This window comes from Thamnophis sirtalis, unplaced genomic scaffold (assembly GCF_051295495.1).
Source record: "Thamnophis sirtalis isolate CommonGarterSnake01/CBP01778 unplaced genomic scaffold, rThaSir2_p1.2 scaffold_2, whole genome shotgun sequence".
In the NCBI taxonomy this organism is placed as follows: domain Eukaryota; kingdom Metazoa; phylum Chordata; class Lepidosauria; order Squamata; family Natricidae; genus Thamnophis; species Thamnophis sirtalis.
In genome coordinates this window covers 83,407,527-83,551,705 of record NW_028261382.1, presented here as the reverse complement: position 1 = coordinate 83,551,705, position 144,179 = coordinate 83,407,527, and positions in this window count along the sequence as shown.

Below are 144,179 nucleotides of genomic sequence, written 5' to 3'. Positions count from 1 at the left end.
TTCTTATTTGAAATGAATTCCTTCTATTATTCATATACTTGACAGCTAAGCAAGGAAATGAGAAATGCATCTTTATCTAATTAAAATATTTCTGTACTATTATTCTTTTCAAATATTCTATGTGTTTAATTATTGATGGTGTTAGAGGTCTTGAGGGATTTTGGGGTTAGAAGAAATAATTATTAGAAGCACTGGAATAAAGAATGACAACCAGTAAAATGTCACAGAAGTATTCTTGATGCCGGATAGTTGGACAAATCTGTCACTGATTTATTTTCAAGTGAAATAATATCATCTGCCAAAATAGAATCAATCATGGCATGAATTGGAATATTACTCAGAGTCTGCTAGTATCTACCTCAAAATATTTCTTGGCTTAAACCTTGCATTAAAATTTGTCAAAAAGTTCTCAGCAAAGCGGCATGCATTTCAGCAAGTTGCCTACTTATATTCACATGTTAAGGAGGATCCATACAAGAGGCATACAAATGATATCCAATAAGGAACATCTACTATGGAATGAATGTAGATTTCTTTTTTGTTTATAGATGTAGCCATTTGATTAAACAAGTTAATGGATAAATAAGTCATACTGAGATGGAAAGTGTTTTAATAAAAGAAATATTTGTTGTTGTTAGTTTAGGACATAAGAGACAATAATAACTATTATAGTAACCAAATACAAAATCCAACCAAATCCCAGAGCAGCCCATGTGTGGAGGGCATAGAGCTGTCTCTGGCTGTGCCCAAGCTGGAAGAGGCGATGCCGCATCTCATTGCCTATTGCCAGGAAGAGCTGCTGGTGCCACCAGGGGCCTTATGGCACAGGTGAGCCATGCTTGGCCAGGCAAAGGGGTTGTGAGGCTTCAAGCCAGGAGTGAGCAAGCAAGGCCACCCCACCAAGCAGGGGTGGGTTCCTGCCAGTTCTAACCTCTTCTATAGAAGAGGTTCCACAAATCTACAGTACCGTTTAGAACCGGTTCCAGCTCCCTCCCCCTGCCCGTCTGCACACCATCAAGATGAAGAAGCGAGAGGAGGAATTCTGGGAGTTGAAGTCCACAAGTCTTAAAGCTGTCAAGTTTGAACACCCCTGGGGTTTTTTCCCTAAAGGGTTAGAGGTGCGGGGGTCTTGTAACTTGACAGCTTTAAGACTTGCGTGCTTCAAATGCAGAGTTTCTGAGCCAACATTTTGGATGCTAAGCAAGAGCGTTGTTAAGTGAGTTTCACTACATTTTACAAGTTGGCCATGCCCACCCAGTCACATGGCTGGCAAGCCACTCCCACCTGGTCACATGGCTGGCAAGCCACTCCCACAAAGCAGGCCACACCTACAGAAGAGGTTCTAAAAAATTTTTAAACCCACCACTGCCACCGAGAGGAGCGTTTGCCTCCATTGAGTCCATTGCCTTCAAAGAGCTCCCAGGCCAGTCTCCAGTTGGCGGGGATGCCAGGAGGGACCACCTGAATGGCCGTTTCTTTCCTCCCCTCCACTGGGCCTCCTGCAGCCATCTCATGGTGTGCAAGTAGCACACTGCCTAGTTCGCTTGTCAGCCCCAGGCCCACGCACTCCCTAGGTAAGCAGACAACCCTCAGGAGCGTGGCAGCACCAGGTAAGGGCCAAAAGCTGCCGCTATCATTGCGCATGTGCATGCCTTGGACTTGCAAGTCCAAGGGATGCATATGAAGATGGCAGTGAAGGCGTCTCTTTTTACTGCGCATTTTGCTACTCTGGGAACAGAATGAGAATACATGTTTTTTTCTTGCTGGTGCTTTAACGAACAGATTAAGTGACATAACTGTAACTTGTAAGGACTGTGATATGTTTGTGTTCTGACCTGGAAAAAAATCCCTGTCACGTGTTTGCAGGGCAAGGGCAAACAAGGGCAAACGTATCACTATGTTTGAAGAGGAAAAAAAAGGATTAGAGAAGTGAGAGGCTGTATTTCAGTTTGTAAAACAGGGTGAATATACATTGAACCAAACAAAGGAGTAACTAAAACAAGCTGAGAAAAGAATCAACTTTCTACAAGGATATGAATTAAAAAAAAGCACTTCAGTGGACAAAAGCGACAAAAAGCATAAAACATAGCAGACTTTGTGTACCATTTTAGCGTAGAAATTGTTTTTGAGTCCTTGCAGAAGGAACAGGTCCTCAGTTTCAAGGGAAGGAAATGGGACAACAGAAACTGGAGGGCTAATCCCTTCAAAAGGATTAAGAAGAAAGCTACATATGTTAATTGGGCGACTCTGTTTTCAGGAACAGAAAGAAATCTGTGCTGGCTAAACTATCTCCTGTGTATGCAGATCAGAAATCAAATGAAGCAGTTCTCAATAGTCACCAAGTCCATAATGGTTAATCGCCCCTATTTATCCACATAAGGAGAAATGATAGTCCTCATAAGCAATTTCCACAGAAGCAATAACAAAAAAGGGTCTTCTGCTTATTTGTTACAAATAAGCAGCAGCAGAAGAAAAATCGTCACATTTGAAGAAAGTTTCAGAGAAAATAGAATGTTACAGAGGAAGAGGAGCAGAAATATTATTAAGAGATTAAGAACTAAAATTTATGAAGAACATAAAGAAACTGGATATGCTTAGCCAAGAGAAGAAAAGACTGAAGAAGTTTAGAATTTATCAGAAATTCTTTTCCCTCACTTTCTAATTTTTTACATAAAGCACCACAGAGCAAACGAAGAGTACAGTCACCATGTGCTTTACCGCTCAACTACTTTACTGTAACAGGAAACAGAAAACCCTCCTCAGAACATAAAGAAACCATAGATTATAGCCATAGATGCACACTAAAACACTGCCATCTATTGGCTAAATACAAATACAAAATACATCCTAACATGTATTACAACATTTATTTTCTATCATTTCAGAGAAACTGATCTTAAATTACAGTAGATTCTGGTTAAATGTTAGAAAAATCAGTCAGAGAAATTGTTGAGCTTTCCTGTTTTTGCCATATTGGGATAGAAACTGACAAGCATGTTTTGGGAATGTTTTAATGTGAATGTCTGTATTGAGCAGAGCAGAATTGAGGTAACTTAGAACTAAGTGACCTAGAGCTTTTTCCAGCTTTGCAATGCTATGATGCATCCATTCCAATTTCAGAAATGAAACCAAATGATTTAGAATGCCAAATTAAAAGCTAGTAGCCTGTCCAATGTTTAACCATTTTAATGTTCCAAAGAGGACTCCAGGAACATTCTTTCCTTATTGTAAGATGGGTTGTGAGTTGTGGCTCTCTAGGAAAATGCTCCTCACTAATGCGAAATAGCATTGGCACATTGTGGAAAGCATGGAGATCAGGATATACATTCACCTATGACCCTTGAACCAGACAGTAATAGAGGCCATTGCAAGCACATGCCAAAAGCCTTCTCAGCTTTTATAATGGTATTAGCAATGACTCTTTCTTACTCAATCACATTCCCAAAGGATTTTCAATAAACTTTTTTATGTGCCATAACTGTTACATTAAATAAAGCTGAAAGTATTGAACAAACTGACGGTAAATCACTCTCAATGTCTTAGAATTACATTAAATGTGAAAATTATAGATCTTTCATTGCTCATAGAAATACAAAGATGACAGAGCCAAAGAGTTCTATGCTGACAATCTGTCTGATTATTTTTTTAAAAAAATATTTTTTATGTGGTGCGACAAGCTTTTCCCCTCCAAAATAGTGGCTTGTTAAGAGGCACAAGAGTGGCAGTGGTTTAATAAACTATTGGGTAGTCTGTCCAATGCATGGTTTCCTTAGGATATTATGGCCTTTATCATTCCTTCTTATAAAAGATAAGGAACCTCTTGTGGCCCAGCAGGTGCCGTTGGAGCTGCTACCAGACTCCGCCAGCGAGGGGCCCTCTGAGTTGGCTCTGGAGGACGTGGAGGACTCTGGACAGGGTTCCAACTCCAAGCAGGGTGCAGAGAGGCACCTGAGCCTTGGACCAGTGGGTAGGAGACAAGGGAGAGTGAGCCGGAGGCCAGTAGTGAGTTGTTCCTGGATGCATGCCATCAAAGAGCTACTAGGCGTCAGGAACAATTACGCAATTACAGGAGATGATTGCACTCAGCTGGTGGTCATTAGGCTCCTCTCCAGACTATAAAAAGCTACTTGTGCACACGCCCCTCTTTGCAGAGGTCAACGCAGGATTGAATGTCGGAGGACATTACTGTGAGCTTGGCAGGCTGGATTGCTGCCAAGCCTTATCTGTGTTTATTGCTGCCGGAGTTTGTCTGAGTTGCTGCCAAGGTCCTTATCTGTTTGTTATACTTGACTTTCAGCCACCGAGGTTTTGGTTTCTTGCTATTAAAGTATATTCCAGTTAAGCTTGTCTCAGCATTCGTTACTGGATGGAGGAGGAGATCGGAACAGAACCCTAATATTGAGTTGGCTGGGAGAGGCAGAACTTGGTTAGTGTCCTTATTTATTTATTTTATTTGATGTGGCCACCTACTCCCTTTCAGTGATTCTGAGTGGCTTACAAAAAATATTGTTCCTTCAGCTGCGTTAGTGGTAAAAGAAAGCTGCCCAAAAACATGGTGGATGTACATCATCAAAGCTGACACCAGCCAGAATATAGAACAACTCGAAGAAGTAGTGCAAGATCGGAAGACATGGAGAGACCTGGCCCATACAATTGCCAAGAGTCAGACACGACTGAATGAATATCATCATCATCATCATCATCACCATCATCATCATCTCAGCTGCAAATAATACAAAGTTTTAATGTAATTGTTGGATAATATTTCAAATAGTCTAGAAATTCCTAACAAGTAATTGACAAGTAGTTTGCCTGAGAGAGATATTTTGAATGGAAGCTGCTCCATGCTTTATCATTCCAGCTTCAACAAAGCAAACTAATATAAAACATTATGAATTTATAAAAGCTTATGGAACCTCTTCCGTTTATTCCTCCTTCCCTTCTTTTTTCTTTAGAGTTGTTTTTTCTAAAAAACTGTTTTAATGGTGCCTTAAGAGTATCCATCACATTTTGAGCATCATGTTTCTTATATACTTAAATTGCTTTTAAAAAATCCCAAATAAATTATTCTGTTTCTTAGAAAAGGGCATTGCAACCCAGCCATCAGTCTCTTGCAAAAAACATTCATTCATCTATGCCATTTAACTTGCTAAGCCGTCTTTGTCATTTGTGTCAAGGAAGGCAATAAGAAACTACTAACATTTGTTAGATTTCTTAATCAAGGAATGGATAAATCCTATATTTCTAGTGCTGTTAGATTTTCATTCTTTATCCCAGCCTGGTTGTGTACCAATATAAATGTTTAAAACTTCATGAACAATTTTATTTAAATGTTATGTACACATCTTTCAGGTATTTCTATGTCGGGTTTACATATCTGCATTTTTGAAGGCAGTTTGAATCTAAGAAATGTGTGTCACAAAATTTGAAGAAGTTTGCAGTCCGAACAATTACCTTCTGATCTGCATACTTGCATATGCATGAATCAATGTGCTTTAAATGTTTGCTGAAAGCAATTTTTGATGTTCTGGAATTCCACCATCACTAAGGTATACAGACTGTGCCAGCTCTCCTGGTTAACTAATGGGTAATGATTAGATGAGCCAAATTTACTTTATTTTAAGGGTACATTATGAGACTCTTGCAAATCTAAAGGTTAAAATACTTTCAACCTCCACTTTTAACGGTCTCATCAGTTATAGCTGGTCCTTCCTAAATTTCTTCCTCTGACTGTTAAGTGACTGATTGTTCCCTAGGCAGATCTCTTTCCCTCTCCCCCAAGGTCATCCACATATACCATCACATATTGTTTTCTTGCTTTCCACTTAAAGGCCAACAAAGTCCTCACATACCTTGTGATCTGATGAATTCTTCCTCTTATGAGTCCTTAGTTACAAGAATGAATTACCCTCCTTCCATAGCCTGAAAGTCATTGGTGAAGGATGGCAGATTGTGGGAATCTATTTGGCAGTGGTTGATAAATGTTATTGGCAGTTAGTAAAGCTTGAAGTGTTTGTGATCAAAGCAGATATATGTGACACTATAACTGTACTTTAACTAAATGAGAGATCTACAATAATACAGAAAACAAATTCCTGTCAACCTAAAAAGACTATTCTGAAACACTATTTCACCAAAGCATGATACAGCAGTTATGGGCCTCAAGGCCTCCATCTTTCACTAACTGTGAAGCCTCCGTGAATTTTGTCATTATATAGACTGCAGGTTCTTCCATAATCGCCAGTTTTCACAAATGAAAATAGGACCATGTATATTTTTATCCATGTATACCTTTATTTTATCAACCTTATATAAAACCCCATAGCAGTTCTCTGGATGGTATGCAATCAGTTAAAATGTTTCACAAAAAGAGTACAAACAGTGATACCAAACAATATAAAAATGACATTATGACCTACCTCAAGAAAACTAATAGTTTAAAAAACAAGTCAGGAAAAGCAATATAAATAATTATTTTTAACTGTTCAGTCATATCCAAGTCTTGGTGACTTTATCTGCCATCCTGTCAAGCACAGCTTCTTTCGGTTGTTGGATGTTCACCTTTGTATCTGCTTTGATGGTTTCAAGCCATTTGGCTTGCCCCTTCTTCTTGATCCACTAACCATTCCTAGCATCATTGATTTCTCCAATGAATTTGCACACATGACATGGCCAAAGTGAATCAGATGTAGTCTTGTGATTTTAGCTTCTAGTGATGTTTCTGGTTTTATATGATTCAACACCTCTCTATTGATTGTTCTGGCTGTCCATAGTACACATAATAATTTATGTCAACACCACTAAGTTCAAAGGCGTTCAATTTTTCTTCAATCAGCCATTCTTAGTGTCCAACTCTCTCTCCCATACATCATTATAGGGGAGACTTTGCTCTAGCTAACCTACTTTTTGTATTTATATCAATGTCTCTGTTTTTCCAGAACTTATTCATGTTAACCATTCTGTGCTTGATTTCAGGTAGAGAACTGCCATCTTGAACAGTTTTTGATTCAAGGAAGATAAATTCTCAAACTACTTCAATTTCCTCCTTGCTGATTTCTGCATCTGTTGTCATGATGTTTGATGCATTATAATAGAAATAGATGCATTGCAAAATCACAATTAGATGACAACAAAACCAAAAGTTCTCCAACTAGTTGCTTTAATTAGCTCTGTTTTAGCTTCTGGAGATTGCTTTACCTCATCAATGCTGGAAGTATTCTGCCTAGACATATGGAAAAAAAAATAGTGCAAATCCCTCATGGCCCATCAGTGGGCCATAGCACACAGGTTGGGGGCCCCTGTGCTAAAGAGAAAGTAGTGTATAATACAAATGGAAATACATTGTACTATACTCTAAAATCACTTTTCCCTTTCTACTGTAAATCCTGTTTTCTAATCAGTACCTAATCTCTTAATCTGAGCTAGTGTATGGGATATGAACGATAGATAGATAGATAGATAGATAGATAGATAGATAGATAGATAGATAGATGATAGATAGATAGATAGATAGATAGATAGATAGATAGATAGATAGATGATAGATAGATAGATAGATAGATAGATAGATAGATAGATAGTAGATAGATGGATAGATGATAGATAGATAGATGATAGATAGATGGATAGATGATAGATAGATGGATAGATGGATAGATGGATAGATGGATAGATGGATAGATGGATAGATGGATAGATGGATAGATGGATAGATGGATAGATGGATAGATGGATAGATGGATAGATGGATAGATGGATAGATGGATAGATGGATAGATGGATAGATGGATAGATGGATAGATGGATAGATGGATAGATGGATAGATGGATAGATGGATAGATGGATAGATGGATAGATGGATAGATGGATAGATGGATAGATGATAGATAGATAGATAGATAGATAGATAGATAGATAGATAGATAGATACTGTAGATAGATGTGTGACAGGATTTTAAAGAAATGTCATTTTTGCAAGGAAGCCCCATGGCTCTGGAAAACTAAAGACTGTCCTTCAAAGCAGGAGTGGAGAGACATTGAATTTGCAGTCACCTGTCATAATTAAACTAATAGCTCTAAAAATGGGCCTTGATATTAAATCTATCTTCTGCAGAAGAGCAGGGCTGATTAAAGCCACTATTTGACAGTTAATGATGAATCTCTTGCTTACCGAGCTCTATAACTGGAACAGACCAGTTCATCCTTCTTCCTTTCACTGTCCCTTCTCTTCACCATCACCCCCTCCTCTGTCTCTCCGGCTGACCAAGGAAATGAATCCTTTGCAAGGCAAGAGAAGTGCAGATTGCATCACTTCTGCAGATGAGATACATGAGAAATGTGTTCTTTGCAAATTACAGTTTGCAAATTACCAGCTGATGAGATCTCCTGGAATGGAATTGAACCACCCATCAGTTTTCTGCTTCCTGAACATAAATCTTGCTTAAAAATACATGATTTGAGAGTAAAATGAGTGGAATGTAAGCTGTGTTCTTATTTGGCAGATATCCATCATATAGTAAAAAGGAGAATGGGTAATTTCCTCTCCTCCAAGACCACCCTCTCCTAATGTTCTTTATGCGGCTGGTGGACTTTCTGGAACAGATTGCTGAAGGAAGCAAGGTGCAGGAGAATATTGGAAAACCTGTTTCAAAAGCAAAAGTAACTCTAACCCTGTAACAATGAATGTTTCCCATAATGTGCATCTTTGAGTATAAATACTAACCAAGAGAGGGAGAGGATCATGCATATGTTCTTTCAATTCAGTTTATTGGAAGAGAATTTGCTCTACATCAATGATGGAGAACCCTTTTCCAGACTGAGAGCCCAAAGCATGCACATGCGCCCAAACTCCCAAAATGCAGTGCACATGTGGCCCCCACACATGTGCCCAGCTTCCACATGCACATGTGGTCCCCCACATGTGCCCCACCCCTGCACATGTGTGGCAGAGACCCAAAGACCAGCTGGCCAGTGGGACGCACGCATGCATGCATGGCGGAGCTGATGGGTTGTGGGCCCACAGAGAGGGTGCTACATGCCACCTCTGGCACGCATGCCATAGGTTCTCCATACTGGCTCTAGATCGTTTTTGGAGAAATGGTTATGGATACAAGGAGCTTTTTGTACCTACTTAATTACAAGGCATCCTTGAGATCTATATCAATGCTCCCCCCACCCGCCGCCTGTTGATTTCTCTTTCAAATTCAGAAGATCTGGAAGAGACCTTGGAGATCTTCAAGTCTAAACCCTGCTCAAGCAGGAGACCCTATGCCACTCCAGACAAGTCCTGTCTCTTCTTTAGAACCTCCAGTGGTGAAGCACCCACAGCTTCTGGAGGCAAGCTGTTCCACTGGTTAATCGTCCTCACTGTTAGGAAGTTTCTCCTCAATTCCAAGTTATTTCTCTCTTTGATTATTTTCCATCTCTTGTTTCCAGAAGCCGGATCATCTATCCATTCAATTGTGAGAGAATGATTCTCTAAAGGGGTTTTCCCCTCCACGTCACTCTCTTATGATTCACTATAGAACTTCTCCTTGTGCTTAAGTAATTAGTGCAAATTCTCTGTTTGTTTTTCGCTCCCACAAATTCTACCTTCAATCATTTTTTTCCCCAATTGCTACAAGACCTTCTCCAACACAAGGTCTGCAATATACTAGACATGTATCGGCATTTGCACAAAGCAAGAATGTCATACATTGCCACAACAGTAATTACCAGGAGATTAGGTGGCATTGAGCACTCCTTAATTTGACGCAAAACAACGATCTCTGCTTCAGCCTTTCTGCCTGAATGGCTTTCCATAAATAGTTTGCAAGACCTCCAAAACAAACAGAAACTGCTGTGTTTGTGCAGCTGAGGGTTTCCAGGGAGGGAGGGAGGGAGGGAGGGAGGGAGGGAGGGAGGGAGGGAGGGAGGGAGGGAGGGAGGGAGGGAGCTTTTAATTTTACTTTTTTTAACAAAAAGTTTTAAAAAAAGTAAAAAAAATGCCAACATAATATATAGCCCACAAATCAAAAATAAAAATTAATCAAAGAACTAGTAAAAGAGCAATAGGTATATTTCTTTATGTACATGATGTCTAGATTAAGAAGTGTAGTAATTATACTGAAGGGTTTTTGCATGTGCAAAATTTTAATTCAGACATAACTTATTAAGCAATTGAAGATTGCTGCAGCAATAAATGCTGTTGAATGGAGGAGGTGATTGCATGGCAATTACAATGCAAAAGTAGCCAAATGCAATTTGTGTGTGTTTTTGTTATTCATATTGTGGGCTTCTCAAAAGAAGAAAATAATTCCTCCCTAAATAAAATAGATTAAGTAAAAGAATGTAAACAAATTCTAGCGGGTTAGATTAGAGACCATCAAGACTTAACTATTCTAGCATTTGGTTCCTAGGTATAATACAGGATCAGTTCTGTCATTAGACAGAGTGACATGATTGGGAAATGACTGGGAGTGGCATCTTCCCATTCCATTCTCTTACAAGGCATTAATCTGTGTTTCAGAACAATAAAAAAGTAAAGGGTTCCCCTATCCAGTTGTGTCTGACTCTAGAGGGCAGTGCTCATCTCTGTTTCTTGGCTGAAGGAGCCAGCTTTATTCGAAGACATTTCTGTGGTCATGTGGCCAAGATGATTAAGCATCACGGTGTACTGAACCCTGTTACTTTCCCTTTGAAATGGTACCTTTGAAAGCATGGTACCATTTCAAAGGGAAATGGTACCATGCTTTCAAACTGCTAGGTGAGCTGGAGCTGAGGCACTGAGGTAGATAAGGGGAGCTTACCCCATTGCGTGGCACTCAGGCCTCAAACCCAGGCTATCAGCTTTCCAGCTGACAACTAATTGCCTTTAACTGCTGAGCCATCACACACCCACAGGCAGAACATGAATATGTATAGCAAATAATTCCTTGGACCCTAAGTAGCCTGTTATAAAATTCAGATCCATCTAGCTCTTGCATGAGATTTTTTTTATTAAAGTTTTTTTATTTTTTATTTTCAAAACAAACACAACACATAAAATCTTCCTTTTTTACATACTGTGGAAAGTGTATCAGTTGGTTACAAAAGACTTTTGTGCAGCTCTTCCACAATCATCAAACATAATTCATATTAACTCAAGTATTTTAACTCAGATATTTATACATATTACCATCATCATACCTCCACTTTCAGTTGACTATAGTTGTTTAAACATCCTTCATCATACAATATACCAAGATTTAATACATAACCACATACTGGCATTTCATTTACTATTTCTAAAATCCTCCAATGATACTAAATCCATATATCCTATTCTAGCTAAACATCCATAATATTTAATAACAAAGTTTTCTATCCTTCTTTCCAGATCATTTACATCTCATTTCCTTATATTGTACACATACATACATACATACATACATACATACATACATACACGTTATTATCATTATGAGATTTTATGCAAAATAATAACTAGTAGAAGAAGTAACTTTGGGTCTTGTGCATGAACAGTTCAGAGCTAAAACTAAATATCAAGAAGATAAATGACAATATGTAGGATAACTAATCTAAAACTGGCAATGAAGATACTAAAGTAGCTAATCAAGAAGAGACACAACCTAGAACTAAGAGAAATTTCCTGGCAGAACAATTAATCAGTGGAAAGACTTGCTTCCAGAATCTGTGTGTTCTCCAACACTGGAGGTTTTTAAGAAGAGATTGGACAGTCATTTGTCTGAAAGAGTATAGGGTTTTCTGCCTGATTAGGGGGTTGGACCAGAAGTCCTCCAAGGTCCCTTCCAACTCTGTTATTCTGTTATTCAAAGTGGTGGATAGCTTTTGCCTTTTAGGATCAACCATCAACAGGAAAAATAAAAGCAGTCAAGAAATATGTCACAGACCAGCACTTGGTAGAGTATCCATGAAGACCTTGGAAATGATAAGAGTTTGAACATTTCCCAACCCCAAAACAGTCTGAAAAATCCACCCCAAAAGAACAATGGCAGTTTCTAGTGTGTAAATAATCTGAGTCTCAAAAATAAAGTTGGGCCTCAATAATCAGGAAGGAACCCAGATAAGAGACATTTTTGAAGCAATAGTCTTTTGAATTCTCACAATATTACTGCCTATATTTCACTTATGAGATACAAATACTCCCTGCTTTCTTGATACACCCAATAAGATTTTGCAGATATAAAATTTTGTGGTGGAAATGATAGATCCATGGTCATGCTATGCCTTATGGCTATTTCTTGTATTTTTAGTCTAGATTTTTCCCAGGGTAAACTGTAGTCTAACAGCACATACCTAATAATCTAACCATCATCGTACTCTATTTTTTTCAGCTAAAATCCACATATCAGTGCAAAAATGAATTTCAAGCGATTGTGCATTCTCACTTATTAAAATGCTTAGCTTTTTGAAATGCCATTTAGTGTTATTTGTTTGTTTGCTTGCTTGCTTGCTTTAAAAAAAATCAATGCTCTCACTTAAATTTTCTTGAAAAAGCTGGTCTTGTGTAATCTTGCCTGATGACTTTTCCTAGAGTGCTATGCAAAATTGTCTCCATTTAGTGAGTCAATGGATGGTCAGCATCTTCCTTGTTCTCCCAAGGAATCTTAACAGATTGCAGGTGGCTGACTTGCCACTGATTCCCATGCCAAATGAAAGCTGTCAATAGACTTGTCAATAAAATGCTGACCCTATTGAGTGGCATAGGCATTCAGGGGTCACCAGTCAATGAGAACTCTCCATGAGTGATGTCGGAAATGAACACTTTGAAATATAGGCAGCAAAGTGAGACTCCCTGAGGAGGAATAAAATGACTCAATTTTCAACCTCTTGCTTTGTCAATTTCCCCTTTGGCTAGATGAGAGGAAGGAGGGGGGGAGAACCTAGAATTCAGACAGTTGAGTCTCTAAACATCTCTGAGATAGACACAGTTCAGCTGCATGTGAAGACTCAATCTGCTGCCTGTGGCAAGCAGGAACTGTATGGAATGTTTTAGGTAATTAGTCCTGGGGATACAAATTCAAGAGGACTGGGAAATCACAACAGCAACAGTTGGCAGTTGGTTCTAAAAGGGTCAGAATACCCAGTCCGGTCAAGACAGGATGAAAGGTTAGGTAAGGAAGGTCAGCAATGAAACAAGCCAATCCCCAAGCCTACCAGGGAATCGAGTTGTGTGTCAGTGTGTGTTTTTGAGATTCCACAAAGAACCCATAAGCTAGTTGGTGAAAATCATTGAACTGTAACTTGGTGCATCTTTAAAAGAACAGATGCATCTGAATAATTTCAATAGGTGCGTATAAGACAATAATTCACCCCTTTGAGCTATTCCCAACAGTCAAACAGGATAAACATTACTTAAATAAATTATCCAGCATCCATCTCTACTTTCTTACAAGTGCATTTAGGATGCTTGGCATGATTGTTTGCAAAATGAGAGCCGAGGTGGCGCAGTGGTTAGGGTGCAGTACTGCAGGCCACTTCAGCTGACTGTTATCTGCAGTTCAGCGGTTCTAATCTCACCGGCTCAAGGTTGACTCAGCCTTCCATCCTTCCGAGGTGGGTAAAATGAGGACCCGGATTGTTGTTGGGGGCAATATGCTGACTCTGCAAACCGCTTAGAGAGGGCTGAAAGCCCTATGAAGCGGTATATAAGTCCAACTGCTATTGCTATTGCTAAAATGATCGTGTGATTTGGGTCAGAGTGTGATTCTAAGTGAAGAGGAATCTGTTTGCCTTTTGCATGCGGGGGGGGGGGGAAACAATCTATAGCTATCACCCCCGTGGAGAATTTGGTCCCACCAATTGCATGTGGAGGTCCTCAAAAGATAAGTGAAAGATTGATCGAGTTTCACCTGAATCCCAATAAGTTTAAGGAATAGTCGGGTTGAAAATGATAGCAATCAATTCCTAGGTGCAATTACTTCTAATATAAAATGGCAGTTTGACCTTGTGGCCCGTAACTATAGCCGCTTTCTCAAGCCCAGCTTAGATAATAAAGCAGCTGGTGGCAAGAGAGGGCAGGAGGAGAATGCCTATTGACAAGACTTCAACTGCACAGCCAGTGCAAGAAACAATTTGCAGCTAAATAAAAAAGTATTTGCAAATATTGTATAGAATACATGTTTGCATCCACACAGCTATTAAGCCCGCTCATATCGTATCAGCAAACATCATGTCAGCTTGAAGAGGTTCCTAGTTATTTTTCCCCCTTCTCTTCCCCCGTTGAAATGTTTTTCGATGCCTGAGTGAATCAAAATGAATGTAAATGAGGTTTATTAAGTCAACCCCGCATGGCTTTGCATTGTTGGCGCTTGTAGCCTGTGACAGGTTAGTTATTGCAATTTGAGGAAAATGTCACCAGCACAGCAGTCTACAGGAGAAACTTTTAAGAAATTATAATAATACCAGTGCTGTGACATGGGGCTGCTGGTGCTCCTTGGGAGTCATTTACACAAACAGAGGACATATAGGGAGGCTGGATACAAAAAAACAAAGAAAACAGTGGACTTGGCAAATATAGTGGATATGGCATGGAGTTTATACTGAGATGTAGAAAGTAGTGAGCCTCAATTGCTATTAGCTTCCAAGTGAACATCTTGTGTGGTTAAGAACTTACTTTCCTGTATTTCATTGAAAAGAACCCTCGGTGCATTATGATAAAATGCTGATGCAAACTTTATTGGTCTGCAACTTTCCCCAAAGAAACATTTAAAAGAAAAGAAAAAGTGTGAGGCAAAGTTGCATACGAAGAATGGAACTTATATTTTTAGAAGTGTTTACAGCAGTGAAATGTATATTAAAGCAGTGCAAAAATGTACGTGACAAAGAATGATGGAAAAAAGAACATTTCTGTCAACAACTGCATAAGTAAAGAGAAGATGCATGTGTTGAACAAAAAGTAAAAATGACTAGATTTTCTGTGGACTTTTTTTTTAAAAAAGCCATTAGACCAGAATTTGACTCTATTAATGCAAATGGGAATAAATAAAAAAGAATCTCATTTCCAATTTCTACATGGTCATGAAAGTCACTTGGGCCAGTCATTATTTCTCAACTTAATTTACTGCTTAGGATTGTGAAATCAAAAATAGCAGGTACTTAATAGACAGCAACTATTACGGCAACTGAAGATGGACGGACAGACAAGATAGATAGATGATAGATTGATAGATTACATCACATATGCATCAGGGGTGGGACCTCAGGTTAAATTCCAGAAGTCAAGATATTGTAAGGAGGAATGTGTCATTGTTGCCAGGGCTTCACAGTCCAAGTCCAGCAAAAGCTAGCCTACAAGCCCAGCCAGAGTTCGTACTAGCTGTATTCAGATCCAAGTTATATAAATCCAGAAGAACCTCAAATTGTGGGTTTGCACCTTCAGATAGAGACCAGCAACTCCCAGATAGGATTATGCCAGACTAAGCAGTGAAGTTCTTTGCAATTAATTTGTAAGAATGTGTGTATTCTTGTAAAGTGAGGGGAGGGAAGCATTAAAAGAATTGCTTATTCTGAGTAAACTGTTTAACACTGTATTCCAAGAGACTCAACTACTTCCTTATACCTGTTTCTGATGGAACAATAGCTTTCAGTCTTCAATCAATAGCAAAACACACAAGTCACTTAGCCTATTTAAGATAGGTCAATATTAGACAGAATATTTACAAGATGTCATGAGAGCCAGACAAAATTATTTGCCGCTCCACCCCCAGCTATACACTCTCTGAAAGGTGCTTTGGGTTCATTGATGAAGGAAGGCAAGAATCTGAGTTTGACAGAAACTTGTTCTGATTTTGCGTACTTAAATCATTTCCACTAAATCATTTCCAAACCACTAAGATATTTTATAAGGCCAAAGGAAAACATCAATTGCAATTATAGTGTGGGGTTGGGAGGGTTGTGGGGTGGGGAGCCTCTTTTGAGATACAGGCCAGAAACATCTATTTGCAGGCTTTGCTAAACACTTTGTAAAGTGACAGTGAGACTTTTTAAACGCTGCCAGTTCTGCTTTAACTGTTTGACAAGGAAGATGATATGACAGGAAATAGAAACATGGACACAAGTTTGGCTAATTATCAACTGTCTAGTATATAAAGAAGTATTCCCCCCCCCCCGCCCTTTAACTGTAATTGAACATGTTGGATTGCTATGTAGTAACTCCAGGCATCGCTTCTCAACACAGATAACACAGATACAATTCCCCGGGATTATATTGTGATAGGATCCAATCTGCAGCTTTAAATCAATGCGTAGTCCCAGGTAGCATTAAAATAAAACCTGTGCATCACATTCATTTAACTCTGAGTGAATAAATGTGCATATAAAATCTGTCTCTTATCCAAGTGAATTTAATTTGCAGAATGAGTAAGTCTTTTTATGCAGCCTGTTCTGGTCACAATTTCCTTTGTTGTGGAGTGGCCCCAAGTTTTGATCCAGCAGAGGGGATTGTTAATGTTTGCTTTGTATATCTGTCATGGCACTCAGTGGGCAAAGGAACTCTCTGCCGTAACTCAGGTCAAACAAATTAAATCAACTGCTAATTGGTTAATTGGCAAGAGGCTGTACATAGTTGCTAAGAGCAAATTCAGCAGGAAGGCAGGCAGGTTCTATTTACAAGTTAGGAGAACTTTCCTTCCAAATGATATTTGTTGGCAGTACCCAGGCATGAAATCCTCTTACCTTTGGAACCAGGAGCATGCGTGCCGGGCGCTCGCTTCGCTTGCTCACAGCGCTTCTGCACATGCGCCGAGGTGGCACAGTGGTTAAATGCAGCACTGCAAGCTACTACAGCTGACTGCAGTTCTGCAGTTCGGCTGTTCAAATCTCACCGGCTCAGGGTTGACTCAGCCTTCCATCCTTCCGAGGTAGGTAAAGTGAGGACCCGGATTGTTGTTGGGGGCAATATGCTGACTCTGTAAACCGCTTAGAGAGGGCTGAAAGCCCTATGACGCGGTATATAAGTCTAATTGCTATTGCTATTGCTATTGCTTCTGCGCATGCCCAGAGCATTTGTGATGATGTCTGGACAGGTGGGTGGAACCTCCCACTTCCACTACCAGTTCATCCAAATTGGGGCGAACTGGCAGAATACCACCTCTGGCAGTACCTAGTCGGAGAGGTAAGAGAACTACAGGTAGTCCTTGACTTACAACAGTTCATTTAGTGACTGTTCAAAGTTCAAAGACTTACGACTGTTTTTCAGTTACCACCTTTGCAGCAACTCCATGATTCATGTGATCAAAATTCAGATGCTTGACAACGGGTTCTTACTTATGACCGTTGCTGTGTCCCAAGGTCATTTGACCAACTTTTGACAAGCAAAGCCAATGGGAAAGCCAGATTCACTTAACAACCAGGTTACTAACTTACCAACTGCAGTGATTCCCCTAGCAGTTGCAGCAAGACAGGTCATAAAATGGGGCAAAACTCACTTAACAAATGTCTGACTTAACAAGCAAAATTTTGGGCTCAATTGTGATTGTACGTCGAGGACCACCTGAGTAATCATGACTCTTTAAATTGGCAAATTTAGACTCATTTCTGGGTGTAAATGTCACTATTAGAATGGATCCATGTCCAATTTCACAGAGGAGAGACTTTTGTGTGAAAAGCTATCAACACTATTTTGTTTGCAAGTTAAGAAACCATTAAGAAGGAAAATAGCGGACTGGGATTTGCTCAGCAGATAACTTAAACCTGGATAGGGCAATGACCGGTTCCCATTTTTTTCCAGCGGAAATAAATATATTGTGTTTTTTTGGGGGGGGAATTACTTTTAAACAGAGGTATTTGCATTTGCAACATACATTTTTAAGCCAAATTATAGAGATTTGAACCCGCTGAACTGCAGATCACAGTCAGCTGAAGTGGCCCGCAGTACTGCAACCTAACCACTGCGCCACCTCGGCTCTTATATGACTTTTGCAGTGGACATTAAGCAAATTAACATGGTCATTAACCAAACTCATTGTTGCTTAACCCATTGAGTTTTTGCACATGATTTTTTACTAGAAACCAGAAGTTTTTGATAAAGAAAATTATAAGTCATGACTGTGGGATGCTAAAAACATCTGTAAATGTGGACTAGGGGTCCACCATAACTTCAAGCAGTTGCTAAGTGATCAGTCCTACTCTAAGACTATTGTATTGTGAGTTGGGCAACTGTAACCCACAGATTTCAGTTAGTTATCCAATACATTTGAAGCTACTAGTCCCATCCCCCTGAGAGTAAATCTGGAGTAACTTTTACATACGGTCAGTCCTGTTTTAACAGAATCTTATGCATTGTTTCAAAAGGGTGGTTTCTATTTCTGATGTTTTCAATTTTTGAAAAGATCATCCCGGCAATGCTCTTTTGGATATAAAGGCTGTTTAAAATCAATCATAGTGAGGGAGCATCTGCTCTACAACTTAAACATGCCACATGTCAGACTATAAGAAAACCCCATTTTTAATTTCTTTAAATACAGTTTGTGTTTCAATAACTGTCAAAAGCAAGGGTTTTTTTTAATCTTTTTCTCCAGCCGCCTCTCCTCTTCATTTCCACTTCACCATGATATCCCCAGATGGCGCCCTACTCACCAAAATACTAATAACAGACCTGTGAAAAATTATGTTGGTTTGCCTGCCTTTAAAGAGCCATTGAAAGGATCACGAGTCTGCTTTGGAAAAAAATATCCCTTTTGCAGCCAAAACAGCAATCCAAATACTTCCCAAATATGTCAAATATACTACTCTTAAATTCAGCATAGCCCTTCTTCTGGAGCTGGCTAAAGGTAACTTTGTCTATCTTAGAAGAAACAGTCTGTTAGCACTATTAAGTCAAAGGTATATCCTTTGTCTCTGTATACATACAAGTCTGTGATCTCAATGTGAAACACAAGTTTATAGAAAGCACTAGTGTCTGAAGTCAAGCTTACTTTTGACTGGAGTTGGGAGTGAGTGTATAGATCAAGTTACTCTCAGATATATTGGCAAATGCTGACTTCTAGACATAATTTCAAACCAGAAATGTAATTTAAGCCAAAGTGGGGGGGGGCAAGGTTTATTTTGATTGTTTATCTTCATATTTAATATTAAGGAAAAAAACAGCCTTGATTATGAGGATTGGTGAACTTTTGTTCATCCCAATCCAGAGATAGAAGAAGTAGCTGTCTAGAGTTTATGATGAAGGCAGGCTATTTGTATAAAACCAAAGGGAGCAATTCCTGAATGACATATAAATTATATCAGGGTTTGGGTTTTTGTGTGTGTGTTGACCTTTACCCTTAGACTAAGTTTCTCTTAGTTTCAATTCATCAAGTGAAAGCATCCTAGACATTTTACAAGATGCATCCATCATGAATCTAGCCAAGAACCTTATCTCTTCAGAATGACATTAAAAAAGGAACCTCTGAGTCCCATCTGGGATTACATGCCACATTCACTACACTTTCCAAGTCAGATAAAGTAGCAACGGGATACAAAAAACAGTGAAGGAATGGAAAGCTATCCCAAATTGTTATGGGCTCTAATTTTGGAATTAATTTAAGAAAATTATCTGGTTAATATCTAGATCCAGAGTTGTCAAGAAAGCAAAGGGGAATGTAAAAAGCGAAGAATAAAAGTGGATGCAGAGTTGGAAAATCTCATTATCATTGAATATGGTAATTTTGTTAATTTTCATGTTCCTTTTTCATTTATTGTTTCCAAGCTTGAATTCTCAGTGTTACTGGTTTACAATGCTTCTGATGCCTTGATATTTAGGACAATGATCAGGAATGAATAATACTGTAGTTCATTAATGTCTGAGGCCAAGGATTATCGATCACTGTAGTAAAGCTATAGAAGACAAAATGCATCACATAAGAAGAGATCAGATCTTCATAGCAGGTTTTCTTCTATACCGTCAAATGGAACCCAGCCATGCCTACAACTTCCTTACATTTTCTAACTAAATGCACAATTCATTTAGTAATTCAAAAGCTAACTTCTGTGCTTCCTTTGATTCCTCTGAAGATATTAAAGTATAGAAAAGATACGTTGTTTAGTTTGAAAAGTCCACATTATGCCCATAAACACAATTCATTCGGTGAATATTCTGGCCATGAGGTGAAAGGGGAAGAAGGCAGAGTAAGGGCATGTGGAAAGTTTTCCAATTGCTGTAGCCACCCTTCCTAATTCTTTCCTCAGAGCAGAAAATAATTCTTCTACTGATCTCACTTGTGGTCAGAGCTCTGAACAGGCCCATCTGTCAACAGCCTGATTTGGTTCAGCAGGTGCTGGTTGTGCAATCACTCATTTGAGGCTAATCGGCTGGCGGCTGTCAAGGGTTATAGAGTATTTATTGAGTTTATGTCAGGTCCAGATGACCAATAGCTGGCAGCCGCTGAATTCCCACTGACATTGATGATATTGCTGAATTAAACTTGGGGAGGGGGGAACGTCAATGGAACTGGCTCACAGCACGCAACGAAGCCCTCACAAAGACAATGCTGACAATGGCAAACTGACACTCTGTCTTGTTCTCACCAGACCCAGGGCTCCCTTAAATAAAATATTATTATTTTCATGGCAGTGTCAAGCCAAGAAGCTGTGAATCAAGCGCCCACGAGATATTTAGCAAGAGAAACCAAGTCAACTGACGGGAATGAGACTTGTGTCTCCTCAGCAGATTTACTGCCCATTTGCTGGCTGGTGATTGAGGGATTTCCTAGTTGATCTTTAGAAAGAAACCCAAGGAATGACAAATTGAGTTGTTATTGCTATGGGGTAAAGTGCTGGGAGGGGGGGGGAGCAGATCCTTCTTAAGGGCTCCAGATTAGGCTAAAGAGAGGACCAATTAAACATGTGTAACTCAATAGCTATAATGAACGAGTGCATTAATGCTGACAATGAAAGATACCTTGGCCATGTGGAACTTGTTTCTCACCTGCCATAGAATAAACTTATGTATTCACCATGATCGATGCTATATGCACCAGCCCTGTTATTTTTGGTGGGTTTGACGCAACTATGTCCCGAAAATGCTTTCTTTGTGTTTATGCGTGGGACCATATCCCTTTCTCTCTCACACACACACTTCTGTTTGCCATTAATGCCACCGAGGGCTAATTTGACGCAACAGATTCTCTATTTAGTGGTTTTTTTTTTTTTTGCTATTATTGCTTTGCTTAATTGAAACAGCACATGGTCTGTTTTATTTTCTCACGTTGAAATGTTTTTGTAAACTTTTCAGAAAAGGGAAGAAAAGGGCATCAAGATTTCTATTGCCCCTAAAATTCCATGGTTTTAATGGGAAGCAATTTCTTTTAACCAGAAGTATGAAATACTGGAAGGACTTATGAGAAGACAGTCATAAAACCTGTAGTTGGGAATAAGGTATCTGCCAAGAATATTCAACCAGAAATCTCAGGCTGGAAAGCTTGTTATCTTAACAGGTTAAGCTTAGCATGTTTTTAAAGGTACTCCTTGATGCATGATCTATTCTATTCTATTCTATTCTATTCATTTGTTTAGCAACCCTTCAAAGTCACAGCAGCACTGATAAAAAAATACTTACAACCAGTTTTCATATTTACAACCGTCACAACATCCCTTATAGTTACATGATCAAAATTCAGGAACTTGGCAACCAGCATATATGTATGATGTTTGCCAGTGACATGCGGTGAGGTTTATGGCTGGTGAGGCACTGACACAGGGGTTTCAAATTTTTTTAGACTTGTGGACTTCAACTCCCAGTATTCCACAGCCAGGCATGCTCAGTTCCGACTTAAAGTAACAGTGTTTGTTTTTCTCCTTTGTGAAAAAGTTTTCCTTCATTCTTTTTCTTCTCCCCCTCCTTCCTCCCTCTCTCCCTCCTCTCCCCTCTCTCATACAGACACACACACACAGAGAAGTTGGATCCCTCTCTCACACACTCACTCTCAAACAAACACGCACAGAAGTTGGATTGGATATATTTTCCAATGGCTTGAAAGCAGCTTCTCTGCCATACCCCCAACCCCCATTCCCCTGCTGCCTTCCGATCCGAGCCTTTGATTGCAGGTGGAGCCACGTTGCTTTTTCAAACTTGTAATCAGTGAAGCTGGGCTTATATACTTTTATCCAGCTCTGTGTGTGTGTGTGTGTGTGTGTGTCTGTAAAGGCAACGTAGCTCTGCATGGAATCAAACTACACTTGGGGAGGGATCTACACTTGAGGTTGAAGTTTGAATTCCTCCCCCTCCCTCCAACCCACACACATACCTTTTCCAGCTGTATCAGAGAGGATTTCAACTCTGCTCTTGCCTGCCATCATGAAAAGAAAAAAAAAATGTAAAAGGAAAAAGGCAAGAGATGAGGTCAGGCTGAGGTAGTTGCTGCCAGAGTCACTGTGGATGACTCTGCTTAGTGCTTAACTGTTTAAAAAAGCCTCTAAAAAAGTGCCCTCTACAGGAGGAGGTGGGAGAACGACGTGCCTCATCTACGTCAGGAATTTTTCGGCTTTTAACCCTTGCTTAACTCTGCTCGAGTGATCATAAAACGCCAGACTAGATGAGGCACATCATTCTCCCGCCTCCTCCTGTAGAGGGCACTTTTTTAGAGGCTTTTTTAAACAGTTAAGCACTAAGCAGAGTCATCCATGGTGACTCTGGCAGCAACTAGCTCAGCCTTTTTCTTTTTACATTTTTTTTTCTTTTCATGATGACAGTGGTGAGGCTCTGCCTCCCCTGCCTCCCCTGACTGCACGTCCCTGATGTTTGCAGCATCTTGGGGTATGTGACTGCCATCTGCAATCTTCCCAGCAGCTTCTGACAAGCAAAGTCAATGGGGAAATCAGGATATGCTTAAACTGCATGATTCATTTAACAACTGCAATGATTCATTTAACAACCATTGCAAAAAGGTCATAAAATCAGGTGTGACTCACTTAACAATCACCTTGCTTAGCCACAGAAATTCTGGCCCCATTTCTGTTTATAAGTTGAATTCCAACTGTATCTTTTTTTTTTCTGCATTTGTTTTATGATGCCCATGTGTTCTGCTTTTGGGGTGAAGAGGCTTTGATTTAGAGTGTTCAGATTTTCGCTTTGGCTGCACAACGCCCATCATCTCAAGGTCCACACAAAGCTTTGTGTGGCATTTCAAGAGCTGCATTAAAAAAAAGTGAGCGGGTATTATATGGAGGTGGGTGGAAATGAGAATTTCAAGGATTAAACTCTTTCCCCATTCTGCAAAAAGAACCAAAAACACACCACCCATATATTGTGCATTCTGGGAATACAAAAACACTGCTAGGAGATAGAAAATATCCCCTGTCCGGACTATTTGCATACCTGCAGTATTTAAAATATTGCATGTGAAACCTTTTTCTTGCAATTTGAACTTGTTTTCCCCAGTTCTAACTCTGCAAATGAACAGCATCTGTTTTAAGTAGGATATGATTCTCAGTGGCTGCCCCCCAGTTCTTTGCCACTAACCCATATGCTTGTCAATCAGCAGAACCCCCCAGAAAAGACAAGTTTGATATGCAATGCTGCTTCAAATTCTTATTTTTATCACTTCATATATGCAGAGGCAGTGATGATCAGAAGAAAGAATATGAGCAGGAGTATATGCAATGTTTACGAAGAGTTTCTGTAGGATGATAACTTGTAGCAGCATTGTGATTCTCACCTCTGGTACCAGTTAATGTGTTAAACTATAGTGGAATCAGAGGTAGGTTCCTACCAGTTCGCTCCTATTCGGTAGAACCAGTTTGTTAAATCTACCAAACTGGTTAGAAGAGGTTCCACCAGTGGACCTGGAAAGCAGGCCACACCTACAGAAGAGGTTCCAAAAAATTTTGAAACCCACCACTGGTCCTTGGATATGATTATTCTACACTATCATGCTCATATTTATAAAACTCAGTGCCTCTGTGAAAGGTGAGGATGTCTACTGCGTTTGTGGTGCAATCAGAACATCGCATTTGTTGAAGTTGTTTTAACGCAAACCAAAAATGCCTTTTAAAAAACAAGTTTACATCATATTCTTATGCATGCCAGTGCTGTGTGTGAGGTAATTTAAGGTGGTTCTGAACAAGTGTCGTTGGAATCTTCATATCCGGTCAAATGGGCGGCAAGCCACTCCCATCCAGTCACATGGGCAGCAAGCCACTCCCACAAAGGAGACCACACCCACAGAGTAGGTTCGAACAATTTTTGAAACCCACCACTGAGTGGAATGTAGTCTGGATTCCCAAGAGGGAGGGGTTGCATTCCAGAAGAACAAGTGATGGCAAAGTTTAGATCGTTTGGAAGGAAGAAGGTCAAGCTAGTTCCTCCCTATCTTTTGATGATGCAAGTAGTTGCTTTAGTCTGGCAAATTCTATCTATAGGCGAAGAACGATAAAGGAAACTGCTTAGAGTTAACCCAGTGTGTCTTCTTTGGTTTTTGGAGCTTAACCTAAACTCATTTCTTAAACACAAGTATTTTTTCAAGTTCTTAAAAAAGGTTGTCTGGTAGGTACTTTGGACTATATCAGAAAACTATAAGCAGGTTATTTTTTTTTCCCTCAAAATAAAAAAGGGGTAGCTTAGATCCACTTTTCCCTTGCAGATCACCTTAAAGCAGGAGCATGGGTATAGTTGTCTGATTTTCCAGTGGAAAATTGGCACAGTGGCTCTGATCTGGGCATTTTTCTGCGGGTTTTAAGTTTCATCTCAGTCATACTCTTTGAAGCCCCTTCTCCAACGTGTTGATGCATTTCCCTCTTTGCCTTCAGCCTGTGGTAAAGAGCCCTGCTGTTAGTAATTGGTGCTGTTTTATGCTAATCTTCATTTCCTCCCCTGTCAAAATGTTGAACTGTCGCTGCTTGATTCACAAGCTTGGATCACCAGGTTTTGCTTTGCTGTAATGACTTTCTTTTTATCAAAAGCACCTGGTCACTCCTTAGCTCCTGACTAATTGTCCAAGGCCATCTGATGCTGAATTAATCCATAATTGCTTAATCTATCTATGTCTCCACAGCCAGCAGGTGGGGCAAAGAGAGAAGACACTTTACCTAGATCAATCACTTACAATTCATCAAAGCAATATATTGACACCCAGGCCTGTGCCTGATTTCCAGCTGAGAATCTGATGATGCTGAGAGACTGGATCACCCAGAAAACTGTTCTGTGGGCAACTCTGTTAATTTCCATTCATTGAGTGGACACAGAGATAACGATAACCTGAGGTTGCAGGTTAACCTCCCAGTGTGTGAACATAGCTGCCTAAAAGCTTTCTATTAGAAAATTAAGGAAAAAGTTTTCTTCCAAGTCTAACTATCCAAAGAGGGCACAAAAAAGGCAAAGATATGCAAAATTATCGGTTTTTGCAAGATAGACCAAAGAAATATATATATACATTAATATAATATAATATAATATAATATAATATAATAAATATAATATAATATAATATAATATAATATAATAAATATAATATAATATAATATAATATAATATAATATAATATAATATAATATAATATAATATAATATAATATAATATAATATAATATAATATAATATAATATAATAATATATAATAATATATAATAATATATAATATATAATATATATATTTTACTAATTTTTACCCAATAAAAATATTGGGTTTCTGTCGTGATGGACTCTTGTGATGAGCCGATTGACAGATGATGGAAGCAGTTAGCTTCCTCCCATAATTGGGGCTTACCAGGGGTTGTGACACTAAATATATACCTTCTTCCCTGGCTTCAGCTGATAAGGAGGAGACCTGTGGCATAATGGCTAAGACGTTTGCCTAAGATGCAATACAGCACAGGTTTGAATCCCAGCAAGGGTATGGCTAGCTGATGAGAGCTAAATAGCTTGAAATAGATCTATACTAGTCTCCCTTTATTTATTTATCAGCACACAAAAAACCATAGTTCTCCCCTCCTCTCTTTTTAGTCCCTGAAAACTAGGGAGGATCCCTTTCAATGAATAGAAACTAACCAAGGAGAGAAGCAACCTAGGAGAAAATTCCTAATGGTTAGTGCAATCAACCAATAGAATAGTTTGCCTTCAGAAATTGTAAGTGTTCTATCACTGAAAGCTTTCAAAAAGAGACTGCACAAAAAAATTTCTGAAATGGTATAAGTTCACCTGCTTGAGCACAGGTTTGGACTAGAAGACTTCCAAGATCCCTTCCAACTCTATTATTGTCAGAGTTTCTTGCAGAAATCACATCCAGAAAGCACACACAGATCACTGATTCAACCGAATTCATTAACTTCTTTATATACATAATAACATATGAATAAATGGACAATACCAATAGTGGATTCTCCAATGTGGTAGTAGTTACAGGCAAAACACAGGCAGAGGAGAGATTGGTTTCAGAGCTTAATACAGACAAGAACTAGTTTCAGTTTCAATTCTCAGCACAGCATTCAGAGGTGCCAGGCTCAACTACGCCCAGATTCCATGCTGTTTCAGCTCCCATTGGCTGACTTTGTTACTAAGCCCTATTCATTGGCTGACCTTGTTACCATGTCTCTGCCAGTCATTAATATTCTGACAATTATTCTATGTTCTGTGTTCTTCTCCCAGCAACGGACTCAGCTACCTCTTATCAGACCATTGCCTTAGCTTGTGTCTTCCTCCTGTTGCCCAAGGACATTTCCACGTACTATTTACAATTATGGCAAGATTTAGAGTTGACAGAAGAAAGGGAGAGAAGCGAGGCTGCAGGAGTATGGACATAGTCAGAGTTAATGTGCACTTTTTTTTTTTATGCACTTGCACTTAGCCCAAATGACCGGCAGCTCCAAGGATGACTGAAAAAGCAATGGATGGACTGGCTGCATGAAGACACGAGAGACATAGGTATGTGCCCACTGATGCTGCAGACCAAAGTGGCAGGTGAAATGCAAAACTAAGGATCCTGCGATATGATGGGAATAATGCAAAGAATGACAACAAGAAGTGGGGCACTATTCTCATTTATCTTTCTAGAAGAGATACTACCTGCTGGAGGATGGGCTCCAGTATGAGTCCAAAAGGTTAGTTCAAGTGACCCATCCATATTGGATCTTGTGAGATACTTGCTTGGAATGGAGCGCGGTACAAAATGGATAAATTAAATTTCCATACAGATTGGGACGCTTGCATTCATGTTTGTTAAGCAATAGCTAAGGGGATATATTTTGGTGTTCTGCCTTTCACTGAAAAGCCAACTTGGTTTTGAGAACCTTCTTAACCATCCTCGCCTCAGGTGTATCAGGCCTTGCCTTTCTTTTTTTCTTTCTTTCTTTCTGAATAAGGTATCAAATTACTGCCACCTGCTATCAATAAAGCTCCTGAAACATCTTGAGCCATTTTGCTCATGTGGAAACATTTTCCCAACAGCTCCACAAAAGCTTAGATGTGTGGAAAATGGATATGTACTTGGCAGATCAAATAACAGATTCTGACCAAGAAGTCACACAATCAAGCATTTTGGTTCCCATTTGAACTGAGGATAACACATATGGTGTATTCATCCTTGATAACACTGTCATCGTGTACTGTGTAACATGATGTCCAATTTGCATTGAAGAATGATGTATGGCTTTTGACTCTTTTTATTTCTTGAGATTTTGCAACCAGTAACCATTTTTAGTAGCCATGTACTCCAGGGTGAGGAAAGGAACCTCTGTTGAAGGCCTCCCCAGTTTGAAGACTTATCCCATCCAAGTTAATTTAAAGAATTGAAAGTATACCTATACAAGGATTCCTTCTAAAACAGCTGAAAATTTGGGGAACACAATGAAAAAATAAGGTATTCTTGAAGGCTATAAGGAAAACAGAAGGTATTCCACACTTGTGAAATGGAAATTATAGCCTGCTGCCAAGTAGTAATCTATAAAACTAATAAGTAATAATTTTAACCCCTAATATTTTGTTTGTTTTGATGACAGAGTCTAGATTTACTGCATGACAGATAAAAGAAACAGATGAACTGACCCACCTGAAGACTTCACACATAATTTCACATAGACACTTGTTTTAATGGTGTGATGAAATATGACTTGCAATTATTCAGAAAGTTCATTCTTCTGTGAAAGAAATTTCTTCCTTGATGGTTTTGAGAAAGCTTTTATGGTAATGTTTATGAACTAACATTATTGGTGGAGGAGAAGGTGTCAATTGATAATTTTCTCTCTCTCTCTCTCATACCTCTTTATCTACCCACATTTCCCCTAATAAGAAGCTGGAGCATCAATGAAGAGAGGATTGTACAATGAAATAGAAAACATGGATTTAAAAAGTGTCATTCACTGCATACATTCACATTGATTAGAGATGCTTGATCCTATTCTATAGGAATAACTACAATAGCTGCTTTATTACATAGCACATATAAAGTTTTTTATATTTCTCCCTTTGGGTAGGTAAGGTAAAAGTAAAGGTTTCCTTCACACATATGTGCTAGTCGTTCCTGACTCTAGGGGGTGATGCTCATCTCCGTTTCAAAGCTAAAGAGCCAGTGCTGTCTGAAGAAATCTCCGTGGTCATGTGGCTGGCATGACTAAATGCCAAAGGCACACGGAATGCTGTTATCTTCCCACCAAAGGTGGTCCCTATTTTTAGACTTGCATTTGTAACATGCTTTCAAACTGCTAGGTTGGCAGAAGCGGGGACAAGTAATGGGAGCTCACCCTGTTACATGGCGCTAGGGATTCGAATCGCTGAACTGCTGACCTTTCGATCAACAAGCTCAGTGTCTTAGCCACTAAGTCACCGCATCCCTTTGGATAGGAGTTTAGGGTTATTGTCATTTTTAAACAAAGAAAGTCCCAAAAGATGGTATTTCTTATAGTCACCTATAATTAAATAGGTTCCAGACCATGTCTATGGAGACTCCAAAGATGCTTTTCCAAAAGGCAATTGGACTTCCTTGTTTTGCTTTCTTTGAAAGTATTTTGCTTCTGAAGAAGCTTCTTGGATGAGAAGTGAAACAGAAAAAAAGTGTGGGGGACGATGACAAGAGATTCTCCCTTCATAGCAGTAGGTTTTTTTCATCCAAATCAATGAAAAACTTTAAACTACTTTGAATCTTATGAGTGAAACAACTCTGGAACTACTTGGAGTCCTTATTATTTACCAATGATATATTTGATGCATAGTTATACTCAAGCAGACTTTCAGATGTTCCTATGATATTCTCTTTTAAATGGAAATAACTGGTTAATAACAGTTAATACCAGCTCTGTCTCTGTGAGAGGAGAGTTCATTCCCTGCATTGTATAACTTTGGGTAAGGAGCTTTCTTTTGATTTGGTTTAAGAAAACCGTGGTATGAATAAATGGGGTTTGTGTGTGTGTGTAGCTTTCTGAATCTTTAGCTGGATGCTTAAATTATTAAAATAGAAATAGCACTTAGACTTACAGTATATATTGCTTCGCAGTGCTTGACAGTCCTCTCTAAGCAGTTTACAGAGTGAGCATATTGCCCCCAACAATCTGGGTCCTCATTTTATTGACCTTGGAAAGATGGAAGGCTGAGTCAATCAAGATTGAACTCCTAGTTGCTGGCAGAGGTCTGTGGGCAATACTGCATTCCAGGGGTGGGTTCCGGCATGGTCGCATGCGCAGTGCAATAAAAAAAATTCTGCGCATGTGCAGAAGCAAAACACAAGAGAACTGGTTCATGGGTGTGGCAGGCCTGGGTCGCTGCTGGTTCCAGTGACCCAGGCCGCCAAACCACTTCCAGTTCAGCTGAACTGGTCTGAACCGGTAGGAACCCACCACTGCTGCATTCTAACCACTGCCCCACTACGGTTCTTCTAAATAGCAGTAGAAATAATGATGATGTAGCAGCAATATAAATTGGCTTACAGTATTGTGTGAACCTATTCACAATGTTTACAAACTATGGTTTATGTCCTAGCGTGATCTGTGAATTCAGCCAAATATTGTTCGATAAGCAAAACTTACCTAAATAAATTGTAGCTTACTCTAATGAGTAAATCTAGCTTATATTTGACTCCAGCCCATTGTTTTGACATTGATTGCTTATTCTTTTAGACATTTTTGATTCACCTGATAGAAAAAAGCTTTTAACTGTTATCAGCTGCAGAAATGCACATGCGACTGATTTACTATTTTAAGCTAATGCTAAATTGGATCTTTTGTATAACCTGTTTAAATACCAAACTTGAGTGGTGGGTATTTTTCACCAGGACTAATTTTATGCTGTGAAAAGTGTTTGCCATTCTTAAACGTAACCAATTGCCTGCTGCTATACTTGAAGGGAAAAAAATGGAATATTCCACATTATTTATGACTAGGCTTGTCATAACAGAGATTGTTACATTATTTATGTATCTTTTGTGCAGCTATGTGTATGAAAAAGAACCTTCTGATAATTCACCATCCAGAGTCACTCTGTGACTGAGATGGGAGGTCTATGAATTTAATATATAAAATAAAATAATATATACAATTCAATACAATAGCAGAGTTGGAAGGGACCTTGGAGGTCTTCTAGTCCAACCCCCTGCCTAGGCAGGAAACCCTATACTGTTTCAGACAAATGGCTATCCAACATCTTCTTAAAGACTTCCAGTGTTGGGGCATTCACAACTTCCGGGGGGCAAGTTGTTCCACTGATTAATTGTTCTAACTGTCAGGAAATTTCTCCTCAGTTCTAAGTTGCTTCTCTCCTTGACTAGTTTCCACCCATTGCTTCTTGTTCTACCCTCAGGTGCCTTGGAAAATACTTTGACTCCCTCTTCTTTGTGGCAACTCCTGAGATATTGGAACACTGCTATCAATTCTCCCCTAGTCCTTCTTTTCATTAAACTAGACATACCCAGTTCCTGCAACCGTTCTTCATATGTTTTAGTTTCCAGTCCCCTAATCATCTTTGTTGCTCTTCTCTGCACTCTTTCCAGAGTCTCCACATCTTTTCTACATCGTGGCAACCAAAACTGAATGCAGTATTCCAAGTGTGGCCTTACCAAGGCATTATAAAGTGTATTAACACTTCACATGATCTTGATTCTATCCCTCTGTTTATGTAGCCTAGAACTGTGTTGGCTTTTTTGGCAGCTGCTGCACACTGCTGGCTTATATTTAAATGGTTGTCCACTAGGACTCCAAGATCCCTCTCACAGTTACTATTATTGATCAAGGTACCACCTATACTCTACCTGTGTGTTTTGTTTTTCTTGCCTAAATGTAGAACCTTACTCTTTTCACCATTGAATTTAATTTTATTAGATAGGGCCCAATGTTTAAGTCTGTCAAGATCCTTCTGTATCTTGAGCCTATCTTCTTGAGTGATGCCTATTCCTGTCAGCTTGGTGTCATCTGCAAATTTGATGAGTTCCCCATTTATTCCCTCATCCAAATCATTGATGATGATGTTGAAGAGTACTGGGCCTAAAACAGAGCCTTGGGATACTCCACTGCATACTTCCCTCCAGTAGATGCAGTTCCATTGAGGACTACATGTTGAGTGCGGTTGGTCAGCCAATTATGAATCCATCTGGTGGTGATGCTGTCCAACCCACACTCTTCTACTTTATCTAGTAGTAGGTTATGGTCTACCTTATCAAATGCCTTGCTGAAATTCAAGTAAATTATATCGACGGCATTCCTCTGGTGTGTGTGTGTGTGTGTGTGTGTGTGTATATACACATACACATACACATACACACACACACACACCAGAGGAACATATATATATATTGTACTAATCCCTACTTCTTATTTAAAGCAGGAGTAGTAATATATTTTCCCTTCTGTAAATAATTTTAAAAAATGTTTAAAAAATCCATTACTAGGAAGATTGCAAATGTGCTCCTGTTGTAGATAATTTTGGCAATCTTTCTGTCTTTATGAATTGGTGAGATAGTGATGATAGAGTATATACTATTCATTTTTATAAAGATAATTGAAATACATTGATTATTCTATTTTAAGGTATTTTCCAGGCAGATGTCTAATTTTTGTGTTTCTTACTTCTAAGGTTTGGTAAAAAGTTGTAAAGATTTGTATCATTTCTCATCTTGCATATGTCTTAAGAATCTTAAGTTTCCTACTTTGGGGTAAAGATTTATCTCTTTTGTTTTGATACATATATTGTTTGTTCTGGTTTCTTGATTTTCAATATTCTGATGCTGTTTTTTTTATTCTAACATTTTAATAATGGTAGACTACCATGTTTTTTATCTTCCATCATTTTCTTGATCCCTGAGGTTCAAAGAGAGGTTACTTAAATCATATAGTGACTCATGCATTGAATCATCTATCCACATTCTTAAACTTAAGGTGGCCAATTTATCATTGGAAACAGAAAATCAGCGCCTCGCTTCTCCATTCTTTGAAGGCAGCTTCTGAGTTTTACAGTCTGGTACTTGTTCCCTCCACTTCTAGACTTGCTGAGCACCATTCCGAATGCAGCACAAGTGCTTTGATGCTGAAGTGTTCAATTTCACTGCGCTGAGCATCCAGGATAATCCATTGAAAGGGCACTGTCCTTCAGGCCTTTTGGCTGAGCTGACAGCTGTCCACTGATTAATTGACAGGTTAAAAAGATTGATTCCAGGTGTCAGAGCTGTAACCCTGCCAGAACAATGCAGACTGTCAATTGGGCTGTAAAACAGACGCTTGCATTAACTGCTTTGACAGTGGCAATGAAGGGACACATGCACCTGCTTTGATGGAGCCTAAATGCACAGCAGTGCACCGATTAATCATCCAGAGAGAGCTTGCAAAGGATTCCATATGGAATCCTAGAAGGAAGAGGGAGTGATAATTTTACTGCTGTCCTTGAAAGGCAAAAAATAGAATGGAATCATCAAGACAGGGCCAAGAAAACTGGAATCATTCACATCCACCTTCAGGTTAACACACCTCCTTCTTTTTTGCATTAAGCTTATATACTGCAACTGGGTGATGATATCAACCTTGTATCATTTTGCTCTGTAGCTGCTGTTAGAAGACACCGCTCAGCTATGATAAGGCCAGGTCTTGTGATAGCTCGTTATTTGTTTTAACCATAGCTTCTTGAATAAGCCCCAGTGGCTGAATTCACACATGATTATGCTGAATTTTGAAAAACAAATGTGATTCAGTTCCCCGAATCATTCAGAGTAATTCCCTAACTGATTCCCCAAATCATTCAGACCCAGCCATCTGTAGCCCAGGCAGTCAATCCAGAAAGGTATACAGAAAGAGTTTTATTGACTTTTTCAATATTGTGATGCTGATTCTGATGAAAATAGTTTTTAAGTCGAGGCTGAAATTCACTGTGGCACAAACCATTGGCAGATACCCCCAGTATGTTGTATGTTTATTATACTTGTATGCCGAGGGACTCAGGACGGCTAACAAACACGTGGGGAAGGGGGAGATACAAAAAACAAACAAGACAAAAACAAGATACAAAAACAGCTTAAAAGCTACACAACAATCACAGCAATTCAAGTGGGGCTGGGAACTCATCAGCCCCAGGCCTGCCGGAACAGCCAGGTCTTGACGGCTTTGCGGAAAGCCTGAAGGGTGGTGAGGGTCCGAATCTCCATGGGGAGATCGTTCTAGAGGGCCAGAGCAGCCACAGAGAAGGCCCTCCTCCGAGGGGTCGACAGTCGACATTGGCTAGCTGATGGTATTCGGAGGAGGCCTAATCTGTGGGAGTATCAGTTAAAATTTGGTAAGAGCAGACCAATGAACCCAGCCCAGTTTCAAGAAGCATTTTGCTCTTGAAAAACATATGCATTTTACAGCAGGGAAAATAAGTACAAGAAGCGAAGATAACAGCTTCAACTTGCATCTTTCCACCCAATTATTTCATGATACTTTGAGAATTTCAGAAGCACTATGAAATATCTCCCTTTCTCCTTCCATTTTTAAAATTTATTGCTGTGTGTGTGTGTATAACAAAGGGTCACCTCTTGAGGTTGCTTCTACAAAAAAGATGCCTTAAAGCTTTTATGACTAGATTCAATATAGATATACGGAGATCCATTATCTTAAAAGCTGTGAGGAGGTCCAGCAAATATTTCCAGCCTAAAATAGGTTTATTTCCATCTGTACTTATCTCTGCTATTTAAGCCTCTTTGCTTGCCGTTAATCTTTTGTAATGCAGCGTAAGAGGCCTTATTTGCTTTCTAATGACATCAATTGGCCATAAATATTAGACATCTAAAGTTTGCTGATGCTAGGAGGCTTATTTCCCATTCTAGCTTGGCATTTGACTATTTGCAAAGCTGCCTCCTCTGTTTGTTCTTGTGTGAGTCACTTATCGGCCATCATATACCAGTGTTCAATTTATTTAAATTGAATGAATAAGTACATTAGGGGGACCTGTCAGGAGAAGAGAAAATGGGGAAAATATTGGAATGACTGATAAGTCAACATGCTTCAAGGGAAATTCACCGAGGAGTGTGCAAATCAAAGCAACAAGATGCCAAAGTGGCAGGAGGCTGGTCAGAATGAAGCCGTAGATCTCCCAGCAAAAAGGAAAGAAAAGATCCATTGACTATAATCTATTGATCAGAAAGGCACATTTATTTTGCACAAGATGAGCTTAATAAGCAGTAGGAATTTAACCAGAACAAAAGCTCTGGCAGAGCTGCTCTATGATAAAGCTGCTGGATTATTAACTAACTCAGATTGTGTTGTAGGAAGTTATCACCCAGCCCTCTCCTAAAAAAAAAAAAAAGAAATATCCTAGGAAATATTGAAAAGGCAGAATATTTCTCTGGATGTGAAAAGAAAGAAACATGTGTTATTAAAGAGAGAATAACTCCCTGTAGCTTCCTGCCCATCCCCACTTTGTGAATGGGCCATTAAGAAGCCCAAGCTAGTCCACTTTACATAAAAAAGACTTCTCCACTTCAGCTCCAAGGGGATAGGATTAAAGCATGATAATATTGGCCCCAACTCACCACATGGCATCTGAGAATTCAACCAAACCTGGATTCAAACACAGCCTAGAGAGTTGCCCCTGCATGGCCCCATGGGAATCTGACAACCAATCAGAATACATTTCTTACACAGGAACAGGAAACAGAGAGGTGGGACTGAACAGGTTATAAAAAGCCTAGCAAGCCCCTCCCTCAACCCTTCTCTTCTTCTCCACCAACATTGAAGCATGTGATCACCTTTTCTGTTCAGGGCTCAAGCCATGTGGTCCTGTCCACTATTAAAACCATCTTTCCAAGCAGCCTCCATGTCTCCAGTGTCTTTTTCCCCACTTGGAGCCGAACCCAGAAGGACATTTCTTTCATCAGTGTATTCAAGCAAATAATTTACATGTAGCATTTCTCAATGTACTGATATAAAATAGATATTTTTTTCAGAGATGGGACTACTGATTCTCATATATCCAATATATAGTATTGTTATGAATAAGAATTACTTCCCCCCCACCAAAAAAAACCCCCACTAAGTTTGGGAATCAGGTAAGTTTATTACAGTCAAAGGCTAAACACCAGAACAAGTTAGGAACGCTCAAGGAATATCCAGCTAAATATTCTAAAATAAAATAACAAATAACAGAAAAAATCTATATTAAAATCACAGTTTGGCATCCAATCTGTCAGTTATACATGAGCAAAACACAGCATGACCTAACTAGAATATATCAATAATATCAATCCTTAAACTGTGAGGCCCATAGTCATTAATTACTAAAATGGGGAAAAAATAGTAATACAAAAGGATTTGCTGCATTAATTGTGTAAAATAGCTATGATGGATTCCTGATTCCACTAGGTTTGGGGTAATTCTATACATTCTTTGCATCTCCCTGATCACCCATAAAAGAAGGAATGTTTGGCAACCTTGGAGTGGAGCAACATTTGTAGATTTTTCCTTTCAAGTGGAGAGTTTTGCAAAAAAATCTTCTATGCTGGCATTAGGAATTTAGATGATCATGCAATAAAGCAGCAATTCTAACTTCCTTGATAGATGGTTTTCCAGTGGGTTGGTAACCCGGGTGTAAGATTGCTCTCAGGATGCATTCTGTTGCAAAGGTTGGGAACTGTTCTTCAGGTGGCAGTATTGCTATTTCCCTTCCCTACTGGGCCACAGTCCAGAAATAGCACTGATTGAGCATGTGGATGATTGAGGCAGGAACAGGATAGAGAAGATGCATCTATCCTTGGCCCTCTTTGCTCTCTCAATGACTTTCATTGACATTCATCATACTGCAACTGCTAACGGGGTTAAGAATGGAAAACATGTTATTTCAGTACTTGTCCTCCTCCTTCCAGGGCCAATTCTAGTGAATGTTCATGGGGGAGAAGTTTTATCTAAGCCTTTCCTTTGCAGGCCTTTCTCCCTGATCTGTTTAATAACTACCAGAAATTCTGATGAGAATATAGATTTGCTTGGGGTAGACACTGTCAGTAAGCTATAGATATAAATTTTGGGACTTTCAAGTGATGCCATCAAGATTCTCTCTTGGTGAGTGGAACCTGGCTCAGACGCAATCCTAATATGACTAAGTGACTGTGGATTTTGGAACCATTTGTATCTGGAGAGATTTGATTCTAGAATCAAGAAACAGACTTGGTTTTTAACTTGGAGGATATCCTAGACTCATGGGACTTCCCCAAGAAAAAGTGTGAGCCATGGCTCAGAAGACCTTTTCATCCTTCCACCTTGTGTGCCACTTTCAGATCTGGAGGCTGTTCACCAGTCATATCTGGCTGCCTTATAATTGAATTATTGCCATATTAACTAGTCTTGTTGACCATTTTCAAGCTGCAGTGGGTCCAGAATGAAGAGATACACTATCTACGCAATAGCTCTAGTTTGCAAGCTTCTGGGTACAAATGAAACTGCTGTTTTTCCATGTCTATGGAGATTTTCAATCATTCAGGTCAAGATTATCCCAAAGGTGCTTTTTCAAAAAGACATCTGGACTTTCTTGGTTTTATTTTTGAAAACATTTTGCTTCTCATCCAGGAAGTATCTTCAGCTCTAACTCAGTTAGAACTGTTCTGTTAGAACTGAAGAAGCTTCTTGGATGAGAAGCAAAAACTTTTCGAAGATAAAACCATTTGCCTTTTGGAAAAAGCATCTTTGGGACGTGCTGGTTTTCACTTATAAAGCCCTTCATGGCACAAGACCAGGTTATTTATGTGACCATTTACTTCCAATTAATTTTTTGCCCACCTGGCAATATCTGACATATCACATCATATGGTGGGACGCAGGAGATGTTCTTTGCAAAACTAGAGTTCTGATTCCAACAATTTGATAAGTTTACATGGGCGTTTGTTTGTTTTTTCACTCCCTATCTGCAATCTGGTCAACTTCTCTTTGAACCTTTAATTTTGGTTCACAAAAGAATGCAACATTCATTTCCTGTGGATTTAGTAATTTGGGAATTACTGCTTTAGTGTGAATGATATAAATCTGGGGAGGAAGAATTCTTTTCACTGGCTGACTCAGTGGTGTAATTTCCCGTGAGAATTGCATGTCACAAGGCAAGATACTAGTGAAATTATACAGAGCCAGACTTGGAAATTATCTTTGAAAATGTGTCAAGGGCTATAATCAGTGGATTTCATTGTATTGCTGCTGATGTTAGACTATGTGCTAATAGTAAATTCATTCTCTAAACGTAGATCCTTATATGACCAAAATGACAACATCCACATTCGCCACAATAGCAGTAGCATTTGAAGTACTACACGAATGAAAATGTAGATAAGAATTACAGAGAATAGCTTCCTCTCCCAATGGATCCAGGAGAATGAATGGGAAATGCATGTGTGCAAAAGTCATAATCTCCACGGAAATACTCTGGAGAGCAAGTCTTATCACAGCAAAAGGACAAGCTTTGAGAAGACCCTAACTCAGTGTTGAAGCACATGTCATGGAAAGAAAGTACTGGGCTAAGAAGAAGAAAACTTGCTTTAAATATATATATATATATATATATATATATATATATATATATATATATATATATATATATATATATATATATATATATATATATATATATATATATATATATATATATATATATATATATATATATATATATATATATATATATATATACACACAATATTATTTACCCATGATCAATTGAATTATGGTTGACTTAACCTATGGTATGAGATCATCAGGTGCACCTTTGTTTAGACCAGGAGTGTCAAACTGGCGGCCCATGGGCTGGATGCATCACATGCAGGCCATGCCCACACCACCGCAAATGGGGAAAATGTCGTGAAACATCACATGATGGCAACATGACAAGGCAAGTTTGACATCCATAGTTTAGAGGCTGGATAGTATATTATACATTATTGCATGGATGGGGTTGGTAATTTATAGTTACCGGGTGATGCAAACAAATAAATGCATTGAGAAGTAGGAGTATAGGATTAGGTTGTTGGGATGATGATTCTCCTGAAGTAGGAGAAGAAGAGGCAGAGCCTGGGGGCAGGAAAAAAATTCTAAAAGATGTGAAAAGGAAATGGGAGAAACAGGAAGACAGTGGGAGAGAGGAAAAAGAGGTTAGAACAGGTAGCCATAGAACTAGACAGTGGGGGCAAAGGGCGAAGGGAGAGAAAACTAGAGGGCATAGTTATAACACAGATTCAAAAATAAAAGAATTAATAGAAGTGTATGGAAGACAAAAAAAAGAAGATTAAAAATTAGGATGAGGGTAAAAGATGTGGGATAAAGGGAAAGAAAAGGAATGTAAAGCAAAACATGCTACGAAAGTATTTTAACAATGTGTATGAATATTAGAAATATATAAATTGGATAGCTGCTTGATATGTGTTGTAAGAGATAAAAATCACTTTTGAATATATATTAGTAAGGTAGTAATGTAATGTACATTATTCTTAGAATTATGTAGGTTTTAAAAATAGTTTTGTAAATTAGATAAACAGAATTTGAATAATGGTATTATTAAATATGTATAAAAATGTGATTAACGGTGAAAAGCTAGGATTAAGTAGTTTGAGATTAGACCAAGAAAGAACAGATTTTAATGAAAATAAGAGTATTAATAGAAGAACCATAAGGATTGAAGGGTTGGGAAAATATTAAATATGTAAAAATGTGATTAACAATGAATATACATTAAATGCTTGAAAGATCATGATTGATGTTAGAATTACATATTGAAATTTTGAATAAGGAAGAAAGGAAGGACCGTAGCCTTGAATATTAGAATGATAGGGGAAGGGGGGGAAAGGACTAAAATAAAGATAGAAATAAAAGGGGAAAATAGTAAAAACAGATATTAAGATAATAGAACACATGGCAGAACTATGAGAAGGTTTAGAATGAAGGGTGATAGTAGAGATTAGTAGATAGCAGATAGTAGAAATGCCGAAATGTCATGGGACTTATTTATTTGAATGGTACTTTGAGAAAAATATGCTTTTACTCTATCTTTATATAGTGCAGTCAGGCAACAGTCCCTCATCCAACCCTCCTTCTTCCCTTGTCATATTTGCTTGACACAATAAGGAGGACAAGGGACGCGGTGGCTCAGTGGCTAAGATGCTGAGCTTGATGATTGAAAGGTCAGCAGTTCGGCGATTTGAATTCCTAGCACCGCATAATGGGGTGAGCTCCCGTTACTTATCCCAGCTTCTGCCAACCTAGCAGTTTGAAAGCATGTAAACAATACAAGTAGAAAAATAAGGACCACCTTTGGTGGGAAGGTAACAGCATTCCGCGCACCTATGACATTTAGTCATGCCGGCCACATGATCATGGAGACATCTTCGGACAGCACTGGCTCTTCGCTTCGGCTTTGAAACGGAGATGAGCACCGCCCCTTAGAATCAGGAGTGACTAGCAGGTATGTGCGAGGGAAACCTTTACATTTACCTTATAAGGAGGACAAGCATGTTTTAAAATCAGAACTCATCTTAGTGCAAGAAGAACAGCACAGCCAATCCTTGGAATGGGGAATTGATAGCAAGGCATCAATTGACTGAAGAAGGGTTGGACAGCTCATCAGAGGGAGTTCCCATCAAGGGCAATCCCATCCCACATTTACCTCCAAGAAAAACTTTGCAAATCTGACTGTGGTCTTTCCTTGGTACAAGCAGTAATGAAGGGGCTGATCTTCACAAAGAGAGCACATTGTCATAGGATTCAGCATAGCAGCAAAGCAGCTCTGATTTCAAAATAGAAATGCCTCCATATGGGAAGGGGGATGAATTTTCAACCAGGTTTCCTGAAAGTAAAAGAAAAGAAAAAAAGTAAAGGGCACGAATTACCTGGGGCAGGTAGAAGATATATGGAAATGGTCCCTGTATATAAGAAGATTAAAAGGTCTAGCAATTCTCACCACACTTCTAAGATCCCTCCTGCATTCTCTTCTGCTCACAGTCATCAGTGCATTGTTCCATGATTTCCTGGACTGCAAGCTGAGAGATGGTTGAGGTTACTACTAGCATGGAGGGAGAGAAGTCTATGTGTTCTCTCTTTCTCTTTGTCTTTCTGTTTGTGTCTGTATGTGTGTGTGTGCAACCAGCCCATAATTTGTGAGCTACAAAAATGATTAGTTCTCTTGGAGGATGTTTATTCTCTAAAGCCACCTTTTCCTTGCTTTTGACAGAACCATTTTCATTGTCTAAACAGTTTACATTTCTGATTCCAGCACTGTCTGCTTTGCCAAACCCACTAGTGTTCCTCTTGCTTTGAGATACTTCTCTTCTAAACACAGCATGGTTTATTTATACACATCCAAAAAAATACACAGTATATCAACACAGTCATGTATGGTATATATGGTCTTTTCTGAATATTTGGAGATAGAACTTAGGATGCCTGAATCAAAACATTCCTCAAGTTTCTCTGTGTGTGTCAGACATAGTATATCCCCCACTTGTTGCTGATTTACAGACTTTCCATAGGGTTAAAAAAAATTGCCAAATAAAAGACTTTGTGGAATAGAAAACTCTGTAATTTAGACAGTGCTATAAATATGAGGAGGCGTTGGTGCTCCAGGAAACCAGGAAACCATTATCAGCATGAATTCAAGCCCATTTTTCATTCAGTACAATAATGTGAAATACCTTAAAAACATTCAAGAATTACCGATATAAAGGACTGGATAGCGTCGGGTTTTCTCAAATAGAATGTGAGAAAATAAGGATGATGGGTCATACACAAACTAGCCAGCCCTAATTTTTGCTGTGTAAAGATACCTTATGTGGTTAATTTATGGTTCCTGGTGTCATGAAAACTCAGAAAACAATAGAGCAGGAATCCAACTAATGCAACATTCTGAGTGGCCAACATATTTATTTGTGCTGGCATGGACAGGAGAGTAATCACCTTCTTTAATATTTCTAAACAGCTGTTGTTGCATGGGTCTCCAATCTTAGTCAGCTATAATGAGGAATTCTGGGGGTTGAAGTCCACAAGTCATAAAGTTGCCAAGGTTGAAGACACCTGGTTTAAAGCATCCAGCTTGTGAAGAGCCGAGGTGGCTCAGTGGTTAGAGTGCAGCACTGCAGGCTACTTCAGCTGATTGCAGTTCTGCAGTTCGGCTGTTCAAATCTCACCGGCTCAAGGTTGACTCAGCCTTCCGAGGTGGGTAAAATGAGGACCCGGATTGTTGGGGGCAATATGCTGACTCTGTAAACCGCTTAGAGAGGGCTGAAAGCCCTATGACGCGGTATATAAGTCTAACTGCTATTGCTATACTGTTATTCAATTTCATAGCTGATCCTCCATTTTTTTCATGGTTTTTTTTTCAAGTCATCTAAATTCATCAACTGGTAAATGTCTATGGAGATTCTCAATCAGCCAGGTCATGGTTGACCTGAAGAGCTGAAGAATCTTCTTGGATATAAAATGAAACATCTTCAAAAATAAGCCAGAAAGTCCAGTGGCCTCTTGAAAAAAGCACCTTTGGTTCCCCAACTGGTAGTGCCCAATTCCACAGTATTGTCCTCTCAATGCACTGACAAAAGAGGTTGCTGGTTTTATTGTTCCTGAATCTCCCTGCAGTTAATTTCAGTTAGTGACCCCAAGTTCTAACACTGTAAAAGAGGCAGAAAAAATAATTTACATTTTATATATTGTACATGATTTCTATATTATCTTCCCTTTTTTTACCTTCAATCCAAGCTAAAAAGCCACAGGCCCTCAAATTTTCATAGCAGTGGGGTGGGGGTTTGCTTTGGTTTATTGGTAATTCTGGTTGTCTTTTAGCACTTTTTCTCCTTCTGTAATACCATTTTTCAGGTTGACCTTCTGCTTCCACAGAGCTCAAGCAGAGATTGAATTAGTCAGCTTGACATGTGGATCTTTCAAAGCAAGTGGAAGCATCAAGAGAAATGAGGTTGCATTGAGAGGACATCCTTCACATTGCTCAAACCACCCCTCTTACTGACTGAAATGATCAAATTACTGGTAAGGCAACCTTCCTCAGACAGCTGCTACCTGTGGATGAAGTAGACAGTGCCAAATGTTAGACTAATCTTACCTGATTTAAGGCAGTTTCTTAGATAGTCTATAGTAAGAGGAAGTAATACGTATGCCAAGAAAAAAGCTAAACTGATTCCCTTCTGCCCAACATATTTACCATCCGGGCCAGTCTGAAGGCAAAAATGATCTAAAAGACGCTAACCGTCCAACTGAGATGATTTATTCATGCAACCAGAAGGATATATTTGATTATGCAGTTTAATATTTTGTTTATATTGCTTAAACATAGCCTCCTCTTCTATACCTCCCAAAATTGTGCTTTCCAAATGTTTTTGATTTCAACATCCTAACAATTTGCCATTCTGGCATGGTTTGATAGAAATTACAGTTTAGAAATGCCTGAAGAACACCAGTACCTTAGCAAGCTGACGTATGAACCCTGCAAGTACAGAGGTGGCAGCAGATCTCTCTTTGTCTGCCTATCTCTGTCTCTGTCTCAATCATCTCTATCTGAAGTTCTGGCCAAATTCCATAGATGACCTCCTCCCCGCTCCTCCACTCTGTCCTTTTTTATTTGGTTTAGTTTTGCTAGGGAAGGGAGGTAAAGATCCACTCTGGCAAAACGTGAGGCACAGAAAACTTTAGAGATCAACCTCTACTTTGTCTATGTCAGCCCTAATTTCTTTCGCTTATGGGAGTCAGAGGAAATCATCCTGACTGCATTTAAATGATGCACTTGGCATTCATTGCAATGGCATGGCTCACAAAGCATTTGCAGACTTGAGAGCCAGTAATTGAGAGTTGTGTAGGTTATTGTTCTAGGTCAGCTTGTACAAAAATCAACATTCCAGACTGATGTGAGCCAAGCTGGGGCACCAAATCAATTCAAGAATTGAAACACATCCAAATGTTGAATACTAGCGCGGGAAATACAAGCGCGCGAACAAGGACTCTTCCTGATTGGTTCCCGGGTGGAGCCGGTTCAATCCTCGCCCTGATTGGTCGAGCTACTCGACGCCCCATTGGCTCCTCATTCAAACCCGGGAGTATAAATGTAGGGCGCGAAACACGCCACGTCGAATCGCAGTTACTATGAGCTGAATAAAGTCACTTTCACATATCGCTTGTCGCGTCCTTCCCTTCGCTCCAAGCTACAAAACTGGCGACGAAGGTGGGATAGATTCCCGCGACCACGGAGAAGAACAAGCCAGCTGCCACCGCGTCTGAACCAGCTCGAACGCTATCTTCAGACTGAGAACTCCGGCAGCGAACGCGAAATTTCTCCGCCTCTCTCTCTCTCTCCGGCTCCGCGCCACGATGGCATCATCGCTACCTCCTTTCGCGCCATTCGGTGGAGCCACCGGAGAATCATGGGACAGTTTTATGGAGCGTTTCGAGTGCTACCTGATCGCCTCGAAGAACCAGGCTCAGACCGACGAGGAGAAATGCAGTTTCTTCCTGTCCTGTTGTGAGCCTTCCATGTTCGCCTCTGCGAGAGCCCTGGCCGCCCCAAGGCCAGCTTACAAACTCGGGTGGAGCGAGCTGATGTCCCGACTGAGGAACCACTACGCTCCCTCACCCTCTCTATTTGCACGCCGTTTCGCTTTCCGCCGCCGAGTGCAAAGGGCTAACGAATCCATTAGCCACTTCCTGGAGGCTTTGCGCACCGTGGCCGCCCAGTGTGACTTCGCAGACCTGGAGGAGAACCTCGCGGAGCAGTTCGTGTGCGGGGTCCGCGACGTGCACTTACGCAGCCGGCTGCTCCGGAATCATAAGATTACCCTGATACAAGCCGTGGAGATAGCGCGAGCAGCCGAACTCTCCGAACAATCCACGGCCGACATGGAACGCCTCCAGCTAAACCCCCCCGCGCAAGCCGTCGCGGGGCCGCCCACCCAGACGAACCTCGTCGAGGATCTCTCCCTTGCCGAAGAAGAAGAGGAGGAGGAGGAAATCGTCGTCGGGCAGATGAGGACGCAGCCGAAGCGGAGACCACCCCAGCAACCGCCGACGCCCGCTCAGCCAGCCTCGAACGCGCCTTGCCGCGGATGTGGCGGCCGCCACAGCCGCGCATCCTGCCCGTTCCGTTCTGCCATCTGCCGCCGCTGCCACGGAGAAGGGCACCTCGCCAGAGTATGCAGGGCTCTCCTGCCGGCCCCGTCGTTTATGCAGCCCAGCGACCAACGCCAAGCGCCGCAACGCCGCCAGCAGCCGCGTCCCGCGAGGCACACCGAGGACTGCCACTCAACCTACCAGCCCTCCAGCGCCGACTGCACAGTCTATCAGGCTTCCCACGTTCCCGCCGGCAACCGGAAAATAAGCACCACCGTCCGGCTCGAAGGTCAGCCTTGCCAAATGGAGGTGGACTCCGGTTCATCCCGTTCTCTCCTATCTTGGGCTTTGTTCTCCCGCCTTTGCCCCGGGGTTCCCCAGAGAAAGCTGCGCCCCGCCGGGGTCTCCCTCCTAGACTACCAGGGAAATGGGATTCCCACAGCTGGGATATACCACATCCGGGTGGAATACGGGAAATTTAAAGGTAAACTCCCAGTCTTAGTCGTTAGGAACAACCTGCCCGCTCTCCTTGGGTTGGAATGGTTCCCCGTTTTGGGCCTCACCATAGAAGGGGTACACAGGATAGCTTCCCTCCCCGTAGATAGCGTACTAGACGAGTTCGCAGATGTGTTCGATGGGAAATTGGGTTGTTACAAGGGTACCCCCATTTCTCTCTGCCTCGATCCCCAGGTCGCTCCCGTTAGGCTGAAGGCACGCAGGGTTCCCTTCGCATTGAGAGCAAAAGTAGACGCGGAACTAGATAAGCTCATTGAGCAAGGGGTACTCGAGCCCGTAGATCACGCCCGCTGGGAAACCCCCATAGTCCTACCGGTCAAACCCGACGGATCGGTGAGGATATGTGCCGACTACAAGTCGACCATCAATTTGGCCCTGCAGGCAAACCCGTATCCGGTTCCCGTAGTGCAGCACCTACTCCACTCCTTAGGACAGGGCCGCATTTTCGCTAAGCTAGACATGGCACAGGCCTACCAGCAGCTTCCCGTAGACGACGATGCGGCTACAGCCCAGACCATCGTCACCCACCGCGGGGCTTTCCGTTGCCGCCGTCTCCAATTCGGCGTCTCGGTTGCCCCGGGGATTTTCCAGAGCCTCATGGAGCGGTTGCTCCATGGGCTCCCAGGCGTCGTTCCCTACTTCGACGACGTCCTGGTCGCAGCCCCCAGTCACTCGGAACTCCTGAAAACACTTCGGGAGGTCCTCACACGTTTCAGGGAGGCCGGACTGAAATTAAAGCGCAGCAAATGCGAAATTGCTGTTCCCAGAGTTGAATTCTTGGGGTTCCTCATTGATGCCCAGGGCATCCACCCCACTCCTTCCAAAGTTGCCGCCATCAAAAACGCGCCCGCACCCGCCTCCAGGGCGGAATTACAGGCATTCCTGGGGCTCTTAAACTTCTACGCCCCTTTTATCCCCCACAAGGCGTCACTAGCTGAGCCGCTACACCGACTACTTGACCGGTCAGCGGCCTGGAAATGGGGCAGCCGCGAAGCACACGCGTTCGCGGCTATAAAGGATATTTTAACTTCATCGGCAGTCCTAATCCAGTACAGCGATAGGATGCCTCTAGTTCTGACTTGCGACGCCTCCCCCTATGGCGTAGGGGCGGTCCTGAGCCACGTCCTTCCGAACGGCTCAGAAGCCCCCATAGCCTTCTATTCCCGGACACTCTCCTCCACGGAGCGGAACTACAGCCAAATCGATAAAGAGGCCCTGGCTGCAGTGTCCGGCATTAAGCGGTTCCATGACTACCTCTACGGTAGAAAATTCACCCTAGTCACGGATCACAAGCCCCTCCTGGGGCTACTGGCGGGCGACAAGCCAACTCCCCCCATTTTGTCTCCCCGCATGACTCGGTGGACGGAGTTCCTAACGGCGTATTCGTATACGCTGTTATACCGCCCGGGTAAACAGCTAGGGCACGCGGACGCCCTGAGCCGTTGCCCCCTCCCAGAGACGGACACAGCCCACGTGCCCGCACTCTCTGTCCTGTCCATCGCCCAATCCGACCTCCCCGTCTCGGCCGCGGACGTTGCAGCCTGCACAAAGGCTGACCCCGTCCTATCTCAGGTTGCTTCATGGGTTCTGAGGGGGTGGCCCATGGAAAAGGTAGCGGAAGAATTCCGTCCATTTAAAGTGCGACAAGCCGAACTCGCCCTTCACGGGGGGTGCCTTGTCTGGGGGGATAGGGTGGTAATTCCCACAGCCCTGCGGGCGCGAATCCTGCCCGCACTCCACAAAAACCACCCAGGCATAGCGCGAATGAAAGCCTTAGCCCGTAGCTACGTGTGGTGGCCCTTGTTAGACTCGGAAATTGCAGACTACGTCGGCCGATGCAGGATCTGCCAAAACTCTAGGCCAAATCCCCCCACAGCCGCCCCTCGTGAGTGGGAAATCCCTAGAGGCCCGTGGTCCCGTTTACACATCGACTTCGCCGGCCCCTTCCACGGCCGGAACTTCATGATAGTGGTCGATGCTTACTCGAAGTGGGTGGAGCTGGTAATCATGACCTCCACCACAGCCGAGAGTACAGTGAGGGCCCTCCGTAAGATGTTCGCTACCCATGGGTTACCGGATGTGATAGTTTCCGATAATGGGCCCCAGTTTACCTCCACCACGTTCCAAGAATTCCTGGCCAAGCAGGGAATCAGACACGCGGCCACGGCCCCTTATCACCCAGCTAGCAACGGCCGGGCGGAGCGAGCAGTTCGCTCAGCGAAAGAAGCCTTGGGCCGCATGGACCAGGGCGACTGGCAAGAAAGAGTAGCGGCCTACCTCTTGAGCCAGCACTCCATACCCTGCCCAACGACCAATAAAAGTCCCGCGGAGCTCTTGATGGGTAGGAGATTGCGAACCCCCCTAGACAGGCTCCATCCACTTTACGCAGGAGATCCGCCAAGCAACCTGGGGGCCCTTCCTTCCCACGCGTTTAAGTTAGGGGATCCTGTATGGGCCCGCTCCTTTTCTGGGGATCCTCGGTGGGTTTCCGCAACCATCACAGCTCTGACCGGCCCCTGTTCCTTCAGGGTCGGCCTGGCCGACGGAACACAATGGAGGCGCCACGTGGACCAGTTAAGGCGCCGCCTTCCCGCGGAAACAGACGGCCCGGGCCCCTCGGACACCCGCTCACACCAGGAGCCAACATCGTTAAATTTTGCCCCAACGGACCGTTTCCACCCGGGGAACGGGAGGCAAGCTGATGCGAACTTTCCGGACAGACGCGCCTCAACCGGCTACTCCCTTCCTCAAAACCTTTATCGAGACTCTGAACCTACACCCCAACCAGACTGCACGGGGCCGCGATCGGACACTCCTGTTGCTACGGAAACGCCACCCCGGACAGTTGGACATTGGGCAAGGGACCCGGGGCCAGCCCTCTCTCATGGGGCCGCACCGCAGGTTCACCACCCCACCACGGACACGCCTCCGCCGGCGGCTTCCCCCCCGTCGACAACCGCCGGGGAGCCACGAAGATCGGGGCGAGAACGCCACCGCCCCGCCTACCTACAAGACTATGTTTGCCCTTCCTAAAGGAACTCTTTGACTGGGGGGGGAGGGGTGTTGAATACTAGCGCGGGAAATACAAGCGCGCGAACAAGGACTCTTCCTGATTGGTTCCCGGGTGGAGCCGGTTCAATCCTCGCCCTGATTGGTCGAGCTACTCGACGCCCCATTGGCTCCTCATTCAAACCCGGGAGTATAAATGTAGGGCGCGAAACACGCCACGTCGAATCGCAGTTACTATGAGCTGAATAAAGTCACTTTCACATATCGCTTGTCGCGTCCTTCCCTTCGCTCCAAGCTACAAAACCAAATTTGAGCCTAGCTCCTTCATATCTTCCAGCCTCTCTGAACCAACCCTACAAGATCTGACTTGGAAAAATATAGATTACCATTACTTGGAGGCAAAAAGATATACTAAACTTTGTGGACAACTAGTGGATATCCAGAGCTTTGCAGCCAAGATCTGAGAAACCCGGTTTAGCTTCAGCTATTTAAAGCATACTAAAAAAACCATGTGAAAAAAAATAACTCCAATAATCAGTGATTTAGAGCCAGGATGCTAAAAGAATGGCTTGGAATCATATGACTGGCTTTGGTAGGAATGACCTTGAGAGACAGGAAGAAGAGCTACAGGCTGGGAGACTGGCTTACCTCAGCCCACAGAAGGAGAACAAGAGTGTTGAAAGGTTTTGTTAATGGAACCTAACAACAGCGCTAGTACTCCTCCTTGTGCTTCTTGTCTAGGCTACCTCCCAGGCTAGCACCTTTTCAGCCTCCATAATGAGAAATGTTCCTGAGAAGTTTGGGAAATTGTTATTGCATTACTTGCCTCCATAGGTGTTGCTTTGGAAAAAACACAATATATCTCTTGAGAGACCGCCTGCTGCCAATTACCTCCCATAGACCCATTAGATCGCACAGGGTCGGCCTCCTCCGGGTTCCGTCTACCAACCAATGCCATCTGGCTACCACCCGGGGGAGGGCCTTCTCTGTAGCAGCTCCGGCCCTTTGGAATGAACTCCCCGCGGAGATTCGGACCCTCACCTCTCTCCAGGCCTTCCGGAAAGCCGTCAGAACCTGGCTGCGCCGGCAGGCCTGGGGTTGATGAGTTCCCCTCCCCTCTCGACTTGTATGGCTGTATGACTCTTGTGTATTTTAATTACGTGTATTGTGTTTGTATCCCCTTTTCCCCTTTTGAATTGTTCGCCGCCATGAGTCCCTCCCGGAGAAGGGCGGCATACAAATAAACTAAATCTTAAATCTCTTAATAAAAATGATGATAGCATTTTCAGTCATTGCAGCCGATAGCCAAGCCCTTATATTACCTATCCTCCTTGAGAGCTATTCCAACCTCTCCTACAGAATCCTACAATTTCAATTCATCGATTCGTTTTTATGAAAACCTGGTATGCACGTACTGCATGCGCACACAGATCCACAGATGTTACAATGTTCAGGGTTAAGGGTTACAATGAGACTTCCTGAACCAAAGCTCCATCAAAGAAAGAGGAGAACCATCCCTGTGTGGCATTAAGGTCAGCCAGATGGTAATCGTTGGTGAGACATAAGTAGGCCTGACTTTGGAAGTTTTCTAATGACTTGTTAAGGAATTGTGAATTGATAAATGCCTCTATCCTTGAGGTTTGGCATCTGGGAAACACCTTCTAGAACAAAGTCCCTCTTGCTTTACATCTGGTGGTTTGGCAAGGCTGGAGAAGTAGGGGGAGGGAAGGAGGAGAAGAGAACAGCAAGCATAAACCGTGAGAGGAACTTGGCATTGCACAGCTATAAATCTGCTCCTCCCTCAAAACCATTAATCTGAGCAATCCCCTTGTCAGGGCTGAAGCCAAAGGACACCAGTTTCAAACAGTCTGACTGTCAAGTTGCTCAGTGTGCCATAAATCATTCACAACATCTCTTCTTTCATGTCCTCTGAGCTATGGGATTCAGCCGGCACTTCTTAAACACTTCCAGCTTTGCCTGGATGGTGTGCGCCTCAACTTGAGCAGTTCTGTCTTGGCTACGAAGAACTGTGCTCAGCTTTCCTCTCCTTGCAGATGGTAAATGATTCACTCAGCAGGCTGCAAAAGATAAAAGAGGCACCTCTTGAGTTGTGGTGGCTGTTTTGCTGAATCCACTCTTATAATATGTCTGCAAATATCTGCTTCTCCTTGCTGATGGAATAACGTCACACTGTTTCCAGCCAGACGATACTATTGTTGTAGCAGCAGGTAGATATTTGCCAAAGAATTGGGCATCAAATGACTTGTTGGGTTAGGGTCCTGACCAATTACTTGTCCATGTATTTGACCTACTTGTCTTGGGTTGCGATGGCAGTGTTTTCATTCTGCTAAAGCCAGCCTTTGTTGTTCATTAACATTAAGGAGATTTACACTCATGGCAGTGTTACAAAATTTATTTATTTATTTGAGAAATGTATATGGTCGCACATTTGCTCACAGTGATTGTGGGAAGCTTACAAGCCATAAAAACACAGTATAAAATATATATTAAAAATAATAAAAAATGCCCACACACACACACACACATACACACACACACACACCCCACACACACAGTGACAACACACAGTCAAATGATGAGCTCCATCCTAATTTGGATTCCCCATGCCTGTGGGCAAAACCAAGTCTTCAGTAATATTTTGCATAGAAGCTCTTAGAATTCTTCTCAGATTTTGCACCTCGCTGGAAAATATGAAAATTTCTGATGGATCTATCCAAAAATAATTTAATCTAGCAATCAGTTATCCCACAGTGGCCAGCAATATGCATCTGGAAAATTCACGAGCGGGACATCACAACCATCATCTACTATAGCTTTCTAGCAATTGCATTTTAGACATTCTCAATGCAATACAATAATACACTAGCAGAGTTGGAAGGGACCTTGGAGGTCTTCTAGTCCAACCCCCTGCCTAGGCAGGAAATCCTATACCTTTCCAGACAAATGGCTATCCAACATCTTCTTAAAGACTTCCAGTGTTGGGGCATTCACAACTTCTGGAGGCAAGCTGTTGCACTGATTAATTGTTCTAACTGTCCGGAAATTTCTCCTAAGTTGCTTCTCTCCTTGATTAGTTTCCACCCATTGCTTCTTGTTCTACCCTCAGGTGCCTTGGAGAATAGTTTGACTCCCTCTTCTTTGGGGCAACCCCTGGGATATTGGAACACTGCTATCATGTCTCCCCTAGTCCTTCTTTTCATTAAAGTAGACATACCCAGTTCCTGCAACCGTTCTTCATATGTTTTAGCCTCCAGTCCCCTAATCATCTTTGTTGCTCTTCTCTGCACTCTTTCTACAGTCTCCACATCTTTTCTACATTGTGGCGACCAAAACTGAATGCCGTATTCCAGGTGTGGCTAGTATAACAAGCATCACTATATTAGATGAGCCTAGTAGTCTTCACACAACTAGCCTGTATAAACAGGATGCAAAGTTGGCATTATAAAGTGGTATTAACACTTCCCGTGATCTTGATTCTATCCCTCTGTTTATGCAGTCTAGAACTGTGTTGGCTTTTTTGGCAGCTGCTGCACATGGCTGGCTCATATTTAAATGGTCATCCACTAGGACTCCAAGATCCCTTTCACGGTTACTACTGTTCAGCAAGGTACCACCTATACTGTACCTGTGCATTTCATTTCTCGTTTTGATTCTGGACATCATATAGAGTTCAGGGCACTGGTAGACATGTCCATAAAAGTTAAAGAATCTAAGCTGGTTGTCACTGCTAGTTGTGTTTCATTCCTCCATATAATTTCAAAGAATGATTCTTGGATGTTCTATTCTGAGATGAGAAAAATAGCTGAGGCTCCATAGAGTATCTCAACTAGAGCAGAACGTCTAGCCCAAGGTTGTCAAACTCCCAACATCACGTTGTTGTCACGTGATGTATGGCTGGCTCGTAGGCTGCCAGTTGGACACCTAGACCAACTTGGTTGATCTTGAAAAAGTTGAAAGGATGGGACCTGATTAGTACTTGGATAAGAGATTATAAAAAAAATAAAATACTGGGCTAGGATTACTAACTTGGAAGGTAAGTAAATATATAAAGCAGCCTACTTCGAAGATTATTTATAGATATATAAAATAATGTTGGAAGAAGGCTATTTCATATCATTGCCAAGAAAATTAACTCAAGAGTGATGCTGATGCCATCTGCAACTCTCTAAACCCCTTGGATGCCACCCTATGACTTGCAGATAGTATTTTGTTAGTCACGTGTTTCCCACATGATTCAATTACCCCTGCTCAGTTTTCTGCAACTTAGCCATAGTATCTTTTAATCCATATTTGTTAGGAAGTGGGGAACTGTTCTGAATTTCAGTGAAGTGAAAGTACTATGTGATTTGTTTGTTTGTTTCAGTTTATATGGCTACAATATTTAGATGTTCTGTTTGGAGAACAGATCCATCATCTCTTCAATCTACTCTGGGCCGCTAACATTAAAAACAGCAAGAAAGACAAAAGTAAGAAATAAAATATCCAAGAGAAGACCTAATGTAAAAAGCCGGCATATATCTTCAGGTCCAAGGTCAACATGCACTTCATACATTGAACACACAACATTCTGGCTGAAGGCCCAAGGGAAGAGGTAGATCTTTGGGGCCTTCAAAAGTCTCTCAGGGTTGAAGACACCTGAATCTCAAATGAGATACTGTTCCACAGGGTGGGTAGGTGCTGTGACAAAGAACTCATGGTTTCTTGGTCCCGCCAGATGGCACTGTTTAATAGAAAGGATCTGGAGCAACAAACCAGAGGAGACATGTTTGTGGGCATGGATGACAATTAATGAATGAAGTCTATGAACATCCATAATTTTCTGCTCAACCGTCCTATGAAAAAGGTACATTTGTGAATGATGTGTGAAAATGAGTTTCTAACAAAAAAGAGTGGGATAGTTGTAAAAAAATTTTTTATAAAATAAAGTTAGATGTTTATAAAATTCCTCATATTATAAAAAACAACAAACATGGATTTTCTTGTTAAGTTTGTTTTTAAATGACATGAGATCTCAAATTTATGTTCCTCCCTGATTTGGGGCATTATTACATTATAGGGCTGTGCAAATTCTGAGATTCAATTCAAAGGCAATCTCATTGGACCTCTGAACTGAAACAACTTTTCAAATAAGATTAACAATTCAGATTCAATTGTCAAATCAAACAAAATTTTATTTTCCAAACAGTTTAACTCTTTGAGTCAAAGTGTCAAATCAATGCAACATTTCAGGTCAATTTGTATCATTGCATTGGGCAAAACTGATGTCTCAGATTAAATCAACATGTGTGATCAAATCAACTATTCAAATTGGATCCTAACCAATCTGTACCACTGTTAAAACAATCCCTTGAGTTTTATGAGGCTTCTATTTATTCAAGACAGATATGATCTTCCTTGCAACAAGATTATTTTTTTCTGTGTCTATCCCCATTGACCTAAGAATCTTGTTTAAAGACTATTATTCCATATCTTCCTCAGTAAACATATTCTATGGGCTGTCATTTTAAATGCTCTGAGTGAAGGAATGATTTTAAAAACTTCTTATATTTGTTTATAATTTTCAGCAGAACAAAATGCATTCAAATCCTATATTGGCTTTGTTTTGTGTTTTTAAATTTATTTATCTTCTCTCTGTCATTTTGCAATAGCATAAATGGTCAGGAACTTGCCCACTATGATGCATTCTCCATAATATTCTGGATTGGATGTCAATAGAGAGGCTCAATCATCCAGGTCATGCTTGTCTCAAAGGTGCTTTTTCCAAAAGGCAACTGGACTTTCTTGGGGTTTTTTTTCTTTGAAAACATTTTACTTCTCCAAAAATCTTCCTCAGCTTATAGTTCAGTTCAGAACCAAAGAAGTCATTCAAACATGCTGAGTGTAGGAATAATGGGAGAACAGTGTTGACGTTCAGGGTAAAATCCACACATATACTGTATATATATATATATAGAGAGAGACACACACAGATATACATACCTCCAACTTTTTATAAATATTCTTAGAAAACACTGGGGTTTTTTTGATAAACATTATCTTGGTTCTAGTTTTGGCATATGAATTGAATTGAATTGAATTTATTATATTTCTATGCTGCCCTTTTCCCAGAAGGGACTCAGGGCGGCTCACAACCCAAGTCAGGGTGGGGGGGGATAGGGGATACAAATAGGGGGGAAAAAGACATAGACAAACAATACCACAATTTTAAAAACAACTCAACAGACACACCATTCGAGTGGGGACAGGAACTCATCAGCCCCAGGCCTGTCGGAACAGCCAGGTTTTAAGGGCTTTGCGGAAAGCCTGGAGGGTGGTGAGGGTCCAAATCTCCATGGGGAGCTCATTCCAGAGGGCCGGAGCAGCCACAGAGAAGGCCCTCCTCCGGGTGGTCGCCAGTCGGCATTGGCCAGTGGATGGAATTCGGAGGAGGCCTAATCTGTGGGATCTAATCGGTCTATTGGAGGTAATTGGCAGCAGGCAGTCTCTCAAGTACCCAGGTCCAATACCATGAAGGGTATGATAAGATAGTCAACTAATTCAATTTACTGGTCCAGTGAAATATGTTTATTGCATAGTGACAGAGAGCATTGCATTTAGGGGGCCCCTATATGCAGAACAGGTGCTCTATCTATCTCTAGCTTTTGTTTCTTCCGAGTCTGGTGGATCAGAACATGTGGGGTCTCCCGTTTTCCCGAGAGCTCCTTTAGCAACTGATTGATGATTGTGGCCTTCAACAAAAATTTAAGAATGTTCCTGGTAGCCTTTAATTCCAGGGGAAAGCGGATAGCTTACTAGAGAAGGGAGTAAGAAGCATAAGAAGCATTTCTGGCCTTAGCAAGCCATTGTTATGTGTAGGCAAACAGCCAAAAAAGAGAATAAATGCTCAGCTGGCTAGGCTGCAAACTCCACAGTCTGAGGTTTGGCTGGAAATATTTACCTCCTTTGAAGTTGGCTCTAACTCACAGCCCTGCAAAGCACTCTGCCAATATAGCATTTGCTGATGTATAGCTACAGCTATTCCCACTGTTTCCCTTACTCTGTCTCAGTATAGAATAATACACGATTAATTGATTTTCTGTCGCTCTTTTAGTACAGAAAATTAATTTTGGAGCAACCTTGTTTTCTCAGGGTATGAATTCTCTACATGCCGAGTAATTCGGCTTGTACATTATTCATGAGCGAGAATCGAGATGGAGTGTGTAACCGAGGCAGCCCCCAAGGCTGCAAGTTGAGACTCTCTGCTAGTGATACAACAATATTCCACCAATGCTTCTAAATAATTCACATCTACAACTCAATTTGGCTTCACATGCAGGGAGGGGCCTTGATATAGCTGGGGAACAAGAAGAGAGGAAACCTTCTTGGCAGAGCCTCAATGACAAAGCAAAATAGGATATGTGCCTCTTATTGGTTTCCTCTGAAAATCTTAGAAAAAACCTTCTACAAATGGCAGTGTTCATGTATGGGGGGTGGGTCATCCAATTTTTGACTCATTTTAGTCCAAATTCATGTTGAGGAATGGACATAAATTACTTTAACACAGTTAGAGGAGAGCTTTACATTTTCCAGTATTTATAGGCTGGACCAATCTTTTACCTATTTGACTTTCCTTCCAAAAACTTATGTCTTGTGCTTAGCATGTTCTTTGGGAGATGTTGTTATTGTGAGTGGCTTGGGTTATAACTCAGGAACATGTAGTATTCCAGATCAAATGTATGTATCTCAGAATTGTCAAATGCTCTTTGGGATCAAAACCAAACATCTTTCTCATTGGCTTCTTCCTGGTCCTTCTTTCCTGGAGGTGGGCCAGGAATTGAACCTGAGATCTTCTACATGTGTTCAAAAACTGGACTGTGGTCTCCTAAAGGATGGGTAGTTTTTAGAAATGAATGCTGATGTCTGAAATGTCTCCATGGAGACGAAATGCTGCCTGTGCCCAGGCATGTCCGCCAATCTCTGTGAATACTAAGGTGCTCTGTGTAGTATAACTTACCATTTCATCCTTGGCAGTCTCTGAGCTCTATTTTGAACTACTGGTGAGCTATTGCAGAACTACAGTATGTTTATTCTGAGTATTTCAACTCAAAAAGCAATGGGGTTAAGCCAGTGGAGAGTAAAATATTACACACTGTGATAGAGGCAAGTTTTCTGCAAATATGAACTGTGACATTTTCACAAGAGAGTTTTCTTTTTTGCTCTGTACTTGAGGACAACAGAACTGTTCTGGCTGCAACCTAGGTCTGAGTTTGTTTATTATTTTGAGATGCAATATTTCTGTTTCTATCCTAGAAGGGCCTCAAAGTTTTAGAACCTGTACAGAATAAGCTAGTTTGATGGTTTTTAGGGCTCCCCTTTATAGTCCAGACAAAATGTGTAGGGTTGAAATTGACAAAGAGTTTTATCAATTTTCTCTTCCCTTCAGCCATTCTTTGGAGACTGGGTCCTACTGGATTTGTTTTCCTTTATTTCTTCCCCCTGCCCCCCCCCCTTTTGGGGGTATGGCACATAATTCAGATTTAAGCACTACAAGAAATGAAGAAAATCCATATTGTATCTCAAACTGCTTGCAGACTGAAAACCTGAAAATGGTGGAAGTCATCTTAGGGAATCTGTACTAGGGAGTATGAATGGCCCCTGAAAATGATTCTCTGTATGGAATTTGGATGAATTACTTTGTATAGTTGTTTGAAAGGGGGAAAGAGGATACTGTTTAAAACTGAGCTATTATTGTACTATAATGTCCTGTGAGAATGTCCTTAAGAGACGGGAGGAGGAGGAGGAGGAGGAGGAGGAGGAGGAGGAGGAGGAGGAGGAGGAGGAGGAGGAGGAGGAGGAGGAGGAGTCCCAATAGATTAGGAAATGGTCATATAAGCTCAGAAGAAATGAGGGTGTGGCAAATATCTAAGGAGTAACTCTCTCCCTTTCCTGGACTTTAAAGGTGAGGGAAATAAGTACTTTCAGACTATCAAACCAATTTCCCCAAGTCTAACCACATCATCTCCTATGGAGATGTTTTAAATTGCAGACATGATAGCAACTGAGTTACATCACTTGAACTTCCTTTCAGAATGAGCACAACCACTGAATTGATTACAGCCGCCACTTTAGGTTCCTGGTTTTAAATCTCAGAAAAGAGGAGAAAATTGTTAGCTAATGCTTTAGCAATAGCAATAGCAATAGCAGTTAGACTTATATACCGCTTCATAGGGCTTTCAGCCCTCTCTAAGCGGTTTACAGAGTCAGCATAATGCCCCCAACAACAATCCGGGTCCTCATTTTACCCACCTCGGAAGGATGGAAGGCTGAGTCAACCTTGAGCTGGTGAGATTAGAACTGCTGAACTGCAGATAACAGTCAGCTGAAGTGGCCTGCAGTACTGCACCCTAACCACTGCGCCACCTCGGCATCTCGGCTTTATTTCTCTAATAGAGGAAGATCAGATTTTCCCCACTTTGGTGCCAAAATAACTTGTCCTAACATGCGCTTTGCATTTTGTTTTGGAGGAGACAAACCATTTGATTCTCCACCGTCACTGGCTGCAAACTTTCTTGGGCCAACTTTGCATCCTGTTTATACAGGCTAGTTGTGTGAAGACTACCAGGCTCATCTAATGTAGTGATGCTTGTTATACTAGCCAAACTTTGGTGGACAACCGAGGCTAAACAGGAACCCTAGATAAGAGACCTTGAATTGGTTCTGACTGCAAGATGTTTGATAGGGAATTATTCCTGGGATGGTAAAAGGGATTGACAATTCAAGTTATTGTCACACAATAGGCAATAAGTCTATTTCCTTTCTATGACTCTTTAGCATCTTTAAAACAAATTCCTAAATCCATTCCATCCAATACTTTATTATGTTACATTGTTGGCCCATGGTTACAACAATAAAACTTACTTACTTACTCCATCCAATATTATTTTTGCAATAATTTGTCAATTTTTAAAAACAAATCTGGAGCGAAGTTTGCATTTAACTGTGATTTACGTGGTAATATTTTCTCCATCTAACTTTGGCAGATACTTACATTTTATTTCTTTTTTAAAGCTCCAGATTAAAAATATTTCTTTTGCTCAAGATTTCAATGACATATTCTGTTTTTTTGTTTCCTGTTGTTGGAGCCTTGTATGATCCATCTCTTTTATTTCTGTGCAATGCTTTATTTTGTAATTGTTAGCAGCTGCATAAATTTTGCAAACATCAATATGGAGAAAAGGTGGGATTGGATTATAATAAACAAATCCTAGCAGATGGAAAACAACCCTGTCCCATTTATCATAAGAAGGAAACCACAGCATATATTTTTTGAAAGAATGGTGGAACTCACAAATCAACACTAACATTGTCAAGAGGCATGATTTTACACGCCCAAGTAAGGTTGTATGTTTTACAACACTGGTTATGTTTTACATGTTGTGAACTAAAGATAGATAGGAAAAAATCTTCAAACATATATTGAAATAAAATATCTTACTTTTATATAATATTTCCCTTAAAAAACCAGCAAAACAAACAAACTCATAGAACAGGTGAGTGATACTATTGTGGCGTGCAATATATGTTCCATGAGTGATGGTTTTTTCCCCCTAAATGAAAATATGGCGGCCCACAACCTCTGCCTCAGAGAAAACATGCAGACATCTAGAAAAAAGATATCATCAAATATCCCTTAAAAAGTCACATTAACAAACACTCCAGACTGTACACACATGCCCCCAAAAAAGAAAGGTGAGTCTTGGTGATAGGAGAGTCTATTCTCAAAGGGACAGAACCAGCCATCTTCAGACTGGACATACAATCTAGGAAGGTATGTTGTCGCCATGGAGATAAAATCAAGGATGTGGCTCAGAACCTAACCAAAATAATTAGGCCCACAGATTACTACCCTTTCCTCCTCCTTCACATTGGGACAAATGACACAACAAAGAACCTGAAAATATTGAGAGATTATAAGCAACTAGGCAATAAAGTTAAGGAGTTAGTAGTGTTCTCATCAGTACTCCCAACAAAACGTCAACATCCATTGAGGGAAAAAGGAATCCTAGAAATAAACCACTGGCTAAAGAATTGGTGTCGCCAAGAAAACATTGGTTGCCTGAACCATAGACGTCTTTATCTAAAATAAGGACTCTTGGCAAGGGGCTGCACCTCATGAAAAAGAGTGGAAATGTACTCAGAAAAAGACTGGCCCAACCCATCAGAAGGGCCTTAAACTAAAATTGAGGGGGGAGGGTGATCAATCTTTAGAATCTCTAGAACATAAAACCAATCAAAAATCCCAAGAAAACAAATCAAACAATGAGGTAGGGAGTGATGGGAAAAAAGAAAAACTCAAACAACAATTAGGAGATGCAGGAACCATGCCCATTGACAGACATAAAAGTCTTAAATACTTATATACAAATACTCAAAGCTCGGGGAACAAACAGGGTGAACTAGAAGCAATAGTACATGAGGTAAGGTATAACATAGTTGCTATTACAGAAATTTGGTGAGATGAAATGCATGAGTGAAATGTACTGATGGATGGATACAAATTGTTCAAAAGAAACAGATAAAAAAAAGAGGAAGTGGAGTTGCACTATATGTGAGAGATTGTTACATATCTACAGAAATGTACATGATCAAAGATAAAACCCCTCCAGAATGTATATGGCTCAATATAAAGGGAGAGGGGTGAGTAACATCATCATAGGTGTATATTACAAGCCACCCAACCAAGCAGAAGAAATAAATGAACTCTTTGCCAACTAGTTAACAAATGTATGTAGGAAGCATACCACAGTAGTAATGGGAGACTTTAACTATCCGGATATCAACTGGAAGACCAATTCTGCAGCAAGTGGGAGATCAAACAGATCAAAATCAGTTTAGCTGACACCTTTGTCACTGAAAAGGTAGAGGAGGGAACTAGAGAAAAAAAACTATATTGGACCTAATTCTCACTAATAGAGAAGAAGTGATAGAAGGAGTTGAAGTTGCTGGAACCTTGGGTGAGAATGTCCATGTCATACTGCAATTCAATATAATGCAAACACAAGCAATAAAAAATAATCTAGTATTTTAAATTTTAAAAGAGCTGATTTTAACAAACTCAGCGAGAGCATAGGAAAGATTCCATGGATGAAAATTTTAAAGGTGAAACAACTCAAGAAACATTGGAAACTCTGAAAACTGTGATCATAAAAGCCCAGTCCACCACAATACCACTGAAAAAGAAAAACAAGAAATTCAAGAGGAAACCAGTATGGCTACACAAAGATCTTTCTGACTAACTGAAAGACAAAAAATATAAGAACAAAAAATGAAAAGAGGGACAGATAACTAAGGTAGGATATCAGCAGATAGCCAGAACATGCAAGGATGAAGTCAGGAAAGCAAAGGCTCAAAACAAACTTGCTACAAAAGTCAAAGATATTTTTTTTAAAAAAATGTTTCTTTCAACATATTAATAACAAGAAAAAAGTCAAGGAAACAGTAGGTCCAACAAAGAGAGAAGATGGCCAGGAAGTACTGTATTTTTTGGAGTATAAGAAGGACCTTTTCCCCCCCAAAAAGAGGGTAAAAATCAGAGTGGATGTGTTGCTCTCCAATGGGAAATGGGAAATGGGAGGAAAACATTTTCAGGTGGCAGCATTGGCTGTACACCTCATTTTTTGATTCAGGGAGGGAATCACAATGCTGCCACCCAAAAATACTTTCCTCCCCAATTTCGGCGGAGGTCAAAAAAGTGGCTAACTGCCTGAAAAATGCTGTTCCAGATGATGGGGATTGCCAAAAATGAACATTGCTTTTTTGGTCTCTGTACGCCAAAACTGCCACTGCCACCTGAAAATGTTTTCCTCCCTGGTTCCTCATTGCACATCATAGAGCCATGCACCTTCCTCCTCCTTCTTTGTAGATTCACCTCTTTCCTCCTGGGCCAGGAGCAGAAGCCAACTGCCCTCCGCCTGGGTCATCTGGAGAAGGGGCAGGCAGAGCTGCTAACTGCCTTGCCTTACATCTCCTGTGCAGTGCCCGCTTCGCCAACCCAGTCCCAACCTCCACGCTTCCCCTGGCTGCTTGCTGAGTCAGGCTCTGACCGAGACAGCAAAGGCACAGGGGGCTTGTTGGGATGCCCGACACTGTGTTTACAAGATGGCAGCATCCAAGCGGACTGAAGTGCTGTGTCTCTATTGGGCCTTGCTGTGAGAAAGCCAGGCTTTCAATGCCTACGGCTATAGGTAGGTAGACGGAGGTGTCTCGGGAGCAGAGCCTTCAGTGCAGGGGTAAATTCAGCAGTTTCTGACAGGTTCTGGAGAACCGGTAGTGGAAATTTTGAGTAGTTTGGAGAACTACTGTGATTTAGACATTTTTCTTACCCAGTTGAACCCTCCCTATAGTCCTGCATTTGTTTTACTGTCTGAATTTAGAGGAGATTCTACAAGATTTATGTAGAACATTTTGCATTTTCCCTGTCTCTAGATAGAGAGCAGAAGAAATTGTAAACTAGATAGATAGATAGATAGATAGATAGATAGATAGATAGACAGACAGACAGACAGACAGACAGACAGACAGACAGACAGACAGATGACAGACAGATGATAGACAGACAGGTTTTAATTTTTCCAATCATATCTCCAGTTTCATCATTATCTATTTCCCCCCTGTGTCTTATGAATGTGGGGATGCACTTTAGCAGCAAAGGGTGCAAATGAATCAAAATACCTAAAAGCTTCAGCCAGCAGCCCCTCCTCAGGTTCCAGAATGAATGGTGGTAATTCTCCTCCTTTGATTGGAATTTGGGAAGCATAAAAATAGGCAAGTACAGACTCAGTGAGCGGTAAAGGAGCTAAACAGGGAAATCTGTTTTCCCCCACCTATAAGGCTTTGTCACCATTCATTAACCACATTGAATCAAACCTTGAAAGCAACTGGGGGAAGCAGATTTTTCAACCCACTGAAAGTGATTTGTCTGTGTCTGTGGAATGTCAGCAATATAAGCCACAAGAGAAGCTCTATAAACGGCCTATTTTGTTTCCCTTCTACTTCCAAAATTTGCCTGTGCGGCCACTTTGTAGCATGTACCAGATGCAACAGCAAGAACTCAAGGCCTATAATCTCCTTGCAAATGGTAATAATTCCCCTCTGGACTTTAACACACTCATAATTTACAACAGTGCTAAAGTGAACATTATTTCAAGCTATGTGTATTCTCTCAGGGGCCAGGGAATTGCACCAGTTTCCTGCTGACAGCAGAGTTTCTGTTTTTAAATGTCATGCATTCGTGTTCATTACTTCCAAATAATTGCTGAAAAGATCAGCAGCCAGACAGGCAAGTCCACAGTATATCATTGTTAGTCAATCGCAGTTCTACAAAACGAATCAGAAGGAACTGTACTTTGATGGTAGAATTCCTATTTTCCACCAAGAGGGCAAAGAGCAGCTGATGACACTAGGGTAGCCATCTACATAGCCTGGTTAGTCCTGATGGTTTTGTCACTGCCTCCTTAACATTATATTCCCTAAGGTTTCTTTGTATGGTTTTTCATAACTGTTTACCATACATTTGGTCTTTTTAAAATAGATTTGTGATTCTTCAGTTTGGTCATTTTTTCTGGAGCTTAAATAAACTTTTGCAATGTATAGTATGCAGTGGTGGGTTTCAAAAATTATTCGAACCTACTCTATGGGTGTGGCCTCCTTTGTGGGAGTGGCTTGCCGCCCATGTGATGGGATATGAAGATGCCAACGACACTTGTCAGAACCACCTTAAATTACCTCACACACAGCACTGGCATGCATAAGAATATGATGTAAACTTGTTTTTTAAAAGGCATCTTGGGTTTGCGTTAAAACAACTTCAACACATGCAATGTTCTGATTACACCACAAATGCAGTAGTCATCCTCACCTTTCACAGAGGCGCTGAGTTTTATAAATATGAGCATGATAGTGTAGAATAATCATATCCAAGGACCAGTGGTGGGTTTCAAAAATTTTTGGAACCTCTTCTGTAGGTGTGGCCTGCTTTCCGGGTCCACTGGTGGAATCTCTTCTAACCGGTTCGGTAGATTTGACGAACCGGTTCTACCAAATAGGTGCGAACTGGTAGGAACCCACCTCTGATAGTATGCCTCCAGAAACAAGTTCATATTGAAGCTATAGAACAAGATCATCAAATACACCTGAATTCTTCATGATGTTGACCACAGGCTTCTGATGGCTCCCTTGGAGCATTGATGCAGACTAGATTAGTTTAAAGCTCAGATTGATAAAGAGACAATAGGATAAAGTATAGAGAGATTCACAGGAAGGGGTTAAAAACCCAATCAGGAGGCCATTGAACTTTGCAAATAAGTTTTGTAACTGAAACCCAGCCCTTATTCATGTGCAAGAGATTCACATAAATTTCAAGATACGTACATAACTAAAGGCAGTCCAGGGCTTCAATTACACGATTACAGTTATCCTCTTGATTATTATTATTTACTTACCCTGCCGATGTCCCTGATTATGGAGGTTTGTTGCCAGGGGCCACAGATCCTGGGGGGAAAGGGAAGGGCCACACTTGAACCTTGGCAGGCTGCGAGTCATCTCAGGGCTATGAGTTGTGCCTATATACGCTATAGGGAAATTTCAAGGGAGAGAGTTGAAAAGATTAACATATACTGTATATAATGAGATGTGGGTGGAGCAGGAGGGCTGACCTGGGCTCAATAAATGGAGAAAGAAAAAAAAATATGAATAGCAATAGTAATAGCAGTTAGACTTATATACCGCTTCATAGGGCTTTCAGCCCTCTCTAAGCGGTTTACAGAGTCAGCATATCACCCCCACAGTCTGGGTCCTCATTTTACCCACATCGGAAGGAAGGAAGGCTGAGTCAACCGTGAGCTGGTGAGATTTGAACCACCGAACTGCAGATAGCAGTCAGCTGATGTGGCCTGCAGTACTGCACTCTAACCACTGCGCCACCTCGGCTCACAGATTTGTTCATTCATATTGTAGTTTTATAAGATCTAAATCTTTGTGTTCAAACAACATTACCTTTAGCAATGTTTAACAATGTTATGAGAGGCAAATTCCATGTTTCCATTGCCCTTCTAAGAAAGTCTACCACATTTGTTTAATGCAATAGCAATAATTTAGCCATGTTGATTAGCCATGAGCCACTATATCAAGATATAGAATATAAAACAAAGAACATTTATAACTACATATATAAAAATAGAATAAAAGAAACAATTACATTAAAAAAGAATAAGAATAAAGAATGCAAATGATTGTTCTGTAATGCTCCTACTATCAACACATATTGAGACTTAAATTCAACTTCAAGAGACCACATGTAGCTTTATCTGAAGTTCACAGATAATGCAGGCAATGAGATTGTCATCAGTGAACAAAATAATAGATGTGCCATGTTGTATTACAACTTGCTTGTAAAGTTTTATCCATCTCATTGTAGTTGTTGTTAACTGTTCCCAAGAAAACTTGTTAACTGTTCCCAAGAAGTCTGGAAATTCTTTACTGCACATAGTCGTAGGAATAGAATGGAGCAGAGCAGAGCAGAACAGAGCAGAATACTTCATTGGCTAAATGTGATTGGTCAGTTGTTATTAAAGAAATACTAGTATGTTTTATGGATTAGCAGTGATTCAAAGGTAACAATGCAGCTAGGTTTAAGACAAAGTAATATTATTTGGTGCTTCTCTATTTCTCATCTGTGCTGTTGTGTATTGCTCAGGGTATCATCTCTGCCTGTGGAAATTTGGAGGATGGAAATTGGAGCATGTCAATCTGAATTTCTACCTCCTTGAAGCCTGAATTCCCTCATGAATTGCCACTTTCATGGCAGGATTAAGTATCCAACCTTGTTAGATAGAACAAGTAGAAGAATCCGTCACTTCATCACTGCCAAAGCATATCAGGGAAGCAGAGGAGCAGAGAAGAAGAAAGGATAGCTGTAACAAAGCTTCATTCGGCTGTTCCAAACGATTATCTACTTTGTGACAAATTCCATTTCTTTTCCTTTGTTGGGAGAAAAGTGGAGAAGGAAGCACACGGTGTGAAAGAAACTGGTGTACAAAATGGCACTCGTCACCAGATGTAGACACATTTGTGTGAAGTCAAGATGACAATGCATTTTCAAGCTCAAAAGGGGTCTGTCCAAATTCAATTCTGGTTAATGAAATGCATTTGTAGTTGCTGATTCCCTGGTTTCTTAATTCATTTATAAATTTATAGGTGCATTTAGAGTAGTAGAGCATTTATTAGCAAACCAGTATGGATTGGTAAATATTTTTTCTTTTTTTCCCTTTCTTCCTGTTTTAGTTTGTTTTATTTATTTATTTATTTATTTTAAATAGAATTTATTTTAATTTTCAAAACAAACACAACACATAAAATCTTCCTTCTTTACATACTGTAGTTGGTTACAAAAGGTTTTTGTGCATCTCTTCCACAGTCATCAAGCATAATTCATATTAACTCAAGTATTTTAACTCAAATATTTATACATGTTACCCTTATACCTCCATTTTTATTTGACTGTAATTATTTAAACGTCCTTCATCATAAAATATTCCAAGATTTAATGCATAACCACATACTGGCATTTCATTTAATATTTCTAAAATCCACCAATAACACTGAATCCTTATGTTCTATTCTAGCTAAACATCCATAATATTTAATAACAAACTTTTCTAATCCTCCTTTCCAAATCACTGTTGACAATTTTCATCTAGTTTCCTTAGATTATATTCATATATATGTGTATAGGTTGTCATCATTATCCATCCTTTATTTTTTTAAATTATTTTTTATTTTATCAATTTCATATATACATTCACAATTATATGATCTCATAACTGTTATTAATAATATGTATTTATAACAATTTTTTCCCTACAGTTGACAATATACTTGAAAAGTCCATCCTTTATTTGACTATATCCTGAATCATAACATTTTCCCCTAATAATCAATTTATTTTTATTAACTTATGTTTAAATATAGTTTATTAATTGTGTATGTTATGTTATGTATGTATTGAAATGTTCTACTCATGAATTTCCTTTAGTGAATATTTCTTAGGAATCCAAACCAATATTGCAGCTAGAATACTCACTTTTTGTATTTTGGACTGCCATCTTGTCCCCAGGATATTTGTTCTTCCTTCTATGTTATCACAGCTATGAAAAAATAAATAATAAAATAAAATAAATAATAAAATAAAAATAAAATAAAGGATTGTGACCATGGTGGGGACTGGGCTTAGCCAGAAGAGACACTCCTCTGTCTCATAGTGCCCTAGTGAAGTATTGTGCTTTTTTGCTTTGTGTTCTCTGCATAAATGCAATTTCCCCAAATGTCAGAATGAAAGCATTACAGATAACACACTGTGAGTGCCTTTGACCCAGTTAGTGCTGAAATCACAGATCTCATTATTCTGACATAATAGGAGTTTCCCCCCTTCACCTCTCTGCCATCGTCCTGCTGCTCTTGGGGATGGAAATGCCCAAATGCAAACATATCGCTGGCAAAAAGTTTTTCTCCGAAATCTAGCAAAATCCCAATGATCTGCATGAGGAAGAAAATGTGCTTCCTATCCATGAGTAAGCATTTCATGTTTGTGCCAGAGCAAAATTAACCTTTCAAGAAGGTTTGGTTGCAGCAGCCAAGAAGTGTTGTGTTGCCAACATTCATAGAGTCTTGTCTTTCCTTTCTGACAAATGGCAAAGCCCAAGGATTATCTACCAAGAAAGAATCCAGTTTCTCTTCTCTAAATCACCTCATTATGTGCTGAACCTCTGAAATCCTTAAATCTAAGGAGATCAGAACTTCGACTCTTATATCTTCAACGGCACCTCGTACATCTTCACCAAGTATGGCAAAGGGGATTAATATAGTGAATATATTAACAATCAAGAGTTTCCTCATCTAAAATCTGACTCGGTTTATCTTCATTAAGAGGATGAGCTCTTGGACTCAATCCAGGAAACCTGTGCAGTGCTGTGTGGTTTATTTTCATTCTTTCAAATCCTGTTGATCGTGTGCTATATTTATTAGCTATTGGATTTGGAACAGAAATATCAAATAACAAAAATGGATACAGACGCAGATTAATAGCTTAGCCATGAGAAAATCTGATGCTATCTGAAATGACTTTTTCTCTGAAATGGATCTTCTTGCCAGAAATGCATCTGTAAAATTAGATTCCATACTTTTCTAGCTCACTTTTTTGACAAAATCTTTGAAACAGATCCACACAAGAAAATATCTATAACTAGGTGTTGAACTGTAGAGTCTTGGTGCTTTCTGAGCTTGGGTATTTGCTTGCAGGTATATCATTACCCAACTAGGTAATATCAGTAGATAAGAGCCGAGGTGGCTCAGTGGTTAAATACAGCACTGCAGGCTACTTCAGCTGACTGCAGTTCTGCAGTTCGGCTGTTCAAATCTCACCAGCTCAGGGTTGACTCAGCCTTCCATCCTTCCGAGGTGGGTAAAATGAGGACCCGAATTGTTGGGGGCAATATGCTGACTCTGTAAACCGCTTAGAGAGGGCTGAAAGCCCTATGAAGCGGTATATAAGTCTAACTGCTATTGCTATTGCTATTGCTATCATCAGTTCTATTGCTGTATTTGCAAGCAAACAACCAAGTTGTGAGAACAACAAGGACTCCACTTTGAAACAAGCTCCTATTCTAAAGGAAAGGGAAGAAGTGATCCTGCAAAACATTCCAAACTGCAAATCCCAGTATCCCTAGCCAATTTGGATGCCGTTGGAGGATGCTGAGAATGACCATTCAGCAGAAACTAGAGGGACACAAGTCTTCGGTTCCTAAACTCATTCCAATACATAATTGCAACTAATAGAATCAGTCCTGCAGAGTCCAGCTATTCATAAGAGACAGTGAAAAGAGCTTTCAGTTCTACTATCTACTTTACCTCTACTCTGCAAGGATCTGTTTATTTAGAGATCCACATACTTCTTTGCACCTGTTTGTTTATCACATTTCTTTAATTGTGTGATTTCACTTAATGAAAGTTTTTAATCTACTTTATGGATCTGCCTTATTAGCAATAACCCAAAAATGTTTTTAATTGCTGCATCATTAGTTCACTACATAGTAACAGAGCAATTTAGCAGATAGCATTAAATGTGGTGCAGGCATGTGAAACAGATGCAAATCTGACAGCAAAGCATGATAGAAAAAAAAGCTATCATCGCCGAAGTCTCCAAAGTCAAAATGAATAAAGTGTTAAAGCCAGATGCCCTAGTGCTGATGAAGCCAAAAGACCTGTGAAACATTAGCTGACCTGTTTAAATTGTAATCAGAAAAATCTATTTTAGGAAAAATTCAAAAAGTCCCAAGAAATGCAATGTCAAGAACTACTAGATGTTATAACCCAACATGATAAATTACCAGGACTAAAGTTTGACTGTGGAAAATAACATTTTTGTGTATTTATTTATTTCCATTTCACCTCATTTAAAACATTTATGCAGCTGTCCATCTTATTAACCAATTCCGGATAGCTCCCAATCAAAAGTTAAAACAACATATTAAAATTGTAAAACTAAACATATTAAAAACAACAAAAACTTGGTGCCAAGTCAAACTTCTAATTGCAGTCATCTAATCTTATTCCAGTGCGCCCCCCCTCCAAAAGAATGAGATATTTTGGAGAGTATTAAAAAGGCAGTATAGAATATTTCTTCTAAAGGAGAAATGGAAAAATATCTTAAGGGGGACAGAAATCAGTACTAGTATCAGGCCTGTAGTTATGTTCCTTTTAGGATCTTTGGCCTGCCACGCTTTCTATTATTTCACTATGCTGTTTCATTAGTGTAGTAGTTGGGAGGGGGGACTAGAAAGGAGTAGAATTGGGGAATGTGTTGTTGTCATTCCTTTCTAGAAGCCCAAGGTCATCTTTTGTCTCCGCACCTCTACACCTGACGGGAACCAACTGGGTGGAGATGCCAGTGTGGGCGAAGAAGATTGGGCCACCTCTGTTCACTGCTGCTGCATGCAGGGCAACAAAAGTAGTCTGTGGGACCATAGTAAAAAAAAAATAGTTGAGACCTTCCAACTTCTCATGAAAAACAAAAGATATCACAAAGTTGGAAGGTCTCAACTATTATTATTATTTTTTACTATGGTCCCACAGCCTACTTTTGTTGCCCTGCATGCGGTGGCAGTGAACTGGGCCTCTGTGGGCTTTCACCTGACTCATCCTGTGTGCATATGCATGTCTGCTGGGATGGCATGGACCAGGCTGAAGCGACACAGGCCAGCCCTTTGCAGTTTCCAGAATGGCCACGCGGGCCGGATCTGACTGCATTGTGGGCCGGATCCAGCTCCGTGGGCATTGAGTTTGACGGTTTAATTTCTTCCTAGTTAGACGACTCCAATTTGCTTTACATGGGGCTGCCCTTGAAGAGGGGTCAGAAGTTGCAGATGGTCCAAACCCCCATAGCAGAGGCAATTCTAGGAGCCCTATGCAATACATCTGCTTCATAAGCTGCACTGACATCTAATGGTCTTCTGGATACAATCACTGTATTGGCTGTCATCTATAAAGCCTTACTTGGTCTAGGTCCAAGTTATTGTGGGACTCCCAATTGTCTGTCTCCAATTGTTTCTGCTTGTCCCACCAAATCTGAGAGAGGGATACACTCTGGATCCCTTTCTTGAAATAATAATAGCAATAACACTTAGACTTACTGCATATACTAGCCAACAGTGCATTACAATCCTCTCTAAGTGGTTTACAGAGTCAGCATATTCCCCCCCCCCCCCAACAATCTCAATTCTCATTTTACCAACCTGGAAAGGATGGAAGGCTGCGTCAATCAAGGCTGATCCAGCCAGGATCAAACTGCTGGCAGTCAGCAGAATTAGCCTTCAATACTGAATCATAAGCACTGCACCCCCACAGCTCTACTTGAAATAGTGTCAGACTATGAGAACTTGAAAGGTGCATTCTCTGTTGCAGCAACTGCCTAATGGGACACAATTCCCACCATAACTCAAATAGCTCTGACCCCAAAATTCCAAAAAGCTTTAAAACTTGCTTACTTAATGAATGGGCATGTGGACAAATGAGTTCCATTGTATGGTGGTAGGATGCAAGTTTGTTGGGGACTGTAACTGCATTGTATTAATATTATTGTGGTTCCTTCATTTTATTTCCTTCATTAAAAAAAGTAAAGCATATTTAATAAATGAACATGGAACAACTATAAAAGTTGAACAATATGTTCAAGGCCCATGGGGAGGGGTAAGATTACAATTTAATGAATGTTCTAATCACTGATTAATATGTTAGTCAATCTGTTTTTTAAATGAAGGTGTGCTTACTGAAAAATCTCTGGAATACCTACTCAGAAAGATCCCCAGTCAACCTAAAAAGAAAAACCACTTCCCATACAAATGATGAATTTTCTGGGACCTCATACCAGTAATAACTTCATAGGGATATGACAGCCCTGAAATATATCTGAAATATCCAGTTTATCCCTTTGGGGCCAGATACATTTTTAATCAGGATGAGACTTTTTGATGTCTCCAACAAGCTTTGGAAAATATAGACCAAATTATTTGCCACTTACATGGTCATTGCTACAGTATATAATAGCAGATCAATGCAACCCATACTGGATTTTGAAGATTTGTTACTCGATTAACAATGAATGTCTCAATGGGTAACTGAAAATTCAGGATGATGAGCGAAAACCAACTCATATGAAATGATGAGTAACTTTTGTTCTAATTACAGATAGTCCGTGACTTAAATCACTCATTTAATGACTGGTGCAACAGTGACTTATGACCATTTGTCACACTTACACTGTTGTAGCAATCCTTGTGGTCACATCAGGGGTGGGTTCCTGCCAGTTCTAACCTCTTCTATAGAAGAGGTTCCACAAATCTACAGTGCCGCTTAGAACCAGTTTCAGCTCCCTCCCCCTGCCCGTCCGCACATCATCAAGATGAAGAGCAAGAGGAGGAATTCTGGGAGTTGAAGTTCACAAGTCTTAAAGCTGTCAAGTTTGAACACCCCTGGGGGTTTTTTTTCTAAAGGATTGGGGGTGTAAGGGTCTTGTAACTTGACAGCTTTAAGACTTGAACATTTCAATGCCAGAGTTCCTGAGCCAACATGACTGGAGGAGGATTTCTGGGAGTTGAAGTCAACACCCACCCAGTCACATGGCTGGCAAGCCACTCCCACCCAGTCACATAGTCAGCAAGCCACTCCCACCCAATCACATGGCTGGCAAGCCACTCCCACAAAGCAGGCTACACCTTCAGAAGAGGTTCTAAAAATTTTTGAAACCCACCACTGGGTCACATGATCAAAATTTGGACATTTGGCAACTGGTATGTGTTTATAATGGCTGCAGTGTCCCACTGAAGATCACCTTTTGCGACCTTCTGACAAGTAAAGTCAACAGGGAAGCCAGATCCACTTAATAACCATGTCACTAACTTAACAACTGCAATGAGAGAGAGAGTCTGCATTCCAGAAGGCCAACAGGCAGTAAATTTAGATATTTTGGTTGATCAAGACAGCTCAACCCTATAACTTCTCAGAGTATATCTTTAACTACGTGAATAGTTGTTTCATCTGCCACAATTCTGTCTCTAGGTGAGGAATCATAAAGAAAACTGCTGAGAAATAATTCTACATTTCTTCCTTGGTACTGACAATTTTAAATATTATGATGAATTTGACTATTGTACCATCAAGTATTTACTACCTTGTCTCTTCTGACGCACTAACATCTACAATTTGGTAAGATTTTGGGGAGGTCTCCAGGAATATGCTTTTCAGAGGTGCATGATCATGAGGACCTCCCTCATATATACTATATTGCCAAAAGTATTTGTTCACCTGCCTTTACTCCCATATGAACTTACTGTAAGTGACATCCCATTCCTAATATGACGTCAGTCCACTCTTTGCAGCTATCACAGCTTCAAGTCTTCTGGGAAGGCTGTCCACAAGGTTCAGGAGTATGTTTATGGGAATTTTTGACCATTCTTCCAGAAGCGCATTTGTGAGGTGATTGGACGAGGTTACGTGGCCTACCATTTCGTGGCTGAGTTGCTGTCATTCCCAAACACTTCCACGTTCTTATAATACAGCCGACAGTTGACTGTGGAATATTTAGGAGTGAGGAAATTTCACGACTCGATTTGTTGCACAGGTGTCATCCTATCACAGTTCCACGCTGGAATTCACTGAGCTCCTGAGAGCGACCCATTCTTTCACAAATGTTTGTAAAATCAGTCTGCATGCCTAGGTCCTTGATTTTATACACCTGTGGCCATGGAAGTGATTGGAACACCTGATTCTGATTACGTGGATGGGTGAGCGAATACTTTTGGCAATATAGTGTACCTCTTTAAACAAAGATAGTGCAAAGACCATCAGTATGTTTTGCATGCCAGGCATGTAGGGAAAGGAAACTGCTCTGATGCAAGGAAGATATCTGCTGACACACTAGTACTCAGAGACATAATCTTTCCTATTCTTGCAAGAACAGAATAAGTATTGTGTAGGGTTAGGGCATCTAAAGGATCTCTCTGTGAAGAATTATAATGTTGTGAATTGATTACTGCGTGGCAAGAGTGCTGTTAGGCACCGATGCTCAAAGGATAAGGCCTGACCCTGCAAAATGTCCCAAGGACTCACTTATAAGCATCAGGAGTCAGCATCTTTGCCACTGAAGCTCTCTGACAGCACTAACACTCAGCACAATTTTCATTTTATGTGGAAGGATCAAAGTAGTCCAGAGCCCTGACTTAGACAGCAAAGCCTCCAATATCAGAATGAAAATGTATCACAGATGACTTTTGCCCAGATGTAGAGAATATGACATTTTCAATTATTGCTCAATGTGACAGTACAAATATTACTCTCTTGCTCAGCAACTCTCTAGGTAAATCACACACCTGTCTTTGAATTTCTCCCATCACAAAGAGATGCTGTAGCAAAAGAGAAAAGGGGGCATGTTTTTTCTCGTTGACAGAACTCATTATATCATTTTCTGGATGAACAGAGTGGCTTCCTATATTTTATTTCACAATCATACTGAGATGTTGGCCTTGGGTGACTTTATCAAAACAAATGAGAATTGTCCCACAAGTGAAATATTCTGGGCATCAGAGGAGAAACCTGTCACTGTTTTGTGTCCATCTATTTGTAGGAAAAGAGCAGGCAGAGCTGGCGGGTGGAGTTAAGAATATCATCAGCTTAGAGTCATTGTGTTCCCACAAGCACTTAAAGTCTAACCGTCCTAAATTACATTAACCCTTATCTGGTGTCAATTTAATGTTAAACTTTTGTTGACCAGATTCTTGCTTATAGGCTTCAAGAAATCTTCTGTTACAATCTTATGAATGGTCCTGATTCCTTGTGTCCAATATTACTAGACCTACCGTACCTACGATGCAAAACTCTGGATCACATTCAGGATATGGTAACTGTCAATCTGCCATTAATGAGATGAGTGCATTCTAGAATCTGTGATAATCAATGGAACAAAGATTAGTGATGTAATAGATTTTCTTCATCCCAAGAAATCAGTATAAGGCATTAGTGAGCCTGACTCCATCTAACAGCCAGAGCAGTAGCTCTGTAAAGGTCTACCTTCATCATACTACCCAAAAACCATATTTTGGGAAACAGATGAATTGGGAACACATGAATTGGGAGGTTCTAATCTTTGCTTTCAGTTAGAACTGGCTTGAGAATACTGGGAGTTGAAATCCATACACCTTAAAGTTGCCAAGGTTAAAACATGGAGTTAGAGAATTAAGAGATGTTGGCAATCTAGCTGATTCATTCCAAGCTTGTCTTGGATTGCATTACTTCAAAGGGATTCTGTAGTTCCTCCAAGGTGAAGTGGGATTCTGAATAGAGCAATCTGAATTTGCTGAATCCATTTCTTTTTTCATTTATAGAGGAAGTGTCAAGCCAGCCTCCCTCAGCAACCAAGAAAGAAACCACTTAACTCCATTTGGCAGAATTAAAAGTACTTTTACTGGTTATGAAAAGATAGCAGCTAAGCAAAGCAAGATCTTAGGCAAAAGTGTGTATAATCATAGATATCAATATGTGACCTAACCCCCTCCCCCTGGTAACCCCATCCTATAGTCCAATCTTCAAATCCCTCAGGTGTCATATGAGTTCCATCTTCAAAAAACATCATCAGGTTGGTATGCAGGACAGTTGGCCTTGGCAGGCCCATCCCGTATCTCCAGCATGTGCAGTAGATGGTGAGAATAAAACTCCCTTTACACAATCTCTCCTGTAATTAAAACTTCCCTTCCCAAATACCAGGCCTCCCCCTCCCCGCTTCAATGGCAGCTGAAAGCAAGTAGCGAAACAGAGGCTGACATCCAGCCCTCCTTCAGGAAAAGAAGTCATCCCTGCAAGAAAATAAAACAATAGAAACAAGATAACATAAGAAATGCCCATGTCAAATAGGATCAAGGTTTATCAGGGTACTTAGTGTAGAACTTCCGTAAGAGTCCAGGAGCCCTAACATGGGATTTATCAATCCACTCAGCCTGGGAGGGAGAAATATGTTTCCAGGAGACTAGATACTGAATTCGATTTGTATGTTTCCTGGAGTCCAAGATTTCTTTAACCTTCAAATGTTGCTCTCCTTCAATTAGAAGAGGGGTAGGGGGTACAGGTAGGGGCGCACAAAAAGAAGTATGTTCTGGTTTCAAGAGATTTACATGAAACACAGGATAAATCCCTCCCCCTGGTAACCCCACCCCTAGTCCAATCTTCAAATCCCTCAGGTGTCATGTGAGTTCCATCTTCAAAAAGCATCATCAGGTTGGTAAGCAGGACAGTTGGCCTTGGCGGGCCCATCCACTATCTCCAACATGCGCAATAGATGGTGAGAACAAAACTCCCTTTTCACGATCCCTCCTGTACTTAAAACTTCCCTTCCCAAATACCAGGCCTCCCCCTCCCCGTTTCAATGGCAGCCGAAAGCAAGTAGCGAAACAGAGGCTGACAGGAAGCATGGCTGAAAAGTAGGAGAGAGAAAATGTAGTTGAATGACAGGTTGAATTTCCTGTCAAATGGAAAGTTGTTTTGTGGGTTTTCAGTCAAGGTTCTTTTTTCAAGAGGAGCTATTATGTCATATGCTATGTTATGACGAGGTCTTTTCTGTATTGTTAGCTCTTTTTTATCTGAGCAGAAACATTTCAGCAGTTTCAGATCCTGGTGTCCGCTAATGCTAGATCTAACTCCTATCCAAATCCAGATGACTACATTAGTACTAAAATTTGGCATTTCCTGTAGGTCTCTGCTAACATCTCATGGTTATCAGGATGACTGCAGACTAAATATGGTAGCTCTAACCATCATCTCTACAAGGAGGAAATATATGACTCAAATGGGAACAGATTTGTCTGAAATTTACTTACGACATTTTTATGAATAAAGAATTCAATTGTAGAGTTTAAATTTAAAAAAACACAAGGTATGTCTTTTTTAAAACTGACCAAATGAGACAAGTTTTCTTCAATCTCTCCGTCATTCAGGTGCTAAGAGCAAATGTGTAACTGTAAAGCTCTCCTTTCAAGCTCTACAGTTCTTGATCTTTAAAGTAGACTTTGACCTTTGAACCTGACCTAAAGATAGTTTCAGAAAAGGGATTGTTTTCTAATGACTTCTCTAATAGCAGACGTCTGTCTATAATGCCAATTTTTATTACTCGGAGAAAAAGATTTAAAGTTTAAGAATCTCTGATGCCAAAGTAATTATTTATCCTAACTTGAGTAGACAGCATCACTTACTATTTCACCATAGTCAGCAAAATATAAAAGGCCAAAATAATAATTATCATGCATATTTATTCTATCAGTCTTCTAGCAATTTTATGAAGAAAAAATAATAATTTGCTTTCTACTTTTTTCATGGAAAATATTCTGATGAAATTTGCAAGACAGTTTATGAGGATTTTAGACTTCTTTTATCAAGTTGTTTTACATTTCATGTGGGAAAAAAAATAACTTTCTAGTAGTCTGTATCTTCCTTGGTCTAGAATCCCTTAAATTCCAAGGTATGATTTCTGAGAATAGCTCCTCCAATGGGACTATTTTGCATTAGAAATCTTGGACAGCCAAGAAATTTTCAGAATTCTGGAACAAGGTAAAACCAGAAATCTTTACCCACAGTAGCATCTTTTGCCACATTCAACACTCGTTAATTCAAAATAAACATACAGATAATCCTCAACTTAGTCACAATGAAGCCAAAAATTTCCATTTCTAAGCAAGACAGTTGCTAAGTCAGCTTTGGGCTGCTCATCCCCAGGAAACAATGTTGAGCTGTCTGATGTTGGTTTAAAGGTATTCTCTCTGGCTTCCTCCCACACCTCTTCCCTCTTCTTCTGTCTCGCAAGTAGCAATAGCAATAGCAGTTAGACTTATATACCACTTCATAGGGCTTTCAGCCCTCTCTAAGCAGTTTACAGAGTCAGCATATCGCCCCCACAGCCTGGGTCCTCATTTCACCCACCTTGGAAGGATGGAAGGCTGAGTCAACCTTGAGCCGGTGAGATTAGAACCGCTGAACTGCAGATAACAGTCAGCTGAAGTGGCCTGCAGTACTGCACCCTAACCACTGCGCCACCTCGGCTCCTATAGTACATCTGAAATATTAATCAGCTTCATTTGTTGTTTTGATTTTTCTTGCTGTCTCAATGCTTGGTAACCGGATAGTAGGTCGATGTGCCTATTGATGGAGTTGTTATCAGAAAACCAGGCTTCTTTCAGTTAGCATCCCCCTTTTGTTATATCATTGGGCAACAACTTTTGCCTCTTGAAAATTGAATATGTGATTGTGTTCTTTCATATGTGTTCAGATCTGAGAGTGGTGTTCTTTACGCTGGACAGCCAGTTCATGTTCATGCGTTCTAGTCTCTAGTCTCTAGTCTGTTCCAAACTCCAGAGATCGGCTGCTGAGTCTTCCGCCAGCGGCCACTCTGGGAGTGCGCTCTATGGTTATGGGCCAGATGGAAGACTCAGAAGCTGATCTCCGGAGTTTGGAAGCCGGAGAAGAAGTTATGCATGGAGTGCGGGTGCAGCGGTGGCCTGGTCCTGCAGGGAGAGCTGGGCCAGGGCATGGTGAGGCTGAGAGGCATGCGAGCTGGGGGCAGAACAGGTGCTCGCACAACCCCCCTCTCCAGCCGGGCAGAGCATCATGTGCCAAGCGCCGAATGTGCCAAGCCGCAGGAGCTATGGGGCAGGCAGAGCACCACACAGCTTGATGCCTTTGGGATACTGCTAAGTCAGTGAATAGCGCTCTGCCCGGCTCGAGAGGGAGGTTGTCAGGCGGCTGCTCAGGACTGGTCACATCATGGCTGCTGTGTTGCGCTATTGCCATTGGCCACTGAGGCTGTGCTCAACACTTCGGGAGCCTGCTTGCAAGAGAGCAGCTGCCCAGCAACCCCCCTTTCCAGCTGGGCACAGCACCACTCACCAACCTAGCAGTATCCTGAAGGTGCCAAGCAACATGAGCGCCTTTGCCCCCCTCCCCAGCTCCCACAGCTTGGTGCCTTCAGGATATTGCTAGTTTGGTGAGTGGCACACTGCCTGGCCGGGGGAAGGGGGGCTGTCCAGGGGAACTTATTTTCTGGGGAGGGTTTATATTTTTGCCCACCCAAAAAATATGACATGAACTTATTTTCAGGACATGTCGTATTTTCGGGGAAACACGACACACACACACACACACACACACACATACACACACTCATTACTTTTAATGCTATTGTAACTTTACAGCTTAATCAGTATTTGCAATTGGTTAGTCAGTCCCAGTAGCAGCAATAAAATAGTTTTTTTTTTTTTCAAGTACTGAAATGTCCTATTAAGGTTTGGTTGTTCTTTTGTCATTCTCATAAAAGCTTTGGCAATTTGACAGATGGAGTATTTTTCTCTTTTCTTTTTTTCAAATTCAGTGTCTCATTTGAAAATAAATTAAGTCATATAATGAACAGTAAAGAAGGATTACGGAAGGAACATTGAGATCCCAGAATCACATCCTGGTGGTCTTACCCTCTCCCTAGTGCAAAGACCAACTTGAATTTATTCCATCCAGGGTTCAACATTTACTCTGAAGCTTTTTCCCATGACACCAGTGATGGGATTCAAATAATTTAACAACCTGTTCTCTGCCCTAATGTCCAGCTGGGTAGGTGTGACTGTGTGGGCATAGCCAACTCAACGTGACTCACATTGATGGGCGCTTCACCCTAACTCTTACAATGTAATAAGGGTTAACCAGAGAGGCAGTTTCTGTAAGGCGGGCACTAAAAATGAAGCTAGAAACAACATCAGAATGTTTCCTTCCTGCCTTCCTTACAGGATTAGCCCTGTAAAGTGGGAAAAAAGAAAAGGAGATTTATTCTAACAACCGGTTCTCCAAACTCCTTAGAAAGTTAACAACTGGTTCTCCCAAATAGGTGTGAGCTGGCTGAATCCCACCACTGCATGACACATCATATGTATGTGCATGTGTGCCAAAGGGAAGTGCATGTATGAGAGAGAGAGAGAGAGAGAGACAGACAGACAGACAGACACACACACACACACACACACACACACACAGACACACAGAGACAGAGAGAGATCTGCACAGGTGGCACAAAAATGAATTAATACTTTCACTGCAGCTACAAAGAACTGGTTAAGGCATCCAGCAAGAACCTGAAAGATTCTAATCCTGCCCTGGTGGCAAAGACATTTGGGTGACCTTGGGCTAGTTGCTTTTTCTCAGCCCTTGGAAGAAGGCAATGGCAACCATTTCCAAAAAAAAAAAACCCCTTGCCAAGAAAATTGTGGGGACTTCTCCAGGCACTCTCTAAGAATCCGTCATGATTGAACAGAAGGGGAAAAAGTGGTATAGAAACTCGCAGAACAGCTAATTGCTATCAGTATTATTAAGTTTTGGATCTAAATTGGTGGGAAAGAGCTCTTTGGTTTTTCAAACAGAATAAGCCAGTAACTGTACACATTTTGAAAAGGAAACATGAAAGGGCAAAATTAGCATGTTTCCATTAAATGCTTGAACAGTCAAAGTTCTTCGTCCAATAGAGAATAACTCAGCTTGAAAATATGATTGAGTTGATGTTTCTATGGTGTGCTTTGGAATGGACATCACTGCATAATGAAAGGATTTAGATGCCAAAATTTATAACCCAACTCTCTTTGATTTTCACAAGTATTACATTATCCATATTAATCATGGATTAGAGATTTGCAGCAAAAAATACTTCGCCTTTAGCCCCTGCCAAATGTGTGCTACAACATTTGTATTTTTTCCCAGTTAGTCATACAGCCCAGGTGTCTAAAAAGGGCTGAGCAAATTTGCTTTGGGGCCTTGGAATTGAAGGCAGAAGTCAACCAGGAACAATATATTGTATTTGTTTAAACTTTCATGCCCATGAACATCTGTGATGCAGGAGACAGTTTTATAGAGAGCAAAATAAAATGTTGACAAATGGCTTGGTAATCAACTGCAACATGCAATAAATCATTGAAATGCCAATAACACTTTCCGGACGTGTCTTGAAAGGTCATTATGATGTCATCATATATCTTGCAGTGCCAAACAAAGCAAACAGAACATGTTGGGAACAGCATTAGAGGGGAGCATCTGTCATTTCTAATTAAGAATTAACAGTGAGCCATATATAAAAAAAGGAATAAACTTTTTTCCCCTCCTTCTCTGTCATCCCTTTACTCTAATTCCATGGGCTCCAATCCCAATATCTAGATTGACACCTTCAAAAATCAGTCTGGAAATATTTACAGGGTAGTCACAAAAGCAAAGGTAGGGAAGGAAAAAATTCTGGCCACCACTGAGTAGAAAAGAAATATGTCCCTGTGACCTGGTTCAATTATACAAATAAACTTGCTTGCTAATTATTTAGTACGGTACATAAACTCATTGCATTGCATGACACTCTGAAACACTCTGAAATGGCGAACCTATGCCACGTGTGCCACAGGTGGCACACAGAGCCATTTGTCAGGGCACGTGAGGCGTTGCCCTGTCAGCTGGCCAGCTGACTTCAGCCTTCGTTGAGGCCATTTTTTGCCCTCCGGAGGCTTCCTTGAAAGTGGAGGCGAGAAAAACTGGCCCTACGGGCAAACCAAACGTTCAAGAACAGACTTTCACCCTTTGTTTTTCACCCTCCAGAAACTTAGAATGCTTCCCTGAAGGCTCTGGAGGGCAAAAACTGGCCCTATGGGCAAACGTCCGGTTTGTCCATAGGTCCATTTTTCGCCCTCTGGAGCCTTGAGGAAAGCCTCCTGAAAGCCCCTGAAAGTTCCGGAGGGCGAAAAACAGACCTACAGGGAACCCAGAATTAGCTTCTGGTTTGCTCATAGAGTCAGTTTTTGCCCTCCAGAGCCTTCAGGGAAGCCTCCTGAAGGCCCCTAAAAGCTCTGGATGGCGAAAAATGGACCTAAAGCCAAACCGGAAGTCACAATTCCCAAACTTCTAGGTTCCCCATAGGTCCGTTTTTCACCCTTCAAAGACTTCAGGGCCTACAAGCAAACCAGAAGTCACCATTCCAGAACTTCCGGGTTCCTGTACATCTGTTTTTTGCCCTCTGGAGGCTTTAGGGAAGCTCCTGAGGCCTCCAGAGGGCATCCAGGAGGCAGGGGAGGCTATTTTCACCCTCCCCAGGCTCTTAGAAAGCCTCCGAAGCCTGGGGAGAGTGAAAAAACTGCACCAAAAGTGGGGGGGATGCTGGTTGTGCATGCATGCACACGTGTGGGGGGGTCATGCACATAGCTCTTCCCCCTCAGCCTTAATTAGGGATGGGGATGGGGAGAGTCGCAACCAGACTCCTGGGAGCAATGCCCCTTCCGCTTGGATGAATGGAGCCCAGGCATCTTCCTCCTCATTTCCACTGGCCAAAGCAGTGGTGAAATTCAAAAAAAATTTCTTCCAGTTCTGAAGGAATGGCTTAGTGGGCATGGCAAGGGAAGGATATTACAAAATCTCCATTCTCACCCCACTCTAGGGCCAGCCAGAGGTGGTATTTGCTGGTTCTCCAAACTACTCAAACTTTCCGCTACCACTTCTCCAGAACCTGTTAGAACCTGCTGAATTTCACCCCTGGGCCAAAGCCTAGAAAATCCAGGAGGCACTTTTCCACCCCACCTGCCACTGTACGCGAAAGACAGCTCCAAGCAGCCCAGCTCTAAGCTCTCCCTCCTTGCCCCGCTGTCTAATGTTTACATCCAACCTTTCTGCAGTTCTTTATTACAAATCCAGAACCCGGAGCCTCCTCCCCAGACAAGGGGTGACTGGGAGTCCAGACACTCCCATACTCCACCTGACCAGGTGGGTGGGCAGAGGAGAGCTAGTAGGCCCCCATCCTCTCTGCTTCTCTTGCCTCCATGGGTTCAGGCTAAAACTCAGTGGGGACTTTCTTTCCATTGTGACACGCAGTGGCATGATCTGCAGTCAGGCAAGCAAAATGATGGGAAGCCACTCGTTCTCCATGTGCTTGGGCTTTTCCCCTCTACAGCCTCCCAACCGTCTGCCTGAACCTGTGGAGGTGAGAGAAGCAGAGAGGTCTGGCTTCTTCACATGGGATTACCAAGCAGCGAAAGGGAAGGGGAAGAAGGGGGCAGCCACTAGCAGAGAGAGGCGTGCGGGAGATTGGTGCTTCTGGGACAAGGGAGCTGGGAAGCATCTGGGTCTAGCTCACCTGGCCTCTCTTTCTCTTGTAGTCATGTGTGTAGCTGCTGGGCAATCCCGTGTTCCCTGCCGCTGTCAGGCCCAGTTGTAGAGACCAGTATGCACCAGATGGCATACATACATATACATAAATACACACAAACACATATATTATGTCAATACATTATTACAGTCTAGGTTCTCTGGAAGAACTCAATGTGTATGTGTTAGAAATTCTGTTTATATATCACACCAAAGGGCAAACAAAGAGTACAGTCACCATGTGCTTTACTGGTAAACTGTTTTTAACCGCAGCAGAAAACAGGACATTCTACTTAGAACAAAAGAGCATAGAGTTTATGCCATAGATCCAAACTTGTAAACACTGCCATCTACTTGTGTAGTTGTTCCATAAAAATACATTATAAAAATGAATTCCTACAGTATGAATGTCAACATTAACTAAAGAACTAGCAGCTGTGATTTCACATTGTGAAATAGCAAACAATAATAGCAAAAATGATGATATTGTTTAATTAAAATTGTCCCTAAGCTTCAAATAAGATACCTTAAGCATTGTTAGAAAATAAAAAGCTGGTAGTTGTAGCTAACTGCAACCACCACCACACCCCAAAATGAAGAAAGATCTGTGGTTTTTTTATTTATTTATAAACATATGACTAAAGTAAGAAAGGTGTTATTGTTGCAGTATAAGGATTCTCTGTAAAGTTAGGATTTCCTAAAAGCCAGAAATGATTTGCTGACCATAATTAAGCAGCTGTTTTTGCTTCCATTCAGTCACGTCTGATTCTTGGAAACAGCTTAGACAAGTCCCTGCAGTTTTCTTGCTAAAGTTTTTCAGAAGTGGTTTGTTGTTGCCTCCTTCCTAGGGCTGAGTAAAAGTGACTGGCTCAAGGTCACCCAGCTGGCTTTGTGCCTAAGACAGGAGTGGAACTCATGGTCTCCTGGTTTCTAGCCTAATGCTTTAACTCCCACATCAAATTGACTCTCAAGAATTTAATTGATTATACTTGCTAAATCCACCAGTTCATTGTTGTCCTTGCCTTCAGAAGTTGTGGTTTCCTCCATCACTGGAGGGTTTTAAGAAGAGACTGGACATCCTCCTGTCTGAAATGGTCTAGGGTCTCCTGCTTGAGCAGGGGGCTGGACTAGAAGATCTCCAAGATCCCTTCCAACTCCTAATGTTCTGTTAATAAAGTTATTTAGGACTGGGGAAATTATCTCAATGCTCCTCAGTGTTGACAGGTCATGATGGATTCAACTATTAGTTTTGCTTCATTTTAATTTTTAATTTAATTTTAATAATTCTTTTTTATGAAGCAATTTGCACTTATTGGTAAATTCTCATTAAGCCATGACTCAAAGATCCAACTAATATATTGAGCTCAGTTGTCCAGGCTGGGTCAGCATATAGCCCAATTCCAAAAACAATCAGTTTGTTCAAGAATACAGTGCTAGAGACAGAAGAAGGAATCACCAATGGGCGAAAAATTATTGCACAATCACATCACGGCTGATGACACACATCACCAATGCTAGCGCGTAGACACTAAGCTGAGTGTCCAACAAGATCTTCATCCTTCTGTTGCTTCTTTCTTATGTTTTTCCCATCTTGGATGCTCTGTTCTTCTCCTTTAGTTGCTGTTTCCCAAGCGCATTTGCTGTATAGCCTTGGAAATTGGATAATGAAAACCGAGTCGTACATTTCTGCTTTATGTTTCCAAAGAAGTAAGTGTGACTGTCAGGTTTACAAAAGATTGTTTATGTTCAGTGGCATGAAATGGGGGAGTGTGAGTGTGGAGGAGACAGAGAGAGAGAGAGACAGGCTGCCCTGCCTGGATGACAGCACCACATTCATCCTCCACGCTACAGCAGACAAAGCGCTGGTGCCAGCTGACAGGGACCATAAATCACCACCAAGAGATGCTGTACCTACAGCTTATACCATTCCAGATGACAAGCACACAATAATCCACACAAACACAAGGCTTTTCTTTCTTTCCTTTCTTTTCCCCTCTTTCTCTGCACCTCCTCTCCAAGCTGGGACCTTGAAGGATGCAGGTCCAGCTAAATGTGGACATGAAGCCGAGAACCCCAAGATCTTGATTTCCCCCCCCCCCTTCAAGGAATGGGAAGTAAATAACCAGAACAATGGAAAGAATCAAACATTTGGCCCAGAAGAGCCCCGCAATTAGACCAGGAATGGGGAACTTATGTTGGCTTAAGGAGCAGCAAGACTGCATGGAACTATTTTTGCTGCTTTTCAGGATTCTGAAAGTGGAAATGGTTTGTAAGGTCAAAGGCATCTGCTTTGTCCTTTAAATTTCCCCATAAATACAAATAAAGAGGGAGAGAGGGAGAGGCTGAGAGGGAAGGAGGGAGAGAGAGAGAGAGAGAGAGAGAGAGAAGAGAGACAGAGAGACAGAAGAAAGAAAGAAAGAAAGGAAGAAAGGAAGGAAGGAAGGAAGGAAGGAAGGAAGGAAGGAAGGAAGGAAGGAAGGAAGGAAGGAATGAAGGCAGGAAGGCAGGAAGGCAGGAAGGCAGGAAGGCAGGGAGGCAGGGAGGCAGGGAGGCAGGCAGGCAGGCAGGCAGGCAGGCAGGCAGGCGGGGTCCATTACAAACTATTTTGCACTAGGCAGAATGAGCTAATATTCAAGCAGAGGCTAATGAAGAGCAGCAGCATCTATTGTGGGTGATCAAGACAGGTCAAAGAGTAGTCACATCATCATGATCAAAGCCCCACCCCCTTTGTATGTGTATCAATGTCATACACATGGATAGGCAGGCTTTCTATTATGATGCTTTGACTGTCATTTTGCTTGATTTGACTCACCCATCTACCATCCCTGCACACCCAGCTCTCAAGGACGGTGATGGTGAGTCTTTTCGGCACCAAGTGCCCAAACCGGAACACACATGGCCTTCGGGTTTCTGGCACTCCAGCATGTGCGAAGATCAGCTTCCTGGTGCACATGTGCCTGCCGGAAACCAGAATAGCAGCTGGCAATGGCACGCGTGTCCACAGAGAGGGCTCTGCGTGCCACCTCATACCATCGGTTTCACCATCACGGTCCTAGGAGTTTCAATTCTTGGAGTTCACCACTGTGTGCCTAGCTTGCACCCTCCAAGGGTAAGAAAACTAGGCAGATTATTTTGGTTCCTTTTATTTTCTCATGAGTCTGGTTGATTCTGTCGTCATATTTCTACCATAGGGAAAGTAGAAAGGAAGACTAAGCAGAACTATGGAAATGGGGAAGAGTTTTCTCCATTTTGTTGCTAGCCATATTTTAAGATCAGTGCTACTGTTTTTTAATGAAAATAATGTACGTTGTTTTTGAATATGCTTTTCATTTCTTGCATTTTAATGTTTTAAGTATAAATCCCTAGGAGAAGAAACGTGGTACCCACATGGTGTTCAAAGAGCTGAGGTGGCGCAGTGGTTAAATGCAGCACTGTAGGCTACTTCAGCTGACTGCAGTTCTGCAGTTCGGCTGTTCAAATCTCACCGGCTCAGGGTTGACTCAGCCTTCCATCCTTCCGAGGTGGGTAAAATGAGGACCCGGATTGTTGTTGGGGGCAATATGCTGACTCTGTAAACCGCTTAGAGAGGGCTGAAAGCCCTATGAAGCGGTATATAAGTCTAACTGCTATTGCTATTGCTATTGCTAATCATCTTTGTTGCTCTTCTCTATGCAGATTAAAATCACGTGAGGCAAATGAACACAAGAATAACAAAAATCAACTAAAGATGAGCGTGGCAGTGAACATTTAAGGGCATCTAGGAAAATAAACCCTTTTTCCACAGTGCTCCGAGCACATGCTTGTTTTGATGAGTGATTAAACCCAAGCTGTCCATGACCTCACGGGCAGAGTTAGGAAATCCCAGTCCCTGGGAAATTAGGAAAAATTATTTATTATTATTTATTATAAAATTAATTTGCACCCCATGTGGTGTCAAATGGCTCTTGTTTAAAAATGCTTTAAGGCAGTTTGGGTTTTGTGACGGAATCATGTGAGCCAGTCAGAGGGCCTGTCTAGCCAACTAACCCTGTGGAACAGTGGTGGGATTCAGCCAGTTCGCAACTATTCGGGAGAACCGGTTGGTAACTTTCTAAGCAGTTCGGAGAACCAATTGTTCGAAGAAATCTCCTTTTGTTTTTTTCCCACTTTACAGGGCTAATCCTGTAAGGAAAAGCAGGAAGGAAACATTCTGGTGTTGTTTCTAGCCTAATCTTTATTGCCCTGCTTACAGAAACTGCCTCTCCATTAACGCTTATTACATTATAACAACTAAGGTGAAGTGCCCATCGATCTGAGTGACATTGACTTGGCCACGCCCACATGATCACATGACCACCGAGCCCCACCTACCCAGCTGGTCATTCGGGCAGAGAACTGGTTGGTAAATTATTGGAATCCCACCACTGCTGTGGAGGCACTGTTATTTTGAGCTCCATTTGCCTTGGATATCTTGTCTGCAACAGATCATCATTGTTCTGTCCTTTTTCTGAATCAGACCAATATTTCATCGCACGAGGCCTCATTGACCAAAGCCCTGCTGCCTTTATGCCCTGAAGATATTAGATAAATGCACTAGCAATATTCCTGGTTTCACACACGTGGAAGACATATATGAAAATGCTATTTATTTTTATCTTTGTTTTACCATTGTGATCAGCAACATTCAGCCGAGGAACTATCCTGTAATCAGAACAGAGAGAGCTTTTTATCATTTGTAATATTGTCTCTTTCCAATTTTGTCCATCACAGTTAAGAGAAAACAAGCCCAAATCACTCCCCCCCCCCATTTTTTTCTTCTTCTTCTTCATTTATTCGTGATGTTCTTACTGCAAAGGTGACTGATGAGTAAAGCATGAAAGCAGAAATAAAACAAGACGGGATCATTTGTGAAGCCAATTGTGCTGACACTGTTCTGGATGAGTGAAAATGAAGGTGCCATCAACCATCTTTTTAAAGTGCATCAGAAAAATAACTTTCTGATGTTGTCAGAAATACCTGCTTTTTCTTTAACCTAAACTTCTGATGAACCGACGGGCTTCAGAGAGCATTTATATGCAAAGGCATATAATATGTCCCCTGTATCTAATTATCTGTCAACCTGAGGCAGTTTGTTTTCTAAATCGGCCTCTCGGCTGTGACTTTATGAGGTCATAAAGAAAACAGTGCCATTCTCACTGCAGAAATGCTAGTGGAAAGCCAGATCAACAAATTACAGTCCTTAATGGCATCTCTTTGTGGCAAGTACATATCCTTGGGTCCTCCTTTTAGCCTCAAGACATTGCCAAAAGCATAGAAAGATCGCCTGATCCCCACCTGAGTGTTTCTTGTGAAAATTACAAGTAGTCCTTGACTTATGACCACAACATTTCTGTTGTCGGAAATTTGTTGTGACTTTTACCCCATTTTATGATCTTTCTTGCCACCGTGGCTAAGCGAATCACTCAAGTTATTAAGTTCGTAACACAGTTGTTAAGTGAGGCTGGCTTCCCCATTGATTTTGTTTGTCAGAACAAAAGGTCAGACGATCGAAAAAGATGATCGTATGACTCCGAGACATTGCAATCATCATAAATATGAGTCCGTTGCCAAGGGGCTGAATTTTGATTACACAGCCATGGGGATGCTGCAACAGTCGTAAGTATGAAAAATGACACTTTTTTCGGTGGTCCATTTGAATGATCACCAAATAAAAGGTTTTAAGTTTAGGGCTACCTATAATTTGTTATTTACTTATTTATTTCTGGATTTTGTAATTGTGCTCTATCTAATATTGAGTGCCAATGGAACTCCTGCATTTGGAATTCCATGGTGTCAGGATTTTGTCTCCAATTTTAATATTTTTTTTTTCTTTGTTCACATTTTGTTTTGTTTTTGATGTTGCACTTCCCTCCCTTGTGATTGTGAGCCGCCCTGAGTCCCCTCAGGGAAAAGGGCGGCCTATAAATTTTAATAAATTCAAATTCAAATAAATAAAATATGCATAGGTCAGGGTGATAAATGTTGCCTATGAAATATGTATACAGAAAATAGAACAATGGAGGAGATTCCATTCCTGTCCAATCAGAGTAAATGAGGTGAGATTTTGATAAACAATTTGTGACGAAACAGATTTTCCCCCATCAAATCTCCATTGGTCTACCCCAAAAAATTACCATCTGCTCTGTTCTACCTGCTCTCTTCTACCGCCATCTTCTCTCTTCCCTAAGCCTCCACTCACATTCCTGTAGCCCCAATCTAGAGTGAATTAAGCCTAGAAAAAACCCTGCAAGCAAAATACTAGAAAGTCATATTAGATCTAGTGAAACTGTGGTCAATGCCAAATGGGGGGGTGACAGAAGAATTTGGAAAGGTGTGTGGAGCTATTGGTTTTAGCATTTGAATTTTGGAAAAGCACAACATTACAACATATCAATTATTATTGGTAAAGAGAAAATATTTTTGAAATATTTTGGGTAAAAGGGCCAAATGCAAAATGTGTAGACACAATTTGGGTGTACCGAATAAATGCAATAAGTTGGACTTCTGGTTTCCAGGTCTGTCTGTCTGTCTGTCTGTCTGTCTGCCTGTCTCTCTCTCTCTCTCTCTCTCTCTCTCTTTCTGTCTCTCTCTCTGTCTCTCTGTCTCTCTGTCTCTGTCTCTGTCTCTGTCTCTCTGTCTCTCTGTCTCTTTGTCTCTCTCTCTCTCTCTCTCTGTCTCTCTCTCTCTCTGTCTCTCTCTCTCTCTCCGCACGGCATGCACACACACGCATAGAAAATCTCCAAGGAAATCTCTAGAGGACTATAAACCTCTAGATTGTGCAATTAACAATAGTGTATCTCACATGTAGATTAAGCACTCCTTCTCTATTAAAGAGAAGCCTTCTTAAAGAGTTCCTTAAGTCTTTTACATATGAATAATTGTTCTTTTCTCTGAGTTTTGAAATGCATCTTTAAAGGGATATCAAAAACAAAACCCACAACAGATTTATTTTGGATTTGATCCACTGTCATATCTCAAATCCATAACTACACACACAAACACACACAAACACAGAAATGTATTTAAAGTTTTAAAAAAATCCAAGCACCACCATCTGACCTCGTATTTATTTCTCACAGTTCCTTTGGAATTCATAAATATCCCACTGGAATGGTAAACAACATACTGGAAACAGAGAAGGTGGGTTATTTTCTGGTAGATGATGTTTTACAATTAGCATAGCAATCATTTGGTGGAGAGGCATCTCCCACCACAAATATTTTGTGTATCTCATCACCATATCCCTGTAACACTCAGTGGAAGTGAAAGTTGGACTTCATTGAAGCAGAACAGGAAGAATATTAATACTTCTGAACTTTAGTTTTGGAGAAGGTTCCTGAGAACACCATGGATAGTCAACGAAACAAATTGATTTTGAAACAAATCAATCCAGAATCCTCACTCCAGAGATAATGATCGATTTTAAATTATCACATTTTGGCAGATGATGATGATGATGATCTTTCAGTCAAGTCTAACTCTTAAATTATAAATAAATAAATTATTTTATGGGCCAGGTCTCCACATCTTCTGATCTTGCACTGATTCTTTGAGTTTTTCTATGCTGTGGTTGGTGTCAGCTTTGATAGTGCCCAGCACATTGGCAGTGTCTCTGATGGTGTGGTTGTACTAACTCTTCCAAACATAATTGCTTTCTCCAGTGAATCCCCCTGGGAAAAATGGAAGGAAAGCGAAGACAAGAATGGATGAACTTGATTAACTGTAGCAGTAGTTGCATACTTGGAAGACCTGAAGGGCCAAGTTGGGGGCAGATCATCCTGGAAAAGACCTATCTAGTTGTTTAGAGACAACAATAGCTTACTAATATGTAACCGTCCATCATATGCTTTGCAAGGACAAAATGCCCCTACCCACAAAAGTGGCCCATCTGTACTTTAATGCACATTGCTTTCGAATGTGGCAAAGAAGAATGATACCTTGTGGAAAGAGACTTCTGCCTTCAGGTTCTGCCCTGATGGACCTATTGCTACCAGTGCTTTGAACTCTGCTGAGAACTGGGCAGAAAGACAGAAACTCCTTTAGCAATGGGGAGACATGGTTCCTCAAGGCAAGATTTGGAAGCCCATCTCTCCTATGCATTTTTTTTTAAAAAAAAAAGAATCATAGGAAGGGCCTTTGATAACATGCCACCCCTCAAATGTTTTTGAGTGGATGCAGCTGCAATAAAGAAATTAGTTCCACAGGGTTTGGAAGACTCCAGCCAGAAGCATTCAGATCATAAATTTCAGAAAAGGAGGGGGGCTTCCTTTTCATACTCTTCCTTTCCTATTAGTCTGCTTTTGATCTCAGGTGGATTAATTAGGATGTTTTATCTGAAGGCAACAGTGAACAAGTCCTTCCATTGTGAGAGCAGTAATAGTGCTAAGGAAACCTAAGCCTTAGCTTTCCTTTTCTACCCACAACTGCCCTTGTGATTAATGATACAACAGAACTTTAAAAAAAAATAAAGAAGAAGGGGAGGAAAGGGGGGGTCAACAGCTGAGTGCAAGGCAACTCTCTAGACAGGGAGTAATTAAGATACTTGGATAAATATGATTAATAAGCTGAAACTGGCAGGGTGTGCAGTAAACAAGGGCTAACCAGATGGTACCCTTTTCCCTGTCTGACAATTGGAGGAGCTTTGCAAAACGAGGGAGACAAGCGCCAGATTCACAAAATGTGTCTGTTTTGATTCAGTGTGGGAAGACAGCAATGGTAGCCTACCTTAAGCTTACAGAGTGAATTGCCTGAAAAGAATGAAGGATGTTTGTCTCCAAGGCTAACAGCTGCTGAGAATCATGGCAGGCAACTGTTCTCATGCCCACAGAGGGGAAGCCTCTCCACAGTCCCATTTGCAGAAATTCAGTGTGTTAGATCTGAAAGTTCAAACACCCCCCCCCCCCAAAAAAAAAAAACATGCCAGAGCATCATCGAGCAGAGCCCAGGGAGTTCATTTCATCAGAGATAGAAGATGCTTGGAATAGTTGTTGGGAAAGGAATCAAATCCATTTGCAGATGTTTCTCCAGAAGAGATGGGTTCCAGCTGTGTGTCTCTTATTTCCTGGGATTCTGAACTCATGGTAAAGTTGGAGCATTGTCAGCCTTGTGCAGTAATTTATCTGGATTATGAAGATAGGAAAGCGATGTCGGGAGCAAGGGTGCAGTGATAGAGAAATATTTCCACCAGTTGACTTGCCTTTCATCCCTCCCCAATGGAGAGGAACAGTTTGATAAAATGTGCAAAGGTAGGATATACATTATCTAACTTAGCTTATTTATGAAGGGAACGAGAAGTTTCGATCTTCCATTGGACATCTCTGGAGCCATGCCAGGCTTTCCATGGCTCAATTAAATTGAGGAATGAGTAAATAACTAAACTCATGGCATTCTGCATCATCTCCACCACTACATTTATTAACCAGCATGTTTCACCCAATAAAAGCACTATTAGAAAAGTAGGATTATTGGGAGAGGGCAGTTCAGTTCTTTGTTTATTGGCACATTCAACTTCCCAGGAAAAAAAATAAATATAGCCTGGAAGTTCAGACAGTTTGTATGAAAGAAAGAGGGTGAAGATGACACCTCCCTAATAGTTCCCAGAGAATATGCTTTATGAGAGGGTAGCCTGCTTTACTTCGGCAAGATTCTGTCTTTAGGTAAGGAACAATTAAAGAAATCTGCTTGGAAAAATCACATGTTTCTTGTGGTTTTTGAAGCATGAGAGTAACCTACTGAAGCCTTCTGCAACATGCACATAACATTTCCCATATATACTTTGGCTCTAAAACACTGAATGCCAACCATACAGTAAATCAGACTAAGAAACAGATACTGGTTCTAAAGTTACTTGTATTAGAACAACTGTAATGACAAACTTTTGCAAATCTAAATGGGTATCCCTTCCTCTTCTTGTGAATTAAGGGAGAGGGGCTATCTGAGGCTATCTCAGGAGGAAGAACTATAGACTAGGCAATGGTCAGATAAAGGTAGCTGAGGGTTCCCAAACATGCTTTTTTCAAAAGGCAACTGGACTTTCTTATTTTTCCTTGAAGACATTTCACTTCTCATCCAAGAAGCTTCTTCAGTTCTGACTGAATGGAAGGATTTATAATCCTTGCATAATCCTCCCACTCCCCACCGTTCAGTCGGGACTGAAGATGCTTCTTGGATGGAATGCAAAAGAGCTTCAAGGAAAAACAAAGAAGTCCAGCTGCCCTTTGAAAAACGCACCTTTGAGACCACCATGACCCAGAGGACTGAGAATTCCCATAGACAAAGAAAAGGGATGTGCCAACATCTCATGAGGGACCCACCCTGGTTTCTTGGACTGTAAGACAAGAGGAGAAAGAGGCATTTTCAGATTTGCCAGCTTGTGATAATGTAACCTTACAATAAAGTTAGAGTTAGTACTTCTGGGTGTGCTTCTTGCTGGAGTACTTCATAAGGCTGACAGAGGCATTTTTGTAAACACTCACATACATGGACATACGCAGCCCGTGCCATCTTTTCCAGCCTACCTGAATGCATGATGCATTTCAGCATAGACACCCCTAACCAGGGGTGGGTTCCTACCAGTTCTAACCTCTTCTATAGAAGAGGTTCCACAAATCTACAGTGCCGTTTACAACCGGTTCCAGCTCCCTCCCCCTGCCCGTCCGCATATCATCAAGATGAAGAGTGAGAGGAGGAATTCTGGGAGTTGAAGTCCACAAGTCTTAAAGCTGTCAAGTTTGAACACTCCTGGGGTTTTTTTTTCTAAAGGGTTAGGGGTGCAAGGATCTTGTAACTTGGCAGCTTTAAGACGTGCACACTTCAATGCCAGAGTTCCTGAGCCAACATGACTGGAGGAGGAATTCTGGGAGTTGAAGGGAGTTGAAGTCCACAAGTCTTAAAGCTGTCAAGTTTGAATACCTCTGGGGTTTTGTTTTCTAAAGGGTTAGGGGTGCGAGGGTCTCGTAACTTGACAGCTTTAAGACTTGCGTGCTTCAAATGCCAGAGTTTCTGAGCCAACATTTTAGTTGCTAAGCAAGAGATTTGTTAAGTGAGTTTCACTACATTTTGCAGGTTGACCATGCCCACCCAGTCACATGGCTGGCAAGCCATTCCCACCCAGTCACATGGCCGGCAAGCCACTCCCACAAAGCAGGCCACACCTACAGAAGAGGTTCTAAAAAATTTGAAACCCCCCACTGCCCCCAACTCCTGGGCAGCATGCACTGGCACTCCCTACCAAGTGATGAATTGTGCACTATGACTTAATGATGGAAACTCTAATCCCAATTATGGCCATAAGTCAAGTCCTACCTATATCCATGATGGAGAACCTATGGCACACGTGGCACGCAGAGTCTCCTCTGTGGCGCATGTCCACCATCACCAGCTGCTCTTCTAGTTTCTGGTACAGCCAGCTGGTCTTCACGGGCACCAGAGTGCAGGAAAATGGCCTGAAAACAGCCAAAAACTAGGCTGTTTTTTGGGCATTTCTGGGGCTTTTTTGGGACATTTTAGGGTCATTTTCAGGCTGTTTTTGGCCTGAAAATTGCCTGAAATGGCCAGAAAAATGGCCAAAAAAACCAGGCATACACATGCCAGCCAGCTGGTCTTCATGTTTCTGGTGCTTCAGCAAGCAAACATACATGCACATTCTGGTGTGGGCACTCAGTGCCGAAAAGGTTTACCATCATTGACCTATATACTGTTCTGTGTTTCTCATCTTTCAAACAATGTGCCGTCTTCCTTAAAATGTTAATCCCATAACAATTTCACACCTCCTACAAAATTGTCATGAAATTTCCTTCCAACAAAAAGCTGAGAATGTTGAGTTTTCTCAGGAGAAATATCCTTTTCACCCCATTGTACTTGTATCCTAAGCAGTAATTTAACAGGTTCACCTTAACCATCAATATATGTCTTCATTCTGCAAGCCTATGCATCTGTTATATTTATTTCTGTTACACAACTATTAAATTATGTTTAACATTTCCTCCTGGACCTAAGGAATTACGTACAGTTCAAAAATATTCACTTAGCCATTTTTCTTCTGACATTCAGAAGAAATAGCAATTGCATCACAGTTTGTCCATCTTGAGCAAGCTGTTTTCCTATTGCAGCTGTAGAAAGAACTTCCCAAGGTTTCTTATGGCCCTGAAGCAGGGGTGGGTTCCTGCCAGTTCTAACCTCTTCTATAGAAGAGGTTGCACAAATCTACCGTGCTGTTTAGAACAAGTTCCAGATCCCTCCCCCCACATGTCTGCACCACGCTTGCCCCGCTGGCCGCTCACTGATTGGCTGGCTCACCAATCACACCGCCTTCCTCTAAGAGTCCTATCTAAACCTTAAAGCCTTAGAGCTGTCAAGTTTGAACACCCTGGGGTTTTTTTTTCTAAAGGGTTAGGGGTGCAAGGGTCTTGTAACTTGACAGCTTTAAGATTTGCGTGCTTCAAATGCCAGAGTTTCTGAGCCAACATTTTGGTTGCTAAGCAAGAGCATTGTTAAGTGAGTTTCACCACATTTTACAAGTTGGCCATGCCCACCCAGTCACATGGCTGGCAAGCCACTTCCACCCAGTTTTTCAATGACTGGCAAGACATTGATGCTTATAAATCCTTGGCTTACTCATAATGAAATAAGTACAAGAACAGCATCTTCTATATACCTTTCATCGAAGTAAGGACTTAAAAATAATAATAAATGCACCAAAATGCATGATAAATCACATAGGAATATCTTGGTCTTTGGTCTCCATATTTCTCACACATTTATCACCTAACATTCAAATTCAAAAGGAGGAGGAGGAATGCATGAAGTCAGCACATTCAACCTTGAGGTTTGGCTTCCGGTAGCAGATCCGATACCTCTACTTCCTAAAATGATGAGACAGAACTGATCTGCCTCAACTAGCTTGAATGAGGTGAACTCTGCATGTGCAGGAGTCATTTTGGTTGGTCAAGGAAAGCAATATGGTTATCCCACTGCAAAATATGCTGAATTTTGCTCTGTGGCTGAAGTTTGAAGCTTCATTATTTTTTTAAAAAAAAATTAAAGCACAGTTCCAAGAATAATTATTTTCGTATTCTTTTGCCAACAATGACATTACATCATTTCCAGAAGATGCTACAAACTTGATGGACCACAGAAGATACAAAGAAAGACACACATATACATAGACCAGGGGTGGGTTTCAACCGGTTCGCGGCGGTCCCTGCGAATCGGTTGGTCGCCGAACCCGGAAGTAAGTAACTTCCGGGAACGGCAAAGGGCGCGCCCGCCCGCCCGTGGTCCTTACCTGGTTTTGACGAGTTCTGTGCTTCCACGCATGCGCAGGACGCATACAGCGCCTGCGCGATCGTCCAGGAGCAGCTGGAGCATCGCACAGATGCTAGTACGCATGCGTGCACCGCGCGCGTGCACAAGGACACCGCCGGCCCCGTTCCAACCGAACCGGTTGGAACGGGGTGAGAAACCCACCCCTGACATAGACCAATAAACACGGGGCGACAGAAAGAATCTGCAAAATATTTGGTATACAAATCAAGGCAAGGCAGAAGCAACAGAAAAAAATGCATAACAGAAAAATGGTAGTCCATTGGCATGCTGCATATTTTTCCCATATAAAAAAGTGAGTTGGGAAGCCTTAAATGAATTGACTCTGAGAAAATGTCCCTTTCTATTACTCTCCCTCACCTCCAGTGGTGAAAATACTCTAGTTTATTTGAATGACTCCAGAATACAAAAATAATTTCCAGGTCATCATTCCGAAGGAGCAGCTCACAGCCCATATCCATTTCAGCTGTATGGGTACTACTACCCTCCCTTGTTGGCCTGGCTTTGCAAGCAGCTGCCATCTAATTACCAGCGCTCATCACAAGTGGGAAGAAACAAGTTGTGGCATTTAGGAAAGGTTTGCAAAAATAGGTGTCAGACCTTAACTAATAGTGATTGTCCTTCCATTCTGCTGTAATTTACATTTAATTCACACATTTCATTTCCATTTAAAATATGATTACAGTGTTTTGAAGCACATCTCACCTGTCCCCTTGTATTACAGGAGAAGGGAAAATAACCCGAGGTGGCAGGAGCAAAGCAAGCCATCTAACAGCCAGCCTGCTGGATTGTAAACAGAGGATACCACTGACAACTCTTAAGACTTGATAGAAGGAGCAGAAGCACCTGAGATCTTCTTAAAAGAGATGTGTGCTTGCAGAAATTGTACTGGATGTGGCAGGTGTTTGTTTCAGAGATACCTGGGTTGAGAAAGAGAAGAGGGGATTCCAGAAAGGATAATTATGAGCAAAATGAGTTAATTACTAGAGAACGCTAACTAAAGTACACGGTGGCTGGACAGTATCAAAGCTGGCACCAGCAGAGCATAGAAAAACTCAAAGAAATAGTGCAAGATTGGAAGATGTGGAGAGACCTGGCCCATAGAATTGCCAAGAGTCAGACTCCACTGAACAGATAGCATCATCATTGTCATCACCACTCACCAATATTCATGGATTGGGATCAAAATGAATTGTTTTCACTATTCCACCAGAGAAGAAATTGGAGAATTTGTCCTGGATGTGATTCTCTTCCACACATGTAGTAAACAGCAAACAAGGTATGGGTATCAATATCTCTGTGTTGCAATCACTTCTCCAGCTGTCTGCAGCTTCTCTGGTTTTCCTCTCGTTCAAACCCAAGGGAACACATTAAAAAGGAATTCCTCCCATGTTTTTTTTCCCCAATAGCATTGCAACTTTCCTAGCAGTGTCCCACTCTTGAGAGAGAGAAAAACATCCATGCAAGTTTTCTGCCCACAAAGCCAACGTAGAATCTTAAAGGCTCATTTGTACATAGCTTAGTAGATGGATCTATTCTCTCTCGTACTAAGAACCTCTCCTACTAAGAACCTCCATTACACTGTCACCCTAAGCTTTCTAAAATCCACCCCAAAAGTTTGATCAAATTCATGGGACTCAAAGGAAAAATCATTAAATTCAAGAGGAGGATACTAACACATTTATTATATACATACACATACATCCAGTATAACTTAGTTACATGTAATTTAATAGAATAAGAGAGTTGAAAGGGACCTTGGAGGTCTTCTAGTCCAATCCCCTGCAGGAGATCTTATATCATTCTGGACAAATGCCTGACAAATTTTAAACGATTCTGCTTCTAGCTTTGGACACTTTAGTTAAAGGGCAAATTCTCTGTGCGACAAAATGTTGCTCAGACCTGGTCTATAAACAAAATTCACAAACTGAAAGCTATTCTTTAGGATAAATGGTTAACAAAGAAAGTGGCCAGGTTTTCCACTAAGACTGAGCCATTGTTTAAAATAAACCATAATTGGATGGGTTCAGACAACATAAAGGTAATGGGTTCCCCTTCAGTCAGACTCAAGGGAGCAGTGCTCACCTGTTTCCTAACCAAAGGAACCAGCATTGTCCAAAGATATTTTCGTGATCATGTGGCTGGCATGATTATACATTGAGGCAAATGGAACACTGTTACCTTCCCACCAAAGTGGTACCTATTTATTTACTTGCATTTGCATGCTTTCAAACTATTAGGTGTGTGCAGGATCAGGAGCTCACGCTGCCATGAAGTACTTGGCTCTCCAACGTCTAAACTTTCAGTTGACAAGCCCAGCATCTTATTCTGGTGTACCTATCACAAGCCCTGGCTTCATGGTGTAGAGTCAGCAGATCCTGATGATTTAAAGAGTTGTATAAACCAGGTCAGTTCTTTTTTCTCCTGTCCTCTGGTCACAGTTCCCACCACTAAATTATAGGACTTTGATCAGAGTACTACTTTTGCCCTATATTTTTGCTGCAACATAGCTGAGTTTTGTGCTTTTCTGGAAAAAAAATAAAAGCACTACTGTGCAAACATAAAATACCGCACAGTATGCTTTAAAAAGAAATAAGAAAAGAAGATGACTCTGTGCTTTGGGGCTAAGACGGGATAGGAATTAATATACCATAATTCATATCCTAGGGTTTCTACTTTGTATTCTGTAATAATTTCTGCCAACCATTTTCATTTGGATGACCTCTGTTCTCTCCTTCCTTTAGCGATAAGCAATTGCTTTTAACTGTATGCCCAGTTTTCTTACTGCTTAGAAATGTCATCTTTGAACATATCTATAGATTTTACTCCCCCGTTTTCACTCATCCTTTCTCCTTGCCTCTCAATGCAGAAAGAAAAATGAGTTATAAAAAAAATGGAAGAAGTCTATTTCATAATATCGATGCAGCCTTTATCTTTTTATTTTACAAAAACGAGATTAAGAAAAAAAATCAAGACACAACAAAAGATAAAAATGGCTAAGTTCGTCTTGCATGTGACTTCATACAGCTGAATCTAGAAATGCAATATTTACAAGTAATCTCTCAACAAAGAGTCCACCCTTTAAAAAAAAAACAGTACATTTATGTTACTTGGTTTATGTGGATGACAAGAATATTAGGAAAGTTGAACGCCACCAAATAATTCCTTTTGTTGGAGTTATGAGATATTATGGCATCAAACTTCTGGAGAACTTCTGGAGTTATGACATTAAATTTCTGGAGAAGATGATAAATGGTGTGGAGCAGTGGTGGGTTTCAAAAATTGTTCGAACCTACTCTGTGGGTGTGGCATCCTTTGTGGGAGTGGCTTGCCACCCATGTGACCGGATGGGAGTGGCTTGCCGCCCATATGACCGGATATGAAGATGCTAATGATACTTGTAAGAACCACCTTAAATTACCTCACACACAGCACTGGCATGCATAAGAATATGATGTAAACTTGTTTTTTAAAAGGCATCTTTGGTTTGCGTTAAAACAACTTCAACACACGCAATGTTCTGATTGCACCAAAAATGCAGCAGTCATCCTTACCTTTCACAGAGGCACTGAGTTTTATAAATATGAGCATGATAGTGTAGAATAATCATATCCAAGGACCAGTGGTGGGTTTCAAAATTTTTTGGAACCTCTTCTGTAGGTGTGGCCTGCTTTCCGGGTCCACTGGTGGAACCTCTTCTAACCGGTTCGGTAGATTTGACGAACCGGTTCTACCGAATAGGTGTGAACTGGTAGGAACCCACCTCTGGTGTGGAGCTTCCGCAGCTGATTTTAAAGATCAGAGAGATTTGATCATATGGGAAAAATTAAGGAGAATTCAGCTTGTTCTCTAAGTCCCCCTGGAGAAGAAGACAAAGAAACTGAAAATGTCTTATTTGTTCCTTAGGGTTTCTTTAGTAATGACAACCACTGCTGAGTCATAACGATTGGTGTAGTGTCTATGGAAATTCTCAGTCATCAAGGTCATAGTTGTCTCAAAGGTGCTTTTTCCAAAGGCAACTGGTCTGGTTTTTTTGAGGAAGAAGATGTTTTGCTTCTAATCCAAGAAGCTTCATCAGTTGTGTGTCAGCGTTCCAAATATCATCCAAAATTAAATCAGAGTTCAAGGCAAAGTAATCCTCAAAGTTCCAATTTATTAAGAGAGACATGTTGGTCCATCTGTGGAAAACCCGAATCTGAAAACTTCCTAGGTTTTCCTACCCAGTTGATCTTGCCCCCACACCCACCAGTCCATCACATGGTCCAATCTTCCACTGCCATTCTGGCAGTTCCACCCATCCAGTTCCGGTCAGGCTCAGAGGTGTAGAGACAAAAGATGACCATGGGCTTCTAGGAAGGATTTTTTTTATTTTGACAACAACACATTCTACTCCTTACTATTCCCCCTCCCAATTCCCCACTAATGGAAAAGCAAAGTAAAATAATAGAGAGTGTGGCAGGCCAAAGATCCTAAATGAACCGGCTGCAGGCCTGACATTTTGATGCAATGTTCATATGGTGGTTTAGGTACCAGGATACAAACGAGGAGATTGTAAGTTTGAGTCCTGCCTTAGGCATGAATGCTGGTTAGATGACTCTGGGCCAGTCACTCCCGCTCAGTCCATAACATCAGGCTTAACTGACAAGCCAATGAGTCAAATTTATGTTGCAGCCAATGAATCAACTCACTCAGTTGACACCCCCCCCCCCAAAATGGACCCTGCACTTACAGAAAAAATACTAGGAAGAAAAAAAAATGCTGGGTGAATGACTCATAAATCATCTGTCTGTTTTCTCTGTATTACTCCAATTCACCTTGTAAGATAATGCTCCCCTTCTCACCTTTAAGGACTCATGGGTGTTTCTATGATCTCACAACTCAAATTTCTACTTCATACTTCTGATAAAGCATGAAAATGCATGCCAATCAAAATGTCAGTCTTTAAATTGCCACGGGGCTTCCAAAACCTAAAAGTCAACATTTCAAGGTCAAATTAAAGATTTAGTAAGAAGTCTAGAGCTTCTCAAACATTGCTTCCCAAGCAGTTTTTCTACAGGGTTTTTCGAATTTTAGCTACTACAAGAGATGTGAAGTAAATGTATCATACTTTTCTTTTTACACAAAATATCCTGACCCATACAGATTCTGCTAAGCCTTAGCTATCCATCCAAGGCCTTATTTGCATGAAATATTTGAGGAAAAGAAATGCATAAAACATGTACATATTGCACTTGGTAACTGCATTCAGAATTCTAAATTACAGAACCACCTCCAAATTGCAAACAAACATGTTTACACAATCATTAAAACTGAGAAATACATATCCCAAATCCATCCATTAACCAGTCAAGGGGGGGGGGAGTGATTTAAAAAATGAATTATTTGACAGCATTGGCAAAAACAGAGTCCAGGCCTACAGACAGTACTCGACTTTGCAAATGTTCCTTTGGTGTCTGTTCAAAGTTACAATGGCACTTAAAAAAAGTGACTTATGACTATTTTTCAGGGTTATGACCTTTGCAGCACCCCCGTTGATCATGGATCAGAATTCAGATGCTTGGCAACTGGTTCATATGTATGACCATCACTGTGTCCCAAGGTCATGTGATCACCTTCTGCAACCTTCTGACAAGCAAAGTCAATGGGGAAGCCAGATTCACTTAACAACTGGGTTACTAACTAATCAACTGCAGAGAGACACGGAACAACTGTGGCAAGAAAGATCATAAAATAAAACTTAACAACTGTCTCATTTAACAACATAAATTTTGGGCTCAAATTTTGAGCCAGATTTATGTTGATTGGCACAGTACAACTTTGCACGATTGTTTAGTTCTTCCTTATTTGTTCAGTACATCCCATGAATTCCCTAACCCTTTGCTGCAGAAATGGCTGAGTGGTATGTAAATGTACAGGTGAATAGAAACACTATGGAGATAACAGCATATTACCTATGATAAAAGAAATTGTCAACCTCCTCATAAACTCATAATCATGTAAAATAGCCTAGTATTCTTCTGCTCACTGTTTTAGAAATTGCAAGGAATGCTGCTGTATCTCTCTAGCATGGACTCATGATAAAACAATATTATTCTTAGAAAGAAAAGGATTACATGCATTTTATCAGTATTGGCTACTAAGCTTATTGATTAAATGCAATATTGATAGCTTGGAAATGATGACAGTTAACATTCAACATGTCCTCGAGGGAACCCAGATGGTAAAGGCTGGTCTAGAAGTTGACTAGCTCTTATAGTGTTGGGGCTTGTTTTTTTCCACAAGCTCTTCTAGATAAATCCCGCAGTCAGAAATCTTTCTAAACCCAGCAGGCATTTAAATACGATTCCTTGAAGCACAGGAAATATAAGGTCCGAAATAAATCAACCAGCAGCACACTCTTCCTATATTCAGCCTAGCCCATAATTCCTTTTCTTTTTCATTTCCACTGACCTACAATGGAATCCAAGATGCCCTGATTAATATCTACCTCATGTAAGAAAAACTGCAGCCCTTATAAACAGCCTTATAAGCCCAAAGGCTGGTGATAAATCAGTTTGAGAAGGTGACCTCAACCACAGTGGTGTAATCCCAAGTGTCAAGGTAAATTTATGAGGCCAATTTTATTGGCCTGTATGACCTGCGTTCCTCAGAGATGTCTTGGTAACAAATCCAATCCATATTATTTGTTAGCTTTGACGAGTCTTAGCTGTGTCTATGGGGGAGGGATTCCATTAAAAGCCACTGTTTTCTCTCCAAAGACTGGACACAAAGAAGACCTTTGATAATTGTTAGTTAAAAGTTGAAATGAATGTCACACGTTTTCAGCAGCTGCAGGGGGGACAGGTGAGTGGCCTGAGACCTTGCTCTCAGATAATAAAAGATGAACAAAAAAGGCAGTATCTTTCATATCACTAACATCTATCACCCATTAAAGCCTATTAAAATAAAATCAGTAGTGGGTTCTTGGTGATAATCAAAAACTTTCTTAACGTATTTAAGAGGATCCTTTTCTCTTTTATTACTCAACAACTAGGTACCCACTATTTTTTGCATGGTTTGTTGAATGGAAAAAAAATTAGTTGCCCACTACAGAATTAGCCATAAACTATCATGATCCACAATGGTTGGATACAGGGGTGGGTTGTTGCCTGCATTGCTGCCGGTTTGCTTCGTGCGAGTGTGAACAGTTAACTATAAATTACTAAAGAATTACTAAAAAAAAACCCACTGGGGAACCAGTTCAGGGGCATGGCCAGCCTTGGTCTCTGCTGGTTCTGTGACCCAGGCCAAAATACCACTACCGGTTCCCCCAAACCAGTAGCAACTCACCTCTGGCTGGATACCTGTAATATTGGTAGCCAAAACAAACAAATATGTCATCTAGATATGTTGTATGGACCAGACTTCTGGGTTGCAAAGCTGACCCTTAGGTATCAGAAAAAAAAGCTCTAGGCCAGGAGAATCCAACTCACATCGTCATGGTGGTGTTCCGTGATGTATCACAACTTTTTTCCTCTTTGCTAAACCAGGCATATGGGTGGTCAGTGCGTGATACATCCACCCTGCAGGTAAATGGCCCTGCTCTACACAGAAACCAAATTATATCTAAAAGATAAAGTGAGTGAGGATTACATTTACTTAGTGAGGACTAGCTGAAGAATATTTTTTCCAGTCCTTCCTTTTCTTAGAACACCTCTAACCTAATTTTTGCTTATATTATGAGTGTTAGACAAGGATGATGTGCAGATATTCTGGCTCACTTTGACATCTCAAGGACCTTTTCTGAAAACAGGAGGCTGTATGACTACCAGCTGAGGCAAGGAAGGAGGGTCATAAGAACTTCAGATTCTTTTGCCCACTTAATCCAACACCTCTCCAATCTGTTTTGATAACAGCATGCCAATTTATCCTTAAAGCCTGTAACTTTCTTTTATATTCTTCCTTTTTCATCTCTTTTTTAAAAAAAATTTCTCCAAGAATCACATAGTAAGGGAAGACTCTAGAGACTAGCTATCACTCTGGATAGAAAAATACGGTGTTGTATGAATCATTTGACCTGGCATTAAGGAAGCTGTAAATACTGTATATTCAATGGTCCCTTGGCTGTGAGGGCAATCTGACTGTGACATCTATCACCTCATTGATTGCCAGGTTGATTCAGTTGATCTGGCTGGCCAATGAGTCATCCCTTCCTCCCTTATTGCTCCATGTGCTTCCTTTCCATGAAGTAGAAGAGGGTGACCACTCCAAATAGGACTGTACCAATAATAGGGTATTCTGTAGCTACTCTCCATTGCTACAATCTGTAATGGACTTTTCCAGTTGTTCATGCTGATTCCCCTTTGATAGTTCATAGTTCTAAATTATTCATTTGAAATTTAGAGCCAGACAATAAACTTTCCTCCTGATCCACATTTCTTTATTACTTTTTCTTTGTTAGACAACTAGAACTGGGTCTAAAGCCCTTTAAGTCTGTTTGATTGTCCCTGTCATCATCAGGTTTAGTGATGGTTAATTTATTCTTTATAGCTCAACCACTGATGACTGTTAAATCACAAATGAGAGCCAATAAAGGGTGAATTGCAGCTGAAATTACACTGTTTATATGACAGTGGAGTGCTGGCTAAAAGATTCATATGCTGTTGATGAAGTACGTTATAAATTTTAATTACCATAGTTTGTACAAATGACATGTTTGAAATGCTATTGAGTAATGTGACCCTGATAATGAAACTATAAAATAAATCATTAACTTTCTGAATGAGTTTTTTTTTTAATTTCTAGGCTACATGAAGTAAACTTTTCAATTTATGTCAATGCGTTTTTTTAAAAAAATACACACTCAGCAACTCCTTTGTCAGGCACTTGCTCTTACCCTGAGACACATGGAAGCATTTTAAAAAGTCATTATCCAAACATTTGAAAATCACAAAGGCAATTCAGTTGTGCAAAACAAAAACAAAACAGCTGAGTCCTGTAAGGTTGTCAGATTGTATATATACATGTGAAGGAATGTATAATATATGCTGCTCTTTGTGATTATCTGCACGTGGCTATACATATAGCTTTATTTATTTATTTATTTATTTTTGGGGATGTCTTCAAATCAATTTTTGCTACTTGGTAACTGCCAGGACAAGTCCCTGCAGTTTTCTTGGCAAAAGTGGTTTGCCATTGCCTGCTTTGCTTGCACTCAATCCAGACAAGACCGAGTGGTTATTGATGCTGCCTCCCAAGGATGGTCCTGACATTCCACCTCTTAGCCTGGGGGGTGAAATTATTCACCCCTCGGAGAGGGCTCGCAATCTGGGTGTCCTCCTGGATCCACAGCTGACGTTAGAACACCATTTGTCGGCTGTGACCAGGGGGGCCTTTGCCCAGGTTCGCCTGGTGCATCAGTTGCGGCCCTATCTGGACCGGGAGGCATTTCAAATAGTCACTCCCGCCCTCGTCACCTCAAGTCTGGATTACTGCAATGCGCTCTACATGAGGCTGCCCCTGAAGAGTATTTGAAGACTGCAGTTGGTCCAGAATGCAGCCGCGTGAGCGATAGTGGGTGTACCTAGATACACCCATGTTACACCTATCCTCCGCGAGCTGCACTGGCTCCCCATTGGTCTCCGGACCCGCTTCAAGGTGCTAGTCGTTACTTTTAAAGCCCTATATGGTATTGGACCTGGCTACCTGAGAGACCGCCTCCTGCCATTCACCTCCCAACGACCAATAAGATCGCACAGGTTGGGCCTCCTCCGGGTGCCGTCGACCGGACAATGACGGCTGGCGGCTCCCCGAGGGAGGGCCTTCTCTGTAGCTGTGCCGGCCTTATGGAATGAGCTACCCTCAGAGATCCGGACCCTTACCACTCTCCCAGCCTTCCGTAAACAACCAAGACCTGGCTGTTCCGGCAGGCCTGGGGCTGTTGATTGAAATCCAGCCCCACCTGATTGAATGATGATATCTTATTTTAATAATTGTATTTTTAATGTTTTTATGTTTTACTTTTGTTGTGAGCCGCCCAGAGTCCCTAGGGAGTGGGCGGCATACAAGTCTTATTAAAGTTGCAAAGTTGCTTTTTAGGCTGAGAGAAATGGACTGGCCTAAAGTCACCTAAGTGATCTTGTGCCTAAGCAGATGTGGAACTCGCAATCTCTTGCTTTCTTAACAACTACCCTCAACTAGTTCTCGGTATCAACAACACAGTTTGTTACACAAGTTTCTTCTTACAGTTCCGTTACATTCCTCAAGGTCCACATGAGATTCAGATGAAGAAACTTTTCTTAATAAATCAAGCCTAACTTTTGCTTGTTGCATAGCTGCAGAAGTATCCCACAGATGAGTTGACAACCTTGTTTTGTTTGAGTACTAATTTATTGATAGCGCAAAGTTCTGGGGACTTCCAGCTCTTTAGACGCTGAGAATGCAATTTTAGTGTTAACCAAATGTGATTAGAAACATATCATTTGGTATCCTATAAAACTGAGTAAGAATGAAGTAGAAGCGAGAAAGAAATTATAAGATATATATAGAGGACAGTTGACTAGGAAGCACATTTGGAACTAGATTGAGAGTGGGTAAGAAATCTAAAACAATAATAGGATGGTTTGACATGATTGAGAGTTCAGTTCTAGGAAATAATTGTTGCTCTTCTTTACACTTTTTCCAAAGTCTCGACATATTTTTTTTGTAATATGGTGACCAAAACTGGATTCAGTAGTCCAGGTGTGTCTTATCAAGGCTTTATAAAGTGGTACTAATACTGATTTTGATTCCTTGCCTCTGTTTATACAACCAAGGATTGTATTAGGGGTTTTTTTTTGGCTCTATGCTGAACACTGCTGACTCATATTCAAATAATCATCCACTAGGATTCCGAGGTCCCTCTCACAGTTATTGTTTTGGAGCCAGGTTTCACCAAATCTGTACTTGTATCTTTGAGTTTTTTGGTCCAGGTGTAACATTTTGCTTTTCTCCATATTAAATTTCATTTTGGGTAAGGCCCATTGTTCAAGTTTGTCAAGACCTTTTTGGATCCTGAGCTTGTCTTCCAAAGTATTGGCTGTTCTAGTGCCAGTGCCAGTTTAATGTTATCTGCATTTTTTTTTGTTATCTGCAAAAAAGTTCTCCTTCTATTCCCTCATCTAAATCATTTATGAATACATTGAAGAGTACTGGGCCTAAGACAGAACCTTGTGGTACCCCGCTGTTAACTTTCCACCATATGGATGTGGTACCATTAAGGACTACTCGATGAGTACAATTTGTTAGCCAGTTACAAATCCATCTGGTGGTGATACTGTCTATTCCACATTTTTCTATCTTACCAAGAAGTAGGTTGTGGTCTACTTTGTCAAATGCTTTGCTGAAGTCTAAATATACTATGTCCACCACATTTTGCTGGTCATCTAATTTAGTCACTTTGTCAAAGAATGAAATATGATTGGTTTGCCATGATCTGTTTTTAACACACCCAGGCTGGCTACTAGTTATAACTTTATTTGTTTCTAGATGTTCACAGACGTTTTTATTACTTTTTCCAGTATCTTCCCAGGTATTGACAGATTTTTTAAAATTATTTTTTCCCTTCTACAACACCTTACAGTCATTACAACAACATTGTTATGTCATCATACCTGTACATGTATATAATATTTCGCTTCTATATTTACACACTTTATACACAGTTCTATATATATTTATATATATTGTTTTTTGGCTTAATTAATTTTGCTCCTGTTTTGCAGCCATTTGTACCAATTGTTCCAAATTTCATAATATTCCGACTCTTCTTTATCTTTTAATTTCAGTGTTAATTTGTCCATCTCTGCACAATCCAAAATTGTTTTTTATCACTAATTCATCCGAGGGGGTATTATTTTGTTTCAAGCATTGGGCAAATGATATTCTAGCTGTAGTTAGCAGATGTGTTAATATGTACTTAATTTTCTTTGTATATTTCCCTTTGATTATTCCCAGTAGCAAGATTTCGGGTTTGTATTTTATCTGTTCTCCTGTAATTTCTTGCACCCATTTCCAAATTTTTGTCCAATATTTTTGTGTTTCCGGGCAGGTTCACCATATGTGATAATAGGTCCCTTGTACTTTTTTACACTTCCAGCAAGTCGGCTTCATGTTTGGGTACATATTATTAGCCAATCTTGTTGGTGATAAATGCCAACGATAAAACATTTTGTATATATTTTCTTTAAGTGCTGCTGATCGTGTTAGTTTATAATTTGTGTTCCAAATTCTTTCCCAATCCACAAGATCTATGTGGTAACCTAGGTTTTTGGCCCATGCTACCATGCAACCTTTAACTTTCTCTTCTTCTAATGTTACTTCTAATAAATCTTCCCAGATATTGATGTTAGGCTGATTTGTCTGTAGTTTCCAGGGTCTGGGTTTTGTTTGGTTCCCCCCCCCCTTTTTGGAGATGGTCTTTTCCAATCCTCCAAGAATTTTTAAAGATATGATATAATGGTTCTGAGATAACATCTGCCAGCTATTTCAGAACTCTGGGATGTAATCCATCAGGTCCCAGTGATTTATATTCACCAAGGTCAGACAGGTGTTCTCTTACCATTTTGTTGCTTATTTTAATTTTTATTTCTAGTCTGTTTTTTACAGGTATGTTTCTAGTAGGTTGGGCTATAGTTTCTTTTTGTGTAAAGAATGATGCAAATAATGAGTTAAGCAGCTCTGCTTTCTCTCTGTTGCCTGTTAGTTCTTTGCCATCTTCTCTCTTTAATGGACCGACTGTTTCTTTGATTTTTTTTTCTTGTTATTTATAAGTTGGAAGAAACTGTTTTTATTATCTTTGACTTTTGTTACAAGTCTTTGTCCATTCTGAGCCTTTGCTTTCTGCATCTTTACAGATTCGGGCTATCTGCTGATATTCTGTCTTAATTAACTCTTTCCATTTTTTGTACTTATACTTTTTGTCTTTCAGTTTATCAGAGAGATCTTTATGCAACCATGCTTCTTGTTGAATTTTTTGTTTTGTTTTTTTTTTCCTTTTTAATGGCATTCTATTGGACTGAGCTTTTATGATCATATTTTTCAGTGTTCGCCACACTTCTTGAGTCATAAAGATTGGCTCCCCTCCCCCCTCAATTTTAGTTTAAAGCCCTTTGGATAAGATGAGCCAGTCATTTTTTGAATATATTGTTTCCAGTTCTTGTGAAGAGCAGTGCATTCCTTGCCAGTAACCCTTCATCTAGGTAATGCAGGCCATGGTCTACGAAGCCAAAGTGCTGTTGTCAACACCAGTTAAGCCAGTGGTTCGTTGCTAAAATCCTTTGCTCTCTCATTGGCTATTGGCCTTTTATTGGAATTATAGATGAAAACACCACTTGTGTTCCTAATTCTTTAACTTTATTCCCTAGCTGTTTATAATCTCTTCAGATTCATTGTTGTGTCATTGGTTCCCATGTTTTCCTTTTTTCCCCTTTATTTGACACATTTCTTTCTAGTCACATTTTTACTTGTGGTTTTTCATTCACATGATACTAATGAATTATATTAATCCACAGCAATAGACTTAACAAGGAAAATCTTAACAGTGTCTCAGTGTTAACTGCTGAAAGCAATGTTATAAACTCTTCATTTTAAAATAAGAAGTATAACCTAGAAGAATACTAAGTTCTCTGAAGTTTAGGTTGGGAGAGATGGAAGAGGATAAAGTATATATCTCCATTGACTTGAAAGCATGTTTGAAATACTTATCAACCTGTATGTTTTCTATGGCATGTGCCCAGACATAGCATTTCAAATGTTATAGCTGGTGGTGCATTTATACGCCTTCTATTTTTCTTCACTCTTAGATTAGCCAGATGTGGGTATTAAAATGCAGTTGAATTTGTGTTTCCTGTTAAAGTGCTCTGTTGAAACAGAAGAGGTCATTGGCCTTTAAAATGAATAGCATTTTTAACCATCTCTTTCCCTACAGATGTTAAATCTCTTTCCAAATATACTGTACGTTGCTATAGGTTTTCTCAGAATATTTTTTCAAAAATGTTGCCTGTTTTTCTCAGTTTTCACTTTATTATGCAAATGTTCTCTCATTTGTAGGAGTAAATATGATGTAAATGTATATGTATGTATATGCATATATCTATATGTATGTGTGACTTTATCTATCTATACAAACACACATACATATATACATTCACACAGGAACTATTTTAGGCTAAACTCATGCTACAGTGAAAATATGTGCACTGTTATGGGGCTTAAATGTTTGAACATTCCTCCACTGTGAAAATATACTTGCACATAGTATATGTGCTGAAACTGATTGTCAAGTAGGTATCTTCTAATCTAATCTTTTTCTGTATTCTACTTTTCTATTGATTTGTTTTTATTAATGTTGTTGTAACAATGGACAATTATTATTACCATCATTACCATAATTGTTATCATCCTCACATGATGGAAGTTCAATTATTTCAGCTGATATGATGTTAAGCTGATGTGTTTCCCAATAGACTACAGTAATCATCATGAGGCTTTTCAGCAGTTTCTTAAGTCTCAGCAATGTAGAACCCTGATTTGAGCTATTCAGTTTCAGAAGTACATCTAATACCTACATTTGAAAAGCATACTTGTTTTTAGCAGTACCTTATTAAGCAACTGAGCCTTTGGAGCATGAAGTATAGTGGAATGGGTGCCTTTCACAAATCTTAGAGGGATGCTATAGAACAAGGAGAAAACAGTAAATCACTTTGCTGAAAACCTCTCAGTTCTGAAGCTGAACTGACAGCTTTGATAAGAATGAGCCTTATCAAAAATAGAGAAGATAGATAGACAGGTCCCAGTTATTGAAGCTAACTTGGGCTTTAAGTTGGTTGAGACCAGGAGGTGGTATTCAGCCAGTTCCGACAGGTTCTGGAAAACTTGTAGCAGAAATTTTGAGTAGTACAGAGAACCAACAAATAGGCTGGCCCCACCCCCGCTGCCTCCCAGCCTCCCAGCTGATCTTCTTTTGTTGCCTTGAACAGGAGAACAGAGCTGGAAAGCAGGTTAGCGGGTTGGGGAAGGAATTGAGATTTTGCAGGAACCTTCCCCTGCCATGCCCACCAAGCCACGCCCGCAGAACTGGTAGTAAAAAAAAATGAATCCCACTACTGTTGAGACCCCATAGGACACCACAAACCAATGGAAAATTTTAATCCTTAACTAAGGCAAAAACTTCACTTTGTCTAAATTTTACATCCCCATTATGAACTCGCCTCTGCCTTGAGGATCCACCACTGAGTGAAGAAATATTGTACTATTCATTAGTTTATACTTTTATACTAAAATATGGCACTTACAGTATTATAGACAAATGCTTAAGATAATTTATGTAAGGAACTGAGCTTCTCGAAGAAACTCTAATTTCAGTTGGCCACATATTTGATGCTTGGTGTATTCCCAAATATCAAATATCAGCAAAATCTATCACTGAAACAGCTAAAGCAAAATTCAATTGAGCATACAGTATCTCTATGCAACTCAAGATCATGTCCCTATTTAACCTACAATCCAAACTCTAGAAAGCATAACATCTCCTTATGTTGGTTAAGATCCTACAGTGTGGACTGGAAAAGGGGCCGCTTGGAAATGTGTTTTGGTTTAATTTATGTGCTGTCTCTTATCAAGTCAAATACAAGCTCTTCCTGTTCACTCTACTTACTATTAAAAGAAAGGACCACATTACTGCTGTTATAAACCATTGATTAAGGTTTATAATAGCAATAATCCTCTCAAAATTCATTGTTACTGCAGTTAATGACCAGTTTATTAGAGCGTTAACCATCCTTGGCAATGGGCTAAGTCGTTTAATGCTGGTAATGACCAATTTCTCAAGGGTTATTGCTTAAATAACAATCCTTAGTTAGATACGTTCCTAACCAACAGATATAGCTCCAGCTGGAACCTTCTCTTGTGAAATAATTGCTCATTATTATTCCCAAGTTCTGCCATTATACTTCAAAGTTTCAAATCCAAAGGGTCATTTAGTGGGGAAAGTATCAAAGAACTTACAGCAAAGTGCTAAAGTAAGTTCTGGACTGGTGCTCAGATTTATGGACATGATCAGATTTGCAAGATAGTAATACGTAAGAACAGTAACAAAGGACATAATTTGGGACTGTGTTCATAACACATCTGTCAGCCTCTGTTTTGCTGCTTGCTTTTCCGCTGCCATTGAAACGGGGAGGGAGGGCATGATATTTGGGTGTGGGAATTAATCTGTACAGGAGGACTGTTAATTGGGAGTTGTTTTTACCATCTACTGCGCATGTGGCAAGGAGGGAGTTTCCCGCCAAGGCCAACTGTCCGGCATACCAACCTGATGATGATTTTTGAAGATGTCTCCCACCTGACAGCTGTGGAGATATTGGATTGGACTATGGACTGGGGTTACCAAGGGGAGGGGAATGGGTCATGTATTGATATCTACTGCTTGTCCGCGCTTTTGCTCAGATCCAGCTTTGCTTAGCTTCTATTGACTTATAATCAGTAAAAGTACTCTTAATTCTGCCAAAATGGAATTGAGTGGTTTCTTTCTTGGTTATTAAGTGAAGCAGCCTTGACAACATCTGTCAATAGGATCCAGCTGGTTAGACAACTACTAGCCAGCAACAGCAAAGTGGCTCATATAAGGTCAGCCACTGTTATTAGTCTACAAAATTCAAAATGATTGAGGTTTATGTGACTCTCTGGTGCTATCTAGAGGTCATTCTGATTTTTGCTGTTCAGATACAATAGCCCTAATTGTTGCAGGACTGCCTTGCTTTCAATATTTTGTGTTCCACTCTCTGGAGTTAAAATAATAGCTGGTGTTGTACCCGGGATTTACTGGCCAAATAAGTAGGGAACACAGGTTTGAAGAATACAGCTATTCACTCCAAACTATTCCCATTACATCTGGAAAAAATATATTTGCAATTGAGCATTTCTTAGAAGACGCCTGTTTCTTTTTTAAGCTTCAAGTGTGAATTTGTTTAAAAGTTATGTGGGTTTGCAACTTAATTCCCAGGTTCTGTGATTCCACTCCAGATGAAACACACATACAGTTCCTTACTTTTGAGAACCAGTTTGGTCTAGTGGTTGTGGAAAGCAGGCTACAAACCGACAGAATATGAGCAGTAGTCCCCAAATTACTCTAGTTGTCTGGCTGGTTTTGAGTAATTTTGGGGCAGCCACAAGGAAAAGATATCTAGATAGAGGAGAGATGATTAGGTTAGGTAGATAGGTAAGTAGGCAGGCAGGCAGGTAAATGATGATAAACAGGCAGGCAGAGAGATGATAGATGGATTTTCGAAAGGATTATATTCATCACATTAAATGAGAACTGGGAGATTAATATTTAGCCAATATTTGGCAAACCTATGGTATGTGTGCCGGAAGTGGCATGTAGAGCCATCCCTTTGGGAATGCCAGCCATTGCCCATTACTGTTCCAGGTTCTGGCATGCACATGTGGGTGGCCAGTTGGTCTTCACATGTGTGGGAGCTCTGGAAACCAGAAGAGCAGCTCCCTGGCATGCATGCATGCACCAGGAAGCTGAGCTTCCAGTTTCCAATGTGCACGGACACCCCGGCCAGCTGGTCTTCATGCATGCATGCGCATCAGAAACCAGAATACCATGTGACCAGTGAGCATGAGCATGCTGGAAACCGGAAGCTCAGCTTCCCAGTGCGTGCATGTGTGCCAAGGAGCTGCTCTTGCAATTTCTGGTGCTTCCTCACGCATGCTCCCATTTCAGCACTAGGTACTGAAAAGGTTTGCTAACACTGATGTATAGGATAATTTTTCCACCTGATTCTAGGGACAAATCTGTTCTCCTTAGAGATAGGAATGTAAAACAGATTCTGGGCTAGAGAAATTCCAATTACTTATTTTGTGAAACAGAGAAGGACAAATAAGATCAAAGTTAGTTCACTCCATGATTTATGGATCTGTTCAAGTTTGAAAAAGAAATGCAGAGGTCATCTTCATGATCTTCCTTAGATTCTTAAGTGCAGTACTACCTCCCACCTCTGGAATAAGATGGTGGAGATCGAATAGGTCAGTCAGATACAGATAGTTGTGCATTACTATAGAAAAGACTTACTTTTGGCCTTAATTAAATAAAAAACATCACCCCAGAACCTATAGAGGACAAATGGGCCACAGAGCAACCTCAGCCAATGCCCGCACTAATGTTCTACTCTACCCACTGCTTACTTGCTTGCCTTATCTGGACTCTTTTTAATAGTCAGCAAAAATCTCACTGATAGTGCAGTGTGTGTGTCCTTGTTTTTTTGCCCAAAAAATAGTAATAAATAACTCTCTGGCAGGCCAAACTTTTTACAAGTGGGGGAGAAAGTGATTCAAGGCAAAAATCTTTCTTCCTGAATGATGCCTCCCTCTCTGTTCAAGATAAAGATAGTTCGTCAATTTGACTAAAACTCCAAAAATTGAAAGCTACATTTGGACTACAACAGTCCTGATTCTTGCTTGTAATTATCCTTGGCAAGCAAACAATCCCTATTTCTGTTACGCAATGGATTTGTATAGTAAGGCTGAAAAAGACCAAAGTAGATGTGATGTTTCAAAATTGCCAGATGAATGGAAATGGTAATGATATAGCTATGAACTTGAGATCGTAAGTCACTGAGAGTGGGAGAAGATGAACAAGCTAGGAAGGACCAAGCAGTGGATAAGCACAGGTGGCTCTAATGACAGTGTCTCTATAAAAGATTATGGGTTTAGGTTTAGGTTTTATTTAATTTGTATGCCGCCCTATTCCCGGGGGACTCAGGGCGGCTAACAATCTGAAGGGGAAGGGGGGTACAAAATAAAAATAAAAAGATAAACAATTTAAAAATACAACAACAGTCGTAACCGCGGATGGGGCTGGAAAATTCAACAGCCCCAGGCCTGCCGGAACAGCCAGGTCTTAGTTGCTTTGCGGAAAGCCGGAAGGGTGGTAAGGGTCTGGATCTCAACGGGGAGATCGTTCCAGAGGGCCGGAGCAGCCACAGAGAAGGCCCTCCCCCGGGAAAGAATGTCACTTAAAAAGAATGAGAAGAACCAGGATAGTATATTTATTTGAGGTTCTCTTTCTTCTCATTACTTCTTAAATCAGTGTAAATGTTCTTTCCATTTTTGTTTTCACTATTAAAATCAAATGGTCCAGCAAATGACTATGTGAGAGAAGTCAAAATACCGGAAATAAGAAGCTTAACTGATCAGTTTTATTGCTTTGAAGTATCATTCTAACTAATCATTTCAAATATTAAATTATAGTTTGGATAGGTTCAATCAAGGTATTGGGTTTGAAACAAATGACTCATTATCCTCTTTAAAAAAAGAAGATAGCAATAGCAATAGCAATAGCAGTAGACTTATATACCGCTTCATAGGCCTTTCAGGCCTCTCTAAGCGGTTTACAGAGAGTCAGCATATTGCCCCCAACAATCTGGGTCCTCATTTTACCCACCTCGGAAGGATGGAAGGCTGAGTCAACCCTGAGCCGGTGAGATTTGAACCGCTGACCTGCTGATCTAGCAGTAGCCTGCAGTGCTGCATTTAACCACTGCGCCACCTTGGCTCTTAGAAGAAGAAATAAAGGATCGGCTTAGAAAGAAAATTCACGTCAAAGGAACTAATAGACTTTGCTTTGGGGGGGAAATGTATCAGTTAATCAGGGGCCATAAATTAGTGCAATAGCATTTTCATAAATTGCCCAATGCTAGGATGATTGAAAAATGCTCAGTTGTCATATGCAAACAGACATGTATTTTTTAAAAAAAAATAAAGGCATAGAACAGCTATTGAAAAGAAAGAGCAAAGTTTAGGGATAATTTCACTTATCCATACCTTCCTCTGCTTCAGAATTTTATCTTCTTCCTGCTGTTGCTCAATTACAATTCTAAACAATCCTAGTTATTTTAACCAGCAGTAGATTTTATTCAGCAAACATCTGGAATTATTAATGGAGCAATTAATTCCTCACCTTTCTTTAAGCAAGTGAGCAACACATTTTTATGACTATTCAGGCAATCCTGGGAGGACGCAGGTTCTGTCAAGCTTGGCCCATTGAATTGGCTAATGACTGCAGGCCCCAGTTCTGAGCTATCCCTGAATTGTAATTCTACTGTTATTATCTCAGCTGTGGGACATTCAAAAAATAAAAAGGAGGAAAAGGGCACCTGACTTCCATGGCTTCACCCAGAATGGGAAGCCAAGCTGGGTCATCCAGGATGTGTCACTTTTTTCCACCTACATATTATTCCTGCCATAAATCCCCTGAAAAGCCTGAACTTTTCCTCAACTGACATGTTTACAAGGGAAGTGCCTCTTTGACAGGAAAATTAAGCATATCCATCATTTAATGAGCTTCTTAATGAATGGCTCGCAGATCACCCTAGGCCTGGTAAAGTAATTTATTGATCCTAGATTGTCTCCCCAATCTTTTTCTATTGTTTTTTTTTTCCTTGAAGAAGAAGAGTTTTCTGTGTCATGGCCAAAATTAGACTGGTTTTGCTCTAAGTTAATTAAGTGGGCATTTTATTTTATTTTATTACCCTTTCTCCTTTCTTTTACCCTTCTTTCCCTTCACCTTCTTTGTCAGAACCTAGGGAACAAATGCCAGTTGTGGGTTTCTCACACCCACTTAAACATATGGAAGTGATTGCCTTTCTCTTTGTAATTATCCAGAAGCTAGCATTTCAATGGCTTGAGGTTTTATGTCCCAGAAACCAATCCATTCCTATATAAAACATGTTTACGGGGTCTTTCTTTCCCTTAAGGGGTTTTTTCCCCCCTTCCATGGTCCTCTTAGTTCTAAAGTGAATAGGACCCAACTATTAGCAGGTGATGCATAGGTTTTAGACTTTCTAGGAACAGATCCCTGTGGGGTTCTTTATAAAGACCACTGAGAATGGTTTGCTAAGATGTTACTAAAGGATAATGGGCCAAGTTGCAACTGGTGAACTACAGAAATATTTCTTGCGTGGAACATTAGTGGCTGAAGGTAGGGAAATAGTGGGCAATATGAGTCATCCTGCCTCATTCTAGTCTTTTGTTGTTGTTGTTGTTCCTTCAGTGCCTGGGGCTTCTTCTGCAGGACCCAATCTGAGCTGGACTAGAATCAGGGTTTTGTTTTCTGAGCTTTTGGACTAACAGAGAAATTTCCTGAGGATGGACTCCAGCAAGAGTTGGGAAACTTGGAAGACAAAACCTCTGGTCCTGGTGATCGGCCCAGATTGTATCCTGCAACGTTATCCTGGGACATGTACAGTATATTTACCTTCATTTGTGGGTTTCAAAAATTGTTCGAACCTACTCTGTGGGTGTGGCCTCCTTTGTGGGAGTGGCTTGCCACCCATGTGACTGGATGGGAGTGGCTTGCTGCCCATGTGACCTGATATGAAGATGCCGACGACACTTGTCAGAACCACCTTAAATTGCCTCACACACAGCACTGGCATGCATAAGAATATGGTGTAAACTTGTTTTTTAAATGGTATCTTTGGTTTGCGTTAAAACAACTTCAACACACGCAATGTTCTGATTGCACCACAAATGCAATAGTCACCCTTACCTTTCACAGAGGCACTGAGTTTTATAAATATGAGCAAGATAGTGTAGAATAATCATATCCAAGGACCAGTGGTGGGTTTCAAAAAATTTTGGAACCTCTTCTGTAGGTGTGGCCCGCTTTCCGGGTCTACTGGTGGAACCTCTTCTAACTGGTTCGGTAGATTTGACAAACCGGTTCTACAGAATAGGTGCGAACTGGTAGGAACCCACCTCTGTTGTGGAGCTTCCTCTGTTTCCAAAATTTTCTATCATGGTTTTCCCCATTTGCAAGGAGTAAACATGATGTCTGGAGGCTATAAAATAGTTTTAGGAGAAATGGTGACCACAGCAACCACAATCATGTCTCAAAAACAGCCACTGGTGGTGGTGTCAACATGCAAATGCTATGATTATGTACTAACATGGGGTATCCAATAAAAGTATGAAAGTCCAGCATTTCTTTTTTAAAATAGAATTTATTTTTATTTTCAAAACAAACACAACAAATAAAATCTTCCTTCTTTACATACTGTAGAAAGTGTATCAGTTGGTTACAAAAGGTTTTCGTGCATCTCTTCCACAGTCATCAAGCATAATTCATATTAACTCAAGTATTTTAACTCAAATATTTATACATGTTACCCTTATACCTCCATTTTTATTTGATTATAATTATTTAAACGTCCTTCATCATAAAATACAAAAGATTTAATACATAACCACATACTGGCATTTCATTTAATATTTCTAAAATCCTCCAATATCACTGAATCCTTATGTCCTGTTCTAGCTAAATATCCATAATATTTAATATTTAAACTTTTCTAATCCTCCTTTCCAAATCACTGTTGGCTATTTTCATCTAGTTTCCTTATATTATACTCATACATATATATAGGTTATCATATTATTCCTCCTTTATTTGACTATATCCTGTATCATAACATTTCCCCCCTAATAATCAAAACTTAACTGTATCTAACTTAATTCTTTTTTATTAACCTTTGTATATAAATCCAAAAGGATTTCTAATCTTCCTTTCATGGGTACTAAAGTCCAGCATTTCTGTCATTATATCATCATCCATGTGTCACTATTTGTATCTCCCCTTCAGAAGACTTGAGTCTACAACTGCTTTTTTTAAAAAATCTCTTGCAGTCACATGTTTTTACACAACTTCAAAGAACATAGTGATAATTCTAGCCTTACCCATATGGATGACTTAGACTTAGTTTTACTGCTCATTTAACCATTTTTTTCTCCAAGTCTGCATTGGAAGATGGCATCATTTGTCATTTTAAATAGCATGTTTTTTTAAAAAAATGGAAGCACACAAGGCATTTCTAGAGCTAATGTAACATTTCCAGATATTGAAGAAGTATTTTAGGTATCATCATTCTAAGGCCTTCAATCACTCCTGGTATAAAAGTAGAGTTCTTTTTCATAAAAAATATTATTAATAAAAGTAAAGAGAATAAAATAATATTTTATTTCTTTAATATTTATTAAATTTCATTCATTTATTAAATTAGTTTATGTTATTTGGGTAAACTAAATAATAAATATGTGATTGGTTTACATTGTTCTCAGTAGCTTAAACACAAGCTCACAGCATCTGGAAGCCGACAACTGCCAAACTTGAGTGGGAAACTTCTAGTGGGTGGGGTAAGATCCACAGCATCTGGAGAACTTCCACCATTCTCATTACTTCAGAAGCATTTTTGCATTTCTGGGAATGAGACCTCTGGGTGGCCTTTGGGACAAACTGACAAGCATTGACCAATCTCATGATTTCACCGAGATTTTGCAATACTTGGCTCTCAGTTGAAAGCTTTTGCACTCAAGGGTGCTGAAAGGAGAACAATGGTGTTTGTTTTATTTTCTGGCTTGGGATAATAAGCATTCTTGTCTTAGAAATTCTGATCTAGAGAAACTGAAAAGGGGGGGGGGCAGCAATGAATGTTCTTTTGTAAAAAATCTACCACGTCTTCAACATGGTTCTTCAATTGTATTATTAAATACATTTAATAATTTTCTCAGGTCACCAGCATTTGGGGGATAGAATTGCTGTTGCATCTGCTATTTTAATTTTCCACAATCCATCCAATTTACCATTACTTTGGAATTGGAATCATTCATAAGGAGTCTTTGGCCACCCACAGATACTTCCCTCAACACCAACAACAAGACCTGCCTGACTTAATTTTCATTTAAAAATAGAATAAAACAAAATAGGAAAGGAACACACCAAAGTCTCCCCGTCGTTTTTTATATCTAAGATTAAAGCTAACAGATATGGGTGTAAAATTGGGGACAAACATTGGAGGACAGCGAAGTCTATTCTTTATAGGGTTTTCTGCCTAAGCAGGGGGTTGGACTAGAAGACCTCCAACATCCCTTCCAACTATTATGTTGGATTAGTATTATTACTATTATTATTATTATTCTATTCTATTATGTTCTGTCTCTAACCTTTAACAGATTAAGAGAGATGGAAGGGACCTTATAACTTATAAGTCATCTAGTCCAACCCCCTGCCGAAGCAGGAGACCCTACACCATTTCTGAGAAATGGCAGTCCAATTCTCTTCTTGAAAGTCTCAAGTGATGAAGCACCCACAACTTCCAAAAGCAAGCTGTTCCATTGGTTGATTGTTCTCACTATCAGAAAGTTCCTCCCTATCTCTAGATTGAATCTCTCCTTGAGCAGTTTCCATCCATTATTCCTTTTCTGGCCTTCAGGTGCTTTTGTAAATAGCTTGACCCCCCTTCCTCTCTGTGGCAGTCCTTCAAATATTGGAACATTGCTATCACATCTGCCCTGGTCCTTCTCTTCAGTAGACTAGCCATGCCCAGTTCTTGTAACTGTTCTTCATATGTTTTAGTCTCCAGTTTCCTAATCATCCTGATCCTGATCATTCAGGTTATCTAATTGTTCTCTCATCACTGCTGCAACTAAGTCCATCACCTTGATTCCATAATCTTCTTCTCTTCCCTTCCACCTTTCCCAGCATTAGAGCCTTCTCCAGAGAAGTAGATATTTGTTTAACGTGTCTGAAGTATGATAATTTGAGCCTAGTCATTAGTGTTTCCAGTGAGAACTCTGGTGTCAGGCCTGCAAATATATTCCTTTTAGAATTTTGGCCTGCCACACTTTCTCTTATTTCATTATGCTGTTTCATAAGTATAGTCGATGAGAGGGGGGAATAGAAGGAGTAGTATTGTGGAATGTATTGTTTTTCACGCTTTACTAGAAGCCAAGGTCATCCTTTGTCTCCGCACCAGTACACCTGACCGGAAGACGTTGGGTGTGGATGCCAGCGTGAAAGAAGAAGATTGGACCATCTGATGGATTGTGGGTGTGGGGACAAGATCATGAACTTTTAACTTGGTGGAATTCTGATGTCATTTCCAGTATTGGAATTCCACAGCAATGTGCCAACATGTCTGTCTTATTAAATTGGAACCTTAAGGATAGTTCTGCCTTGGACTCTGATTTAATTCTGCATGATATTTGGAATGCTGACACCTGGGTTGATATATTGATTAAGGCCTTAATTTTTGTTTCCCTGTCTTTCTGCACTATACAGATGACTTCAAAAGGAAATGCAACTTTTGGTTATATCAGCAGAAATATCATTTTCAAATTTCAGCAAATAATATTTCCATTAGATGTATATAATATATATGACTTTTTCAGAGGAAAGTCAGAGGGAGTGGCATTAGAGAAAAAAAGATGGGCACAGGAGTATGTGGATCAACCTCTGGATCAAATCATAGATTTGATCTGGATCATTGATCAATCTGATGTGTCCATTTCAAATCGACCGAGAATATTAATGTGACATTCCAGCTCATCTTTTTAATTTGATTGAGCAAATTGACTTGAAGATACAGTGAAATCTACTTGAAACAGAGGAGAAGAATCAAAGTATCAAATACTGTTGCTCATTAAAAAAATAATTGATGGGGGAGGGGTTAAGATGCTATCCAAATTTAGAAACATTGTGGGGTTGTTAAACTTTGATTTAAGGGCATCTACTAAAAACAAACTGAGTATGGCATTACCATGAGTTTTCTAGACCTTAAATTATGGAATTCAGAAGCTAGCTTCTACCTTGGTTTGATTAGAATTACTGGTGAAGAAAACCCACCACCCCTCCTGGTTTTCAAGACTGAGATACTTTAAATAAGCATGGATGATTATTACCCCTTCTCAAAAAGGCTCTACAATTCCTCATGTTAATGCAACTTTAATGTTTTCAAACTTTCCCATCCCTTATTTAGTTAAAAGAAATGGTTCTCAACATCCTTGAAAGTTTTAGGATCCGTGATGATGCCAGGTGAGCCAGTTTCCTAACATCATCCCAGAAATAAAAAGATGGGGGACACCTTTTTTATCTATCATCTCTTAATCGTATGATTTATTCCTGGCTCTCTTTCCACTCTCCAAATACTTGCCAAATAGAGTTGCCCCAGTGATGTTTTTTTGCGACAGTTGCAATAATGTAAATCCTTCTATGAAGGTGTTCATATTTCAAATTCTGCTGACATATTAACCACCTGGGGAAAATGAAGCATGTACAGGGCAGAGAAATGGAAATCAGCTTCCCTTTTCTACAGACCCAACTCAGAGGTGGGTTCCTACCAGTTCGCACTTATTAGGTAGAACCGGTTCGTCAAATCTACCGAACCGGTTAGAAGAGGTTCCACCAGTGGACCCGGAAAGCAGGCCACACCTACAGAAGAGGTTCCAAATTTTTTTGAAACCCACCACTGGTCCTTGGATATGATTATTCTATACTATCATGCTCATATTTATAAAACTCAGTGCCTCTGTGAAAGGTAAGGATGACTACTGCGTTTGTGGCGCAATCAGAACATTGCATGTGTTGAAGTTGTTTTAACGCAAACCAAAGATGCCTTTTAAAAAACAAGTTTACATCATATTCTTATGCATGCCAGTGCTGTGTGTGAGGTAATTTAAGATGGTTCTGACAAGTGTCGTCGGCATCTTCATATCCGGTCACATGGGGGGCAAGCCACTCCCATTCAGTCACATGGGCGGCAAGCCACTCCCACAAAGGAGGCCACACCCACAGAGTAGGTTCAAACAATTTTTGAAAGCCACCACTGACCCGACTTGATGGTAGATTTTGAGCTTCCCCTTTGTTTCTCGCAGTGGAACACAGAGGAAGAATCCTTCAATGAGGAGATGATACTGGGTTTGGGGGTTTTTTGTGCTGTGTTCCAGTTTTTGTGTAATTTCATAAAGTGCAAATGGGCTGCCCAGCTCCCAAATGCCATATTGGTGGTTTGTCACAACAGTCATCAGTAACTGTCGCCTCCTGCCTAGGGCTTAATTAACCCACTCGCTCATTAGCATGTCCGTGCAGTTGTAAGGAATGAAAGCCTGATTATTTTCTACAACAGTCGTAGCCAATTACTGCACCGAAATGGAGCCACATTAATCAAATCTTTAGTACAGTGGCAAATTCAGAGATATCAGATTGCAAAAGCCTGCAAAACTAATATGTCACTGTCAATGGGGCTACACAGGCATTTAGTGAATTGCATTAAATAGATGGCTTTGCTGAAACCACATGAATTTAATATGTGATGGGATCTGGAAGCTATTAGCGTGACATGGTAAAGGACTGAGAACTTGGCAGTTTGGGATTTTTTCCTTGAACTTGATAAACCTCTATCATAAGCAACTTGTACATGTGCAAGAGGCTTTTTGCACATGCCTGAAAAATGAACACCCTTTGCATGCTTCTTCACCAACACACAAGATGAGGAGAAAAAAGCACAAAAAGTGCAATAGTGGGAAATGATACATCTAATCAATTGTCATTGTCTAGCAACAGGCAGCAACTGTGAAATGAAGGACGTTGTTCTTTAGTTGTTCTCTAACAGGAATCCCCAATTTTTTCAGCTCATCTAAACCTTCATAAAGTTTCAAATTGTTTATCAAACATTTACTGTGTGGGAAACATTCACTGTGTGGGAACAATTTAAGAAATACTTATTTAACTAACAGTAATGTGAATGATGATGATAATGATGATGATTGATGATGATGACTTGGATAGTCCCATTGACCTTTACAAGTCAATAGACTACTACAGGGAATTTTCTTATACAGCATAATCAATCTCAAGAACTTACATCCATAAAATGTAACTGTGTGCTTGCTTTTAAAAATGTACTTGGATCAATGGTATATCGAGGATTGGGTGGCTCTAAATCAGATGTTCGAAAAACAATTCCTCTGTTTTCAGGGAAAAAAAACACACACTTGGTATTTCCATTCAAGCTAGGAAACACCTTGAAGTTTACTTATCCCACTGAGACAGAGAGAAGATTATAAAGCATTATATTCCTCTTAAAGAGAGATATTCAAGTATACTTACTAGGCTCTGGGCTTCTGGTGGAACTTACTTCTAAGAAAATCTATGCTTGGTGCTTATATACATCAAGGAAACACCATAAACTCCCAGATAACATGTTGGTGCTTTTCTAGAAAGCTGCTTCCACATTCTTTGAACTGGCAAAACAACCAGGTGACAGCTATGACTGATGATTTCGCACTAATAGGGGTTGTTCTTACATAAATTGCCTTCCTCAGCAACTTGCTTCTGCTATCGCTTTAATTTCACTGCAAAAGGTACACTCCCAATATATTTGCATATTTCCTTTCACAATAACCTAATCTGCCTTCCAGTTTATACATACATACTGAGATGATTTTTCCCTCTTTTCCCCCTTTCCGTTCTTTTGTGTTCTCTCCCCTCCCAAGGCATCCATCTATCCAGTGGGGAGCAGCAACTGAATTTAAATGTCAGTAATTTCATTATCTCTAGCCCAGAAAAACAAATCTGAGAGTGGAAGCATAGCACTGCTGAAAACATGGGAACAATACATTCCATCAATTGAACATATATATGGTGTATATGTGTGTATGAGAGAGAAGGAGGGAGAGAGGCAGAGAGAGAGGCGTGGAGGGAGAGATGTCAGCTGTCTTATGATACTTTACTCAAAGTTTTTAAATGGAAATAGATTCAGATCATACATCACTATTTTACCTTTGGTATTGTCATCTTTGTATTGGCCATAAAACTATTTATGATATGGAAAATGGGCAAGATCATGACAGATATTTTCAGAAACAGTGCATGGAGTCTTCAAGGAATCACAAAAAGCTAAATTGCATATTTGATGGATCTAACATAGGGTCACATATGACCTTCCAACCCAATCTTTGTATCCTTCCAAACCTCCTCTGATCATATTGCCAAATTTCATTAGCAAAAATACCAATAATCATAGGTGTGCTTGTATTAAAACATACAATACCAGATGTATTGTGTTACTATATTTTCTTTCATCTATTTTACTCTGGAATTAGATCCTGTATTTTATTTTTGTTTTGTTTTTTTAATATGATCCTAAGACTAAGCAATAATTAATTAATAATCAATACATATCTACTATTTTTCCCCAAAAGAATGTATTCTAGTGTTGCCAAAATGTTATTAGCATTTTGAGAGATTATTCATATTATGCTGCGTAGCAGTCCAATTTAAACCAGGAGAAGAGACAGGTTTCACAAGATGTATGTTTCTGATTGTATAGGTTGCATATAGCAGGCTTCCTGTGCTTTTGTCATTTTGGATGGCCATCCTTTTTGACATTTTTAGAACATTGGTGGGACCAATGCCATTTTGTCTATTCCATAGATTACTTCTGGATGCTAATGTCCAGGATCACTATAGCCAATTCGAACAACATTGGGCAAAAATGAAAAAAACTTGGTTTTTTTCACCCGGTGCCCTTCCTTCCTGTTACCAGTCTGCTATACCATTTCTGAATAGAGAGTTTGCAGACATATATTCATAAATGTGTCACTGATATATTGCAACCATAATACCTAGCAAGTGAGTTGTGAGTTCCATCCTGATTCCTCACGTGCCATTACCTCACCTGTCAGTCATCCTCTTTTGGGCCATAAATTTAACACTCTTTCAGAAATTCATCGAACCCATATTCAGAAATAGTCTAAATGATAGTTAATAGACTGTTTTCCACCTGCTAGTCAGATGCCATTATTCGAAGGACTCCTATACCCTTGACCATCCTCACTCAACCAGCTATTAAAGAGAGCAATTGAGGGTTGTTTTTTCTACCAAGTGAGGACATCATTGGAGGAGAAATTAACAAGGAAACCCACCAATCACTTTCCTTAAATTGTCCCACATTAAAACAGTAAAAACAGCATCACTTGCCAGCTTCATTACTGAAGCATAATTGGATCAAAAATGAGGACACTTTACAGAGGTGGGTTCCTACCAGTTTGCACCAGTTCGGTAGAACCGGTTTGTCAAATCTGCTGAGAAGTTAGAAGAGGTTCTACCAGTGGACACGAAAAGCAGGCCATACCTACAGAAGAGATTCCAAAAAATTTTGAAACCCACCACTGACACACACACACACACACACACACAAACAAACACAAAGAAAAAGAAAGGAAGAAAGAAAGAAATAAAAAAGACAAAAGAAAGAAAAAGTGAGAGAGAGATGAAAGAAAAAAAGGAAAAGGGGACAGAGAGACAAAAGGAAGGAGAGAGAGAGAGAGAGAACACATGGCCGGCAAGCCACTCCCACCAGGTCACATGGCCAGCAAGCCACTCCCACAAAGGAGGCCACACCCACAGAGTAGGTTCGAAAAAAAATTGAAACCCACCACTGGCACTTTAGTTTATGCCAGCATGTTCTTCTCCTGGCTCAAAACTGGAGAAAAACACTTTATCATAGCAAAGTGACTGTGTCAAGACATTATGTACTAGTAAGGAATAAAATCAGGAAACAGATTCAAATGAAAGTCTCCAGATGTTGAAGATATCCAAATCATATTTCTCATGGTGATCACATGGCCTGAACAAAATTTTGAACTTGGTATTTGAAATCTAGCTTCATTTTATCCATAAATATGACACCTAGATTCAAGGAACAAGACTTCTGTACATTATCATCCCAAAAACTACTATGTTCTACAGAAAATGTGTTTTGTGTTCTGTTCTTTGATAATCTATAGGCTTTTGACTTAGTAGACAAGCATTGGTCTCTCTGTGTCTTTGGGTCTGTCTCCTTTTCTCTCTTTTTGCAAATGTCCGGGATCACATTATAAAATAGCAATGTCATCCTGGACATTTTGTATGAGATGAGAGTGGGCAAACATTCTGGTAATGATAGTCAATACTTCCTTTCTGGCATTTGCTTTGCAGGTAAAAACCCTAAGGAAACACCTAAAATTGAAAGGGAGAGGGGGAGCGGGGGGGGGGGAGAGAATAAATAGAAACATGTCACCACATTCTTGCACTTAAATTGAAGAGTAGCTCCCACCTGTGAAGTTTTTGAGTTATGGGCCTTTTCTGTTTGTGGAAGAAATGTAATACGGAACTTTGGTCAGGCAGATCCAAGAGTTGGAGCCTAAGCTTCTCAGGTATACATGACTTTAAAGGATATGTAATTAGATCTTGATTGATTATATGCCAGAGACTTGGTGTATTAATTATATCTCAGTCAATTAATCATGTACATTTTGGTCAAGGAATTCATCAGTTAAAATAGCTTCTATTTGCATATAGACCAAAGGAAATGCTTATTTTTAAATTATGCATGCAAGTATGAATAATGCATGTAAATATAAGTAACCACTCTGAAAAAATGGCCCCCTTTTATGATAAAGGTAGACCTCTTCTTAGATAATACCTACCAGTCTTTTTCATAGTTCTAGAAGTGCTGAATCTTATGCTGAATAATCACACCTCACAATATGAGGTGTGATTATATCACAATATGCCATGGTTTGTAGAATATACCAAAGGGACCAGGATCATACATAAATCTAAGCTATAAAACATGCTTTACAAACACCATGTTAGGCTTCACTTGTCAAGTGAAAAAAAAAATCAAGCAAATCATATTAAAGCTTTAATGCTGTGACCCCATCCTATAACCTAAAATATTGCATACATTACAGGCTTGGGTATCTGACCTACCAATGATAAAAGCAAATGTTAATTTGATTATGTTTGGATTAATGCAGTGTGATCTAATATGGGATTACCATCAAGCAGCGTTAAAGCAGTAGTTCTTCCAGCCCTCAGCAATAACATTGCTAGTGACACGGTAAGGCCAGGTTACATTTGTATTTCAGATCCTGTGGCATATGCCTTGATACCAAATTGCTATATCATTTGTGTCTTTGGCCTCTGCTTCTATTGAGTTTCCATAATTACCCTTAAGGACAATTTGTTAGCTTCCCATAGGATATGAGTTACCAATTGTAAATACCAAGTTATTTAGGAATGAGAAAATAAACCTGACACGATTTAATCTACATCATTTATTACAATTCATTTGCAAAATTAATTTATTCAATTTTCAAAAGAAATGTTTTAAAAATATTTTAATGGCAAATTAGTTCAGAGGTAATTCAGGCTGATGATTCAGTTTAAATTGCTGATTTAAGTCATAAAGTCAGTTCAGTTTGGGAGATTTGATGAAATCTAATCTTTGTGCAGCCTTACAAATCATACTGTTGCTCTCATAGGCATTCAAATTTCCCAACAGACTAATCTCCAGGTCTCAAGAATCTAAGCTAAATGCAAGAATTGCTTAAATATATTTAAATATTTTCATGAGTAATAAATTTCTCCATCAAGATTAATATTTTAGTCAATTTCAACCATTTTAAAACAATGTTTTAATTAGTAATCTAGTGATTTTTTTATTTTATTTATTTATTTAGTTTGTGACTCATGTACAAGATAACAGGAATAAGAATAAACATGAATAAGAACACAGACAGACAGACCTAGTTCTGTTTATTTTGATTCTCTACTGAAATAGGCATAAAAAGAATCAATATCAGAGACAGTACTAAGAAAATAAGTAAATCCCAGGGCTGTGTTTCCTTCAACCTTTCAATTTTCACTACTTGATGCTAAAAAGAAAAGAACAAAAGTGTTGCTAGCTTTTTTTCTAAAAAGTGGGAAATGGAGGTCACTTCCCAAGGTCAATATTCTTTGGAGAAGTGACCAGTGGAGACTTTGTAGGAAATTCTTTGCTTACACATTTTTAATCTGAGAAGAACAGAGTGAATAGTACAATTCATCTTTGGACTCCAATTGAAGAAGGTTGGATTAAGTTCTCCACGCCAGGATGCTGATAAAAGTATGATCCAAGTGGTGAAAAGTAAAGGGAAGGATAATAATTCAATGGTGAAAGAGAAAATGTTCTCTTCACTCCCTGGCATTTGTAGTTAAAAGGGCTTGGGAAGTCTGTTGTTGCTGCAGATCTATGACAGAGGCTAATTGGATTTCTTTCCTTTCAAGCTCTCAAAATTAAATAGTGGTTTGAAACAATAAAGCTCAATACAAGCGGCATGAAGAAGAGAGGTAGAGTGCCAAAGGACTAAAGAGGATGACATTGTGTTCAAAAAGTCTATTTTCAGTCATCCAGGTCATGGTTGTTTCAAAGGTGCTTTTTCAAAAGGCAACTGGACTGTTTTTTCCTTGTAGAAGAAGATGTTTTGCTTCTCATCCAAGAAGCTTCATCGGTTTTGGCAAGAAGGATCATGTTTCTTTGCAGCCATGTGGTTGTTAGCATTCTCTCTGAGAGCTCTTGAGCCCATTTATCTGGGTCACCTGTATCAAAGTGCCAATGGGGGCAAAACCTTCAAGCTGCATTGTAGACAGGAGATAGGTAGTGTCCTTCCCCCTCTGTTGAGAGAGGGCTGCTTAATGTTAACATAAATGGCCTCTTTTACCCCTCTTTCAAACCAGTAATCCTCTCTATCCATTGTCCTCTCTATCCATTCTGACAAAACCAATGAAACTTCTTGAAGAGCCAAGGTGGCGCAGTGGTTAGGGTGCAGTACTGCAGGCCACTTCAGCGGACTGTTATCTGCAGTTCAGCGGTTCAAATCTCACCGGCTCAAGGTTGACTCAGCCTTCCATCCTTCCGAGGTGGGTGAAATGAGGACCCAGACTGTGGGGGCGATATGCTGACTCTGTAAACCGCTTAGAGAGGGCTGAAAGCCCTATGAAGTCTAACTGCTATTGCTATTCTTCAAGATAAAACAGTCCACTTGCCTTTTGAAAAAGCACCTTTGAGATTATCTTCAAAATTCTGAGCTAATAACTGCATGCTTTGCAGCATAATGGTATGCGAATACTATTTTGATTATATTCTTTCAGTTGCTTCAATTTATGTACAAATGTCAACATAATCTCTGACTCTTAATATTTTATGCTGTAATTTCAAACTGAACACTAGTTACAACCTTTCAACACCAACATTATCTATCCTTACTTGCAACATTTCAATCACCAAGGAACATGTTTTTTCCATTCTTTATCAAGTGATTTTTTTTTAACAAAGCGATGCCTAGAATTTTCTGCATGTAGATATATGCTCCACCACTGAGGAATTCTAAGAATTATATTTCCCTTGGAGACTTACCAACTGTTATAACATACACCAATATCTCACTAGTGGTTTGTAGACCACAGATGAAGAACTACTAGTCTAAAATATCCCCATCCAGTTAATAATGATTCATCTACATTGGAAAATAGCGGGAAATTGTTTGTTCAGTCTGCTTTCTATTTTCCTCTGGCCAATATTCAGATTCTGTTGGAAATTTTACAAAGGCATATTAAAAAAAACTTTGTAAGGAAGTAATCTATCTCTCAATCTTTCTCCAAGTGTGGTCTTCCAAAGCATGATGGTTTTGGGCTACCTTGTCTGAGCAAAACAGTGTTTTAAATAAAGGAAGACTTAAATGTGTCTCATTATTCAACCCGAGTAAGTAACTTAATCATAATCTTCTGTGGTTTAGAGCAAAATCTAGGAAAACAGCATTCTGGCACAATGGAATATTATATTTATTGATTCATGGTTTGCGCTATTAACTATAATTTTGACTACCACAAATAAAGAAAGCAGACTAGCAAAGATATTGTATTAATTTAATTGTTTCTGATGCACTGTGATTTCACAGCTAAGCAAGACTTGTGGTTTGAATCTGTTTTTAATAGTTTTGCTTTCTGTGTGAACATTCTTAACTTTGCAAATAGTTTGTTATTCTACATAGGCTTTACTCCAACTGGGCATCCTTCAGATGTTTAGATTTCAAATCCCAGAATCCTCAGCAATTGTCGTATGAGTTAGCCAATTATGGGAGTTGTAGTGCACACATACCTGAAGACCATCAAGTTCAAGAAAATTTCTAGGTGCCCCATGAGGCATCATAACAAAAGTTCATCAATCAAAAACAACCACCAAAAACCATTCATATGTGTTCTTTCTTTTTTAACATTTCTTCTTCTTCTTCACTGAAAAGCAGTCTTACGTCTGGAATCCTATTATGGCTTCCTTCCATGGATGGACATATATTTATGAGACAATAAAATACACCCTTTTGTTCATGCCTATGATGATGAGTGGTGTGGTGAACTATTGGTTGAAGACCCACACCTCCCATTCGGAAGGTTGAGAGTTCAATCCTAGGTAGCGGCAGATGTTTCTCTCTCTAGGTGCAAAGAAAAAATATCTGCTGAGAACTCTGCATGGCATCAGGAAGGGCATCCTGTCACCCCAACTTCACCCCAAATTAAGAGATTACAGGGTCATAAAAAGGGAGGGTTCATGCCTATGATGCACTGAATTAAGCACAGTAATCAAAAATCATATCATGGGGAACAATGCCAAGATTGAAAGGGACTACTTGTCAGGCCTGCAATTATATCCCTTTTAGGATCTTTGGCCTGCCACACTTTCTCTTATTTCATTATGCTGTTTCATTAGTATAGTAGTTGGGAGGGGGAGATAGAAAGGAGTAGGAATGTGGAATGTGTTGTTGTCATTCTTTTCTAGAAGACCAAGGTCATCTTTTGTCTCCACATTTTTACAGCTGACCGGAAGCAGCTGGGTGGAGATGACAGCATGGAAGAAGAAGATTGAACCATGTGATGGATTTGTGGGTGTGGGGACAAGATCATGAACTTTCAACTTGGTGGGAATCTGATGTAACATCCAAAATTGGGACTACACAGATGTGCTAAGATGTCTGCTTTATTAAATTGGGACTTTAAGGATTGTTTTGCCTTGGACTCTGATTTAATTCTACATGATACTTGGAATGTTGACTAATATCCATAGGAAGTTACCTAATGAAGGCTAGGCTTCACTTAAAACTGAACTTAGTCTCTATAGTGACATGCAATATACAAGAGAATATTCCTTGTACCAAATATACCAAATATCATTTCTCCCATAATGAAAAGATTAGTTTATGGAATAAGCAGCAAAAAAATAGAAAAGCAATTTATATGTTGATAGTTGTATAATTGTGGTATACAAATGACAGACATTAATTGACTGATTGAATGAATGTACTGAGAAGAAAACAGTGTGCTGAATTAAGCAGGAGAAGAAATAGAAACAGGTAAAAAGAAAGTTGTGTCTTAACCTGAGGATTGGGAAGAAATTATCTAGAACTTATTTCATTTTGCATTTTCAGACCAGTACCCTAGCCATAACAGATATCATTTCAATTTTATGAATTTTACAATGCGTTTCCCTAATTATAAGTGTTCAAAATGCATATATTCACAAAACTAATGCCTTTTATTATGATATAATAGTTCATTATATAAAAGGTAATTTGCAAATGCTGGTATATCAAGCAACATTGCAAACAGAAATGCTTAGTCTTGGGGAAAGGCTTATCATAAGGCATATAAAATTTAGTGTAAACTTTTTTTAAAAGCCTCAAGTTCAACAAACTAAATTGAGAAATTGAAATTAAGCTTTGTCTTCATCTTTTATAATTCTAGCTTTAAAAGATGGGTGCAAGGATCAGTCCATCAAGACTGTCAATGCCAGTAGAGCAGAAGATCTATATGCTCTATGTTCAGCTTTGAAACAATAGAAAATATATTTCTCCATGGCAATAAATTCTTCCATCCTTTCTCCCCCTACTTCCTCTAAATCTGGGGGAAAGTAAGCCAGTTTACATTCCTTTTGCAATGGCCACAATTATTCTTCATTGGGGGGGATGCTTGTTTTTCAATAGAATGCATCTATCCATTGGCACATTTGTTTTACAAATTCCCATCCAACATTTTTTGACATGATATTGACATCTAATTAAGAAGACTGATCAACTTAACTCATCACTGAATGCAATTATTTCTAATTTTGGGGAAAGAAAGGAAGGAAGGAAGGAAGGAAGGAAGGAAGGAAGGAAGGAAGGAAGGAAGGAAGGAAGGAAGGAAGGAAGGACTATACAGCAAAATAACAGATACAAAAGAATAGTAAAAAGGTATTTGGTAATTTCCACCTTTGTCACAGACTTGAACTTTAGATGTGAATTTATGCCAGTTTTGACATTAAAAAAGAGATTTAAGAGTTCTTGAAAAACAAGTCAACAGTAACAACAAAAAATTAAAAAGAGAAAGAAAGAAAAGAAGGAGGGAGAGAATTCACAAAAGAGATTTTGTGTTCCAGGCGGAATAAATTATAGAATGATGTTATTAAAACACTTAGTTGTTAAGTTGCCAAGGGAAAAAAAAATCCAGTATATTCACACGGACTTGAGGACCTGTCTCCATGCAAAGTAATTAAATTAGATTTATGGTCTGCATTACATCAGTGTTTGATAGTTCATTTTTCCTTTCTTCATATTTTGTCCTGGTTTATTAGAGCATGTGACAGATGGTAAAAATAGTGTGAAGTTTCTTGGCCCTGTGCTAAATCCCCCTTTGGTAGTATATCTTTCTTCTGTCAGTTCTCCCCAGTGATGATAAATTAACCTCTCTTCCTTTATCCCTAGTGTGGCAGTAAAGCAGTCTTTGACACAGAACTATCACTTTATCTTAATCTGTGCTGTTTTAGGGGTGGGGCAGCATGGAGAAGAGACAGACAGACAGTGAAAGATGATGCAATTGCAATTCTGAATTTATTGTGCCAGAAGAGTATTTAGCTATGGGGCAGAAGGTGAGGGGGTCATCTTGGAGAGGAAGAACTGCGCAAAAGTACCCTACTTCACATGTTTCATGCTAGAAATCACAACTCTGGCCTCTAGATATTTTTGATGTTCTTAGAAAGCATGCCTAAGATAGCCATCATTAAAAGGTAATTCTGTGTGTCATGGTTACAACAGCAAATAATGCCAATCTTATAAAACTATCAGTATTATTGCATAAACTCCAATATATGTTTGTCATGGCTAGAATGCAGTATTGCAGGCTAACTCTGCTGACAGTCGGTAGTTTGATCCTGACTGGCTCAAGGTTGATTCAGTTTCTGAGGTCAGTAAAATGAGAACCCAGATTGTTGGGGGCAATTTCCTGACATTGTAAATTTCATAGAGCATGCTGTAAAGCACTATAGTGATATATAAGTCTAAGTGCTATTGGTATTGCCATCATGAAAACTTGAATATGACACCAACCTGAAAATATTCGACCCTATCAATGGGCAAGGTCTGACAAGGACCACTGAATCATGTATATATCATTTCAAGGTAGGGGCTACAAGTCTAAGAAACACTCCTTGAAAGTAGTTGAGAAAATCCAGAATATGGTTAGAACAAAAAGCTATGCTGGTTTAGGAGAATTCTGTCAAGATTGGGACATTTTGACAGAATATGGCAGGTGTACAGTTGTGAATGCCAGCTAATGCAACCTCTATTGGACTGTTCTTATGCTGCTGCATTATCCCACATTTTTGTTCCCTGAAAACCAATGGCCAATAGGTCTCAATAGGCCAATAAGGTAGGTGGGTGGGTTTTTTCTGTGTGTGTGTGTGTGTGTGTGTGTATGTATCTGTGTCTGTGTAAAATATTTTTTGAATCTGTATGTGTAGAGAGGAGATCAACATATGACCGACCCATAGTTTATGTATGTATAGGCATATAAAATAATGCGTACCTAAAGTTTTATTATTCTTTCATATGTAAAGTTAAGGCATCCAAGCAAACATTATATACAGAGGGACACACAGGTTAAACAACCAGCTTAAAAAAATTTTTCCCCAAAAACCACAGTAATGTAGATTCCCATTTTAACGCAATAAACTTTTGCATCCTGCTGTCTTTTTAGCACCGCTGCAATACTTGTTATAGAAAGATTTCAGTGGTTCAGTGGTTATAACCTTTGTGTGATATGCAGAACATTCAAAATTCAATTGAAGCCCTTTTTATTAGTATATTTCTTCCTCCAAGATACCACTGTATTGTTTTTTCTTAAGTCCACTGATGTGTTATTTCATCATTTTTTTCTACTTGCTTGAGATAGAACAGTTTACCCCAATTTATACTCCAGTGACTAAAAATGAGAATACTTTGCATTAGTGGGTTTTGTTTTTTTAAAGGTAAAGTAGACAGTTCAGGAAATAATATTTCTTTAAAAATTTCTGTTGCACATCAAACCAGCTGATGCATGTCAGTCAACTGTGTGCTTAAAGATCTGAACACCATCAATAACAACTGCAGCAGAGTTCAGAGGGCTACAAGGCAGCAACCATAGGCCCAGTTGAGGGTGGTGGAAGGAAGGAAACTGGATAGCAGGACTTGAGGTGAGCGCAAATAAAAATAAAAATCTGCTTTCAACACAGTGCGGAAAAATATGGCAGATGCCGCTTCTGTGGTGGACTGTGAGAGGCTAGAGAATGGTGTGACCTTTACTGGCCTCGGAAAATGGTTAGTGGCTTGTACAGGTAGTCCTCGAAGTATGACCACAATTGAGCCCAGAATTTATGTTGCTAAATGAGAAATGTGTTGCGTGAGTTTTGTCCTATTTTGCAACCTATTTCACTTAACAAGTGAATCACAATTGTTAAGTGAATCTGGCTTCCCCATTGACTCTGCTTGTCAGAAGGTCACAAAAGATGGTCACGCAGCTTTGAAACCATCATAAATATGAACCGGTTGTCAAGCATCTGAATGTAAATTACACGGCCATGGGGGTGCTGCAATAAATGTGGAAAATGGTCATCAGTTACTTTTTTCAGTGTCGTCCAGGGGGTGGGTTCCTGCCAGTTCTATTCTCTTCTATAGAAGAGGTTCCACAAATCTACAGTGCCGTTTAGAACTGGTTCCAGCTCCCTCCCCCCACCCGTCCGGACATCATCAAGATGAAGAGCGAGAGGAGGAATTCTGGGAGTTGAAGTCCACAAGTCTTAAAGCTGTCAAGTTTGAACACCCCTGGAGTTGTTTTTCTAAAGGGTTAGGGGTGCAAGGGTCTTGTAACTTGACAGCTGTAAGACGTGCACACTTCAATTCCAGAGTTCCTGAGCCAACACGACTGGAAGATGAATTCTGGGAGTTGAAGTCCACAAATCTTAAAGCTATCAAGTTTGAACACCCCTGGGGGTTTTTTTCTAAAGGGTTAGGGGTGCAAGAGTCTTGTAACTTGACAGCTTTAAGACTTGCACACTTCAAATGCCAGAGTTTCTGAGCCAACATTTTGGTTGCTAAGCAAGAGCATTGTTAAGTGAGTTTACAAGTTGGTCATGCCCATCCAGTCACATGGCTGGCAAGCCACTCCCACAAAGCAGGCCACATCTACAGAAGAGGTTCTAAAAATTTTGAAAACCACCCTGGTGTCGTTGTAACATCGAACAGTCGCTAAGTGAACTGCTGTAAGTCAAGGACTACCTGTATTGCTGATGAAACAAGCGAGCAGTATGGATATGCTCAGAAATACCATGATGAAAAGAAATTAGAGATAGAAATATTCCTATCTAGAGGGATTCAGCTACTTTCTTGCTTGCAATTTTTTTACACTATATTATTGTGGATTTTCTTTCCTGAACAGGCCTGAATGTCTCACCATATTAACTAGCCAATCCAATTCTATTATCATTCTAAGTAATTCTTATCATTAAACATGTAATTTATTTTTTCTGCATTTTACAAAATGTGAAATATGACTGTTCGTTGTGTGCACAGAGAGAAGGTGAATGCTCCATTAAGTTCGACACAGCTCCTCCATAAGATGCAGTAATTATATGCATTTTACTGCTAATTTCCTACTTGCAGATGCTAACAAAAGAAATAAGCTTTTAATCCAAACATAATTAATATGAATTACCTTCAAACTATACCCAGGCTTTGCACCATTAAACTTAATTTTTGTTTTGCCTGATAATTGTGTTATCATTATCATTTATAAGAGGACTTGGGGATCTTAACACTATTCTTAGCCAAGATCAAACAACCAATAAGGGATGTCTGTGTATTTTTGTCTGTGTATATTTGTTGGCATTTGATTTGTGTGGCATTTGAACTGTTTGCAGTCCAGCTTCTGAGAGTGTAGAAGGAAGCATCATTTTGGCAAGGATTAAGCCTTTTTTTAAATGATGGTTATGAACTGGGAAGAATTGTTAAGGTTTTGTCAGGCTAATGAACACTGAACCCAAGAGCAAAGATACTGAAGAAAGGTGACAGGACAACAAGAGACTGAAAGAAAGGAAGTTGAATTAAGTAAGAATTGAGATAGGAGCAAGCAAGGAGCCATGGTTCTTAAGTCAAAAAGGACTTTACGCTATTAAAGAGGTGAAAAGAGGTGATGACCCATGGAAGCTAAAGCAGATGATGATGGTGGTGAGCCATCACGTTAATGTCAGGTTTTGGTGACCACGTAGATAGATTTCTTCCATGGCAATCTGTCCCTAAGCTGATCTTTCAGGTCTTCCAATGTTGCACTCATCCCTGTAAATAAGTCCATCCTCTTGCTGTTGGTTATTCTCTTCTCTGTCTTTTTACCTTTCCAAGATTTATAGCTTTCTCCAGACTGGTAAGTCTTTGTTTAATGTGTCCAAATTAGGATAGTTTAAGTCCAGTCATCTGTGCTTCAAGAGAGAATTCTGAATTGATTTGTTCATTGATCCGGTTGTTTGTTCTCTTGGGTGTCCATGGTAAAAAAAAAAGAAAAAGAGAGAGTATCTATAAAATCTGGACTTGAGAAACTAATAAATGCAACTGAAGAAAAGAAGTGTCATAGAGCAAAGAGAACTGGGTTAGCCTTCATACAGAGTGTATAGGCATGTAGGAAAGGGTTTATGAAGATTTAGCCCCTTCTGATGGCTTCGTCTCTGTACTAAACCACCTCTACGAACACCCTATTAAAGAACATAAGGGGAAACTAAATAAAATAGATTTTCTTTGCAGGGTGCTAAGTTATCCCCCCCCCCTCCCTTTCACATTTATTTCACAGATTTCAGTCTCTTCTTCCTCCAGGATATTGAAAGGTTGTAAGGCTCTAAAATAAAGAATTGCATACCCTTTCCATCTTTAAAAAAAAATATTGTTGTATTCAGCTCAACTGTCATTGAACTGTTTGTGTGTATATGGGTAGGCACAAATGGTTTATTTTATCTGATTTTTTTTTTAAATTTAAAACATTAATGTATTGCTTCTCATTACAAACCATTGCATGCAGTTGTTATTTGTTTTGTTTTTATTAGGTTGTTTGTACTTCTCCAAATCCTGTGGTTTTCCCCAGCGTGTGGAGACCTCCTCTTGTTTTTTTTCAGTGCCCTGTAAAGCAAAAAGTTTAAGTTTGGGTGAAAGAAGAATAAAATACTAGTAGATCAAGCATAAAACTAAAAAGTGCAGAGAGAAAAAATGTGCAAAGAAGAGCAACTAACATGATTAAGGACCTGGAGACAAAAACATATGAAGAACTTCAGGCATTGGGTATGGCCAGTCTAGAGAAAAAGAGAACTAGGGGTGACATGATAGCAGTATTCCAATATTTGTGGGGCTGCTGCAAAGAAGGAGGGGGTCAACTTGTTTTCCAAAGCATCGGAAGGCAAGACAAGAAACAATGGATGGAAACTAACCAAGAAGAGAAGCAACCTGGAATGAAGAAGAAACTTCCTGCAAGTGAGGACAATTAACCAGTGGAACAGCTTGCCACCAGAAGTTGCAGGGGCTTCATCACTGGAGATTTTTTTAGAAAAGACTAGACAGCCACTTATCTGAAATGATATAGGGCAGTGGTGGGATTCAACCAGTTTGCACCTAGTCGGGAGAACCAGTTCTTAACTTTCTAAGAGGTTCAGAGAACCTGTTGTTGGAAGAAATCTTTTTTTTTTCCTCACTTTACAGGGCTAATCCTCTAAGGAAGGCAGGAAGGAAACATTCTGGTGTTGTTTCTAGCCTAATCTTTAATGTCCTGCTTACAGAAACTGCCTCTCCAGTTAAACCTTATTACATTGTAACAGCTAAGGCGAAGCACCCACCAACGTGAGTGATGTTGAGTTGGCCACACCCATCTTGTCACATGACCACCGAGCCATACCTACCCAGCTGGTCATTAGGGCAGAGAACCAGTTGTTAAATTATTTGAATCCCACCACTGGTATAGGGTCTCCTATTTGAACAGGTGATTGGACTAGAAGACCTCCCTTCCAGCTCTATTCTGGTGGACTGATCCCTGGCATGGCAGCTTCTGTGGATAGGTTTCTTTAATATTATCTGTGTCTTCTGTTTCCTTCCGAACAGAATGATTTACAAATCTGGAAAACAGGAACTAGAAAAAGGCAGGTCTGTGAACATCTCCCTGAGGAGGCTGAAACTTTGCAACTGTTTATTTCAATTTTATTTATTAATGCATCTTTGTTTTTGTACATGACTCTCAAATAGTCTCTGATAATCGTGTACAATTCTCAGACCACCTGAAAAAGTCCCTGCTATTTCCTGGGCAACTTTTTTTTTTCAGAAGTGGTTTGCCATTGCCTTCTTCATTGGGCTGAGAGATCTTGACTGACCCAGCTGGCTTTGTGCCTAAAAGATGACTAGAACTCACGGCCTCCCAGTTTTTATCTTGATGCAGGAAACTGTGGGTTCAAGCCTCATCTTAGGCACAAAGCCAGGTGAGTAACCTTGAGCCAATCATTTCCCCTCAGCCCTAGGAAGGAGACAAGGAGACAATGGCAAACCACGGTTGAATTGATTTTTTTTAACAGTTTTATAGTTTCGGTAGTTATTTCTCCCCGTGTGATATTGAATCAGGAAGAGGGGAGATCGCCATCTGTCTGGGATGCTTTAATTTGGATTCCTCCATGGAGCAGAGATTGCATTTGATGACCTACAGATGGCCCCTTTCAAGATTCTGAAAATCTATATATAGGAAATATGATGGAGCCCCAAGGAGAAAAGCAGCAGATTGCCATTCCTTGTCATCCGGGCACCCAGTGATTAGAAAGCAGGTGCAACAGCTTCGGAATGGAACAGGGCAGAGCTAATTGTCTGATAATACCCACAGGCAAATCATGAATATTCTGTAGCCGCCCCCCTCTGAAAAGACAATTCAATTAGCTGCCCCATTTGGAACATAAGCTCACACAGACAAGGGAAGCTGAATAGATTCTCCATTCCTTTCCCCATGAGTGTGTTGGGAAGCCTCAGCTTGGCACAGATTTTCCAGTGAGCAGGTGCTAAAAACTGTCCTCCAAAACTTCTATGACTCATTCAACCGAAGCCACCACAGTGCTTGTTCTCTACATGTGTGGGTAGAAAGGGCTCCATGTAGGAACAGAGATTGGTGAGAGAAGCTCAATGTTCTACCAGTCAGAGTAGTGGCCTTATCGGCAGGGGGTGGATCAAAGAGAAGGAATGAGGGAAGAGCAAACTGGGTGGGCAGCTGCTGCTCTGGCATTCAGGATGGGTGTGAGATGGAAAGCTTCCCGAGTGGTTAATTCATTTGTCACAATATTCTGGATCCAGCCAGGCTCCATATGTTTCATGTGCAAACAAATACCAATCTCTTTGTGTCACATCTCTGCTTCCCACAACTGTATTCATTCCAGACTAGACAAAAGAGGCTGAAATGCCGAGTGAGTAAATACAGAACTCCTGTTCTGCAGGAGAAAGGGTTTGAAGCAATGTTGTTCATCTTAGAATCCCTTGTTCCTGGTTTTCCCCACCCCACCAGGTGATGTCCAGGGGTTAGGAAACATTATGGAGGAGCTGTCATTCAGTTTAAGTTTAAGTTTTGTTTTATTTATATGCCGCCCTATTCCCTAAAAGGGACTCAGGGCGGCGAACAACTTAAACGGGAAGGGGAAACATACAAGTACAAAATAAACATATTAAAATGACCAACAACCACACCTGTCGAGAGGGGAGAGGAGCTCATCAACCCCAGGCCTGCCGACACAGCCAGGTTTTAACAGCTTTTCGGAAAGCAGGGAGAGAGGTGAGGTCCGAATCTCCGCAGGGAGTTCGTTCCAAAGGGCCGGAGCTGCAACAGAGAAGACCCTCCCCTGGGTCGTAGCCAGTGACAGAGCATGGGTGGGAGGGAGGGAGGGAGGCAGGGAGAGAGGGAGGGAGGGGGATGGACATGTGATCTTGCAAAATTCTCCACCATTATTGTGGGCAAAGGAATCAGGTGGACGATGTTTCAGACTTTCTCCAGAAGTATCAGTCCCTCTAGGTGGACCAGAGCAGGACATCAACTCAACAGGAAGACTAGAACTACCTTTATTGAGAAAAGGCTACAATAACAAAATCTTGCAAGTCTGGTTCTTCTGCACATCCATCCCTTCTCTTCCAATACTGCAATGAACCAGGAAGGGATGTTCCCGAGCAGCTTCTGAATATTATCTTGTTTCCTAGAGCTAAAGAAAAAGAAGAAAGAAAGAAAGAAAGAAAGAAAGAAAGAAAGAAAGAAAGAAAGAAAGAAGGAAGGAAGGAAGGAAGGAAGGAAGGAAGGAAGGAAGGAAAGAAAGAAAGAAAGAAAGAGGGAGGGAGGGAGGGAGGGAGGGAGGAAGGAAGGAAGGAAGGAAGGAAGGAAGGAAGGAAGGAAGGAAGGAAGGAAGGAAGGAAGGAAGGAAGCTCATGTGTTTTAGCCCACTTTGGCCAGCTCATCTTCCTGTCTAGACCTATCTACATTTAATCCCTGGGTTATGAGCGTTCCCTTAGTGAACTTTCGTAGTTACATGATCAGCGCCACCTAGTGTTAATGAACAAGTCCTGAAACTATTAACCTTGTAGCACCATGGCACTTATTCACCCTTATAATCAACCACAGAGGCTCTGCAACATTCGTCCTGCACTTTGCTGGCCAAAATGGAGCTTCAGAGGGGTGGGGATGGGCCTGCCCCCCCCCTCCGATCCTCCATTTTGGCCTGCTCCGGCTTCGCCCGGCACTTTACTGGCCAATATGGACCTCCATTTTGGCCTGCAAAATGCTGGGTGAGACCTGAGCACACCAAAACGGAGCTGCAGAGGTGTGTGCACAGCTGAGAGGCTGGAGAGGAGACAACTTGCTAGATCAGGTAAGTGAGGGGAAGCAATTGTGGGTAGCAGTGGGTTGGGGATACCTTGGGTAGTCTTAGGCAGGTGGCCTCTTCAATCAATAGGCCTTCCCCACCCTGAAATACTCGTGTGCACTTTACGAGCCTCGCATTCTATTAGTGAATGTGTGGGTGAAAGGAGGGAGTAATCCTGTTCAAGGTAGGAGATTTACTCCCACGAATCCACAGGCTACAAATGGGCAGGCGCTATTATATTTGTAACTCGAGGAATACCTGTATAACCTTTTCTTCACTATAGAAGCAAACATCCATTGCCTTCTTCCTCGGATTTTTTTCCCAACAATTTGTCACAAGTAGTAATAGCAATACAAAATTGCTTTCAATTTTGTTTCAAAATTTTTTAGAACCTCTTCTGTAGGTGTGGCCTGCTTTGTGGGAGTGGCTGGCCATGTGACTGGGTGGGAGTGGCTTGCTGGCCACCCAGTCGGGTGGGAGTGGTTTGCCAGCCATGTGACTGAGTGGGAGTGGCTTGGCACTTAGCAACCAAAATGTTGGCTCAGAAGCTCTGGCATTTGAAGCACGGAAGTCTTAAAGCTGTCAACTTACAAGACCCTTGCACCCCTAACCCTTTAGGGAAAAAACCCCAGGGGTGTTCAAACTTGACAGCTTTAAGACTTGTGGACTTCAACTCCCAGAATTCCTCCTCTCGCTCTTCATCTTGATGATCTGCGGACGGGTGGGGGGGAGGGAGCTGGAACCGGTTCTAAAGGGCACTGTAGATTTGTGGAACCTCTTCTATAGAAGAGGTTAGAACTGGCAGGAACCCACCCCTGTAGCAATAGCACTTAGACTTATATGCAGCTTCATAAGCAGCCCTCTCTAAGCAGTTTACAAACTCAGCATATTGCCCCCAACAGTCTGGGTCCTCATTTTATTGACCTTGGAAGGATGAATCAACCTAGAGCTGGTCAAGATCAAACTGCATGCTTAACCATTGTGCCACCACAGCTGCTATTTTAAATTGGACCCTCTATTAGAATATTTTCCCCATAAATGACCTATTAAACTTTTCCAGCATCATCTAACCTTTGTCAAAATGAAGCAAAACTGTCATTATGTCTGTGTTTTTTTGGAATAATATTTTAAACTATTAGTGAAAAAATCCATTTTGAGAAAGCCATCAAAAGCTTTTCATCATGGGATCTTCCCTTAAAATTAAATAGGTCCATAAGAAGTCAGGAAGACCCAGTTGGATAAATATTTATACTCAATAGTGAAAGATACAATTTGCCTAGGAACTTTCCTTATTCCTTAACAACAGAGTCCTTTTTTATCTTTTTCTTTTCCATAATGACTTTAATGTATCCCTCTGTAGATGTCCACTACAAAAAAATGCCAAAGGACAAGATGTGCATCAATTAGCATGGGTAATGAACACAAATTGATTTTAATGAACGCATGATAAAACAGATGGAATTTTAATGAATGAATCATGAAATGAATTGATATTCAAACACACAAAAAAATAGACTGAGTAACCCAAGTTAAAAAAGAAAGAAAGAAAAGAAATAACATTGCTACGAACACACCCCTTCCATTTTCTTGACCTAACGAAACAACATTTATGGAAGTGGGAAATTTCCTTTTTTAAATTGAGCCCCAAAAGCCCAGTGATGAAACTGTGAGAAGGAGACAAAATAATGTTTCATAATTATTTATTGAAATTACCATTGCTGTCAAGCAAGTCTGAATTATTGCCTAACTCCATTAGCTGACTTTCTATATGTGTGTGAGACAGAGGGAATGAGAAAATGATGAATGAGGGAGAGACAGAGAGAAAATTAGAAAGGGAGAAGACAGAATGAGGGAAGGGGGGGAGGGAGAGAAGATCTCCTCTCACCTAATTTATTTCTGCAACTGGAAGCTCTCCTGTCAGAATCCAGGTGATGGTATGCTCTGGGGAAAAAAATGCTGTCCTAAAGGTATATTGTCACATTTCTCAATAAACCTACAAGATGCAACTGAGCAGTGTACGTTTGCAAAACCTCTTTAGCTTTGCAGGCTCCATCTCTTACCTAAATGTGCTCTACATGGGGCTGCCCTTGAAGAGCATTCGTCGACTTCAGCTGGTCCAGAATGCAGCCGTGCGAGCGATCGTGGGTGCACCTCGTTTCACCCACGTAACACCTATCCTCCGCGAGCTGCACTGGCTACCTGTTGATCTCCGGGTGCGCTTCAAGGTGCTTGTTGTCACCTTCAAAGCCCTTCATGGTATTGGATCTGGGTACTTGAAAGACCACCTACTGCCAATTACCTCCACTAGGCCAATAAGATCCCATAGATTAGGCCTCCTCCGAATCCCATCAGCCGGTCAATGTCGACTGGCAACTACCCGGAGGAGAGCCTTCTCGGTGGCTGCTCCGACCCTCTGGAACGAACTCCCCGTGGAGATTCGTACCCTCACCACCCTCCAGACCTTCTGCATAGCCCTAAAAACCTGGCTGTCCCGACAGGCCTGGGGCTAAAGATTTCAACCCCACCCGAATAGTATGACTGTTGCGTTTTTTAATGATGTATTGTCTTATGTGTGTATCTTGTTTTGTTTTTTCTCTCCCCCTGGATTGTGAGCCTCCCTGAGTCCCCTCAGGGAAAAGGGCGGCATATAAATAAAGTTAAATCCTAAATCCTAAATCCTAAATAATTTTACAAAGAGGGTAACATCTAGCCTTGGACTCCCACTTCTTTCATCACCATTGTCATGTTCTCTGACTTTTCCTGGGGCTGTTATGAAATGGATTATGGTCTGTGAAGGGTTAATTTCCCTAGAAACAGCAGGTGCCATTTTTAGAATTCCGCTTGTTGTTTGTGTGTAGCATCAGAAGCATTAGTAGGTTCAGGAACTAAAGTGCAAGAATGCAGTTCTTATCCCAAAAGTGCTTTTTTTCCAAGAGGCAACTGGATTGTCTTTGTTTTTCCTTGAAGATGTTTTGCTTCTCATCCAAGAAGCTTCTTCAGTTCTGACTGAATGGTGAAGAATGGAAGATTTCTGCAAGGAATATAAATCCTTCCATTCTACAGTAGAAGCTTCTTGAATGAGAAGAGAAACTTTTCAAGGAAAAATAAAGAAAGTCCAGTTGCCCCTTGAAAAAGCACCTTTGGGACAGCCATGACCTGGATGACTGAGAATCTCCACAGTCACAATGC